Source organism: Rhinopithecus roxellana, chromosome 18, assembly GCF_007565055.1.
Source record: "Rhinopithecus roxellana isolate Shanxi Qingling chromosome 18, ASM756505v1, whole genome shotgun sequence".
NCBI lineage: Eukaryota > Metazoa > Chordata > Mammalia > Primates > Cercopithecidae > Rhinopithecus > Rhinopithecus roxellana.
The window spans coordinates 18,514,846-18,659,024 of record NC_044566.1 but is presented as its reverse complement, the minus strand read 5'-3'; positions in this window follow the sequence as shown (position 1 = coordinate 18,659,024).

The following is a 144,179-nucleotide window of genomic DNA, read 5'->3' as shown; positions in this document are numbered from 1 at the left end:
TAGATTCAGAAGAGAGGCAGCCTTTAAATGAGGTTTTTGAACTTTTATACAGTCTTACAGCTTGGACAGTTTTATCAAAGATCAGGTAAATGTAAAAAATACCTATGTTCACGTGTTTATTCTATCATGTCATAAAGATGTTTCCCAGAAAGGTTCCCAGTTCATGGTGCAAAGAGGACTGCATAAAGTGAAATCTCCTTGGCTTCTACTGCCTGAGGAAGATACGGAAGGGAAAAAGAAGCATGCTGGGAAAATACCTGAGGCAGGGCTTGCGGTGTCTGACATAATGTCCTCTGGAATGTATCTAGACTTGCTGGCTCCTTGCTTCTAGCCCTCCTAGGCTCCTAGGTCAATTATATTCCCATTATCTCAAGTATCAGAACATGTTCCATATAAACGCTAAACCGTCACAGCTGTAGATCATGTCCCTGCCCTTTTGACCCCCCACATTCTCACCACCTGTTTCCATGTTGGATTACCAATAAATAACGTGGGCTTCCAGAGCTCGGGGCCTTCGCAGCTTCCATGCACTAACGATGGCCCCCTGGTCCCACTTTACTTCTCAAACTGTCTTTTTCTCAATCCTTTGACTCTGCCGGACTTTGTCGCCCCCACGACCTGGTGTTGGGTCTGATCTCCCCAACAGAAGCAGGAGGATAGGATGATTTTGTTAGCCTTAAACTCGCCACAGAGAAATGATGCTGTGGTGTTGCAAGTGCCTTCCCTGGCTTTCCCCGCTCTGGCACCTGTGCAGGTTCCCATGCTGACCCTGCCGGCATTGTACCCTGAGCTGCTCCTTCCTCTACCCACTCCCCCAGAAGACCATTTAAATAATCCGTATTTACAAGATGCAGTGGCCCCTACATTATGCAAGCAGGTCAGAGACAGTCTCCTCTTTTATAAACCTGACTAGTTCTTCAATGCACAAGGTCAATGGGTCCCCCCTTTTAAGATCCAACAGGGATTAAATGCACATGGCCAACCCATGGGATTTTGGGGATTACATTCACCTTTCTCCACTTCAGACTTAGTAAAATAAAAATAAGCCCTTCCTACAGAGATGACCCACAGCACATGGCGGAATTATGTACCAGTATATTCTCCATATATTTCCTCACTTGGGTGGACATTCAAACACCATTAAATTTCATGATAAGGGCTGGTAAAAGGAGACTATTCATAGACAAAGCCAGTGATGAGACCAGGCAACTACTTCAGAAAGACCCTGCTGGGACCCCTGATCCCCCAGAGGGACGACTCCCTTAATGGAGCTCAATTGAGACTACAACAATGAGGAATGCCAAGACTAGAACACTACTAAAAATATGTTTTGATGAGACTGAGTAAAGGAGTACCCAAGAAGTGTAGCATCAATAAAATCCATGATATCCAACAGGAGGCTAATGAAAATTCAGCCACTGGCTGGAACCAGTATATCAGTCTTATAAAAAAATACTCAGGTATGGATCTAGAGGCCCCAGAAAATATTTGGACAGTCAATCTGATTTTCATCAGCCAAAGCACTTCAGGTATCAAAAGGAAGTTGAAAAAAATCAAAGAATAAACCCTTCTCTATTGGTAGAAATTGCTTACAGACTTTTCAATGCCAGAAAAACAAGAAGAGCCAGAAAGGTGCCCACTCTTGTAGAAAGCATTCAGAAAGGTAAAAGAGGGCCTGAGAAAAGTCAGGGACAAAACAGAATAGGACTCCCAGGCAAAGATCCATGTGCCTACTGTTGGGAATCTGGACATTAAAATAATGATTGCTACAGGCTAAAAGGGAAAGATGACAGTAAAAAAATAAAAAAAGGGTAAGAGAGAAAAAGAAAAAAAATAGAAAGCCAAAGAAACAGACAAGTAGAACAAGACTGTGGCTCTGATAAGACTGAGGAGGCTCAGGTGTTCCCCTTGATATAATGGCGTCAATAATCATTTTCCCGCAGAAACCCTGGGTACAAATGATATTGGAGTATAAAATGGTTGACTTCTTATTTAATACTGAAGCAACTTCAGTTTTAAATACTAAATTAACTACAAGTACACAAGATATAGTTCCAGTGGCAGTAGTCAATAGAAAACGAGCAAAGACCTTTCCCTCAGCCTTTAGAACCCAAATTGGGAGATACAAAGTTAAGACCTAGTTTTTTTTTATATATGCCTAATCGCCCTATTCTGTTGTTGGGATGACAATTACTCTGCCAAACTAAATGCTTAAGTAACTTTTCTCCTAAAAAACAATAAGGATCCAGATCCCACCCAAACAGGCCTTGTGTTTACAGACATTGACGACTCAGCCTACAAACAAGACCCAGGAATTGTTTCCACCTGAAATCTACTATAGACTAAGCAATACTGTTTGGGCCTACGGGGAATCCAGATGAGCTACTAGAGTTCAGATGGTCTGCATTACATTAGAAGAAGGAGTTACAATCCCACATAAAAACAAACAACAACAACAACAACAACAACAAAAAAAACAGCATCCTCTGAAAAGGGAAGCATTAGAAGGCCCTCTGCCAGTATTTCAAAGGTATTACTTTTGAAGTCTGAGCTTATTCAACCATGTCACTCTCTATACAATACTCCTAATTTCCCAGTAAAATAACGACATTCAAATGAATATCAATTTGTGCAACACTCAAGAACAACTAATGAAATAATTCAAGATATTCATCCAACAGTACGTAACCCATATGCCTAACTCACTATTATCCCAGGAGATTATGGCTGGTTCTCAGTATGAGACTTCAAAGATACTGTCTTTTGCATACCAGTTAAAGAAAACCCCAGTTCTTGTTTGCCTTTAAATGGCATGATCCAAAAGCTAAGGCAATTTTCCAATACTACTATGCTATGTTACTCCAAGGATTTAAAAATGTCCTCACCATTTTCGGGGAAATTTTGGCTAAAAATTCGAGGGACCTACAGTTAAACAGAAGGGGACTATTATAATATGTATATGGCTTACTAAGGCCAGCCCCAGTTATAAAGACTTCCTATAAAACACAGTACTGGATTTAAATAACCTAGCTGAATGGGGTTATAAAGTAACTCCACATAAGGTCCAAACATGCAGAAAAGACGTAGTCAACTTGGGGTTCCACCTACAACAAGGTAAGCAGTCTTATGACTGATAAGAAACAGGCAATAGCTGCCATTAAAGCCCTCCCCAAAACAGAAACAGTTTAAGAGAATTCTTGGAGATGGCTCGCTTTTTTTGACATTTAGCTTTCTAACTTTGGACTCACAGTAAAACCCTTGTATGAGGCTTTAAAATGACTGAGTTGGAATCCTTGCATTAGACAATGAAATACCAAAATGCATTTGGTAATATAAATAAAAAATTAACATTAGCTTTTGCCTTGAGGCTCCCTGGCCCCCAAAAGCCCTTTCCCCTGTAAGTATATTTTAAAAAGAGAATTGAACTAGGAGTTTTGACCCAGAAACTTGGGGAACAACTGTAACCTAGTGTATATTTTTTTGAAACAGAAAAAACAGCCAAAGGATGACCTCCCTGCCAGAGGGCAGTAGCTGCCACATGTGAATTACTACAAGAAACCAACAAATATACTTTATGACAACCTATAACTGTGTATGTTCCCCATCAAGTGTTAACCCTATTAAAACAAAAAGGAGATAATTGCGGGGCGTATGGGCAAATATCAGGCCGTTTTTCTGGACAATCTTAATACCACCCTCCAAACCACTGCAACCCTAATCCAAACAACACTGCTCCGTGACAGTTCAGTGCAAGACGCAGAGCCTAAGCATAACTGTTTATAAATAAATCAAACAGTTTATTCCAGCCATCTAGACTTGTGTGATCAGCTGATAACAACTCCAGACTAGAAATTGTTCATCGATGAGAGCAATTTCATGAAAAATAAACACCATTGAGCAGGGTATACACTGACCACTCCGGAACAGATAATTGAAGCCCCTGCACTTCCCCCTGGCCCATCAGCCCAAAAAGTAGAATGAATAACCCTTACCAGAGCCTTAACCTTATCCCAAGGGAAAGAGGTTAAGAGTTGCACAGACTTGAGATATGCCTTCATGGTAATACAAGCACATGGGGCAATACAGAACAAAAGAGATTTGCTAACCTCTAATAACAAAAACATTAAACATCCTAATAAAATAATGAATGCTAAAGGTGGTGCCGCTACCATCTAAAATGGCTATTATATTTTGCTTAAGTTAAACTATCTTAATCTTTGCCAGTAATACATAAAAAACTGATGGTTAGATTTGCCATTCCAACCGCTACTCAGTATATGACCATGTGGGATCATTTAGTATGTACTGTATACCATAAAAAACCAAGAGTTACATATATTGTCAGGATCACTCATTTCACCTCTGAAAAGACACACAATCCCCCATGCCTTTCCAGATGGGTAAAAACTAATGCCAACTAAACAAGCTACACTGTGACTCTGACACCAGGGAAGGCTTTAAAATGACTGAGTGGGAACCCTTGCATTAGACAATGAAATGCCAAAATGCATTTGATAATATAAATACAAAATTAACATTAGCTTTTGCCTTGGGGGTCCCTGCCCCCCAAATGCCCTTTCCCCTATAAGTATATTTCAAAAAGAGAATCGGACTAGGAGTTCTGATCCAGAAACTTGGGAACAACTAAAACCTATTGCGTATTTTTGGAAACGGAATAAACAGCCAAAGGATGGCCTCCCTGCCAGAGGGCAGTAGCTGCCACATGTGACTTGTTACAAGAAACCAACAAATGTACTTTACTACAACCCATAACCCTCCCCCTCTACAACCAAGAACCTGCAATCAATCCATAACAGATGATTTAATAGATTTCCCTGGAAATACTTCAGGAAAACAATAAAGCCATTTAGATTAGTAAAACAAATGAGTATATGTTTTGCCCCTGAAAGATATATATTAATATACATTCATAATTGAGTACGATGAGCTTATCATTGCTTGTAAAATGACACACATTCAGGATAATGCCCACTAGACATGTTAATAACTCCTTTCACCCTTCACCCTCCTAAAAAATTTAAAAAATACAATAAGACATTGGACAAGCTCTCTGAAGACTTGAAAGACTTTCTTACCAATATACCCATATACCATCAGAACCCATGTACTTCTTTGGGTACTCTTTTCTGTCTTCATGGAGGAATGGTTTTATATTATCATGAACTGATAAATCTACCCAGGACTTTAATCATAATTGCTACTGAAGCCACTAAGTCTCTTGCAAACTTACAAAAATTAGTAGATCCATTAATACAAGTAATGCTAAATAGCAGAATAGCCCTACACTATATTTTAACACAATGAGATGATGTTTGTGTTGTTACTAATTCCTCCTGTTGAATATATATCAGTACTTCCTCTCAAGTAGAAAGAAACATTTAAAAGTTAGAGAGCAAGTGATCTGGTTACAACAAACTCTAAACCATTATATCCCCGTGTTTGGAGGAGGCTGGGATTTGTTTTTTAGCCTATTCTCTGAACTAAATATTAGTATGATACTATCTGCTGAACTAAAATCAGCATGAGAGAAAATTTTTAAATTAAAATGAATGATTCTGCTGATAATTATTGACATATTCTTAAGATTTAAATTGGTAATGTTATGCTTTACCAAAATTTACAAAAAGGTCAGCAATGTCATTAATGAAAAGTTAACTCTGATTTCTCTCCTACCACAGAAAAGAACTAAAAACTCTGTATGACACTATGTCAAAACCTTCCAACTAAAATACCCACTACATCCAAGTTCAGAAGTAGTTACAGAAGATGAGACCTTCACCCATTTTCCGTAGATATGGAAAGATACATTGGCAGTGGGGAATTTGTAACAACACTGACTCCATTTTGAATATCCACCATGTTAAAGAAAAAATTTTGCTTATTTGAGTTTTAATTACTGCTTTGCCTAAGTCTGCAGATTATTCACTAAGAACAGAGCAATCTCAGAAAAACAGGACTTTTGACAGAGATAAGAGAAGTATGCTGACCAGCAATTTCAGAATAGACTGGCCAGCAATCTAGGCTGCTACTAGGTAAGAACAGCTTAACAACACCAGCAAAAGGTCACAAGACTCTGACCAAGACAGCGAAGATTCACTGCCTGCCCGAGATTGCACATGTAGCTCCTGCCACAAGAACACTTTGATCACCATTTGCTTTTCCCCTGATTTCCCTGAAAAACTTTGGTATGGAGCCACCATTTGAAGAGGTAGCCTTTGCAGGTGAGTTCACTGTCTTCCCAGGTTGTTGGCTTCCCTAATAAAGCTAACTTTTCTTCTTGCCAACACTTGTTTCTTGAACATTGATTTTCCAAGCAGCAAGAGGCCAGAAATTAAGTTCAGTTACCTTATCAATATTGCAGGAAAATGTCATAATTTTCCACATGATTTTAGTTTTTTTTTTTAAATACTTCAGTTGATTCTAGTTCTAAACTTTAATCTCATATACAATTTAAATGTGATCTCTTCTCCACAGCATTGAGAATTGAGATGTGTGAGGAGTGTGGTCTTTTATTTCTTCTCTTCTTTCTGCAGCCTTAAGAGGAGGGTACGTTGTCTGTGCCTGGAACATCCCTTTCCCCTGCATTCTCTAGGTCAATGGAGTTCAGATACAGGAGGGAGGAAAAGAAAAGGAGTTGCCTTTTGATTACCTAAACTTTTTCTGTCCTTTCTCTGTTAATTGTAAACATTTATGGCTCTATTTCCTTTGTGCAGAAGACAAGAAATGCTAATTATCTTGAGAGAAGGGTGTGAATGATTTTGGAGTCTCCTAGTAGTAAGGCCTTCAAAGTCATGTTTTCTTGATTTGCAGATTCTTATGTATTTTATCTCTCCACTTACCTCAGCTTCCACCCTCACATCTTATATCCCCCCTAGACACTTACTATTCTCTTTGATAGCATACCAGTAAGATATCAAATGAGTACATTAGGAAAACTGAAGATTAAACAATGTAATTGAGAAAGAAACCCAGAACACACGCAAAACACTGTCCCTATAAATTAGTTTAAAAACTGTCCCTATAAATTAGTTTATTTCAAAATTTTTTAAAACAGGTTTTTCAGTAATTATTGAAGCTAAACATAAATTATTTTAGTGTCTCAAAACTAAAGCAACTTTATTGAGTGTGAAAAAAAATCTCCACAAGAAGAATTATGTACTCTTTTAGCCTTTTTAATCAAATTTTAATTGAAAAGAAATTTTTTCAAAACTTACATTCACTCATTAAACATGATCATGATTATCATAACAAATTATCTCTCATATTTGTTAAAAGATTTCATGGAAACTAAATGAACTGGATTTCTTGTGTAAACATAGTCTCTATGTGGCCCGTAGTCTCCACCTATTATAAGGATAAGGAAAGCAGGAGATGTCCCTGACCACTCAGAATGTATTTCTGTTTCTCTACATTGTGACACTTAAATGTATTACTAATGCAAAATTTTAGTGACTAGATATTATATTTCTTCACCTTTCCTCATATGTGATAGTGTGGAGGAAACTGTAGTTCTCTATTAATTATTTGTTAACTTGAAGTTAATCTAGAAATAGAAATCATCTTATGATTTTACACTGTTTTTGATCATAGAGAAGAACTATATATATTATCTATCTACATATAGATAGATCAAATTGATATTTAAAATAATAGAAATGAGGTAGTTTGGTTTTAAAGAGCAAGGTTATGTCCATCAGAATATCTAGCTAAATTATCTTCAGTTAGTCACTACACATTTATTTTCTAAGTTAACTATCCTTTAGAAAATCTCCTGGCTTTTGACATATCTATATTATATCAATTTGTATCTATGTATCTTGATAGTTAGCTATCTACCTATCTCTATCCCTCTACCTATCTGTGTAACTTTCATTCATATAGCAAAAGCAGATACTCCTCTGGTGGTATGATTGTTTAATTCTAGGGGGAAAAATTCCCCAATATATTCTTTCTTCTTTGCCACAATCAAGATAACCAGTAGAAAATGCCAAACTATGAATTTAGCATTTGTTTGAGCAAGGAACTAAGCTGAGTTGTTGGTAATAAAGAAGACAGCCTAAACAACACTGAAGGATGAAGTAGCCAATATATTATAACAACCAGCGGATGCCAAGTATCTATTCCTTGGCTTTTTCTTGCCAGGGAACCATAGCTTTTGGATATTTACAAAGCTTCTGAATAAATGCAAACCAATAGTACACATACGAAATGAGAAAATGATTCACTTCTTTCCATATAAACTATTAACTAACTTAACTAACTTAGATATTGAGAACTCGGAGAGCTGGGATTTTGATCTTTTTTTTTTTTTTTTTTTTCATTTGAATGTTGAAGACATTTTTTCTCTTCTTTTAAAAAATGCTTTAAACTGTATTTATAAAAAATATGTCTTATTTTTATTATTAAGAAAAAGGAAGTTTAGGATTTTTTTCCCAACTCTGTGAGTAATTACTTTGTAGTTTGATAGGAGTTTTGTTCAATCTGTATATTGCTTTGGGCAGTATGGTCATTTTAACGATATTGATTCCAATCCATAAGCATGGGGTGCTTTTCTATTCATTTATGACATCTATTTCTTTCTTTCATGTTTTGTAGTTCTTCTCATAGAGGTCCTTCACCTCCTTGATTAGCTGTATTCCTAGGTATTTTATTTGTGTGTGTGTGGCTACTATGAACGAGATTGAGTTCTTGATTTGGTTCTCATCTTGAACATATTATGTTGAATAAGAATAGTGAGTGTGGACATTCTTGTCGTGTTCCAGTTCCTAGGAGGAATATTTTCAACTTTTCTCTGTTCAGTATGATGTTGACTATGAGTTTGTTGTATATGGTGTTATTATTTTGAGGTATGTTCCTTTGATGCCTGATTTGTTGAGGGTTTTTATCACGAAAGGATGTTCGATTTTGTGAAATATATTTTCTGCATCTATTGAGGTAATCGTAGAATTTTTGTTTTTAACTCTGTTTATGTGGTGAGTTACATTTATTCATTTGTGAATGTTGAACCGTATTGTATCCCTGGAATAAAATCCACTTGATTCTATTAAATTATCCTTCTGATGTGTAACTGGATTTGGTTTGCTAGTATTTTGCTGAGGATGGTAGCATCTGTTGCCATCAAGGATATTGACTTGTAGTTTCTTTTGTTGTTGTGTCCTTACCTGAGTTTTATAACAGAGTGATGCTGGTTTCATAGAATGTGGTATGGAAAACAATAAGGAAACTTCTCAAAGAGGTAAATATAGAACTGTCATTTGATCCAGCAATCCAATTGGTAGGTATTTACCCAAAGGAAAAGAAACCATTATATAAAACAGCACCTGCACTCACATTTATCACAGCACTATTCACAATCATGAAATCAACCTAAGTCTCTATCAATGGTTGATTGGATAAAGAAAATGTAGTATATCTACACCATGGAATACTATGCAGCCATAAAAAATTAAATCATATCCTTAGTAGCAACATGGATGGAGCTGGAGGCCATTATATAACGTAAGAGAAATAACTCAGAAACAGAAAATCAAATATTTTATGTTCTCACTTATAAGTAGAAGCTAAACAATGTGTACACATAGGCATAAAGATGGAAACAGTAGACACTGGGGATTCCAAAAGCAGGGATGTTGAGAGAGGGTGAGGGTTGCAAAACTATCTATTGGGTTCAGCGGTCACTATTTGGGTGACAGGTACGCTAGAAGCCCAATCCCCACCATTACACAATATATCCATGTAACACATTTGCACATGTACATGCTGAATCTAAAATAAAATATTTTTAAAGATAATTTCTTTATTTTAATGATTAAAAAATGTTTTTATTATCCAAATATATTTAATACGCAAAAGTATTCAGAGATCCTGCTAGCAGTAAAGATTACCATGAATTAGGTAAATGAGAAAGAAGAAACACACTGATTTGATGCTTGGAAAAATGCAATAGATTTATAGGAGCTGAGTAATTTGATACTCATGCTTATATGTTCTCTGTACCTTGTAATTCTAAACAGATACTCTGTTAGTGTTACCTAGCAAGAATACATAATTATCATTTCTATTGTGATGATTTTTAACATTTCAATAGTGTTAAAATGATAAATATATATTTCTCCTGATTTTATGGTAATAACAAAACAACTACCAACACAAATATGATAGAATATTCTAATTTCCTGAGTTGTGTGATGAATCATAAGCCAAACTGGTTTTATTTTTTCTGATAACTATGTGAGAATGTATAAGGCAAGAATGCCTAAAATCAGTGATAGATTGAAAGTTTATGAGCAGGAAAATGTGGAAACTAGAAAAAGTAAATCATGTTTTCTCAAATTCAGTTTATTCCGCTGTAAAATGATACCTTCAGGTTGAATGAAATGAACTTGCATATTCTTTTTAGAGATAATGTGTAAAAGATAATCATTTCTTAAGTATAGATCATAAGTCCTATACTTCTGACACAGAAAACAACCAAACCCTTACCTTCACTTCTCTTCATTTTTCCATTCTTCTATCTTCTATGCCTATTTTGTCTTTTCTTCCTAATATTATGTATATACAAATGAAAATGTACTTATAATCCCCAAACAGGAGCAATTTGATTTTATGTTTTCTCAGCTTAAAAACACTTGTTGAGCAGAATTTTGTTGATTTTTTTTCTGCATAATAGCTTTAAAGATTCATTGTAAATTTTAATTTCAATGTAAGTACAGATATTAAAGTATAATATATTAAAACAAAATATTTTTATCTTTTCCTGGATCTGGTTGCATATTGAAGTTCATTATTTTCATCTCAGGAATTATTTATATATATTCTATATTCCTACTATTTAAAAAATTTAACAGTGAATGATTTATTGCAAAACTTTTGTGTATTAGTAAGATATCTTGAGGTGTCCAACTCTGAGCAGTGGAAGTGCTAATTGGACAGATCTGGAGGATTATGAGACATGAGTGAGAATTTACAGTTATTAAACATTAAAGACAATAAGCTATCCAGCATAATTAGAATAGGAATTTTAAAATATAGCATATAATTAATTACAGGAATTGTAAAGAAATAAGTTTACTGCTTTATTGCCTTTTATAGGTTCTATGTTTACCAGGAAGCAAAACACACTTAAAACTTTCATTCCTGTTACAATACCACTTTAAATATATGACACGCTGTTTAGACCAGAAATCACATCTCTTAATTGGAAAGAGAAACAAAGTTATGAACAATCTTAGGAAAATAAATGTTTATTTTGTCCAGATTCAAAGAACCTCTATCATTGTGAGCCAACCACTTCCCATTGTCCTTTCTTCTAATACTAAAAACCTAAGTTTCTTCTGGAAAACCATCTCATGCCCTATTCTCAGTCCGCTGTTGGTGAAGATTGAGGTTGAATCTGTTATCCCAGGAGTAAGCATTTGAATCAAATCTGACCAAGCAGCACCTCACAATTCCTTGGCCTCAACGAGTGGCTCAGATAAAAGAGCAATCTACCTATTCTATATATTGATAATGGTGTACTTCACAAAATTTACCATAAAGGTGAAATTGGTCTCTCATTCAACCAATTATGTGGATACTCTTACTTCCTTACCCAACCTGTTTAATTCCAGAGGAATCTGAGGAATGCATTACGGATACTCTGCACTCACATTCAAGGCATACTTACAAGTTTTCTTGGATATCTTTTCTTCTGTCTGGACCACTGGCACTGCATTTTAAAGTAACTGGCACTGCAATATGCACATGAAATGCTTTTCAAACTGGATATGAATATCTCGATGCTTCAGTTTTTCCAAGGAAATGTTTCTCAGATTTATGATATATTGATAATGCACATTACTTTTCGAAGATATCATGAGGTTTTGCTTTTTTAATTTTTCTTATTTCATGAAAATGTTTCTGGAAATCTAGAAAAGGATGGTCAAATCATACTCTTCCAGCCGATCTGGGATTCTTTTTACTTTTGTAGCTTAGTAGAAATCTAGAGTTTTATCAATTTGTTTTAAAAAATTAGCGTAGTAATTTTATAGAATTGTCATTTCATTGTATCTATTCTGTATTTATGGTTGTAGGTCCATCCTCAAACCTTTTGTTTTCTTTAGTTATTATATGACAGAAATATGATTCTACTTATAGGAGTTTTACTGGTTTTAGAGTGATTTTTATTTTTTTTCTATTCTATGTTCTGGTATTTCCTATCTTTTATATTATTATTTTGTCTTACTGTTTTTCTATTTTCCATTATATTCTGCTTTTGAAAGCATAATAAATACAATATATGTATTTATGGTAAAAATAAAGTTACCAATATCATTTTATACATTTACTTATTATTATTATTATTATTACTGAGATGGAGTCTAGCTCTGTCATCCAGGCTGGAGTGCAAGTGGTGCAATCTCGGCTCACTGCAACTTCTGTCTCCTGGATTCAAGTGATTCTCCTGCCTCAGCCTCCTGAGTAGCTGGGATTACAGGCACACGCCACCACACGCGGCTGATTTTTGTATTTTTAGTAGAGATGGATTTTCACCGTGTTGGTCAGGCTGATCTCAAACTCCTGACCTCATGATCCACCTGCCTCGGCATCCCAAAGTACTGGGATTACAGGCATGAGCCACTGCGCCCAGCCTATACATTTATTTATTAAGTGAAAAAGAGTACAGTGTCCTTTACTCCACCCTGTCTCATTGGCTGATGGACACATTCTCTTACAAGATATAACATTGGGAGTCAAGTTTTTTGATGCCTTTTGTTCCTACGTCAGTTCCCAGTGTCTAATATAATAGTATAGATTGGCCCAAAATGGAGTCCATTCATTTTCCGACTACCTGAGTTGTGTAAACCCTAAATGTATTACGTAAATGAAAAGCTTAAACATAAAATCTACCCTGTAACTGTAACTCCTTCTGTCTCTATAACTGATCTATGTAACAACTATGTATCTTGAAACAGAAATTTGTGCTTTTATCACATGGCAATTTGGAATATGTAGAAAATATAATGGATAATTGGGGAAATATTCATGTTATATTAGATCAGATAATTCAAGTAAAGAAGAAGCGTAATAGTTGTTATTTCAGTACTGACTTTAAAGCTGTTAGTTGTTGATGTAATGTGGACTAAAAATTAATATTAGTATTTACTAACTACCCTGCTTATTGTGGCAGAGAAAACAGTATATACCAATCCACATGATTATCATAAGCAATAAAAATTATTCCAGATTTTGGCAATAAGTTGATTATTAGACTTCACTTACAGTAGTGTTATGTGAATTCACCTGATTTTTTTTTTTCCTGAATGCGTAGTTCAGTCACAATTTAGAAGAGACTTGTATCAGGAACAAAATCCAGGTAATATTTTAAACATGAAATCTCACTGATTAAAACCACCATGTCACCCACTTACCTACGTAACAAACTTGCACATTCTGCACATGTATCCCACAACTTAAAAAAAAATAAGCAAAATAAAACTGCTGGTTCAATGTAATTCAGTTCAACTAAGTTCATCTTCACCAACAGCAGACTGAGAATAGGGCGTGAGATGGTTTTCCAGAAGAAACTTAGGTTTTTCTTACTAGAAGAAAGGACAATGGGAAGTGGTTGGCTCACAATGATAAAGGTTAAGCATTCTAATCACTGTATGCAAAAAGGAAATTGAAATGGATGTTGGAAAAGCCACTCCATGTTACCTACTAGATTCTTTATTTTAAATGCATTTGTTGCACTATCTGATTCATATGTGCTTCCATACTAGAAAAAAGGCTCCCAGAATTCAGTAGTTTTTCTCTGTTTTTGTCATTACCTAACGCAACACATTTCACATATGTGATTCTCAAAAAATATGCATTGAAAAGTCAAATAGCTTAATGCTGAAAATGCAATAAAGGTTCTTGTTTTTTCCCGAATTAGTTAAGAATGATAAGAGAAGAGAGAGCCCTTACTGAAATACTAAAAAAAAATATTCCTTCCCCTGGCAAAATATTTCTAAAGTGTATTTAGTAGAATAAACACATCCTAAAGCTAAGAATTTAGGGTAATGGAGACATAGTTTGCCAAATCCAAACTTCGTGTCTCAAATCGGATTCCCCCTGTATTGCTATTATACATTAAAATAAAGTCCAAAACACATCTTTCTCCCTGACAAACTCAACTTGCTCCCTTTTCATACATTTTTAAAATAATAGCCATTTGATCATTTGTAAATATAAGCTAGATGATAGTAAATGCTACAAATATTTGAAAATCTTTCATTAGTCAAGCATTAATAAAATATCCTTAATTTGGTCAATAAGAGTCTCTATCAGGAAGTCTGCACACACTTCCATAAACTCACCCTCTTCCTTTATTCCATACGTTATGCTCTAGGCATTCAATGATGTCTTACATTCTTGAATGCAAAACAATTTTTCCTAACTTGCAAGCTTCCTCATAACCTAGGATGAGAACTTGCAACGACAGATTGCAAGTTTGAATTTCTTGGTCACACCACTCCAATAGTAGTTTCTATTTATTTGTTTTTGTTTAAATTCATGGAGTTTAGCTCTCGATTTGGTTCACCCACTGTAATTAAGAAAGGCTGAAATTATCAGTCTAGTCAATAAGTAATTGTAATATATTATTTGTGATTCTAAATTGGTACTCATTTCCAACTAAGATTGAGATAGGAGCAAGATAAATGATTTTCTTCATTTCATATTTATTTTGACTATGGCTGGATAAAAGTTGATGTTTTATTTAATATTATTTATTTGATTCCAAGGTTTTCTGCTTGCAGACAACCTCTTTCTCAGGTCATAAAATTAAAATTCTGTTTATAATTTATTCACAAGGCTTAAAATATCAAAATAGGATATTTTCCTAAAAGCGCTATGACTTACATAATAAGAAAAAATAAAGTTAAATATAATTTGTAAAAGTTACATATTTACAGTATCTGTACCAGTACAAACAATAGTAAATAGCTCTATAATGATTATATATTTAATCTCTGCTATTCTACCTTATGTACTAATATAACACAAATATTATTTGGTGACTACCAAAGAGAGTACATGGTTTCCTAACCTTTTAATCTAAAATAAAATCCCCCAAATTTTATTGCAACAAACTTCTAATTTACAGAAAAGTTGAAAAAAATTTATAGTGACCAACACAATCTGTTACCTCAACTCGAAATTAGTTAAGATTTTTCCATACATGCTAAAAATATAGATATTAAAAGTTTATTGCTTTTCCATAGAATAGCTTGGGAAAGATCTCCTTAAAACAAGAACAGTCTCCTACATAAACATGGTAGGATATGATCAATCAGAATAACTCATCTATTTTTATCTAGAAAAATCTCCTCCCCATTGTTTAAAAATAACATTGATATGTTAAAAAGATTGGAAAAATTTTGCAATTTTATCTCACATTCTAGTGATTTTCTCACTCTATCATTATTTTATTAGCTGGAATTATTTTATAAAGGGGAACTTTTCTTCCTAACTTGGATGACATATATTTTTATGAAATTATATTATATAGTTACGTTATATATATGACATATATATGAAATATGTATATATGTTTTCTTGTAAAGGCTTGTTGAATGCTTAGTTTTTTCTTTTTAACTATCAATTTTCAGAGCAAGAGGATGGTGGAATAATCAACTTTATTCTCATTCTCTCTTCCTATCTCTCCACTCTTGACTTAAGGTTTTTATTTTAGAGTGTTTTGAAATCATTTACGCTTACTATATTTTCATGTTACAGTTTGACTATAAGGAAAACCTTCACACTAGTTCCTTGATCTTTCTAACACTACCATTACCCCTTCCACCACCTTGTTAGTAGAAAGTTTTGTTGCTTTCAAGGATAGTCAGTGTTCTAAACACTTGTTGGAAGTTCCCTGTGACATACACAAAATCAGCCCTTTCTTTATTAGTTTATTTTGGTGAGAAATTCTATTCAGACAGAAAAATCCAGATCACAGAACTTTTCATTGTTGCTGGCTTTGCATTATTTCTAAGTCCGTTTTTGTGATGAAGGCCAGAAAATATATGTACTTGAAAAAAAGAAATCTAAATGAGTCCACACTGGCATTTTTCATTCTGAAATTATTATAGGAAATTTACTTAATTTCCACAATTCTATAATTTTAGGTTTTTTTATTTGAAAGTCTTTGTTCTTGATACAACAAATAAATATGTAACTGCTGTATTAATCAACATTTTTTCAAAATAGCATTATAAATATCATAATTGATAATATGCCTTTTAAGACTTTTTCAATCCTGCTAAGTTTTTACCAGAAGAGTTCTGTGATAGTCAATTGATTGAAATTACTATTTTTTATTTGTGAACTTAAGTAGGTTCATGTGTTTGTTTATTTTCTACTTAGAGAGATTGTTTTTCTTTCCAAAATTTGATATGATTTAGTTCTTGAATACACAAAATATTTACAAATTTGCAATCTATCTATTAGGTTGGTGCAGAGGTAATGGCAAAAACCGTGATTACTTTTGCACCAACCTAATGCTACTCTGTAACATATGTAAAGAAGTTTTACCTCCAAACTTGTCCCTTTATCCTCATAAAATCCTGCTCTGTATATGTTACCCTTTTGATTTTTTTAATCATGTCCTTCAGTAGTTTTTTTGAATATAATCAATATTCACATAGCTCTAGAAATATATATATGTGTATATATACAGATTTATGTATTTTCCTCCTTTCTTACTCAAATGCTATAACATTTGTTCTGCAATTTTCAGGTTGTTTTTTGTTTGTTTGTTTGTTTTTTGAGACCGAGTCTTACTCTGTCGCCCAGGCTGCAGTGCAGTGGCACAATCTCAGCTCACTGCAGCCTCCATCTCCCAGGTTAAAGCGATTCTCCTGCCTCGTTATTTTGGTATTTCAAATGATGGCATCATAAATAACCTTCTGAATGGAAAGAAGCATTTTTGAAGTAGTTACTTAGAAGTGGTATTGCTAGGCCAAAGGGTAAATGTATTATATAATTATGTTAGATATTTCCAAATTACCCTCCGAAAGAGTTGTACCATTTTGCATTTCCACCAGCAATGTGGGACTGCCTGTTTCTAAATGAGCTGAGAACAAAATATATTCAAAATTTTTTTTTGCCATACAGTTAAGTAAGAAATGGAACATTCACTATAATTTTAGTCACGCAAATTTTCATTTCTTTAACTACAAGGAAGATTTAACTTTTAAAATTAACATTTCTGATTAATGGCTATTTGTTGTTGTTATTACTGTTCTTATTTTTAACTCTCTGGTCATATAGTTTAGTCAGTTTTCTATTTGGTTTGTCATCTTTCTTCCCTAAATTTTTAAACATTTAATGTGTGTTAGGAAGATTATCTCTATATAACATAAAGCATTAAAAATTATATTGATTTTCTGTTTCTATCATTGTTAATGTTCTGTACGTAACATAAATACTTGATATAATACTAATTAGCAGCATTTCAGTCTTACATTATAAACTATGTATGTACTTTTAAAATAATGGATGGAATTGTAGCATAAAAACATTTAAGACTTTTCATTCCATGTTATACCTATTAATGTTTACCTGTTTTTGAAAGTGAAAATCACCATTCAAATATGAACAATACATTCAGATAACATTCCTTGGATTACTGGCATTTGCATAGTGATTCAATGTAGGTACAGCAGTCTGTCTCATTTGTGGGGGATACATTACAAGGTACAGTAAGATTTTTAACAGCAATAACTAATAATGAAATAAAACAATTATAACATTATACTGTAATAAAAATTATATAAAAGTTTCTGCCTCTCTCACAATATATTATTGTACTATACTCATCCTTCTTCCTGTGATGTGAGATAATAAAATACCAACATGATAAGATGAAGATATGTAAATGATATAGGCATGTGACATAGGATTAGACTACTATTGAAAACTAATTTGAAACTTATGAATTGTTTATTTCTGGAATTTTCCATATAATATTAGAATTGTGGTTAATCACAGGTAACTGAAACCACAGAAAGCAAAACCATGGATAAGAGGGGACTACTGTATTCAACTACTTGGCCTTCCAAAGTCTAACAACATACACAGTCATGGGAGCTTAACGGTGAGGATATGTTCTTAGAAATGTTTTCTTGTGTGATTTTGTCATTACGCTGTATGAACATCATAGAATTTACTCACACAAAGTTATATGGTAGAGCCTGCCATAAACCTAGGCTATATGGAATATTCTACTGCTCCTAGGCCACAAACCCATATAGCATTGATATGGTTTGGCTATGTCCCCACCCAAATCTCAACTTGAATTTTATCTCCCAGAATTCCCACGTGTTGTGGGAAGGACCCAGATGAAGGTGATTAAATCAAGGGGCCAGTCTTTCACATGCTATTCTCATGATAGTGAACAAATCTCAGCAGATCTGATGGGTTTATCAGGGGTTTTCTCTTGCTTCTTCCTCGTTTTCTCTCGCCACCCCCATGTAAGAAGTGCCTTTTTCCTCCCACCATGATTCTGAGGCTTCCCCAGCCATGTGGAACTGTAAGTCTTATTAAACCTCTTTTTCTTCCCAGTCTCAGGTATGTCTTTATCAGCAGTGTGAAAACAGACTAATACAGTAAATTGGTACCAATAGCATGGGGTGTTGCTGAAAAGATACCTGCAAATGTGGAAGTGACTTTGGAACTGGGTAACAGGCAGAGATTTGAACAGTTTGAAAGGCTCAGAAGAAGACAGGAAAATATGGGAAAGTTTAGAACTTCCTAGAGATGTGTGAATGGCTTTGCCCAAAATGCTGATAGCCATATGGGCCATAAAATTCAGGCTGAGGTGATCTCAGATGGAGATGAAGAACTTGTTGGGAACTGGAGCAAAGGTGACTCTTGTTATGTTTTAGCAAAGAGACTGGTGTTATTTTGCCCCTGCACTAGAGATTTGTGGAACTTTTAACTTGAGAGAGATGATTTAGTGTATCTGGTAGAAGTTTCTAAGCAGCAAAGCATTCAAGACGTTGTCTCTGGAGTTGATTCCTGCCAGTGGGTTTGTCTCCCTGACTTCAAGAATGGAGCCATGGACCTTCCCGGTGAGTTTTATAGTTCTTAAAGATGGCACAGACACAAAGAGTGAGCAGCAGCAAGATTTATTGTGAAGAGTGAAATAACAAAGCTTCCACAGCATGGAAGGGCACCCAAGCAGGTTGCTGCTGCTGGCTAGGGTGGCCAGCTTTTAATTCCTTATTTGCCCCCTCCTATGTTCCATTTTTGTCCTATCATAGTGCCCTTTTTTCAATCCTCCCTGCAATTGGCTACTTTTAGGATCCTGCTAATTGGTGCGTTTTACAATCCCCTTGCTAGCTACAGAGCACTGATTGGTGCATTTTTACAGAGTGCTAATTGGTGTATTTTACAATCTTCTTGTAAGACAGAAAAGTTCTTCAATTCCCCACTCTAACCAGGAAATCCAGCTGGCTTCACCTGTCAATCCCCGCTCTAAACAGGATACCCCAACTGCTGTTGGAAATTGGGCGATGACTGCTCTAACTACTTCCTGCTGGATAGGGGCAAAGAAGGGGCCCTGAAGTTATAGTGCCCTCCAGAGGGGAACTCTCTAGGCCAAAGGGCCAGTGGGTCAATTCAGAGGTCCTCGGTAGAAGTTGTGGGTTGAGTTCATTTGGGGTTCCATTTGTAAAACCATCTGTAGCTTTATGGCCTCAATCCTGGAGGAAACAAATTTGACAAGGAGGTTAAAAGTACAGGGCCCAAAGGTGAGTAAATAGCAAGATGGCTGGCATGGGACCTAGAAAGGGGAGAAGCCATGTTGCCCAACTCTAGAGGTTGGTAAAAGAGTTTGAAAGAAGTTGTCTGATTTCAGAAGACTTTTCCTGTAAACACTGGGTGGCATTTCATACTATCCCTGACTGGTTTGTGTAAAAGCAACACTCTTCCCCTAAGAAGGTGCAAAGTCCTCCTTTCTCGGCAGTGAGGAGGTCTAGGCCTTAGCAGTTTTGGAGAGCCACTGCTGCCAAAGAGTCTATTTGGGATTGTAGAGTAAGGATAGGTTTTGTTATTTCTTGAAAACTGTTTGAGAAATCCTTTGGGAGTGTGTAGTGGCAGTAGGATAATGAAGTAGATAAACTGGCTATTCCGGTTTCTGTAGCAGTGGTCATTCCTATCCCTATAAGTGGGGGCACTGGTTGTATGGCCCTGCACTGACAGACTTGAGCTTGGAGAGGCACTGATAGGGTCTGATTTCCTGAGGCAATGTCAATGTTGGGACTTAGGAAGATTAAGTTGCAGGCACCTGTTCAGTTTGTGGGGGGGAGATATAGGTTGAAGTTCCACATAAGAAGAAAATACCTTGGCTGGGTAGACAGAACTGGTTGTGTATGTTAAAAAGGTGTGTGAATTTGTTGTTTTCATTTTCCTATACTCGTAGACTACTTGCCAAGGTAGCTCCAGTGAGTGACTGGAAAGGGGTGTTGGGAGTGAACTGAGTGGCTCCCTGTGTTCTATATTCCCATTGGAGAAAAAATCATTTTGTGTCTACTAGGAACCATTCAAGGGAGTGATTGAATGAGGGGATGAGAAGACATTCACTAGTGGTGGGGACGCTGCTGCAGGGGGTCCAGGGGTGAATGGTCATGCAGGGAGTATGTTTGCCATTACAAAACCTGAACTGTTTGTTAAGCAGGGAGGAGGTCATTTGTGAGAAAAGGCTGTCCACACAGCGTTTCATATGGACTGAGCCCCATTTTGTGAGGGAAATTTCAGATTCTCAACAAGGCCACAGGCAAGAGGGTAGGCCATGGGAGATGACTCTCTTGTGTTAGTATCCTTCAGTGTCTCTTAAGTGTTTTATTCGCCTTCTTGACTTTCCCTGAAGATTGTGGCCTCCAGGTGCAGTGAAGGTGATATTGTATCCCTAACACCCTGGAAATTACCCTGAGTTACTGTGGCTTTAAAAGCCAGATCACTGGCGCTTTATAAGCTTTGGGGAATCCCAAATCTAGGAATTATTTCATGAATTAGAACTTTACATCCTGAGTCTTCTCTGTCTTGCAGAGGAAGGCTTCTATCCAATTTGTAAAGGTATCAACACAGATCAGCAAGTATTGAAATCCCCTTGACTTAGCCACATGGGTGAAGTCTAACTGCCAGTCCTCTCCAGGATAGTACCCTATTCTTTGCTCCCCCAGAGGGGCCTTATGATGGACCAAGGGATTGTTCCTTTGGCATGCCTAACAGGTTTTTACTACTTGTCGGTGGTCCAGAGGAGATTTGGACCTGTAAATAGGGATTTGGCCATTTGATGAGTGTTCTCAATACCCATATAAAAAGTTTGGTGGAGGGTCTTAAGTTTTTTCTACTGGCTGACTTTGGGTATGAGTACTTTGCCCTCTTCTGTTGTTAAACACCCTGAGGGGAAAAACTCTATGCCCCCGTGAAAGTTCCCATTCCGTTTTGGTTGGGGAATACTTGGGCTTCATCTCTTGGAGAGAGTTGTTCCATACCAAGGGTCCTTCTATAGGTGTTTCTAATGGGCCTGAGGCCTGGCAGTAATTTTGGCCTCAGCACATGCCTGATGGTTTCCTTCTCCCTTTTCTCCTTCACCTTTATGATGACTTTGGCAGTATAAGACTGCCACCTCCTTGGGTTTTTACACTGCGGGCAATAACTCCATGATTTCCTTATGGTATTTAATGGGAATTCCCCAGAGGTTAGGAACTCCCTTTCTTTCCATATTGCAGCATGGGCATGTAGGATTAGATAAGCATACTTCCTATCTGTATGCACATTTATTCTTTTTCCCTTTGCCAGTTCTAAGGCTCGGGTTAGTGCCACTAGTTCTGCTAACTGGGTGATGGTTCCTGGGGGAAGAGGCTTACTTTCAAGTACCATTACATCACTAACTATAGCATAACCTGCCCTTTGTATCCCATTCTCCACAAATAAGCTTCCATCGGTATATAGATTAAGGTCAGGGTTAGCTAAGGGGACTTCTAAGAGATCCTCTCAGGTGGCATAAGTTTGGTCTACAATTTGCTGGCAGTCATGCTTGATTGGTTCCCCACCCTCTGGGAGAAAAGTGGCAGGGTTGAGGGTGGCACACGTGCATATTTGAAGCACTGACTGGTGCTCCTCAAGGAGCAGCACCTGGTATCTAAGTAGGCAGTTGTCTAATAGCCATAAATTTCCTTTGGCACCTAGTATGCCATTTGCATCATGAGTAGTCCAGACAGTGAGATCATTTCCTTGTATTATTTTGATAGCCTCTGATACTAAGATAGCCACAGCCACAACTACACTGTAAACAGGGAGGCCAGCCTCTTGTTACTACATCAGTTTCCTTACTTAAGTATGCCACTGGTTGTGGGGTTGTCCCACAAGTCTGAGTAAGGATTCCAAGAGCTATTCCCACTTTCTCTGTGATGTATATAGAGAAGTTTTGTCCTATGGGAAGGCTTAAGGCTGGAACTTGTACTAGGGCCTGTTTTAAGGTTTTGAAGGCTGTTTCTGCCTCTGGTTCCCATTCTACTAGATGAGTATTTGCCCTCTAGGTCTTTTGATTAGAGTATAGAGTCACCTGGCCATCTCACTATATCTGGGGACCCATAGTCGGCAAAAGCCCTTGATCCCAAGGAACCCCCACAACAGTTTTAATGTCTTAGGGTGAGGATAAGCCAGTATAGGCTGTATTCCTTCCTTGCTGAGGGCCCTGGTTCCTCTTGCTAAGATTAGGTCTAGATATTTTACTTGTTGTAGGCAGAGCTTGGCCTTCGATTTAGATGCCTCATATCCTTCATTAGCCAGAAAGTTCAAGAGAGCTAGAGAAGCCTGCTGACATGAGGCTTCTGAACTGGTAGCCAAAAGTAAATCATCCACATACTGAAGGACCAGAGAATCTGGACTTGAGAAGTGGCCTAGATCTTGGGCCAGTGCCTGACCAAACAGATGAGGGCTATCCCTAAACCCTTGAGGCAAGACTGTCCATGTAAGTTGGGACATGTGGTCTGTGGGATCCTCAAAGGCAAAGAGAAACTGGGAGTCAGAGTGCAGGGGAATACAGGAGAAGGCATCCTTGAGGTCCAGAATAGTGAACCACTCTGCTTCCTCTGGTATTTGAGAGAGCAGGGTATAGGGATTAGGTACAACTGGATATAGAGGAATTACTGCCTCATTGATGAGTCTAAGATCTTGCACTAGTCTCCACTGACCATTCGGTTTTTGTACTCCTAGAATTGGGTTGTTGCAGGGATTGCTGCATTTTCTTACTAAGCCTTAAACATTTAAATGTTTAACAATATCCAATTCTGTTTGAGCTTCAGGCCTTAAAGGATATTGCCTTTGATAAGGAAAAGTGGTGGCATCTTTTAGCCTGATTTGGATTGGGCAGGCATTTTTTGCCCTTCTGAATTGTCCTTCCAATGCCCAGACTTCAGGGTTGATTTCCTCCTCAAGTAGGAGACAACAAATGGTTAACTTGTTCCCCATATTCATGTAGATAATAGCTCCAGCTTTGGCTAATATATCCCTCCCTAATAAGGGCGTGAGACTTTCAGGCATAACAAGAAAGTCATGTGAAAAGAGCAAAATCTCCCAACTACAACCGAGGAGATGGGAGAAATACCTGGTTACAGGCTGTCCCAGGATTCCTTGGATGGTAATGTACCTTGAGGACAGCCATCGAGGGCAGGAGACTAACACTGGGAAGGCCATGCCAGTGTCCAGGAGGAAGTCAATTTCCTGGCCCTCACTGGTTAAACTTACCCAGGGCTCAGTGAGGGTGATGACATGAGCTGGTGCTTGCCCCGGGCACACTCAGTTCTGTTGTTGGATCATCTGGTTAGGAGCTTCTGGCCCAGAGAAGCTTTGCTCATGGGTGAGGGGGTGGCTTGTTTCTCATTGGACAATTTTTTTTTTTTTTTTTTTTTTTTGAGACGGAGTCTCGCTCTGTCACCCAAGCTGGAGTGCACTGGCCAGATCTCAGCTCACTGCAAGCTCCGCCTCCCGGGTTCACGCCATTCTCCTGCCTCAGCCTCACGAGTAGCTGGGACTACAGGCGCCTGCCACCTCGCCCGGCTAGTTTTTTGTATTTTTTAGTAGAGACGGGGTTTCACCGTGTTAGCCAGGATGGACAATCTTTTTTAAAGTGTCCTTGTAAGTCACACTGATAACAAACCTTATTAGGTGATTGCCTGCTCCATTTTCTGTCCTCTCTGAACCACCAAAGTTTGTTTGTCTGAGGGTCATGACTAAGTCTGCAGCCTTTCTCTTACCTCGCTTTTCCTTTTGGGCCTGTTCCTCTTGGTCCCTATTATAGAACCCTGAGGTTGCCAGGTTTAATAATGCCTCCAGATTTTGTTCAGGGCCCAGGACTCACTTTTGAAGTTTTCTCCTGATATCTGTGACTGATTGGGTAATAAACTTCTCTTTTATGATCAATTGACCCTGGAGGGTGTCGGTGATAAGGGAGTACATTATCTTAAGGCCACCTGTAGCCGCCAGAATAAGGTGGTAGGATTTTCTTCCTTTCCCGGAGTTATGGTGGGCATCATTGAATAATTCATGGGCTTCTTTTCTAATTCTCCTTAGTCCTTCTAGAATACAGGTCAACAGATGTTTGTGACTCCAGTCCTCATGATCTGAGTCTAGGTCCCCTGAGGATGGCTTGCTGACCAGTAAGGAATTTTTTCCTTTCTTCAGCTGTCATTCTATCATTTACTTGACTAAGATACCGGGTATCTCCAAACTCTCGGGCTGTAGCAAAAGCTGCATTCTTTTCATTAAAGGCCAGGGTTTGATCTAACAATACCATGACATCTCTCCAAGTGAGGTCAAAAGTTTGCCCTAGACCCTGTAGGACATCTATATGCCAATCAGGATCATCTGTAAACTTCCTCAGGTCTACCTTGATCTGCTTTAAATCAGAGAGGGAGAAGGGGACATGTATCTGGTTGAGCCAAATTCCCCTTCCCCTACAGCTTGAAGGGGACATAACCAATAGCCTAGAGGGTTTTGTGGTCCCTTGGAGATTTCCTTGCTTGTTTCCTTCTGGGTGGGGGAGATTAGAGGAGGCTTATCATTAATAGGAAGGAAAGCTGTAAGGAAGTTAGGGTATGGAGTTAGATTCAGAGGTCCTCCTGTGGGATGTAAATTACAAGCTTTACATAGTTGTGGATTATCCTTCAATAAAAAGAAAGCTTGGACATAAGGTATTTCACTCCGTTTGCCTTCCATCTTACAGAAAAGGTCAAGCTGCAGGATAGTATTATAATTTATATTTCCCTCAAGTGGTCATTTTTCCCCATCAGAGAGGGAATATTGGGGCCAGGCCATAATGCAGAAAAAAAATTGCCACTTCTTTTTTCAGGATTTGTGGGTCAAATTGTTCCCAATGGCTTAGGATGCATTTCAAGGGTGCACCTGTTGATGTCTGAGTGTTTACCACCTGAAAGAAAAAAAAAACCCACATTTTGTTTGTTTGTTTTTCCTTCCCAAGAACATGCAATGGTCCCTGGAACCTGCTGTTCAGAATAGTTGGCACTCACCAAAGCAGCAGCGGAAACACTAGTTTTCATCCTAGACTACAAAGAGGACTGAGAAAAATCAGATTTAGTGACCCTTACTGGGGCATTCTCAAAAACCAATTACAGTCCTAAACCTTTTCTTCTGTTAGTATTGGGACCTTACCCTTGTCCTATAAAGATAATATGCCTCAAAATGTAGTGGAGGGCCACACCTTGAGGGAGGGAAGCAATCTCCAGGATTGGAAGAGTGACGTCTTTTGTACTCACTTCTCATCTTATGAATAGGAAGGATATCCCTCCAATTTTGGAGTCTGTAATTTCTGAGGCTCCCCATGTCCTAGCTTCAGGAACAGGCTTTGTTAGGCCGGCTAGTCCGAGGAGAGATCCTGAAAGGTTAGATGGTACCCCCTCCGATGGAGCTTTGGGAAAAAACTATTGGTAAAATCTATTTCTGATTGGTAAGCCTGGATGCCTAAAGAAGGGAACAGAGTCCCGAAGTTTATACTAAAAATCATCTTTATAGGAGAAACTAGAAAAGCACCAGAGATGGAGTGTTTTTTTTTGAAGCCAGACTAGCCTTGGAGAAGAGAGGCAGGAGAAAATTTGTCTGACAGGCATTACGACCTAGGAGGTAAGGGTCAGGATAGATAGGATAGATGGGTGAGTCTAACTTTGAGAGTTCCGCTTATGGCTGCAGGGCCAACCAACTTTTTGTTGGGACCATGGAGCTGAATGACTTTTCTGTCTGTTGACCCTTGGCTCAGCCCAAAGTACAGGAAAAGGGGAAGCTGGTTCCCAGCCAACCAATGCTCCCAATTCTGAAGAGCTGGGGTTTGTTAGAGAGCCCATTCCTAGAAAGTCTGACACCTGTGTCTTTAGTGTGGTAGCTGCACTAATTGTTTTTAACTGGCCAACAGGTGCCCGGTGTTTAGCACCCGAATTCTAAGGAAAAATAGGACAGAATAGCAAGCAAAAGGGGTTTGATGGTACTCACTGCATGGTGATATCCCAGAGGAGCCCCCAAGATGTGTCCAGAGTTAGTTCCTGCTGATGGGTTTGTGGTTTCACTGATTTCAAGAATGGAGCCACGGACCTTGGTGGTGAGTGTTACAGCTTTTAAAGATGGCACAGACCCAAAGAGTGATAGCAGCAAGATTTATTGTGAAGAGTGAAAAAACAAAGTTTCCACAGTGTGTAAGGAGACCTGCGTGAGTTGCTGCTGCTGGCTGGGGTGGCCAGCATTTATTCCCTTATTTGTCCCCTCCCATGTTCTGTTTTTGTCCTATCAGAGTGGCCTTTTCTCAATCCTCCCTGCGATTGGCTAGTTTTAGGGTCCTGCTGATTGGTACGTTTAACAGAGCACTGATTGGTGCATTTTACAATCCTCTTGTAAGACAGAAAAGTTCTCCAAGTCCCCACTCAACCCAGGAAGGCCAGCTGGCTTCACCTCTCAATATGACTTGACTGCTGTTAAAGGCACTCAGTTTTATAAAGGAAGCAGAGCATACAAGTTTGGAAAATGTGCAGCCTGATTATGTGATAGAAAAGAAAATCCCACTTTCTGGGGAGAAATTCAAGCTGGCTACAGAAATTTGCATAAGTAGCAAGGAGCCTAATGTTAATCCCCAAGACCATGGGCAAAATGTCTCCAGGCCATGTCAGAGACCTTTATGCCATCCCCGCCCATCACAGGCTTGGAGGTCCAGGAGGAAAAAGTGGTTTTGTGACCTGGGCCCAGGGTCCGTGTGTGCTGTATGCAGCCTAGAGACTTGGTCCTCTGTGTCCCAGCTGCTCCAGCCATGGCTTAAAGGGGCCAACATACATCTTGGGCTTTGGCTTCAGAGGGTGAAAACCCCAAGCCTTGGCAACTTCCACATGGTGTCAAGCCTGCAGTTGTCCAGAAGTCAAGAATCGAGATTTGGGAACCTCTGCCTAGATTTCAGAAGATGTTTGGAAATGCCTGGATGCCCAGTAAAAACTTTGCTACAGGGTTGGGGACCTCATGGAGAATCTCTGCTAGGGAAGGGCAGAAGGAAAATGTGAAGTCAGAGAACCCCCACAGAGTCTCTATGGGGCACTGCTTAGAAGCTGTCAGAAGAGGGCCACTGTGCTCCAGACCCCAGAATGGTAGATCCACCGATAGTTTGCACTGTGCACCTGGAAAAGTCACAGACACTCAACTCCAACCCATGGAAACAGCGAGGAGGGAGGCTGTACCCTGCAAAGCCCCAGGGTCAGAGCTATCAAAGACCATGGGAACCCACCTCTTGCATCAGTGTGACCTGGATGTAAGACCTGGAGTCAAAGGAAATCATTTTGGAGCTTTGAAATTTGACTGCCCCACTGGATTCTGGACTTGCATGGGCCCTGTAACCCCTTTGTTTTCCCAATTTCTCCCATATGGAATGGCTGTATTTACTCGATACCCATACCCACATTGTATCTACAAAATAACTAGCTTGCTTTTGATTTTACAAGATCATAAGTGGAAGGGACTTGCCTTGTTGCAGATGAGACTTTGGACTGTGGACTTTTGGTTTAATGTTGAAATGAGTTAAGACTTTTGGGGACTGTTGGGAAGACATGATTGATTTTGAAATATTAGGACATGATATTTGGAGGGGCCACAGGCTAAATAATATGATTTGGCTGTGTCCCCACCAAATCTCAATTTGAATTGTATCTTCCAGAATTCCCACATATTTTGGGAGAGACCCAGGAGGAGGTAATTTAATCATGGGTGTTGGTGTTTCCCATGCTATTCTCATGATAGTGAATAAATTTCACGAGATGTGATGGATTTATCAGGGTTTTCTGCTTTTGCTTTCCTCTCATTTTCTCTTGCCGCCATCATGTGAGAAATGTCTTTTGCCTCCTGCCATGATTCTGAGGCCTCCCTGGCCATGCGGAACTGTAAGTCCAATTATATCTCTTTTTCTTCCCAGTCTTGGGTATGTTTTTATCAGTAGCATGAAAGCGAACTAATGCAATTATGTTATTATACTGAATGCTGTAGGGAATTGTAACACGATGGTTAGTATTTTTTGTAGCTACACATAGAAAAGGTACAGTAAAAATAGAATATTTTAATCTTACAGAATTACCATTGTATATGTGATCTGTCCTTAACCAAAATATCATTATGTGGCACATGACTGTATGTGTTTGTGTTTGTGTATACACACCACATCCATATGCTGTATATATAAAGCTGTATATATAATCATATATAAAACCATACAAACACACACATACTATCCCTACATACAGAGAATATATGATTCCATGCTTCAAAATGTTAAAACTTGGTAAATGTATTTGATAAGTATATGGAAAATCCTTACACTATGCTTATAATTTTTCTGTAACTTTAAAGTTTTTTAAAATAAAAAAGTTAAAAGCAATCCTCTTACATTTACAATTACCTATTTATCTGAATGAAATTCTCTATCATTATTTTTTAAGGAAACAATTTTCAAGGAAGATTTCTATGAAGTAGGATAGTGTTTTGGGAGCCAAAGAATGCAGGATAATTTGGAGTTTCTGTCAGTTCAGTGGGAGAGAGTAAATGCAAGACAAGATTCTTACCAACAAGGCCTTGGGACACTGCCAGTCTGTCAGCATTGTTTTGCTCCAGCGCAGCTCTCCAGGACTTACGCAAAGGTTGAGTAACAGCAGGTCCCGACCTGTAGGACTGGCTGGCAGAAACTGAAGCATGCAATCTCAGACTGTGTGACCCACATGGAAACTCCTGTGAAACAGCACAAGTCAGCTGAATAGGATGGTGAATGACAATCTGAGAGCAGGTGACTAGGTTTCAGGAAGACAAAGACATCAGGAAACCTCAAGATGAAAAGAGAACAATAGAAATGTTTATACTTTCTACATTGACCTATGGATGAACAAATGACAGAATACAAATTAAACAATGTAGTCTACCTATTTTAATAACCTAAGTGCGTCATCAACAGATATTATTGAACCAGAGACAGAAAATATGAATTTATAGCTGTAAAAATATAATTTAGTAGATATATCATACATTGCATTGAAGCCAGATTCTTTGAGACTAAATAAAATATGTTGAACATCAGAATGAAAAACTATACACAATAATCTAAGCAATGCTAATATAAATGTATGTTCTTATATACAAGGTACACATTTAAGATACATTTGCTCCTGTAGTGATAAAATGAACACCACTATATTTAGTTTAAGTGTTTTTTAACAATGAAAGGAAAATTAGGAAATAAGTTTATTTTGAGACATTTTTGTGCTATATAGAGTACATGATATATCATGAAGATAGGAAAGGTTAAAAGCAGATATGGTCATAATTACGAATTAAGTTCAATTCAATTTGTACGTTTCCTTGAATGTGGTACTCCAAAAGTACTTAGAAAAGTATGAGCAATGGACCAGCTTTGAGAAACAGTGTTTTATAATATTTTTATGTAAAAAGAAATACAGAAGATGTATATATGCCAAAAATATCAAAGGCATATGGAGGATGGTTGTGAGTAAAATATAGTAAAGGCTTAGAAGTAATTACTAAAAACTTATGAACATATTGTTTCCAGGAACAAATTTGCCTTGATTTTTTTTCTCATAAGTAAGATAATTTTTCTGTCTTCATTTACAATATAGCAGATTGGTGGGATTTGTGTGAAATCAATCATCAAGTATGTGTCACTTATCCTAAGAAAAATGCCCAGCTGCATACACTATCACTCATTTCTTCATGCTGATTATATAATAATAATGAGATATTAATTGAAATGACTCTTTTGAGCTTACAAATTTATTACTTATTTCCTAATGAAGGACCAGGATATATATATATGTATATACACATATATATGTATATATATGTAATGTAAATATTCTGATTTTGAAGAGATAATAGGTTGAGAAGATAAACATGATATAATTAATTACTAAGAGCATTTTGTAATATTGGATAAGGATTATAAAGCAGTTGCCATATTTTGTGATGAAAACATAAGCAAGTGTAAGTTTATTTCTGGTTATGGAAGAAAACAATAAAGATATCACAGAAAAGATGTTAGTAATTTGATTATAAAATATTAACGGGCAATCTCATTAGTTGCTAAAATAAGAAAGTGCATTCTAGGAAGAGAATAAGCTGCATTTAGAAAATTACAGTCATGACAGATCAAGGTGAAACTATAGAGTGTCTCCTAGTTCAGTGAGCTTGTGACAAAAAAACAAAAACAAACTAAAAACTGAAAAGACCGAAGGGGAGTGATAGGAATTACTTCCATAAAGATCATGGAAGGCTTCTATACTAAAAAATAAAATGTGAGATCGTGGCAAGTGGTATACTGCAGACAGACAGAAGAAAAATAAGAAGGTTTTGAAGATAATTTGTGGCAGTATGGAGACTATCATAAAATAATATATACCATAAGAATATCTAATGCTAGAAAGAGTTCAGTTCCTTTCAGTGGCTCATCTGATTGGTTTAGGCATAGTCAAGACAATAGCCTTTTGAAATTTGGCTGATTTGGGACCTTAATTGCATCTGCAAAATCCTTTCACAGCAGCATCTATGTTAGTGTTTCACTGAGTAACTGGGAGAACGTGTGTACACATTGAGGATGGGGATCTTGGGGCCATTATGTATTGAATTGTGTTCCCTTAACATTAATATGTTGAAGTCCTAATCTCCAGTATCTCAGAATGTGATCTTATGTGAAAATGGGGTCGTTGCCTGTATAATGAGTAAAGATCAAGTCATACTATAGTAGAATGGATCGCTAATTCAGTATGAGAGATGGTTTTATGAAAGGGAGAAATTTGAAAACAACCACGTCTTTAGGGATCATGCCATTGCAGACAAATTCTCTGAGTTAGCAATTCAATTATTTCCCTTTCTTGTCTGTAATTCTCAGGAAAAAAATATAGGATGTACTTGGGATGCAACATCCTGAGATAAAGAGTAACTGACTGAAACAGCATAAGCTGTGTTCTTGTTCTTCCTAGAAACAAAATGTCCTATAATGCTTTTACCCAGTGAAGCATGAAGCTCTGGGGTATAAAACCCAGGCTGATCTGCCCTCTGGGGTCCCACAAGTATGTTCCAAGTGAAGATACACAGACAAGACTCCCTTTGCTCCAGACAGCTTCCCTGAGCCTCACAGGATCTGCTCATTATGAAACCTGGATTTCTGTTGTCCCTTGGTGGCTATCTGTAAGTAATAAACCTGATTTTTGTAACTTAGTTTGTATGTGACTGTTTTGTTTTACCAGACTCAGACAAGTAGTAAAAGTAAAGCCCAGGATGCAATGGGCTGAAGTGGTAACCAATGCACAGTCACCCTACTCCACAGGCATGTAAATAAGAAAATAGCTACCTTCAAGCCAAGGAGAAAGACCTGGAATACATCCCTCACACCCCACAGAAGGAACCAATGCTGCCAACACCGTGATTTCATACTATTAGCCTCCAGAACTGTGAGAAAATTAACTTCGGCTGTTTAAGTCACTGAGTTCTTGGTACTTTGTTATAGCAACCTTAGCAAACTAATACAGGAACCCTTTTGAATTCTGTCTATTTAAAATGTTTTTCTGGTAGTCAGAATTCAGTATTATCATCGTGTATCCACCACAGTATATTAGTGTGTTTCCTGTGCCTGCACTACTCTTCCCACAACTGTGGTCCACTTGACCTCATGAAATTAATTTATCAGGAAAGCTTTTCTTGATCTGCTTCAGGCTGGATCAAGTCACCTTATTACATATGCTTATAAATTCAAGTACCTTTACTTCATGGTAATAAACAGGGTTGAAATTTTACATGTACTTGTATGAATATTTAATAGCTTTCTACTTCAGTACAATGTATGTTTCATGAAGGTAATGATAGCATCTGTTTTATTAGACTATACACACACACACATACACACACACTCAGATTCTAATAGGGCCTGCTACTAAGAAATACTTAATAAATATTTGATAAATCCTTAATCTATCAGTGATTAACCTAGTAAATAAAGGAAATAATATGGATTGACCAGATAGACCATCAAGGAGGAAGAAATCAGATGTTTACTCTCACTTTTCACATCTTAAAGTACTTATGAGACATGTATCCACAGTTACGAATTAAGGAGTTGAAAAGACACAACCTGTCTAGAAATTAGGATGGAATTCAGATCAATAATTTGAAGATAAAGTGTATTTCTTTCTTTTAAACACAATAATGTGTAAATTTTTCAGAAAGACAAAATGTGAAAGTACTATTATTATTATTTTTAAGTTCCATGGTTTAAGTGTAGGATGTGCAGGTTTGTTACTGAGGTAAAGATGTGCCATGGTAGTTTGTTGCACCTATCAACCCATCACTGAGATATTTAGCCCAGCAGGCATTAGCTTTTATTCCTAACGTTCTCCCTCCCCACCACCACCCCAATTAGGACCCAGTGTGTCTTGTTCCCTTCCCTGTGAGTATGTGTTCTCATCGTTTAGCTCCCACTTATAAGTGAGAACATGCTGTGTTTGGTTTTCTGTTTCTGCATTAGTTTGCTGAGGATGATGGCTTCCAGCTCCCTCCAGGTTCCTGCAAGGGACATGATCTTATTTTTTATGGCTGCATAGTATTCCATGGTCTGTAAGTACATTTTCTTTATCCAGTCTATCATTGATGAGCATTTGGGTTGATTCCATGGCTTTGCTATTATGAATGGTGCTGCAATGAACATACATATGCATGTATCCTTATAATAGAATGATTTTATTTTTCTTTGGGAATATACCCAGTAATAGCATTCTCGGGTCATATGGTATTTCTGGTTCTAGATCTTTGAGGAATCCCCACATTGTTTTGCACAATGGTTGAACGAATTTACATTCCCTCCAACATTGTAAAGGTGTTCCTATTTCTCTGCAACTTTGCCAGCATGTTCTTTCTTGACTTTTTAATAACTGTCATTCTGACTGTTGTGAGATAGTATCTCATTGTGATTTTGATTTGGATTTCTCTAATGATCAGTGATGTTGAGCTTTTTCCCACATGTTTGTTGGTCACATGAATGTCTTTTTTTGAGAAGTATCTGTTTATGTCCTTTGCCTGCTTTTTAGTGGAGTTGTTTGGTTGTTTTCTTGTACATTTGTTTCAGTTCCTTGTAGATTCTGGATATTAGATCTTTGTCACATGGATGAATTGCAGACTTTTCTTCCACTTTGAAGGTTGCATGTTCACTCTGATAATAGTTTCTTTTGCTGTGAATAAGCTCTTTACCTTAATTAGATTCCATTTGTCAATGTTTGCTTTTATTGCTATTGCTTTAGGAGATTTCATCATGAACTCTTTGCCTGTATCTACGTCCTGAATGGAATTGTCTAGATTTTCTTTTAGGGTATATATAGTTTTGGGTTTTGAAAAAAAAAAAAAAAAAAAAAAAAAAGTGCTGAGTATTTCTTTTACATTTGACGATTAGCAGGTTTTTGAGAGTTTAATAAATAATTTACAAGAGTGGTAGGGAGAGAGGAAAAAGTCAATCTGAAATTAAAAAAAAAAGTCCAAATCTGTCCATTAATTTTTCATTGTAAAAGAACAACTATGGTTCAGTGGTCTATGTGAATTTTTTTAAATGGTTACATACTACATCCAGGAGAAAATGAGAAAACAGCTCACCGAATACCCTGCTCTCTAATAAATCAGTTTAGTTTACTCCCCATGCAAACTAGGAAGACTAAGGAAAGGCCTGTTATAATCATTCTGGTGCCATTATCTCCAGATGTTAAACATTCTACTTCCTTAAAGAGGAAGACATTTTTATAGTTGTCTTCCACTGGAAGTAGCACAACCTCTGGGAGGACCAGAAGGGATAAATAAGAGGCAACATTATGCTAACTCAAACACAGAACATTTTAACATAATAACATAATTTATTTAGTTACCAAATTTCTGTTGTTCTCTTCTTTAAAATGATCTGCCTGAAACATTCCATAGTCTGCTCCTCTCTTTCATTTTATCATTCAAACTTTTTTTTAAACCAATGAACCTGCGTATGTACCCCTGAATTTAAAATAAAAGTTAAAAAAGAAAAATGTGTATATCTCAACCTCTCCAATCTCACTATGGTGTTATGTCCTCGTGTTAGAATTAAGAATGTCACTGACTAAAATTGTTTTGCATGGCAAATATTTTATATATTTACTTTAAAAAAATGAATAAAGACTCAACTTGTCATTCTAGCATGCAATTTGAAAATAATTCAAAAATAGAATGGAATTGCTAAAACAATTCCCATCTCTCCTTATGTAAAAATATTTTCTCAAAAGTTAATCTATAAGATTAAAATAATATATGTTGGATTTCTCTTTAAAAGTGTCTCTAAAACTTCAGTGTACACATGTGTCATTGCAGACGCTGATTCAGCTGGTCTGAGGTGGAGCTTGAGATTCTTCAGGTCTTACGTGCGCTCAGGTAGTGCCAGTACCAAAATTCAAGGTTTCAGGATCTAGAAAAATGATTAAGAAATTTGCTAAAAAAAAAAAAAAAAAAAACCCCGATCTCTCTCTCTCTGTATATATATTTAAAAATTATATATACATATATAAATTATATATACATACATGTATATATGTATAAAATATAACACATAAATTATATATACATCTATAAATTATATATATACACACACACACATTTTGGTGTTAATGTTAAACTGTTTCTTCTGAAAGTAGAAAACAGTATTTCTTTCAGAGAAATTATTTGCTCTTTTTGAAACTATTACTGGCCATATCTAATCTATTCTCATTTGGTAACATAGTGTGTAAAATCCTATCTCATAAAACTTATGAAGATATATATATATGGAGATACAGAACCACAAAGCAACTGCATTTCAATTGTAAACATTTTTAGGATCTATGTGCTGTTAGTATTTAAGTACTGTACATGTTAACATTTCAAACCAATTCTCCTGTAGGTAGTTCAATTTGTAATGATAGTCTTTTAATAGAAAACCGAATACCTTCTTCATTATAAAAACATTAATTTCATTACATTTTCCTTGAAATTTAGTTATTTGCATGCCTACAATGTTTAACTTCCATCGTCTTATACAGAGTTCTAACTCTTTTACTGAAGGCTATAAATTTTTATTACATATAATCTTTGTCAGAGTCAAGGTAAGTGTTCAGAGGGGCCTGTTTTATTTTATTGACATGTTTCCCTTGATTCATTGTAAATAAATGTAACTGTTATTCATCAATGGTGCCTATATGAACCACGAAAAAAGAAACAAAAACTTTCACTCATATTTTTCCTCTTAATCTAAGGTCATAGAGATTAACTCTTTATTGACCCAAACTAAAAATTAACCCTTTAAATGTTAAAATGAAAATAGATCTCACGTCTAGTAAAACTCTATGAACTATGTATCAAATTATATGACAATTTACTTAAATCATTTTCTATTAAATAATATATGCTAAAATCATATATCTGTTGATAAAAAGTTACAGTATATTTTTCCTAAAAAAGAATTTAACCTGTCAACAAGTTTACAAGTTTATGCAGTATCTTAAATGTAGTCTCTAAGATTCCTTAGAAAAAAAGACCATTATTTTCTTTTTCATTTATATATGACATTTCATATTTAATAGATGAAATTTTGATTTATTAAACATACTTGGAGTTTGAGAGGAGTGGGTATAAAGTGATATCAGTAAGAACTCAAAGACTCAAAATGAGAATGTTTATGAGGAAAGAGAAAAGGAAGAAAAGGAGTAAAATAAATCACATGATTCATGTTAATGAGATTCTTTCATTATTGCATTTTATTAGATAAGCCTTTTAGTAAATGTTGAAGTACACTAAAAAATCAGCTAGGAAAATATTTACCTCTTACTTTACCTTTATTTATAAATTAAATTTACTGTAGTTTGTGACTTTCTAAACTATCTTTCGAAATCCAGAAAGTGTTTTTAAAATAGATAAATATAATTGAGCAAATAGAGAAGTTTAAAATTTTTCTGTTTGCACAAAAAGTAATTTCCACCTTTTGAGAGTACTGTTTATATTTAGATATTTGAAGATTGTCAGGTATATATTCACCATGTAGTAAAACATTTAGCCCTTTATTAGCTCCACATTTATAATATAATATGACCTGGGAGAATCTCACTCAAATTAGGCAGAATTCTCACCACATCTTACTGTTAAAACATTTTTGTAGCAGTTGTCTTACTGTTGAGTTGAGATATATTCATATTTAGTGACAAAAATGTTTATGCCCCATTTACATCATCATGAAATTTGGCCTGAGTTTCAATTTTGGCCACACACATGGATAAAAATATGACTACTTTTAAATTTTGTATTTAATATTAATAACTGATATTAATTATTAATAAGTAAAATGTTGATGTATATTTTATGAGGTTATATTATTTTATATATTATATATACATATATTAAAATACTAGTGGAATGATAAACTTAATATAATAACATTAATAAAAACTATTTTAAAATAAATATTTGAAAAATTAAGGTTGAGTTGAGTTACAGGCACACTCTGTCTTACTTGTTGGCAGTGGTATTGTTATTTGTATTATATTTTTTAAAACCAGATGGCACAGGCAGATAAGAAACCATCACCAAGTTCTATTAAACTCTGTATAGTTTTTAGAAAACCTTTTTATAATGTATTATTTTTCATTGAATTTACATTAATAGTATCTTGATTTTTAAGTTGGGTATGGTGGTGTTCATAATATTTCAATGGCACATTATTCCAGAGCATATTCAGTGCTTACTCTTGCTGCAGGAACACTCCCAGACCAAGTAGAGTATAGGCCAGTGTTACAGAGAAATTAATATCCCCAGATACAGCCCTTAATTCATGATTGACAGACATTTGGTGTTCACATGAACCAGCTTTTGATGAATTTGCCACAACCTTATGAGCATCCAACAAATACAGGTGCTGCTTCATTTTGGCCGTCTCAATCTCATATGAGAATCTTTACTGTGACTCACCTAAACTGACATACACAGTGAAGGTAATTTTGTAAAATCTCATTTAAACTAAGCAAATTTAAAATTTATCAAGCAAATACATTAACTTTCCTCTACCATCTTGTCAGTGACTAGTCTCAGAGTCATTAAGATTTGAAATGGTAAGGACTGTCGAATTGTAACGCACAGAGGCTTTTATTTGGGATCTTGGAGGTGGACGGAGATGTCAAGTTTCACTAGTTACACTGATCCCATGCAAACTAACACCCCTCATAAGAAGTTGAGATCACACAAAGTTTTTAGAAAACCAGCTATGGCCAAATGCATGCATCCATGAAACACAGATCACTGCTAAGTTTGGAATCTGACACCCCAAACATTCAAGGAATGGGTTGATGTTTCGTCAATCATGAATGCTGATGTGGCAAATCTTGCTTTTTCTTGCCGCATCGTCCAGCTGCAATGACAATATTCATGATAAGCCCCCAATCATACCAGTTGCCCTCTACCCTTATCTATAGTCACAGGGAACTGGAAGATTTGGGGTACTGTGAAATTTTGCCTCTTCCTTTTGCTGTTGTTTTCCAGCCTCTGAATAGAACATCAGAGAGGCTCCTGTTTCCTAATCATGTGGTTCCAAAAGTATACAACCAGGAGTCTGACAGCTCTGCTAGATTGCTATGCCCTGCTCAAAGTGTGACAAAACGAGAAGGGACCACACACATGCTACTGCTTCCGTTAACCATGAAGGCCCTGATCAGTGCTGCTACAATTGGTCTCCTCTTTGGGGTTTGCACAACCCAACAATAAAAAAAAATTGGTAGTTATTTCAATTTTAAATAAAATCTATAAAGATGAGAAGAGACGCTCTAAATATAAAAGCTCTATTTCTAAAAAGGATTATAACAGGTATAAAAGTTCAAATAAATATATGAAAATATGAAAAAATTAAAGTTAATATTTTTGCTGCTAAAAAGATTTTATGACTTCCAGCTTCATCCATGTCCCTGAAAGGACACGAACTATTCTTTTTTATTAATTAATTAATTAATTTTTATTTATTTATTTTTTTGAGACAGAGTCTCGCTCTGTTGCCCAGGCTGGAGTGCAGTGGTGCGATCTCAGCTCACTGCAAGCTCCGCCTCCCAGGTTCACGCCATTTTCCTGCCTCAGCCTCCCGAGAACTATTCTTTTTTATGGCTGCATAGTATTCCATGGTGTATATGTGCCACGTTTTCTTTATCCAGTCTATCATTGATGGGCATTTGAGTTGGTTCCAAGTCTTTGCTATTGTAAATAGTGCTGCAATCAACATACATGTGCGTGTGTCATTATAGTATCAGCAACTAAACTAACACAGGAACAGAAATCCAAACACTGCATGTTCTCACCCATAATTGGGAGTTGAACAATGAGAACACATGGACATAGGGAGTGGAACATCACACACTGGGGCCTATTCAGGGGTGGGGGGTAAGGGGAGGGAGAGCACTAGGTCAAATATCTAATGCATGCGGGGCTTAAAACCTGGATGACAGGTTGAGAGGTGCTTAAAACCTGGATGACAGGTTGATAGGTGCAGCAAACCACTATGGCACGTGCATACTTATGTAACAAACCTGCATGTTCTGGTCATGTATCCCAGAACTTAAAGTAAAATTTTAAAAATGAAAAAAAAAAAAATTTAAAGACAAAATTCAAAAAAGTGTGCAAAGGTCATGAAAAGATAATTCATGAAAAAAGCATTAATCATTAGTTGAAAAGTTCAAGCTCATAAGTGAAGGAGAAAAACTTAACAAATGATTTCCATATTTATTTTCTAAAAAATCCTTCCAACTTAACAGATTATTAATAATATTTTTGTAGCCATTTGGTGTTGTTATATTTTACATTGTACTTACTAATATATATATTAATTAGAGGGAGGAATGAGGTAAGTTAAAGTGTCAAAATTAATAATTTGTTACTTTTACAAAGTTACCCAAACATCATAATTGACTTTGTTATTAATAATAGTTATACATTTGTTGTTATTATAATCTATGAACTAATTTTGGGAAAAATTAATTACAAACAGTTTTAATATTCCAACAAGAATTATATCACACAAATTTATGTATTGTTTATTCCTACAAATCCTGTGCATTTAAAAAATAAGTTCATTATTAAGTGTTCTACATTTTATTAATATTTAAATGATTGAAAGCATGTGATACATTTCAACCAAGTAAATATTAGCTACATATTTGCATGCATTCATGAGTCTGTATTCATATATCCATTCATTGCCATGTACCTGGACGTCTATGAGATTTTTGGTTTTACTCTTGTGTTTTCAAGGACAAAAATAATTTGTTTGATAATAGTACTGATATTAATTTATTTTTAAACTTTTTCTTCTATGCCTATTCTTATACTCTTTCATTACTTGGAATTTTCTGTGTGTGTGTGTGTGTTTGTGTGTGTGTGTTTGTGTGGGTGTGTTTGTGTGTGTGTGTGTGTGTGTGTTATATACATAAAAATTGGAGACCAGGGCAGGTATATCTCATTGCTGACTTTGATAAGACTATATCTATTTTTTCACAGTTAAATACTATGGTAAATGTTGGAGAATCCCTTAATCCTTAGCTCTTCTTCATTAATTGTCAATAATGACAATAAACTTTCATTTATTTAATTCAAAACCCATCTTCACATTATCTTTCTTGTCATTAAATGTTTTTTTCTTCATTATTGTTTTCCCTAGTTTCTCCCTCTGGGAATAATTTAGAAAACTTGGTTTTAGTTTCTTCTAGCAATTTAATCAAAAAAAATATTTTCTTTGCACCCTTGAGATGAGGGAGATGATCAGGAAAAATAACTAATGGGTACCAGGTTTAACATGACGGCAATGAAATAATCTTTACAACAAACCCCCATGACACAAGTTTACTTATGTAACAAACCTGCACTTGTACCCCTGAAGTTAAAAAAAAGTTATGAAAACCTAAAAATCCTTTAATGATCCAATGCTATTAGGACAACCTGCAGAAAGGGAAAAAGTATTTACAAATCATATTTCTGATAAGTTTTGTATCTAGAATATATAAAGAATTCTTGCAGCTCAACAACAGAAAGACAATCAATCCAATGAAAACATGGGCAAGTGACTTGAATAGTTGAATAGAAATTTACAAAAAGAAGATATGCAAATAGTCAACAAGCGTATAAAAATATGCTGAGCATCATTTGCTATTAAAATTCAATTCAAAACCAAAATAATGCACAACTTCACAAGATGGTCAATTTTATATGTGTATTTTACCTCAATAAAAATAAAATAAAGTATTATCTAACAACAGGTTAAATACAAGAAGAAAACAGAACATAACAAGTATAGAGAAGGAGGTAGAAAATTGGAACCCTATTACTATTGGTAGAGTAAAATGTTACAGCCACTGTAGAAAAAAGTTTGGTAGTTTGTTAAACATAGATTTACCATATGTATGCCCCAGCATTTGGCTTCTACTCCAAAGAATTAAAAACAGGAACTCAAGTAAATACTTGTTTATGTATGTTCCAGCCCAAATCTGGGTATAACCCAAATTTCCATCCATCAGTAAATGGAAAAAGGAATTGTGGTATATATGCAGAGTGGAATATTATCCAACCACGAAAACAAATGAAATACTAATACATATTACAACTTGGATGAATCTTGAAAGTATGATAAGTGAAACAACAAAGACAAAAAGTTCATATATTGGATATTTCTTTTATATGGAATAACCATAATAGGTAAATAGATAGCGACATAAAGCTGATTAGTAATTGCCAGTTAATGAGGGAATTGGAAAATAATAAGTAGTTGCTTAACGGATACAGGGTGTTCTTGTAAAGTTATATAGAATTTTTGAAACCAGAGTAAGGTGGTGGTTTCACAGCATTGTGAATATAGTTAGTGCACTAAGTTGTATAGTTAAGATCATAAATTGTATATTATATGGATTTAATTTCAGTAAAAAAAGTCCTCTAAAATAGTGCTGTCAAATAAAACTATACTGCAAGTTGGAAAAAAAAATATTTTCTTTGCTAATTCAGTATCATTCCCTGTTTAAAATTTCTAATATAGTTCTAATAGCAAGTTCTAATATAAATCTGACTAGTTGTTGCTGCAGTTTTGATAACTTACTCATAAGGAATTCCTACAACATTGACTTTCAACTTGTGACTACTCTTCTAAGAGGGAAAGGGCCCATCTCATTATGAAGAATCTCTCCTTTTTCTATTTACCTCTACTCCATCTGCCCTCATGCCAAGTTTGGCAATATTAATGATACTTTGATAAGATCACTTTCACATTTCCACTGTGCTCTTTAATGAGAGTCAGAATTTTAGGATGCTCCATTTGTCTTTTCTAACATAACAAGTTCAGTATAAATACCTAGCATTCTTAGTGGGCTGTTTCTTGTTAGGATGCTATCCTTCCTTCTTTCCAACACTAATTAATCTTTGCCTGTGTATTGTGTTCGTCAATTCTCAAAGAATTTCCAGGTGGGAGTGTAAACTACCCAGCTTACATTGCCTTTATACTCTACTTTATATGTGCCTTTTAATCAAAATAAACTATGCCGAATCAACAGTTTTGTGCCTGGTATTTAAACTAATATATTCCCATGAAAGATATAATTAATGTGTTTGTCTTAGGAAAACAATCACTAAATATCAATGTTTCCATTTAGCATTTTCCACAAAGTCATTTGAGGCATCTTGTGGTTTTGAAAGTTTTGTCAAAGTGACACATCAGCAGAACAAATGACAGTAATGTCTTCCAAGAAATCCTGGACAAAGTATGCAAGACTATTTTAAAACATGTAAGTGATTCCAAAAACAGGAGCTCCCAGTTTATTACTGGTCACTGATTTTGAAGACCATTATCCTATATGAAAAAATTAGATTATTATAAAAACAGAACAGTAATTGTACTTGCCAGAAAATTTTCTTTAAAAGCCTGTGCCGGGCGCGGTGGCTCAAGCCTGTAATTCCAGCACTTTGGGAGGCCGAGACGGGCGGATCACGAGGTCAGGAGATCGAGACCATCCTGGCCAACACGGTGAAACCCCGTCTCTACTAAATATACAAAAAATTAGCCGGGCGAGGTGGCGGGCGTCTGTAGTCCCAGCTACTCGGGAGGCTGAGGCAGGAGAATGGCGTAAACCCGGGAGGCGGAGCTTGCAGTGAGCCGAGATCGCGCCACTGCATTCCAGCCTGGGCGACAGAGCAAAGACTCCGTCTCAATAAAAATAAATAAATAAATAAATTTTAAAAAGCCTGTAAGAAGTCACTGAATAGACTCTTGATTTTCCTGTGAGAGAAAAACAACACTTCTGGTTAGAGTGCTTTTTCTTCTGCTAACACCTGACCAATGGGTGGATTCTAGATATATCCTCTGTAAAATAATATGATGTATCTACAATTCACTGTCACCTCTCATATCTTTCATGAGCACAAAGAAAAAAATTGTTCCCTTTGCATCTTTTAATGAGGAGAAAACTTTCATTTATAAATTCAATCTACACGTATATAACATGATACTACTCTTATTTCATATATATTTAACATCTAAAGATTATGAATCAGTTTAAAGAAAAGGAGTAAAGTTATTTACAACAGTTATAATATGTTTGAATTTGCTATAAACCTATTGCACTTTTTTCCTCAGAGAATGATAGTAAAATTAAGTAAGTTTTTTCAAAATTAACTGCCTTGTGTCAACATCAGCTATGTAAATAGGAGATATGAAGAATGCTTAGTGAATTAAACTATAGAAAACAGTTGGATGTGTGAAAATCAAAACCTATATATTTTCAATGTTTTCTTTTATATTATTCACTAATTTTATTATGTAATGAGGATTTTTGCAAACATTTCATTCATATTTAATGTTACCAATATTTTTAATTTATTGTACTCCTTTTTGTGCTTCTGATGTATACAGAATCTTATTAATTTTCTAAGATTTTTTGTCAATTTCTTATAAATTTGCATTTTCAAAACGTTCTTCCCTTTTCAGTAACACCCCAATTTTCTAAAATTGTGGTGATACTCCTACAATTATTAAGACTTATGCTTAACTTGTCTATGTCTAAAAATAATCACTATCATTACTATTCTTCCAAACAAGAGTGGAGCCATGGAAAACATTTATTCCAATCAATGCTTTATATATGATAATGTTACTTAGAATAGCTGATTATTATTTTAACTTAAAAACCTTAATGCCATTGCATGACTACTCTTTTCTCCTGTCAGCTTGCTTGCATTTGCCCACATGCCAACACAATTTTACAAGGAAGTTTTCCCAGAATCTCAGATATCCCATCTGGCATGGCTTTAGATGCATCATATTGTTTTACAGAGGATATATCTAGAATCCACCCATCAGTCAGGTGTTAGCACAAGAAAAAGCACTCTAACCAGAAGCATTGTTTATCTCTCACAGGAAAATCAAGAATCCATTCAGTGACTTCTTGCAGATTTTTAAATAATGTTTTCTGGCAAGTACAATTATTGTTCTGTTTTTAAAATAAGTTAATCTTTTTTTTAATGTGAGATAATGCTCTTCAAAATCAGTGACCAGTAATAAATTATGAGCTCATGTTTTGGGAATCCACTTACATGTTTTAAAATAGTCTTTCTTACTTGGTATAGATACAGAGATAAATAGGTAGTTAGATAAAGTCACACATCACTTAACAAAGGGGATAGGATACGTTCTGAGAAATGCATCATTAGGCAATTTCCACATTGTGTGAACATCGTGGAGTGTACTTACATGAATTTAGGTGTCACAGCCTACTACACACCTAGGGTATATGGTATAGCCTACTGCTCCTAGGCTACAAACCTTTACAGCATGTGACTATACTGAATACTGTGGGCAATTGTAACACAATAGTAAGTAGGTGTGTATCTACACAGATCTGAACATAGAAACATACAGTAAAAATATAACAGAAATATTTTAAAATGGTATGCCTGTATAAGGCACTTACCATGAATGGAACTTTTAGGGCTGGAAGTTGTTCTGGATGAGTATGTGAATAAATAGTGAGTGAATGAGAAGGCCTAGGACATTATTGTACATTATTATAGACTTGACAAATATTGTACACTTAGTCTAAACTAAATGTATATATACATATATATATTTTTTTCTTCCTTAATAAGTTAACTTGAGCTTACAGTAGCTTTTTTTTGCATTATTGATTATTTCCAAACTTTTTGACTCCTGTGTAGTGAAATTTAGCTTAAAAAACAAATACATTTTACCTCTGAACAAAAACTGTATTTCTTTCTATTTTTATTATTTAAGCTTCTTCACAATTTTAATTTACTTTTTAGTTTTACAATTTTTTTGTGAAAAACTAAGGCATAAATAGACGCTTAGCCTAGTCCTACACAGGGTCAGGCTCATCAATATAACTGTCTTCCACCTCTACATATTGTCCCACTGGAGGGTCTTCAGGGGCAGTATCAAACATGGAGCTGTCATCTCCTATAACAATGCCTTTTTCTGGAATACCTCCTGAAGGATCTGCCTGATGCTGTTTTTCAGTTTACTTTTTAAAAAATAGAAGTACAAGGAATACACTCTAAAATAAAAGATAAAAGTATAGTGTTATAAATACATAAGCCAGTAACAGTCATTTAATATAATTAAGAAGTGTTATGTACTGTACGTAATTATATGTGCTATACTTTCATATGACTGTCAGTGCAGTAGGTTTGTTTCCACCAGTAACACCATAAACATGTGAGTAATTGGTTGTGGTACAAAGTTACAATGTCCACAACATCATTAGCTGATAAAAAATGTTCATCTCTATTTCCTTTCCTATCAGCAAGCAGCTGAGCTGGTAATGGTTTTTTACCTAATGGGGCAACTGAAATCTTCGTTGATAAAGGGCCTGGACCAGTAATACTTCCTCCTGGATTGGGTTATGTAGTTTTTCCATTGACCTTAACCATAGGGCATGCCCAAAGGGAGGCTCTGTATTTCAGATGTATTCTTTCTTACCTCCGTTGTGGAGTAGTTATCTATTTTCCGCTAGATGGTAAGGATCAATAACACTGGCCAGCACAGTAACTCGCATCTTTGTTGATTCTTAGACATGAGGAGCCACAAGTGGCTAGGTGACAGTTTGAACTTCAGTTCCATGGAATAGTTGTGTCTCCTGTTGAAAACATTACTCCTCTTGGAGCTAAGACCTCTAGGCTGGCAGAGAATAAGTTCCTGTGTACAGAAAGCAACAATTTCGCTATTGGGTTGCTCCTTGATTCATGGGTCTGAGATCCTTGGAATGGGGAAAATATCACCATAAGTTGGATGCTCCTTATGAAAAGCCCGGCTTTCTGGAAAATCTCATCTCCATCCTGTAAACTATTACCACCTCACTGCAATGGTAGCTGAGACTTCAAAAGGACATTCCACTCTTTTATCAAGCCAGCTGCTTCAGGATGGTGGGGAATATGGTAAGACCAATGAATTCCATGAGTATGAGTCCGTCATCATATTTTATCTGTTGTAATGTAAGTTATTTATATAAGGAACAATGCTATTTAGACTACCATGATGTGGATAAGGCCACAAAAAGAAACGATGGCTATTGTCATTTGGGGCGCTTTTAATGTAACTTAATCATGCCTTCCTGGCATACTTGGACCCAATCACATATATACCACCTCCATTTGGTAATGGAGTGCTGCTGTGCACGCCAAACTTTATGGCTTATCAGATCAGATAATACCAGTTCATGATGGGTAATTTAGTTTGCTTGGTAAATTGCTGGCACATCATTAATCATTCAGTTTTTACTAAGACCCAGTAGCAAGCTGCATTAAGCCTTTTTTGTGTCGCTATAAAGAAATACTTGAGACCGAGTCATTTATAAAGAAAAGAGGTTTTATTGATTCATGGTTCTACAGGCTGTACAGGAAACAGTGACATCTGCTTCTGGAGAGGCCTCAGGAAGCTTTCAATCATTGTGGAAGGCAAAAGGGAAGCAGGCACATCTCATGATGAAAATGGAAGCAAGAGCAAATGAAGTGGGGGATGCCACACACTTTTCAATGACCAGATCTCATGAGACCTCACTATTCCAAAGACAGCAACAAGTCATGAGGGATCAGCCCCCATGACACAAACCCCTCACACCATACCCCACCTTCAGCATTGGGCATTGCATCTCAACATGAGATTTGGGTGGGGACAAATATTCTAACTGTATCATAAGAGTTGTTTCTTAAAAGACGTATAGTTATTCACAGAGTATTGCAGAACATTGCTCAAAATTTCTAAGGGCCTGCACTACAATTCATTCACAGGAGACTGCCACAGGCTCCAAACAACAACCCTGATATGGTTTGGCTCTGCATCTCCACCAAACTCTCATCTCAAATTGTAATCTCAATAATCCATACATGTCAAGGGCGGGACCTGGTGGTAAGTGATTGGATCATGGAGATGGCTACCCTCATGCTTTTCTCAGGGTAGTGATAGTGAGTTCTCTAAAGATCTGATGGGTTTATAAAGTACTCTTCTCCCTTCACTCATTTATACTCTCTCACCTGCCACCATGTAAGATGTGCCTTTGCTTCTGTCCCATCTTCTGCCATGATTGTAAATTTCCTGAGGCCTCTTCAGCCATGCAGAACGACAAGTCAATTAAACCTCTGTCATTTATAAATTACCCAGTCTTGGATATGTCTTTATAGCAGTGTGAGAACATACTAATACATCCCCTATTTGCCACTGACTCTTTAAGCATCATTGGATCTGTTAGATCATATGACCCAAGTGGCATAGGAGCTTGCACAGCATCCTAGACCTTTTGCGGAGCCTCTTTGTTTTCTGGGCTACACTTAAAACTAGAAGCACTTTGGGTCATTCAGTAAATGTGCCAGAATAACACACTCAAATGAAAAATATGTTGCCTCCAAAATCCAAAGACTTCCACTAGGCATTGTGCCTTTTTTTTTTCTTGGTTGTGGGAGAGGATGGGTGCAATAAATAAATATTTTCAACTTAGAAGGGATATCTTTACACACCTCATACCACTGACCTCCTAGAAATTTCACTGGGGAAGAAATTTTGTCACATACCTTTTCCATCCTCTGACATAAAGTGTCTTATCAATCAGTCTACAGTAATTGCTACTTCTTACTCACTAGGTCTAATTAGCATAATGTCATGAATGTAATGGACCAGTATGATATCTTGTGATAGGAAAAGATGAGGAAGATTCCAGGGTACACAATAATAACAGAGAAATGGAGAGTTGGTATGCCCCTGAGATAGAACAGGGAAGGTTTATTGCTGGCCATACTAGCTGGAATCAAACTGCTTATGATGGTCTTATTGACAGTGAAGGAGAAAAGAGCATTTGCTAGATCAATGGCTGCGTATCAGGTACCAAGGGATGTGCTAATTTGCTAAAGCAGTGAAACCATATCTGGTACAGCAGCTTCAATTGGAATAACCACCTGCTTAAATTTATAATAATCCACTATTGTTCTTCAAGATCCAGCTGGCTTCTGCACAAGCCAAATAAATGAGTTGAATGGAGATGTCATGGGAATTAACACCTTTGCATCTTTGAAGTCCTAAACAGGGGCAATGATCTCTTAGATCCCTCTAGGTGATCATTGCTTTTGGTTTACTATTTTATAGGTAGAGGCAGTTCTAGCAGCTCCTTCTTGGCCTTTTTCTCCATAATAGTCCCCACAACACAGGTCAAGGAATCATGTGGTGATTCTGCCATCTGCTGAGTACATTTATTACTATTATGCATTTCAGAATGGAGAAAATAACAACCAAATGGGATTGAAGACACACTAGGCCCAACTTGAGATGGACCTGAGCTAAAGCTCTGCTGATCACCAGAATTTTGTAAGCCTGTACTCGTACTGATGGACCACAGTGACATAGATGTCTCCCCAAATTTGAGTCAGCTCAAAGAGAATTTCCAGTAGCCCCTGAAAAGTCTGATTATTTCTCTTTTTTTCATGCACACTCACTCAGGCTAAAACCATATATCTCTTTGGAGAAGGCTAGGGGAAAAACACAAGTATGAATTTTTGGCAATATACTGAGGTCCTTGCACAAGAAGAAAGAGTCTTGGTATGTAAACTGCATCAGCTGTGGAAATTGATCAAGGGACAATTACTGTCTGTTTTTATGATTCATTCTAGTATTTTGTTCACTTGACCTAGAACTTTCTGCTTATACAGATCAAGTGCTAATTCAGTGTGCTTCCTTTTACTTTCACTATCACTTCTGGCACATCTTTCACTTCTAGGAGTAGCACGATCAACTAGTCAACACCGTAGTTATATGTGAGTCAGACTAATCTGCTTTCTGCTTTGACTCTGGAGACCACTGCAGTAACCACATCCATCTTGCTTTTAGTGGTTGATTGCCACCACTTGGCCTCTGTTCCCCAGGATTCAATTAACCCCTTTGAGTTTGGTTTTCCCAGCTCAGTCACTGCAGTTTCCACTGTATGATTTTGGCCTACAGGAGAGACCCATCAGAGAGCACTTCAAGAATCCTGAGTTCCCCATCACAACTTTCTCACAGTTTTGGAAAAAGGCATGTCTTTTGGACCCTTCCAGAGTAGTTGAGTGGGTCTTAAATAATAAATTCACTCTAATATTCCAATCTCTCTAAGTCTTTGAATCCCTTCCTATGCATTGAGCCAAAGCAGATCTGGCATTTCCAACTTACTCATTGTATGCCATTTTTTGTCATAGTTTTTTACAATGAGCTAAACAGAGTTCTTTCCAAGTCTCTGAGTTGCAACACTAAATGCAGAGTCTCTGCCTTGTGAGTCCAGGTTAATACATTCAACTTGATCCAGTTTATGTTCCTTCTACCTCTAACCTAAATCATTAATATTCATTCTTACATATGTCCCCTGTATTTCTATCTGTAAACATTAGAAACTCAAATAGTTCTTTGGGATTGTAGTGCACCTTGCCATGAATCACACTTGACATCTCACCTCTAGGAGTCTGCTGAGATTCGAGACTGATTATAGGCCTAGAAGCAAAGAAGGATTTGCTTCTTGAGAGTGAGCGCTGAAGGCAATCAGCATTGTCTTGCACAGCAAATGCCTCATAGAAGTATCTACATAGACAGTGAGTGAGAGAAATATTATAAGAAATTGGCTTACATGATTATGGATGATGGCAAGGTAACAAATCCTAAGATCTGTAGTGGCAATCTGGAGACCCAGATAAGCTGATGTTTCAATTACAGTCCAAAGGGAGGGAAAAAATGATGTTCCAACTGTAAAGCAGTCAGAAGTAATTCTCTACTGCTCTTGGGATGTTTAGCCTTTTTGTTCTATTCAAGTTTTCAACTGTTTGGAGGAGGGCCACACACACTAGGGAAGAAAATCTGCTTTACTGGGTCTACAGATTTAAATGCTAATCTCATCAAAATAACCTCACAGTTACAACAAAAATACTGTTGGACCAAATTTCTGGGCATTCGATGGCCAAGTCAAGTAGGCACATAAAATTAACCATTCTAATGTTTACAGATTTTATTGTGTTTCACACAAACACACACATACATCCAGTAGTCCTTCAAGTTCGCTGGGTAATACATCAGATAGTTTAGTAGATGGATATTGTAATGTCATATATACATTTCAGATAGTATAAACACCCCATAGAATCTAGTGTAGTAAAGTTACATTGAAAATTATTATATTGTTCTCTGAAATCATTGAGTTGAGAGAGAAAACAAGATTTTAGTTTCTTTCTTTCTTTCTTTTTTTTTTTTTTTTTTTTTTTTTGAGATGGAGTCTTGGTCTTTTGCCCAGGCTAAAGTGCAGTGGCCTGACCTTGACTCACTGCAACCTCTGCCTCCCAGGTTCAAGTGATTATCCTGCCTCAGCCTCCCAAGTAGCTGGGATTACAGGCACTCCCACACTGTGCTCAGCTAGGTTTTGCATTTTTAGTAGAGACAGAGTTTCATCATCTTTGCCAGGCTGTTTTCAAACTCCCGACCTCGTGATCCACCCGCCTTGGCCTCCCAAAGTGCTGGAATTAAGGGTGTGAGCCACCATGCCTGGCCAGTTTCTTTTTTTTTAAAAAAAAAATTGTGGCTGGGCACGGTGGCTCACGCCTGTAATCCCAGCACTTTGGGAGGCCGAGGCGGGCGGATCACGAGGTCAGGAGATCGAGACCATCCTGGCGAACATGGTGAAACCCCGTCTCTACTGAAAATACAAAAAAATTAGCTGGGCGTGGTGGGGGGGCCCCTGTAGTCCCAGCTACTCGGAAGGCTGAGGCAGGAGAATGGTGGGAACTGGGAGGTGGAGCTTGCAGTGAGCCGAGATCGCACCACTGCACTCCAGCCTGGGCGACAGAACGAGACTCTGTCTCAAAAAAAAAAAAAAAAAATTGTATTGTCTGTTACACAAACACAAACATACACATGCACACACACACACATCATTTAATTATGAATGTATATAAAATACTATATGCTATATAAATACTATATGCTATATAAATACTATATACATAGTGCATGTTCTATAGTATATATATTATGTATACTAGAAAGAGATAATTAAATTTCAGATACAATAATTTCTAATAGATTTGGGTATACTATTATGTTAATTCAGGTAGCCACATTTATGGTATTCTTTCTATATTTGAAATTTGCTTTGATGTGTGTTGTTTTGTTATTTTGGCCAGAATTGTAACTCACTAGCATACAAATATTTTGAAACTTGTATTTGTTATACATTTTTTTGAGACTAGGGTCTATACAAATCTATTTATATAAAATCACATAAATAAGTTCACCATAACATCACTGTTTTATGTGAGTACATCCCCAGTAAGGTTGGGTGCATGTTCCAGGCTTGGAAATAAATCAGCTCCACGATAACTACAAAAGATGTATCTTAGGACGATAGTGATAATGTTCATGTATGGTGAGCCTGTAACTTGAGGCACTTAAATATTTTGCTTTTAATTCTAGCAACTGTATTTTAAATGCATTAAAAGAAAGCTGGAAAACTTTAATCCTATGTAGCTAGTTCAAGAGTATCCATTATTAACCCACACCCACACTTCTTGCCTAAAGACTATTATACCTAGACTAGGAGACTTCTTTGAGATTGGAATAGACAAGGTAATGGAGATAGTTTTGAAATAAGAAAGCCTGATAATAAATACCTTACTTTTGACTCAACTATGAGGACACTGGATGGCAAACAGGATACATCAAGTCCTCCTTCAAGTTCACTGGCTAATATGTCAGATAGTTTAGTAGATGGAGATTGTAATGCCATGTATAGATTTCAGATAATGTAAACACCACATAGTATCGAGTGTAGTGAAGTTACATTGAAAATTATTATATTGTTCTCTGGAAGCATTAGGTTAATGGAAAAAAACAATATTTTAGTTTTCTTCTTTTTTTAATTTCATTTTAGTTTCAGGGGTACATGTGCAAGTGTGTTATGTAGGTAAATTGTGTCTCATAGGAGTTTGGTATACAGATTACTTTGTCACCCAGGTAATAAGTATAGTAGTTTATATACAGTTTTTGAACCTCTCTCTACTGCCAACTTCTACCATCAAGTAGGCCCCAGCATTCGTTGCTCCCGTCTTTGTGTCCATACGTGCTCAATGTCTAGCTCCCACTTGTAAGTGAGACCATTCTGTTTTTGGATTTCTGCTTCTGTACTAGTTTGCTTACGATAATGACTTCTGGTTCCATCCGTGTTGCTGTAAAATGCATAATATTGTTTTATTATAGCTGCATAGTATTCCATAGTGTATATGAACCACATCTTTATTTATCCAGTCTACCATTGATGGGGATTTAAGATGATTCAATTTCTTTGCTATTGTTAATAATGTGGTGATGAACATACAAATGCCTGTGTTTTTATGGTAACTTGAGGATATATTCTCTCACCATTCCTATTCAACGTAGTACTAGAAGTCCTAGCCAGAAGTGTCAGGCAAGAGAAAAAAATAAAATATGTCAGAATAGGAAGAGAGGAAGTAAAACCCTCCCTGTTTGCAAACAATATATATATATATATATATATATATATATTTTTTTTTTTTTTTTTTTTTTTTTTTTTTGAGATAGAGTCTTGCCCTGTAGCCCAGGCTGAAGTGCAGTGGTGCAGTCTTGGCTCACTGCTATCTCTGCCTCCCGGGTCCCACTTCAAGCAATTCTTCTCCCTCAGCCTCCCAAGTAGCTGCGATCACAGGCACACGCCACCATGCCCAGCTAATTTTTGTATTTTTAGTGGAGATGGAGTTTCACCATGTTGGTCAGGCTGGTCTTGAACTCCTGACCTCATGATCCACCAGCCTCAGCCTCCCAAAGTGCTGGGATTACAGGTGTGAGCCACCATGCCTAGTAAAAATATGATTCTATACTGAGAAAACCTTAGTCTCAGCCCAAAAGGTCCTTGGTCTGATACACAACTTCAGCAAAATCTCAAGATACAAAATCAATGTACATAAATTAGTAATATTTCTATACACCAACGACATCCAAGTTCCAGAGCTAAATCAAGAATGCAATCCCATTCACAATAGACACAAAAGAATAAAATACCCAGGAAAATGGCTAGCTAAAAAGGTGAAAGACCTCTACAGCTAGAATTACAAAACCCTGCTAAAATAAATCAGAGATGACGCTAACAAATGAAAAACATTCCATGCTCATGGATAGGAAGAATAAATATTGTTAAAATAGCCATACTGAGCAAAACAATTTACAGATTCAGTGCCATTTCTATCAAACTACAAAAAAATTATTTTAAAATTCATATGGTACTAAAAAAGAGCCCAAATAGCCAAGGCATTTCTAAGCACAAAGAACAAAGCTGGAGGTATCACACTACCCAACTTCACACTATAAGGCTACTACACAAAGCTGGAGACATCACACTACCAACTTCACACTATAAGGCTACTACACAAAGCTGGAGACATCACACTACCAACTTCACACTAAAAGGCTACTACAGTAACCAAAACAGCATTATACTGGTACAAAGCAGACACATAGACCAATGGAATAGAATAGAGCCCAGAAATAATGCCACACAGCCGTAAGCATCTGATCTTCAACAAAGCCAACAAAAACAACCAATGGGGGAATGACTCCCTATTCAATCAGTGGTTTTGGGATAATTGGCTAGCCATATGCAGAAGATTGAAACTGGGAAACTTTCTTCCACCATCTACAAATATCAAATCAAGTTAGATTAAATACTTAAATGTAAAACCTAAAACTATAAAAACCCTTCAAGGTAACCTAGGAAATACCATTCTGAACACAGGATCTGGCAAAGATTTCATGATGAAGTTGCCAAAAGCAAATTCAACAAAAACAAAAATTGACAAGTGGGGCCTAATTAAACTAAAGAGCTTTTGCATAGCAAAAGAAATTATCAACAAATAAAATAGACAACCTACAGAATGGGAGAAAATATTTGCAAACTATGCATCTGACAAAGGTCTAATATCAAGCACCTGTAAGAAACAAAAAAAATTACAAGCAAAAAATCAATGACCCCATTAAAAAGTGAGAAAACACATACAAATACAGTTTTCAAAAGAAGACACACATGGTGAATAAGCATATAAAAGATGCTCAACATCACTAATCATTAGAGATATGCAAATCAAAACCACAATGAGATACCATCTCACACCAGTCAGAGTGGTGATTATTAAAAAGTCACAAAATAACAGATGCTGGTGAGGTTGTGGAGAAAGAGGAAAACGTGTATACTGCTGGTGGGAATGTAAATTACTTCAGTCATTATGAAAAGCAGTTTGGCAATTTCTCAAAGCACATAACCAACTTCACACTAAAAGGCTACTACAGTAACCAAAACAGCATTATACTGGTACAAAGCAGACACATAGACCAATGGAATAGAATAGAGCCCAGAAATAATTACCATTATTTTAATGGTAATTTTCAGAATTACCATTTGTATTAGTCTGTTATCACACTACTAATAAAGACATATCTGAGACTGGGTAATTTATAAAGGGAGAAGGTTTAATTGATTCACAGTTTCACATGGCTGAAGAGTCTTTACAATCATGAAGGAAGGCATAGGAGGAGCAAAATCATGTCTTACATGGCAGCAGGCAAGAAAGCACGTGCAGGGGAACTCCCCTTTATAAAATCATTAGATCTCATGAGACTTACTATCATGAGAAGAAGACGAGAAACACCCACCCTCATCATTCAGTTACCTCCCTCCGGATACCTCCCATGACACATGGAGATTATGGGAACTACAATTCAGGATGTGCTTTGGGTGGGGAAACAGCCAAACTATATCACCACTTGACTCAGGAATCCCATCATTTCATATATACCCAAAGGAAGAGGAAGGGTTCAGTTTTGAACATCAATTATAAAATCTCTAATGGGTCCAATAGATTCCTAATGGGTATGTGTACTTGTCAGTGTTCTCCAGAGAAACTGTTCCAATAGGAGATACACACACACAAACACACGCACACACACACACAGACACACACACACAGAGAGAGAGAGAGAGAGGGAGAGAGAGAGAGTTTAAGAAATTGGCTCTTGTGGGGCTGGGCACGGTGTCTCACACCTGTAATCCTAGCACTTTGGGAGGCCGAGGCAGGCGGATCACGAGGTCAGCAGATCGAGACCATCCTGGCTAACACGGTGAAACCCCATCTCTATTAAAAATACAAAAAGAATTAGCCAAGCGTGGTGGCAGGCACCTGTAGTCCCAGCTACTCAGGAGGCTGAGGCAGGAGAATGGCATGAACCTGGGAGGCGGAGCTTGCAGTGAGCCTAGATCGCACCACTGCACTCCAGCCTGGGTGACAGAGTGAGACTCCATCTCAAAAAAAAAAAAAAAAAGAAAAAAAAAGAAATTAGCTCTTGTGAATGATTGTGTGGACTGGAAAATCCAAAATCTGTAGAACAGGCTGGAGGGATGGAGATTCAATGAGTTGATGTTACAGTCTTGAGAAATTCAGGCACAGTCTCTATGTTGCAGTCTTCAGACAGAATTGTTTTTTTGGAAAACTTGTTTTTGCCCAAAATGCTTTTACCTGATTAGATGAGACCTGTCCACATGGTGAAGAGTAATATCCTTTTACTCAAATTCTATTTATTCAAAAGTTAATCACAACTACCAACATTGTTACAGCATCTAGACTGGTGTTTGACCAAATGAACTGGATACCATAGCCTAGCCAAGTTGACATGTAGAATTAACCATCACAATATTTTAATCTAGGAGGTTTTATATTAGCTGGAAGATCAGGGCAGGAGATATAAATGTATGCATGTAGATTAAAGCGTAAAATTTGGTGAGATTTTTCTAAGTGAACATGCAGATTAAGAAAAGAAGTGTCCCAGGAGCAAGTTAACACCGTGTTACATTGCAGCAAGCATTCCTGTAAGACAGAGATATATAAATAAGAATGACTGCTCTATTAATAGTAGGAAAATCAGGAACTGCATATAGCGATAGACATAATAGATATATGTTCATTTTTCTGTGGTTTCTTAGATGGCACTGAATTTGTAAGTTCTCAGAGGGAACATCATTGTTTAGCTTCCAAAATAAAATTATTGTTTTAGAATTACTTTGTTGTTATTGTTCATTATTTTTGAATAGCTCTGGTTTCCTGTTCATTCAACTATGATTACTTTGTTTCCAGCAGTTCAAAATGCTTCATTTTTTCATTAATTATTTTAAGTTTTTCTATAAATATTGCCATTTATGTTTTACTGTAATGGGTATTATTGTCATGTTAGGCACAGATATTTTATAAGATGCTTTATTCATTTTCTATTTATTATTATTGTAATTACAACTAAATATCCTTTTCATGTAGATTTCACATAATTTATAATAAAAGAACATTTTGTTTGGAAGTCTAGCCACCTCCTGCTGTTAGATAAAATTATTCTGGAACATTAAAGCCACACTCACAAAAAGCCCTTCAATCATTCAAGCACAATAAATGCATTGAGACAGTTTTTCACTTGTTTATTTGTTCTGGAAGTCATCCAAATTAACTTGTAATTCTAAATAACCACAGATGCCAATGCAAAGTAATTTGAAGTGACAACATATCAGTTTAAAGTGCATCCATAGCACTAGGTGTTACATTTTGTGTACATCAGGTTCAACTAGGGCATTCCATTATGAGAGTAACTGATTTTCAGCGTGAACAGAAACAGTGGTAAACCACATTATTCCACCAACTAATAGACTTAACAGGGATGGCAGATTTTGTTCAGAAATATGGCAAATGACCTTTATTTAATTATTTTAACATCACCTATCTGCTAATTATATCAGCTAGGTTTCCCAGGTGTATTCATCTCTAAGAAATTACTCATGTTGAAGGAAATATTATTTCTTCAAAAGATTTACCTAGAAATGACTGGTTTCTCAATTATCACACAATCTTTAAGAATTTACAATCAAATTTTTGAATATTTATTGTCATGTATCTGACATTTCCAGAGGTACAATTAATATGTTGCTTACAAAATATGTACAAAACAAGTTTTTTAAATTCAATGTTTTTTAAAATCATTCATTATAACATGGGAGAAATTTGATTCAAATGCAATCTAGGGTGTAAGCACTATAATGTTTTGATTCATAATTGAAGAACATTCAATCATGAAATAAATATATTTTTCATTTACTTTTATTCCAATCTGGAGCCATAAGAAACATCAAAATTATTACAAATATCTGTTTGTGTTCTGTTTGTATGTGAATATACAATTTTGGCTACTGTTTTCTTAAGATAGTTTTTTTTTATCTTGAATTTTATAATAGTACTTCTATTTTGACAGGAAAATTAATTATCTGAATTCCTTTTTAAATTAAAAATAACTTTTAACAAACTATTTTATTTATTTTGAGACAGGGGCTTGCTCTGTCACCCATGCCGAAGTGCAGCGGCAAAATCACTGCTCACTGCAGCCTTGACCAACCAGGCTCAGGCGATTGTCCCACCTCAGCCTCCTGGGTATCTGGGACCACAGGTGCATGTCACCAAAACCGGTAATTTTTTTTTTTCTTTTTAAATTTTCTGTGGAGACAGACTCCTCCTATGTTTTCTAGCCTGGTTTCATACTCCTGAGTTCAAGTGATCCTCTTGACTTCAACTCCCAAAGTGTTGTGATTATAGGGTTGAGCCACCATGCCCAGCCAAAAATAACTTTTTTAAGAGCAACTTTAGGTTTAGAGAAAGTTAGGTAGAGAGAACAGAGAGTTTCCACATACCTGCTGTCTCCCACACTCTGTTTTCCTATTAACAGCTAGCATTAGTTTGGTTCATTTGTTACAACTGAAGAACCAACATTTATACATTATTATTAACTAAAGTCCATAGTTGCCATTCAGATTCACTCTGTATTGCACACTTTGGGCTTTGACAAATATAAAATGACATGTATTTCATTCTCTGTATAATATTGCAGTATTATACAGAGAAGTTCCATTGCCGTAAAAACCATTGTGTTCCACCCAGCCATTATATCCCCTGCCAACCCCTGGAAATAACTGTTTTTATACAGCGTGTGTATTTTGCCTTTTCTAGAATGCCCCATAGTTGGAATCATACAATATATAGCCTCTTGAGACTGACTCCTTTCACACAGCAATATACATGGAAGGTTCCTTCATGTCTCTTGGTGGCTTGATAGCTAATTCATTTTTATGTTTGAAAAATATTCTGTTGTGTGGATTTACCACAGGTTATTCATTCATTTCCCAATTGAAGAAAATGTTGAATAATTCAAAATTTTTAAGCAGTTATGTATAAAGCTTTTATAAATGTTTGTGTGTAGGTTTTTGAGTGAACATACATTTTCATTTTGGTAACTACCTAGAAGTGTGATTCCTGTATTGTATAGTAAGATTATGTTAAGCTTTTTAACATACTGACTTTTTTTTTCCAGTGTGATGCTACCATTTTGCACTCTCACAAGAAAGAGATGAGATCTCCTGTTGCTCTGCATCCTGATCGGCATATAGGTATGTAATCATATCTCCCTATTATTTTAATATGAAATTCCCTTTGATCTTGTGCATGTTGTGCTAACTTGCTACCTATGTATCTTCTTTGGGGCAGATCTCCTGCTTAATTTTTACCTGGCAAAAGTTGATTGTCTTCTTATTGTTGTATTTTACATGTTTTTGTATATTTTAGATGCAAGTTCTTTATCACGTATATGTTTAGCATATGTTTTCTTCCAGTCTGTGCCTTGTCTGTTCATTCTCTGAGTGGGGGTTCACTTATAATTTTTATGAAGTCCACTTATTGATATTTTCTTTCATAGATTTTGCTTTTGATGTTGTATCTAAACTTATTGTCAATGTTTAGGTTTCCTGCTATGGTGTTTTACAGTATTTTGTTTTGTATAGAAGTTTTACAGTATTTTGTTTTGTATTAAGTCTATGATCCATTAGAGTTAATTTTTGTGACATATGTAAGGTCAGTGTGTAGGTTCAATTTTTGACTAGAAATGGTCCAGTTTTACCAGCACTACTTGTAGAAAAGGCTATCTTTTCTCCCATGATTTGCTTTTGCTCCCTTGTGAAAGATAAGTTGACTATAACTGTGTGGTTATGCTTCTGGGCTCTGTATATGGTTTCACTGGCTATTTATATTTTCACTAACCAATAGCATTCTGTCTTTATTGTATGAGTTCTACATAAGTCTTGAAGTCGGGAAGTGTCAGTCCTATGACTTTGTTCTATTTCTTTATTGTCATGTTGATTATTTTGAGTCTTTTTTTGATTTCCATATGTGATAGTTATCTTTATTTGTCAACTTGGCTGGGCCATGGGGTGCCCAGACATTTGCTCAAGCATTATTTTTGGTATTTCTGTGAGTGTGTTCCTGGATGAGATTAACATTTATAACACTGGTAAAAGAAAAACAGATCGCCCTTTTACATTAGTAAAAGTAAAACAGATTGCCCTCCTTTATTAAGGGCAAGCTCACTGAATTCAGTGAGAGTAACCCTCACTGAATCAACAGAAGACCTATACAAAACACAGATACTGAGCAAGATAGAATTTCTCTTGCATGATCGTAGAGCTTGGATATTACTTGTTTTTTGTGGTTTTTGTTTGTTTGTTTTATTCACCTTTGGTCTTGGACTTAAACTCTGGTTCCTCTTGGGTTTTTAGTCTGCTAGTCTTCAGACTTATATTGGAAGTGTACATTGGCTGCTCGGGGTCACTAGCTTGCTTCCTGTGGATCCCTAATGGATAGAAATACTCTACCGCTATCTGAGGTAATAAACTTACAATGACTAAAGAAACTGTAATGGCCTCACCTGAGAAAGTGTCTTTGCAATACAATGCTGAATATCCTCAATATGCAACTCTAACATCCCCATTTTCTTCTAAATGTATAACTAGACTCATTTCTTAGCAGATCCCTAAGGGTGATGTACAAAGTGTAACTCATGAGAAGATACACTATACTGCAAAGAACTATTTGAGTTTTCTAATGTATAGAAATCAGAAACTCAAGCAATATGTGTAGGAGTGGATACTAATCCTGTGAAATAGTAATACCATAATCCTTTTGGATAATGATAGAAGAAACATGAAATTGGATCAGGCCAAATTCATTGATATTTGTTCTCAGTTGGGGTTCTGCATTTAACGTTGCAGCTCATGGAGTTAAACAGGATGTAATAATTTCTTTGGTTGACTGGTTGAAATGTAGACCAAAAGATGGCATAGAGTAACCAAGTCAAAGATACTGAGCTCACCTTGATGTAGTGCAGATGAAAAGATTCAAAGGCTTAAGAAAATTGAAATGTTAGGTTGGATTTGACACTTGATACATACACAACCACACAGGAAGTGTAAATGAGACATCCTTTTCAACATGGCTGTGCAAAATGAGTTAGTGAGAGTAGCCCTGACATCTTTGATGGTCTCCATGATTATTTTCCTTTGTAGGCCAGAACTTACTTTGGAAACTGCGGTCACTGAATTGGAAAATCAAATGGATTAATTAGATCTTGGAGTGACATGGGCCAAGTGAAGGCACACAACTTCCAAAGTCAAAGTGGAAAAAATTACTGTAATGGTCATCAGACTACAAAGATCAATCAGAATAGTCTGTGTCACACAGGTTTATGACATAGGCTAGTTGCTCACGGTGTTCCTGAAAGTGAAATAGTTAGAAAGCCTACTAAATTCTTACTCTATTGGTGTAAGCAGAAAAGATCTGGGTGAAAGGAAAAAAAGTCTAACCTGAAATTTCAACAGAGTCATGACCAGTCAATTGATTTCTACACTTGAGACAGTTTACTGAAATAAAATACCTTGAATAAAGGAGAGGTGTTGTCTTCATTAGAAAGGAACCCAGTATAGTCACCAAAATTTATACCATTAATCTTTCTCCCAACCTTCTTCAACAGGACATTTGTCCTTTTATCAGGGTAACCATGCATTGTATAAAAGAAAATGATCAGATCTTTCAGAGACTACTATATGCTGGTTCTGAACGGGAAGTGATCTCAGGAGACCCAAACTGTCACTGTGACATTTTGAATTGAATCCAGTTGAATCCACAGTTCAGAGTAGGGGCTTATGAAGAGCAGGTGGTCAATTCAGTTTTAGCTCCGGTCCATCTCAAATTGGGCCTTCTGTGTTCTGGAAGCCGTCCTATGGTTATTTCCCCAGTCTTCTTAAAATTTTATTTTGGATTCAGGGAGTGCATGTGCAAGTTTATTTTTCCAGTCTTGAAAATATAGTAGGAATAGATATACACAATAACTGGCAGAGTTCTCACATTGGTTCTCTGACCTACGGAGTAAGGGTTGTTTGGGTAGGGAAGGCCAAGTGAAACTACTAGAACTTCTTCTACCGAGGAAAATAGCAGAAACAATCACTCATCCCTGAAGGGATGATAGAGATTTGCGCCACCATCAATAACTTAAAAGATGTTGAGTTGGTAATTCTTACCACATTCCCATTCACTGCCCTTATTTGAACTGTGCAAGAAAGACAGAATGACAGTGGATTAACATACATGTAACCAGGTGTTTATTTCAATTAAACCTGCTGTACAAGATGTAGGTTCATTGTTTCAGTAAATTAATAGATCATCTTGTATCTGGTATGCAACTACTGATATGGCAAATGCCTTTTTTTCCATTCCTGTCAATAAGAACCATCATAAGGATGTTGCTTTTAACTGACATGACCAGCAACATGCCTTCACTGTGAGGTATGTCATCTCTCCAGCCCAATGCCATAAAGTTAGTTCATAAGGATATCGATTGCCTTTTTTCCCCATAAGATATCATACTGGTCTATTACATTGACGACTTCATGCTGGTTAGACCTAGTGAGCAAGAAGTTACAACTGTACTAGAATTATTGGTAAGACATTTGAAATTGAATTGACATTCGAAATTATTGGTAAGACATAAGAAATTGGTATTTCAGAGGGTGGGAAATGATTCCAAAAAAAGTTTAGGGACTTTCTCCCTTAGAGAAATATCTAGGAATTCAGTGGATTGAGGCATGTCCAGTTATTCTTTCTAAGATGTAGAACAATATGTTGCATCTGGCCTATCTTACATTCAAAGAAAGAAGTGCAATGCGTAGTGGGTGTCTTTGGATTTTGGAGGCCACATATTCCTTATTTGGACAGCTTATATTACAACATCTTCAAACTCACTGATTCTTTCCTCTGTTCTGTCCAATCTATTGGAAAGCATATGCAATGCATTCTTCAATTTCTTTATAGTCTTTTTGATGTCTAGCATTTTCTTTTGATTCTTGTATAGAGTTTCCATTCCTGCTTGCCTTACCCATTTGTTCTTTTATGGTTTTCATTTGTCTCACGTCAAATTTCGCTTAAAGCTGCCTCCATACTTTGAATTCTTCTGCACCAAACTGTAAACTCAGTATGTAAACAAGCTTCAATGTGTCTTAAGAGTATATGCTTGTAACAAGTGTCTGAGTCTCAACCAATCATGGCAGTCAAGCTTTATATAATCATAGGCTGCCACCTGCTCAGACTATGCCAAATAAGGCAAATTCGGAGCTATGAACAATTCAAACTTTTTCTGTAAGTTACTTCTGTTATTCTGTTTTCTGACTTCAAATATTACATGCCCACACCATGAAGCTGAGCTCTCTGAACATCTTTTTGCACTGAGTGCTGTTCAATTTATGAATTGTTTTTGACTCAGTTAAAGGCTGCTAAATTTAATTTGCCTACTTTTTTATTTGTTTGTTTGTTCGTTTGTTTCACTTACTAGTGTCCTTAGCTTATTCACCATCGCTCTTTTAAACTATCAGTCTGGTAATTCCAAAATCTCCGCCGTGTCTCTGTCTCATCCTTTTGCTTGCTTTGTCTCTTCAGACTGTTTTCTCTTGTGACTTAGTATGTCTTATATTTTTTTGTTGAATGCCAGCCATTTGTTTAGGGTAATAGGAACCGAAGTAAATACTCCTTTAGTGGTGAGGGGTTATGTTTATCTGGCTAAAATTTCCACTTTTCTCCAGTGTTTTTACTTGTGTCAATGCTGTTGCCTTTGATTTTCCCTGGAATTGTTCTCTTAAATAGTTACAGAGTTAGATTACTCAGTTGTCATGTTCTGTTACCATACAGCATATCTGTTGGTGTGATACAAAGGTGGAGGGCAATAGAAGCATTCTATAGTCCTATGATTAGGTCTCAGGCTTTCCGTGTGCCTGGGCTCTCAGGCTTTGTCAATTACAACTGCCCCTCAGTTGTTTTGTTTATTTATTGTCCCTTAGGTGAGACTAAAAAGCTAGTTGCTACTGAAGTTGGATATTTCCCTTACACTGTGTGTTAGGCTCTGGTAAAATAGTTTTATTTGAGCACAGGTGAAGAACAGAACCCTCTAGATGTGTTTGAAAATGATTGCTTTGTCTTTGAGCTTATTGTAAAGTAGTTACTTTTTCCTTTTTTCCTGTGAAAGCAGAAAGACATTTTTCTCTGATCTTCACTGAAATCCCAGAAGTAAACTTTCTCCGACTGATTTCTGGAGGAAAAATTCTTGAAAGTGTGGGAGCCCTCCTGAAGCTTGGTCCCCAAGAATTTTTACCCTTCAAATTAGTCTACACTCCGCCAAAAGTTGTTTGTCAATTAAAAATTAAGTTTTATTAGTCCAGTGGCTTCTGCTCCTTGTAAGCTGTACTTCTCAGAATGCATTTGTCTCTTCAGTTTTCAGGGCATTACTGTGGTCTGTGATCTCATTTACCTGACAGATCTAAGAGGAGGTATTGACATTCAAGTTGTTCAACACTTGTCTTGTTTAGAGAACGGCAATGACAAGTTTCAGTTTATCTTTACATTTTGCCTCAGAAATCAGGAGTGTCTGAATTTTTTTTTTTTAATTTACACATACATAAGATTATGATGGGCCTTTACAATAATAATTTTTAGGGTTTTTTGCTATTTCTTAGATACTGTACTTAGTATGATTAAATTGGAGAATAATGTATATAATTACATCATTTACATAACTGTATATAATAACATATAGAATGATTTATATAATTATAAAACACAGATATATAATTTCCAGTGAAGAAAAGGCAATTAGTGAACAGATGTAAAAAGTCACAACTAATTTCAACAACAGCAATAACACGAATAGCAAATAAATAGTATAAATTATGCTTTTACCTAATATCCATATTTTGAAGTGATATTATCCAATGCCGATGTGGATATGCTGAAACTATTTGGTGATGGCCTGAGACACACAGTCTCAAAAATTAGGAAGCAGACGCAGTGATGGGAAGAGCAAGATAAAACACAGCTTACCAGTCCATATGCTTTTGTCTGAATTAATTAACATGTACTCAGAGAACACTAGCTGCTGCTTCCATTTTTTCCGCAAATCTCACAAAAGAAATTCTTCAAGGCGATTGTTACCCTGCATCTTAGAGAAAGAAAAATCTATGAAATGTATTTTGCGTGTAATCTAGTTGACAATAAAATGATCCACAGCAGGCAGTGATAGATATAACTTAAAAATAGAAGTAATAAAAATTCTTGATATATTAAAGGGGGGAGAGAGGGGAAACATAGAGTAAAGGATAATTCTAAAACTTTTGAATGAACAGTTCAATAAGTGGCTGCTATCAAATATATTGGCAAATTTTATAGGAGATAGGAACCAGGAACTCAATTGGGACATGCTGTGTTGGAGAAATCTATTAAATATTCAATTGTAGAAGTCACATAAATATTTAGATAAATGAGTCTAGAATTTGAGACAGAATTCTGAGCTTTTGCGTTTTAAATGTGGTATCCATCAGCATTCTGGTAACATACGAATCCAAGAAAAATGATAAGGTGACCAACGTTATGAGTGTAACATGATTATCAGCTCTGGTGTAGGCCAATATTACCAGTTTTGGGATAATGATAAAGTCCAGCAAAGTCATTGAAAGTAATCAAACAATGAATGCACACAAATATCCACAGAATGTGTAGTCCTGGAAATTAAGTGATAAATGGAAGGAGTAAAGTTGACTGATAAAAAACAGATATAAAATAATTTGGGGAAAAGAGAAATTTAGAGGATTTAAATGTAAATTTTATATTGGATGATATTTTGAATTTTTGTGTTATAATAATCTAGTGGGTATGTGGGAGAATGATCTTATTTGTAATAGATTTATATAACTGGAGATACATTTTGGGTGTCATAATTTTTTCCAAATTTTGTTCCAGTGGTCTCCCAAATTAAGCCACATTTTACATGTGGTGAATCTAGGATAAAAAGCATATGAGTGTAAAACTTTAGGGTAGAAAGTAGATTGATGTCAACTACATTATATACTTCAGAGTAGTGAGAAAATGAAAACTGTTTACCATTTGGTTAACAATATCAAGGTAATTTGTGGCCTTTATTGAACCAGTTGCTATGGAATGATTGGACAATATTCTATTTGAAATGGGGTTAGGAGAGAATGGGAGAAAAGCAATTTGAGGCAGTAAGCATAGAATCACTTTTGGGAGGAGTTAAAGGAAAGCAAATTGTTGGGCAGTATGTTGCCCAGATGTGTGATCAAGAAAATATATGAAACTTTAAGACACGAGAAATAACTTGTTTGTGTATTGATGGAAATGATTTATTTGAGAAATAAAAATATCATCATTTCCCCACTGGTCACTTTGGTTGACTTTGTTGAAGATCAGGTGGGTGTGGGTGTATGGCATTATTTCTAGGTTCTCTATTGTGTTCCATTGGTCTAAATGTTGGATTTTGTACTGGTACCATGCTATTTTTATTATGTAGTCTTATAGTTTAAAGTCCAGTAATGTGATACCTTCAGCTTTGCTTTTTTTGTTGTTGTTGTTGTTTTGTTTTTTGTTTGTTTTTTGTTTTTTGGGGCTTTTTTTGCTTAGGATGTTTTGACTACTCAGGCTCTTTTTTGATGCCCTGTGAATGTTAGAATAGTTTATTCCCAGTTCTGTGAAAAATGACATTCATAGTTTGATAAGAACAGCATTGAAACTTCAGACTGCTTTAGATTGTATGAAAATTTTAATGATATTGATTATCCCAACCCATGAGCATGGAAAGTTTTTTCATTTGTTTATGTCATCTGTGATTCCTTTCAGCAGTGTTTTGTAGTTCTCCTTCTAGAGATTCTTCACCTCCTTTGTTAGCTTTATTTCTGGGTATTTTATATTTTTGTGTCTATTGTGAATGTGATTGCCTTGTGTATTTGCCTCCCAGGTTGAACATTATTGATGAAGAGAAATGCCACTGATTTTTGTACATTGATTTTTTTGTCCAAAAACTACACACAGAAATCATTTATCAGTTTGAGTACTCTTTTGATGAAATCTTTAGGGTTTTTATAGGTAGAGAATTACATAGTTCATGAAGCAAATTTGACTTCTTCTTTACCTATTTCTATGTCTTTTCTATATCTTCTTCTTGGCTGATTGCTGTGGCTAGCACTTCGAGTGCTATGTTGAATAGGATTAGTGAGAGTGGGCATCCTTGTTTTTTTCTCCATTTCTCAAGGGAGATGCTTCAGGTTTTTACTCTTTCCGTATGATATTGGCTGTAGGTTTGTAATATATGCCTCTTATTATTTTGAGGTTTTTTTCTTTGATGTTTCATTTCTTGAGAGTTTTTATGATGAATGAATGTTGAATTGTATCAAAAGTTTTTTCCATGTCTGTTGAGATGATTTTTTTTTTTTTTTTTGTATTTAATTCTGTTTATGTGGTGAATCACATTTATTGACTTACATATGTTGAACCAAACTCGCATCCCAGGAATGAAGCCTATTTGATCAAAGTGTATTAACCTTTTGATGTGCTGTTGAAATAGGTTTGCTACTATTGTGTTAAGGAATTTAGTATCTATGTTCCTCAGGAGTATTGGCCTGTAGTTTTCTTTTTGCATTCATTATGTCTTTACCAGGTTTTAATAACAGAATGATGCTGTCTTCATAGAATTTGTTTGGGAGAATTCCCTCCTCCTCAGTGTTTTAGAACACTTTCAGTAGAATTAGCAGTTCAGAAGTATGAGCTCTCCTTTGTACTTACAGTGGAATTCAGTTTTGAATTCATCAGTTTGTTACTTTCTTTGGTTGGTAGGTTTCTTATTATTGATTCAATTCCAAACACAATATTGTTTTGTTGAGTGTTTCAATTGCTTCCTGATTCAATCTTGGGAGATTGTATGTTTTCCATAATTTATCAATTTCCTCTAGATTTTCCTGAATGTGTGCATAGAGGTGCTCCTAACAGTCTGTGAGGATATTTTGTAATTCTGTGGGACTGATTATAACGTTACTTTCCTCATTTCTCTTTCTTCTTATTTGGATATACACTCCTTTTTTTTTTTTTTTTTTTTTTTTTTTTTTGTTCATCTAGCTAGCAATCTATTGATCTTGTTTATACTTTCAAAAATAAACATTTGGTTTTTGTTGATTATTTGTCTAGATTTTGGGATCTCGGTGGTTCATTCTGTTCAGTGTTTATTTCAGTATTAGGTTGGTGCCAGAGTAATTGTGGTTTTGCCATTACATTCATGGAAGGAACCATAATTACTTTTGTGCCACCTAATGAATGATTTTTCTTCTGCTAGCTTTGGGGTTACTTTGTTCTTGTTTTTCCAGTTCTTCTACGTATGATGTTAGATGGTTCATTTGAAATCTTTCTAACTTTTTGAGGTAGGCATTCAGCCTTCTAAACTTTCCTCTTAACACTGCTTTGCCTGAATCACAGATATTTTATTATATTGTGCCTCGGTTTTTATTTATTTCAAAGAATTTTTTGATTTCTGCATTTATTTCCTTGTTTATCCAAAAGTCGCTCAGGAACAAGTTGCTTAATATTCATGTAATTTTGTAGTTTTGAGAGACCTAAAAATGTTCTGCACAGCAAAGAAAAAAAATCTGTGACATATAACATGCTACAGAACATTCATGAACTATTCCTTTGACAAAGGTTTAATATTTAGAATCTATAAAGAACTAACAATTGAGCAACAAATAGCAAATAATCCCATTAGAAATTGGGCAAAATACATGAACAGACACTTTTCAAAAGAAGACATATAAGCGGCCCTCAAACATATGAAAAAAATGTTTAACATCTCTAATGATCTGAGAAATGCGTCAAAAGCACAATGAGATAGCATTTCACACAAGTCATAATGGCTGTTGTAAAATGGTCAAAAAACAGTAGACACTGGCAATGCTGTGGAGAAAAAGGAACACATATACGCCATTGGTGGGAAGGTAAATTAGTCCAGCCATGGCAGAAAGCAGTTTGGTGATTTCTCAAAGAACTTGAAGCAGGCTACCACATGATGCAGCACTCCCAATACTAGTATATATCTACAAGAAAACAATCATTCTACCAAAAAAACACATGTACTCTAATTTTCATCAAGCACTATTTATAATAGCAAAGACATGAACTCAACCTAGATGCCCCTCAATGGTGGACTGGATAAAAAAAATGTGGTATTTATATACCATGGAATACTATGCATCCATAAAAATGAATGAGATTATGACTTTTGCAGCAACATGGATGAAGCTAGAGACCACTACCCTAAGCAAATTAACACAGGAACGAAAAACCAAATACCACATATTCTCATTTAAAAATGAGAGTTAAACCTTGGGTACTCATGGACATAAAGATGGTAACAACAGACACCAGGTACTAGAAGAGGCAGGGAGGGAAACAAGTGTTGGCAAAGTAATTATTGGGCACTATGCTCAGTGCCTGGGTGATGGAATCATTTGTACCTCAAACTTCAGCATCATGCAATATACACATACAATGAAACTGCACATGTGCTGCCTGAATCTAAAATAGAAGTTGAAAAAATATGTATTTTAGTTTTGATAAATAGTGTCAAGGAATATACTTTTAATTACCATTTGTGCACATAAAATGTTTTTACCCAAATATTCACTGCAATATTACTTTGTTAAATAAAATAATAATACTATGAATCATTTACCAATAAATTTGATAACATACGCATAATACAACCAAAAAAGATCCTATAGAAGATAATAGGGAGACCTGCTGAACTGATTGCCTTGAGTTAGTGAGAGGGTTGAATGTGGTTAAAAGCAGTGGCTTGGTATAAAACAAGATAATCAATATTTCACAATATTTCACGTATGTTAAGTGGGAAAGGCAGAGTATATCAGGGCAGACTCTTGCAAGTAGGTAGTCGTCTTCTTTCTTTGAAGTTATTTTTTCCTTGCCTCACTTTCCTCAGTGAAGAAAAAAACAAGGTATTCACTTGGTAGTCAGAATGTTAGTGTGTATGTGTGTGTGTGTGTGTGTGTGTGTGTGTTGTGTGTGCTGAAGGCAAGTGTCCAAAGGATTGAAGACAGTGATGAAAGATCAAATAGTCCTCTATGAGAGAAGAAAGACATGTGATTTAGTTTTCTTGCAGCTTTAAGACTGCATTTTGAACAATTTGAAATTGATGACCTTGTAACTTTTTTTCCAATACAGACATTTCAACTGTACATGAAAAACATAAAGTAGTAAAATAATTGGATTTAAATAGCACTGTGCTTTAGCAGGTAAGCAGGAGATAGGCACCCAAGTTCAGAGAAATTTAAACATAAGTGAGAGGTTATAAAATGGAAAAAAATAAGATAAAAATACAAGATTAAGAACATAGAGGAGAAAAATATATTGTTGCATCTAAATTCTGCTCATAAAGTACACCAAAACTTAATGGTTTGAAACGTAGTGGCTTGAATAACTTACGTTATTCTCATGGTTTTACAGCTCAACAATTTGGGCAGGGCTAAAGGAGATAGTTCTTCTGGTTCACATGGTGTCATCTGGGACAGTCACTGAGTAATATTCAGCTGACTACTGAGCTCAAGTTTACAAGATCGTTTCTGCTACCTGAAAGGTGCCTTGGTGAAGATGACTGACAGTCTGGTCTAAGCTGGGCTCTTATCTCTACCCAGGTAATCTCAAGGTCTTTCTACCTGGTCTTTCAGCTGAGTATTCAATTTCTTAAATAGTAGCTAAGGGCTCAAAGACTGAAAGTTCTGTGAAAGTCTATGCTATTAAGCTGCAAAGCTATTTACACCTTGACCTTGGCAGCTATTACATGTTACTTTTGACATACTCCAGTGGTCAAGCAATCAATGGATGAGAAAATCAATGGACAAGAAAGTAGAAAAATTTATTTTTTCCAGTTTCTCCACTTTTCAATAGGAAAGAGAGACTGTAAAAATAACTTACTAGAACCCTATGGCTAAAATATTTTTATATTTTTTCTCACATGAAAATACATTTACTCCTCTCATTGTCTCCAAATGTCTCATCCAATTCTGCTTTCAGATAAAAGTATAGGATCTGTTCACCCATATCAAATCCAGCTGGGGTTGAGTTTCTTCAGCCAAAGTTTCTATGTCAGAAGTTTCTTGAGTAATGTCAAGTGTTGCTTCCTGGTCTTGGCTCCATGTTCTGATTCTACTTTCCATTTTTCTAAAGGGTGGTCTTTGCAACTGAATAGATATTTCATCCCAGCCAACATCCTACTTGTAGAAGTAGAATTTAACTTAGTAAATTTTTTTTTTTTTTTTTTTTTTTTTTTGAGACAAAGTCTCACTGTTGCCCAGGCCAGGCTGGAGTGCAGTGGCGTGATCTCAGCTTACTGCAACTACTGCCTCACAGGTGTTCAAGCAACTCTCCTGCCACAGCCTCCTGAGGAGCTGGGATTAGAGGCAGGCACCACTACATACAGCTAATTTTTGTATTTTTAGTAGAGACAGGATTTCACCATGTTGGCCAGGCTAGTCTTGAACTCCTGACCTCAAGTGACCCACCTGCTTCAGCCTCCCAAAGTGCTGGGATTACAAGTGTTAGCCATCGTGCCTGGCTCACCGTTTTTTCTTTTCCAATCCAAGCTTATAAAATACCTTCTTATGTTTCAAGTTTACATCCACTGATTTAGACAAAGACCTGCTCTCAGTCTCCTTTCTTTGCAAGACAGAATTTCCTCTACCTCCACTTGAGAGTCATAGTGCTGTGGGCAATTGATTAAGAGTTTTATATGTGCTTTGTCTAGTTGAAAGGATGTATGAGCCTTAATATACTTAATGTTGTTCCTATCTTAAATTATTATGAGATTTAAACTAAAAAGATCTTACAGTCCAGTTTCCTGATACTTTTACTCTTTATCTTCTTGTAGTGCATTGATTATTGAACATTTGCACTAAATCCACTTCTTAAGTGTTAATGTGTTTTTTGGGAGAAACTAGGGATGATAAATCATTTATTGTTGAACAGAGAACATCCTAGCTCCTTTATATTTCCTCTAAATTCTACTTGAACATTGATTTTATTGTTGATGTTGTTGTTGTTGCTTTTTATTTGTTTGTTTTAGCTCCATCGACACCTTAGTACAAGCAAGTAAAATAAATCCATAGTCATATGTAGCATCCAACCTGGGAGTTCCTATAGCTACATCCAGCTGTTAATGAGCCATATTTTCTATTTTCCATGTGACCATGTGCAACACTTTTACTAAAGCTTCTGCCACTTGGCTAGTCTAGGCCAACATAATTTCTTCTTTGTACTTCTGCAATTTTCTTTTAATTATTTTCTTATAATTAGGTCCTAATTCCATCTAATCTATTTTCCAAACTACATATGAAAAGAATCATTTAAAATGCAAATCATATCAAGTTTTAATTTGCATAAAGAAATTCCTCAGGAACTCCCATCTTGCTTTTTCTAAATGAAGTCTCATGTTTCTAACAGGGCGTACCCAGCCCTGAATAATGTGACACTTGCTTCTCTCTGCAACCTTATTTCCTACCTTCTACAAACCATCCCTGCAAGTAATCTATTATATACCAAAATTAAATGTTTTTCATTTCCTGAATGACTCCATTGTTTCCGTTTGTGCTGTTTTGTACAAAATGTTCTTTTTTACTACTACTTCCACTTCCATTCATGATTCATTCACCTTGCCAAATTTTTCTCATTGTGGAGGGATAATTTCCTTTCACTAGCCTTATATGATGCCCTTAGGTGAAGATTATGTACACTTTATTCAAACACTTTATCACAGAGTATTTTTAATGAATTTTCTACTATACTGTAGGTTCTATACAGGAAAGCATGTTTTCTGTTATTTTTACTGTGTTTTCTCCAACTACTAATGCTGAATCATTTACTTGGTAGCCTCTCATATTTGATAAAGAAGTAAGTTAATGCATACATGAATTGTGGACTGTATCTCTGAGTGAGGCATGATATTTGTCCAGGTTATCCTGACTTCCATCCTAGCTCTTTCCATTATTAGCTATACAAATAGAGTATATAATGTTCACATTTTCCATTGTTAACACAGAGATGATACCATCTCACAAGATGGCATTTGTTAGGGCATAACATACTTCTCCCTCCAAAGGTTACCTTTAAGGGAGAGAATATCTCTTCCTCTCCCCAGAAAAGAAATAATAGATACAATATTACAGGGTTTCCTTGTCCCTTCTTTTATTTCTCCTATTTTTCTTATTCTTTTGGACCTCATTCTTGTAGCAACCATTCCTTCTGGTAATATAAAAAAATAAACGTTTCTATGTAGTTTCCATGTAGTTGCCCAGCAATGTTCTTTCTAGGAGCACTTGTTCTTTCTAGGAGCAATGTTCAAGGAGAACATTGTTCTTTCCAGGAACAATGTTCTTTCTAGGGTCATTATGCCTCACAACAAATCTAAATTTTTGATTTCTTATTAGTACTCAAATTGTTTGATTTTTCTTCCAGCTTCTATATATTTTTTCTAATGCAAAATGACAAGGATGGAGTATTTTTTTTTTAATGTTCTGTAAATTCCGTGGAAATACATGTTGCAGGAAAATACTAACGGTAAGAAATCTGGTGTAGCTATATCACTATCAGATGAAATAGATGTCTGGAGAACAAATACTACAAGGAAACAGAAAACCACTTTATAAAACCATCAATTTCCCTGGATATTTTTGGTGAAAAGAGTTGTATAGAGAGGAGACCACCCCTCATATTGTCTTATGCCCAATTTCTGCCTCCAAAGAAAGAAGAAGTAAAAACTAAAAGGCAGAAATGAAATCCACAGGCAGACAGCCCGGCGCCACACCCTGGGCCTGGTAGTTAAAGATCGACCCCTGACCTAATTGGTTCTGTTATCTATAGATTACAGACATTGTATAGAAATGCACTGTGAAAATCCCTATCTTGTTTTGTTCCGATCTAATTACCGGTGCATGCAGCCCCCAGTCACGTATCCTTTGCTTGCTCAATCAGTCACGACCCTCTCACATGCACCCCCTTAGAGTTGTGAGCCCTTTAAAGAGACAGGAATTGCTCTCTCGGAGAGCTCGGCTCTTGAGACTGAAGTCTTGCCCATGCCCCTGGCTGAATAAACCCCTTCCTTCTGTAACTCGGTGTCTGAGGAGTTTTTTCTGCCGCTTGTCCTGCTACATTTCTTGGTTCCCTCAACGGGAAGCGAGGTGAATAGTGGATGGTGGAGGCAGCTCCTTAAGCGGCTTAAGCCTGCCCTGTGGAACATCCCTGCTGGGGACTCCGACCAGCCTGAGAGACGCGGATCCTGAGAGCGCTCCGGGGTAGGCATTTGCTCCAGTGGGACACCTTGCCAGAGCAGTGTGTGGCAGGCCCCTGTGGTGGATCAACGCAGTGGCTGAACACCAGGAAGGAATGGGCCCTTGGAGTTTGGACATCTAAAACTTGGTAAGACTAGTCTTTGAAACTTGCCCACTCCATTTGCATGGAAGCGTGGCCTGATCACCCATGGTGTGCCTTTATTGGCACTTTGGTTTTGGTTTTGACTTGGTTTGAATTGCTTGACAGGACTGGTCTTGGGAACTTGCCCACTCCATTTGAGTGGAAGCATGAGCTGATCACCCACAGCATGCCTTTATCGGCACTTTGGTTTTGGTTTTGATTTGGTTTGAATTGCTTGACAGGATTGGTCTTGGGAACTTGCCTACTCCATTTGAATGGAAGCGTGACCTGATCACCCATGGTGTGTCTGTACCAGCACTTTGGTTTTTGTTTTTTACTTGACTTGGATTGCTTGATACTTTGGTTTTGGTTTTGACCTGGCTTGGATTTCTGGATACTCTGATTTTGGTTTTGATTTTGGTTTGGTGTAAACTACAAAAGTGTGTGTGTGCCCTTGTTACCCGTTCTTTGTTTTGTGGTGTGAGCGTGGTGTTTTGTCTAGAGCAAACATGGGTGAGGCACAAAGTAAGCCCACTCCACTAGGAACTATGTTGAAAATTTTCAAAATAAGAATTAAGGGAGACTATGGAGTACTATGACATCAGGAAAACTTAAAACTTTGTGTAAGATAGACTGGCCAGCATTAGAGGTAGGTTGGCCATTAGAATGAAGCCTGGACAGGTCCCTTGTTTCAAAGGTATGGCACAAGGTAACCTGTAAGCCAGGGAACCCAGACCAGCTTGTTTTAGATCCCCCACCCCCAACACATGGCGGTTGAGAGAACAGCAGCATAAGCAGCTGGTAGAGGCAAGGAAAGACCAGCAGAGAGAGAGAAAGGAAAGAGACAGAGAGGAAAAGAGGCAAAGAGAGAGAGAGGAAGAGACGGAGAGGAAGAGACAGACTAAGAGCAAAGTCAAAGAGAGAGAGACAAAGTCAAAGAGGGAAATAAAGAGAGAGATATACAAGCAGTTAAAAAAAAAGTATACCCTATTCCTTTAAAAGCCATCATACAAATTCTAATTTGGACAAAACGAGGTCTTATTAATAGCAAAGGATAACTGAAATCCCAAACTTAAAAGGTATTCAACAAAAGTAAAGTTTGCTAAAAGTTAACAGTGTAACATGTATTATAGTAAATCTATTCTCGTGGTCTTAGACAATCTAGTTCACAGACATAAAAAAAAAAAGTTTCGCTTTGGAAAAAAAATGGTTATCATCTTCGGAAAAAAAAAAGGGGGGGGAAAGCGGTGGGGGGGCGCGGAATTTATATAAAAAGAGTGTTATATGGTAAATTCTTGTCCTGAAATAAATTAACTGGTTGTTTAAAGAAAGAAATGTTTGTAATAAGTCAGAAAGTTAAGGCATGTCAAAAAATTGCCTGTAAAAGTCATGAAAGAAAAAAAAAGGATATAAAAAAAGTGTGTTAAAAAAAAATTTATGCAAAAAATGATGTGTAATTTAGAAGTAACTAGGCCTCCTGAATGTGAAACTATTGGGAAAAAAAGAAACAGTTTATGAGCAAGGTGTATAAGAAAAGCAAAATATACCTTTGGTAAAAGGATTATAGCAAGGCATAAGAATGCACATTTTTACCTATATTAAAAAGTTAAAAATTGCTGTTTTGAAGGTTTAAGCAAGGTTTAAAACATTAATTGTAAAGAACATTCTGTGTGTAAACATATTAGCTAAAGTTAAAGAAGTATCATCCAGTTTTTCTGTGAACTGGACATTAAAGTAAAAGCATAGTAGGTTTTTCTTAAAGCACCAACCTACTCTTTAGCAAAAATTACAGAAGATTAAAAAGAGTCTATAAAAGCTTACCTTATGGTCAAACATTAAAAATTAAATAAATATGTCCACAAGGTTTTATTAAAATTAGGTTTAACATTAATAACACACTAATATAAAGATAAAATTTAGTTTATCTGGTATAAAAATCATACGAGAAGCACTGTTAAATGTAAAATGGTATTTGGCTTTCTTTGGTTTAAAAACTAATAAAATAGGTGCTAAAGGAAGTTTCTCAGTAAGGCACTGAGGACTATAAAGTCCACTGCCAAGTTCCCCACCTTTAAAACAAAAGGTCAATTTCTTAAAAAGTATATACTTGGTTTATCTTCCACTTTCCTTTCTCTCAAAAGAAAAAAAAAAAAAAAAACTGAAAGTCTTTTAGCACATGTACCACCCCTAGAATTTCCAGTAAACCAACAACACCAGCCTGAAGATCACGTTCTCATCAAAAGGTGGAAAGAAGAAAAACTCGAGCCAGCCTGGGAAGGACCCTACCTATCTTGTGCTGCTAACCACCAAGACTGCTGTTCGTACAGCAAAAAAAAAAAAAAAAAAAAAAAAAAAAAAAAGGATGGACTCATCACACCCGAGTCAAGAAAACGCCACCCCCTCCAGAGTCGTGGGCCATAGTCTCAGGGGAAAACCCTACCAAACTAAAGCTAAGAAAAATTTAACTCTTTTTGTCTATCCTATTACTCTTTCTTCTTTCCTTATTCTATTGCTGACCATTTAGTTATTAATATAACCAAGTCAATTTCACCTCAAACTATTGCATTTAATGCTTACCTTGTTATACCCTGTGAGGACTTGCCAAGTCAAACACAGCTTTCTACTTCAGAAAAGTACTTCTGTCCCTCCTGACTCTCCTCAGACTAGGCATTAGTAAACGAGGACCATTTAATCTGGGGAGATTTCGATAAAGACCCCAGTGCCAACCAGGAGTGTTGCCCTCCGATGTACAGCTTTCATGCCATAGCTGGTCCAACGTTCTGTGGACCACTAAAGAGCAAGGATGGACTGCCCCAACTGGTTTTTGTAATTTCCCTAAAACCATACATTCATTTTACCAGAGGATCATAGAAGTTAAAGACTTAAAACAAACTTTAGCAATTAAGACAGGATACCAAGATGCAAATGCCTGGTTAAAATGGATCAAATATTCCATCTGCACATTAAACAAAAGCAATTGTTATGCTTGTGTACATGGCAGGCCAGAGGCCCAGATGGTTCCCCTTCCACTAAGGTGGTCCTCCAGTTGACCAGGCATAGGATGCATGATAGCTCTTTTCCAGGATTCTTCAGCCTGGAGTAACAAGTCATGCCAGGCTCTCTCTGCTACATCCCAAAGTCCCTGTGGGTCAGTCCCTGAGGGTCAGCCCCCGAGGGCCATCCAGCTTCTGTCTCCCAACACTGTGTTCACTTCATGTCTTTCATGACAGGGAGGAAACTTAGCATTCCTTGGAGACTTAAGGATGCAGTGAGCTTAAGAATTTTCAAGTGCTTATCAATCAGTCAGCCCTTGTTCATCCCTGAGTGGATGTGTGGTGGTATTGTGGTGGACCTTTACTGGGCACTCTGCTGAATAACTGGAGTGGCACTTGTACTTTAGTCCATTTGGCTGTCCCTTTCACCCTGGCATTTCATCAACCAGAAGGAAAAATAATAATATTAATAATAAGACATCATAAAGCGAGAGAAGACCCTTATGGGTCTTTCGACTCTCATGTCTATTTAGACGCAATTGGAGTCCCATGAGGAATACCAGATCAATTTAAAGCTTGAAATCAAATAGCTGCAGGATTTGAGTCAGTATTTTAGTAGGTGACAGTTAATAAAAATGTAGCTTAGATAAACTACATCTATTCCAACCAATAGCAACGAGCTTTTCATGAGTTAAAAGAAAAACTCATGTCAGCCCCAGCCCTGAGGCTACCTGACCTGACAAAACTCTTTACACTCTATGTGTCAGAAAGAGAAAAAATGGCAGTTGAAGTTTTAACCCAGACTGTGGGGCCTGGCCAAAGCCAGTGACCTATCTCTCAAAACAACTAGACAGAGTTAACAAAGGCTGGCCCCCAGGTCTAAGGGCCCTAGCAGCAAAGGCCCTGTTAGCACAAGAAGCAGGTAAACTAACCCTTAAGCAAAACCTGAATATAAAGCCCCCGCATGCTGTGGTAACTTTAATAAATACCAAAGGACATCATTGGTTAAAAAATGCTAGATTAACCAAGTACCAAAGCTTGCTATGTGAAAATCCCGATATAACCGTTGAAGTTTGCAACACCCTAAACCCCCCCACCTTGTTCCCGGTATCAGAGAGCCCAGTTGAACATAACTGTGTAGAGGTGTTGGACTCAGTTTATTCTAGCAGGCCCAACCTCCGAGACCATCCTTAAACATCAGTGGACTGTAAGCGGTACATGGACGGGAGTGCTTCGCCAACCCCTGCAAAGTGACTCTGAAAAAGATGACAAGCCCTGCTCCAGTCACACCTGGAAGCTGACTGGTCCACGCACAGCTGAAGCATGAGGAAACTCATCGCCGGACTCATTTCCCTTAAAATTTGGACTTGTGCAGTAAGGACTTCAACTGACCTTCCTCAGACTGAGGGTTGTTCCCAGTGTATACATCAAGTCACTGAGGTAGGACAAAAGGTTGCTACGGTCCTATTATCTTATAGTTATTATAAGTGTACTAGAACTCTAAAAAGAACTTATTTGTATAATATTATTCTATACAAGGTATGTAGCCCAGGAAATGACCAACCTGATGTGTGTTATGACCCATCTGAGCCTCCCATGACCACAGTTCTTAAAATAAGATTAAGGACTAAGGACTGGTGGGAGCTCATAAATGATATGAGTAAAGTGTTAGCCAAAAAAAAAAAAAAAAAAAGGGTGCCCCAAACAGATTACCTTAAAATTTGATGCCTGTGCTGTCATTAATAGTAATAAGTTAGGAATAAGGTATGGTTCTCTTAATTAGAAAAGAGGCTACATGGCAGAAAATAAGTACATCTGTCATAAATTAGGACTGTGTGAAAATAAATGTAAATACTGGTCTTGTGTCATTTAGACCGCTTGGATAAAAGAAAAAAAAAATGATGAAAAGGATCCAGTCCACCTTCAGAAAGGAAAAAATGGCCCTTCCTATACTAAGGGATAATGTAACCCCTTAGAGCTAGTAATAACCAATCCCCTTGATCCTCGCTGGAAACAAAAGGGGAACGTGTAACCCTAAAAATTGATGGAGCTAGACTGGATCTTCAAGTAAATATCGTGGTTTGAAAAAAAGTTTATAAATGCGGTCCTGAGCCAGTATTTCAAACCTTCTATGATAAACTAAATGTGCCAGTACCAGAAATTCTAGGAAAAACAAGAAATTTGTTTTTGCAATTAGCTGAGCATGTAGCACAGTCTCAATGTCACTTCATGTTATGTATGTGGAGGAACTGTAATAAGAGATCAATGGCCATCAGAAGCCCGAGAATTAGTACCTACAGACCCAGTTCCTGATGAATTCCCAGCTCAAAAGAATCACCCTGATAATTTCTGGGTCCTAAAAGCCTCAATTATTGGACAATATTGCATAGCTAGAAAAGGAAAAGAATTCACTCACCCTGTAGGATGACTTAGTTGTCTGAGACAGAAACTGTATAATGGTACCACAGAAACAGTCACTTGGTGGAGTTCAAATCACACAGAGAGAAATCCATTTAGCAAATTCCCAAAGTTGCAAACTGTGTGAACCCACCCGGAGTCCCACCAGGACTGGACAGTCCCCACTGGATTATACTGGATATGTGGGCATAGAGCTTACGCCAAATTACCTGACCAGTGGGCAGGTAGTTGTGTTACTGACACTATTCAACCACCTTTCTTCCTACTGCCCATAAAAACAGGTGAACTCCTGGGCTTCCCTGTCTATGCTTCCTGCAAAAAGAGAAGCATAGCTATAAGAAATTGAAAAAATGATAAATGGCCCCCTGAGAGAATCATAAAATACTATGGGCTTGCTACTTGGGAATAAGGTGGCTCATGGGGATACCGGACCCCCATTTACGTGATCATCCGAACCATACGGTTACAAGCTGTCTTAGAAATAATCACTAATAAAACCGGCAGAGCCTTGACTATTCTGGCCCGGCAAGAAACTCAGATGAGAAATGCTATCTATCAAAATACATTAGCTCTCGACTACTTGCTAGCAGCTGAAGGAGAGATCTGTAGGAAATTTAACCTTACTAATTGCTGCCTACACATAGATAATCAAGGGCAAGTAGTTGAAAACATGGTTAGAGATATGACAAAACTGGCATATGTGCCTGTGCAAGTGTGGCATGGATTTGATCCTGGGGCCATGTTTAGAAAATGACTCCCAGTGCTAGGAGGATTTAAAACCCTTATAATAAGAATTATAATAGTAATAGGAACCTACTTACTGCTCCCTTGTTTGCTACCTATACTTCTTTGAATGATAAAAAGCTTCATCGCTACCTTAGTTCACCAAAATGCCTCAGCACAAATGTACCATATAAATCACTATCCATCTGTCTTGCAAGAAGACATGGGTACTGAAAATGAAAGTGAGAACTCCCAGTAATAAAATGAGTGAGATTCTCAAAAGGGGGGAATAAGAGAGGAGACCACCCCTCATATTGTCTTATGCCCAATTTCTGCCTCCAAAGAAAGAAAAAGTAAAAACTAAAAGGCAGAAATGAAATCCACAGGCAGACAGCCTGGCACTGCACCCTGGGCCTGGTAGTTAAAGATCAACCCCTGACCTAATTGGTTCTGTTATCTATAGATTACAGACATTGTATAGAAATGCACTGTGAAAATCCCTATCTTGTTTTGTTCCGATCTAATTACCGGTGCATGCAGCCCCCAGTCACGTACCCCCTGCTTGCTCAATCAGTCACGACCCTTTCACATGCAGCCCCTTAGATTTGTGAGCCCTTAAAAGGGACAGGAATTGCTCACTCAGGGAGCTTGGCTCTTGAGACTGAAGTCTTGCCGATGCCCCTGGCCGAATAAACCCCTTCCTTCTGTAACTCGGTGTCCGAGGAGTTTTGTCTGCCACTCGTCCTGCTATAGTATAATCATCAGAAATACTTAAATTAAAGCAATATGTAGAAAATGTATTTCTTATACTCAACTGAAAGGATCTGGACTTTAACTAAAATCATTACGAGGAAATAAGAGATTTGCAAAATGGCAATAAAAAACCCTATTCAATTTTCTTTTTCAAAATGTGAATATAAGTTAAAGAATGACAGATAACAACAAATGGAAAAGGAATTTAAAATCACTCTGGATTTCGTGTCTCCTAAGACTGTACCTCTCTTCTTGGTACTTAGGGCTGGAGAGTGGGACATGGTTGCCCATAGCTTGTTACTGGCTCAAAGCCAGTATCTGGGAATGAAATATATTGTGACTGCAAAAATAAGAATCTTTCAAACATGTCATGGATTTCACAGAGAAATAATATATATATATATATATATGGATTTGGGACCTTGTTTATGTAGGTTGATTGGAAAAATTAAATCTGGTTTCTCTGTCAGAGTTCTGTACAAAACATAAAATAACATAAAATTGGAATCCGTTTCTTACCATATTAATGTTGTTAAAGCAAACTAAATATGACCTGAGAAAGACTCCGTACTTTTGCGTTTGAGTCCTTGGGGATGAACTCTAATCTAGCTTACTAGTCAAACAAAATTGAAAACCTAACTTAGGAGTATGTGCCTGTAACAATAACTGAACGTTGGCCAATTCTAGAGGCAATATTTCAATCCCTTTTATACTGCTAAGTGTTCAAACGGTGTTCAAATAAGGCACACATCAACCTGTAATCAATCCAGCTGATTCTGTACCTTACTGCTGATTTCTGTACGTCATTTCCCTTTTTTTTTGTCTGTAAATCTTCTGCCACTTGGCTGCAGTGGAGTCTTTTTGAATCTGCTATGACTCTGGGGGCTGCCTGATTCGCGAATACTTCATTGCTCAATTAAACTTTAAAATTAATGCAGCTGAAATTTTTTTTTATCAATGTATAGATGACAATTTTTAAATAGAAGATAGAAAAATTTCCAATAAATGCTAAGATAATTATCTAAATGAAATTGAAAAGAAAGTGATCATATCTTATCTGATCTGTCATAAAACATAGGCATTTTTTTCTCTCAAAATAATGTTGTTGTTTTTTATATTGATTGTTGCAACTTACACTCCCACCATTAATGCATGAATTTTAATTTGTGCTTCCCACACTGATTAGACTTTGAAAATTTTACCTGAACATGTTGCATTGTTTAAAATTTTCACTGACTATGAACAGATTTTCATAGCTTGATTTCTATATCAAATTTTTCTTTTGTGACGATCAGCATAGTTTTTTCCCTATCCCTTAGTTTTTGTGGTTGTCATTGTTTTTCTGCTGTCTTGCTTTATTTTCATTATTTCTTTGCACACAGTTTAAATGTCTAGGACACCATTTCTTGGCTGACATATGTATTACAGTATTCTTTTTTCTGCTGGGTTTTCATTTGTGTGTGAACTTTAATACATTTTCTGTCATCGTTTGTGTTTTTTGACTAGGCTTTCATTGTATGTCTCGAATAGATTCTATTTTTGACTTTTTTAGGTAATCTACCTATGCAACTTTAAAATCTTATAAATTATAATTTTAAAATATATTCTTCCTGAGTAACTTATTTGTTCTTGCTAATATTAATGAAATTATTTTGAAACTATGTATTATATTTTCTAAATGATTACTATTGGTGTGATGGATCTTTCTGATTGGTGTGTATTGGTCTCCTAGCCAGAAACAATATAATAATTCCCATTCTCATCCTTTCTTCTTTCCTTTTTGGAAGATTCTCCATATAAATGTAAAGATTACTAAATTTATTTTGATAAAGTGTTAATTACTAATAGCATTCTCAATTACATCAAACTGATACATATTTATTTTTATAAACTTTTTTAAAGTTTAAAATGCCATTATGCTTTTGATAAAATAAAAAATAGTTTAGGCCATCTTCTTTTTATTCTAGTCACAAAAGCAATTTTTATAAGCTATAAATATTTCGGTAAAATTTGTTATATATATGTGTGTGTGTATATATGTGTGTGTATATATGTGTGTATATATATGCGTGTGTGTATATATATGTGTGTGTGTGTGTGTATATATATATGTACACATACATATACTAAAAAGGTGTCTGAGTCAAGTGTCAGTCAATTTGAAAGTTTATTTTGCCCAGGTGAAGGATGGGCTTGTGACACAGCCTTAGGAGGTCCTGAAGTCATGTGCCGAAGGTAGTCAGGGTACAGATTAGTTTTATACATTTTAGGGACACAGGAGACATCAATCATATGTGTAAGGGAGGAATACTGAGGCAGTGGTGGGGGTAATTGAGTTAGATGTTGGGGCTTCCAGGTCATAAGTCCATAAGAGACAAAATGTTGCATTCTTTTGAGTCCTTGATCAGCCTTCTACTGAATACACAATTGAGTCTGGCTCACTGAATCTGCATTTTTACGTAAACAGTAGGGCAGAGGAAGCAATCAGATATGCATTTGTCTCCAGTGAGCCTCTGAGGGAAGACTTTGAGTTCTGTCTCTCCTCTTTGCACAAGGAATTTTCTTGTGGGCAAATTGTGAGGGAGGTATGTAGTTTTTATCTTTGTAGCGATTTTATTTAGGACTAGAATGGGAAGCAGGTTTGCCTGACATAGTTCCCAGCGTGACAATTCTCTTGGCATAGTGATTTTGGGGTCCTGAGAGACTTATTTTTCTTTTCATATATATACATATGAAAATTTATATAAACACAGATATACATATATATATATATACACACATATATATAATTTTCTTTTAAAAGACATTGACTTCATGACAGCAGAGGGAGGAGGTATTAACTATAGTTTAATTTTAAGGATTCTTAATCTTTATTTTTGTCTTCTTGAGTCATTTAAAAATTGTCTAATCCTTTCATATTTTTATAGGCTTTCAAACTTATTTATCAAAGATGTCATTGCATGTAGAAATAGTGACCATGTCTGTATTTATCTCACATTTTATTTTATTTTATTTTGAAACAGGGTCTCACTCTGTTGCCCAGGCTGGAGTGCAGTGGTAATAATCTCAGCTCACCGCAACCTCTGCTTCCTAGATTCAAAGGATTCTCCTGCCTTAGCTTCCTATGTAGCTGGGACTACAGATGTGTGCTACCACACTGGGGTAATTTTTGTACTTAGTAGAGACAGGGTTTCACCATGTTGGCCAGGCTGATCTGAAACTCCTGACCTCAAGTGATCCACCCGCCTCAGCATCTCAAAGCGCTGGGATTATGGGTGTGAGCCACTATGTCCAGCTCACTTTTTAATTTTTAATGTCCTTAGTCTGTTTCTTTTTCCTTTCTTCCTTCCTTCTTCTCTTTATTTTCTTCTTGCTTATCTCTCTAGAGGTGTGTATAAAAATAAAAATCACAAGTTTCTACTCTCAATTTCTGGAAACTGCCTGTGCGGAGAATGCGATCAGTGACTAGGTCAGGGGTATTCTGTAATTGACCACTGTTAAGGAAACTAGATGAAAATTACCTCTTTGCTGTTCTAGAAAGATCAAGAAAAAGTGCAGAAGGGTAGATATTGAACCAGAGAAATAAGTGTTGCTAAATGACATATCTGTGTGTGGCTGACTTATCCATGAGTTAGTTCTGAGCTCATACATTCTGTTCTTGCAAGCTGTCGGCCTAGGGTAGGTATTGAACCAGAGAAATAGCGTTTTTAAATGACATATCTATCTGTGTGTGGCTAACTTATCCATGAGTTAGTTCTGAGCTCATACATTCTGTTCTTGCAAGCTGTCAGCCTGTACAAAGAGATCTGAATTTGTTTTATAAACATCCCATGGGTGATAAAGGCCCACCATTGAGGATAGACTGTGTAGACTCAAAGATTGACATAAATTTTAAAATGACATTGTTAAAAATAAGAATTTATCAAAAAGAGGATCTTAAAAAAACAACTTTAGAAAGGTCATTTATAACACTCTTCTCCAACTTTGTAGTCTGTATTTTTGTTTGTGAAAGCATTTTTCCCCAGCAGATGAGCCAAAAATAGGTATCTGATACCAAGTAAAAGACTGCTTGCTCAGTGCTATTGCTTCCAAAGAAGACTTTTTGGATGAGCGTCAAGACCTTTTAGGGATTGCAAATATTTATTGGAGAAAGTATAACTTGGTGTGTTAGCTGTAGCAGAACTAAAACTCAAATGATCAATACCTACGTACGTGTTTTTTAATGTTCTGAACTCTGAAAAAGTAGAGAAATTTTATATACACAATGTGAAGGATTTTAGTCTATCTAAAATAGAATCATAATAAATTTGTAATCTGGCAATTTTCATGTTTGGAGCCCATTCTGAGGAATTTATCACTGTAGACCCTTGAAGATTTTGCTTCTCCTCTCTTATCTTTTAAAATTATTTATGATATTTTGTCTCAGTACGGTATAAACAAAGAATATCTGTAAGGAAGGCCTAAGACTAATGCTCATACCTTCAGAAGCTAATATTTATGGAAATGAAGAAGAAATAGGTGATGCAAAAGAAAGAACACAAAATTTTGCAGAGGATTTTGGGACATGATAAGCCTTTATTTAGAACATCACAATGTGGGGAAAAAAAAATACATTCTTTTGGGCATGTATGTGGAAGGTATTATACATACACATAAATACAAGATCCTGAAGATGAATAAACATTTTACTTCCTCCGTGGGTGGGGTATGGTCATGGGTTTGCAGATAATTTCACTAGAGAGCATGACACTATTTTGAAAGACTGATATGGTACTAGAAACAGAGACTATAACACAATTTTGTGAACCTTTGGGATGTTAAATATCTTATCCTTCCCTTCTCTTGACTCATAAGCAGTAGAGTTCATGGAATCAGCTGGTGGGTCTGAACTAAGTAATAATGAATCCATCACCTTTTATTATTCTAGCTTGTATCTCTAAGATGAGGTGGCCTATAAAAACACTGCTTTATACTTTAGGGTTGATCTCTGTGTTCACCTAGACATTTCTTTTTGAAGAATGAAATTTACTTGAATATAAATGCTTTCAATAAATATTATATCATATGTTATCTGAAATCCAGCCTATGTTAACTCAAAATTTTATAACTTTATTTCCACTTTTTCCAATTTTAGCTCTCTAAAATCAATTTTACACAATACTTGCAAAAAAATAAGGCTCACTTATTCTTGCAGACTCCTCAGATTGCCTCACAGTTCTCTGCTTTATTTTTATTTTTATTTTTAGAATAAAGAGTTCCAAGTCTCTGTCTTCTGAAATGCTTAACTCTGTTTGTTCAAAAGATCATATTGAGAGAGTAATGCCTCAAGAAAAGACTGGAAATTTCCTGAAAAGTGTCCTAAACCTACCTCGGTTGCTTTTTTGTTTTGTTTTGTTTTTTTCCCTTGTTTAAGGTGGTCGTGCTGAGAATGGAACACTATTTTTTGTTGTTGTTGTTCATGGGTAAGTTGGGATTGGAAGTTATCAAAACAAAATCAGTGATTCTGGAAGCAAGATATAAACAGCATGAACTAGCTTTTCTCCTTTTCTAATTGTTAGAGAAAAAGGCTGAGTGAGCATCAGTCACAAACTTCTGTAAAGAGGAAAGAAAGTATGATAGCGTTAGAGAAGGTCATGTGTCACTTGCTGTCTTGGCTCTCTTAGTAAAAATACAAGTAAAAGGAAAAACACCTCTGTACGTGGATTATGATGTCAAACAATCAGTCTATTTGAGAGAAGAATTAAAGATTTTAATCTAATTTCTGCCTATATTTTTCAATGCATATATATAAGATAGTTATAATGTGATCTTATTGTACTCAGTTAATAAAAACCAAAAAGACCAAGGAGATGAATTCTTAGAGATTTTGATTAAATCAATAACTAAATTACAAAAGTAAATATTTGGGAGGCCATCTTTTGCTCAGTGTGCCTTTGGCTTCAAAGAAGAGTATCTGAGTGAGCATCCAGAGCTTTTGGAGACTGTCCATATTGTATCAGCAGCAGAATGTAACTATTTTTCCTGGAGCCTCTTAAACTCTAATTGTTCTAGTATGGAAATAGAGAACATATTCTCTGAAATATTATAAACTCTATCATTTTAGGAAAGGTTAAAAAGCAAGGACAAATATGCAGTAGGTCCTTGCTGTCACACAGCAAAGCCACTAACCTCACAGCACATTTTAAAATTTATTTTTTAAATCTAGAGATTATCTTTTCAAAAATAGCCAGAAATTTAATAGTAACAATCTAAATGTTTTATTTATAATATTAAGAGTGTTTATAGGCACAACATATGGTATGAAAATATTGGCTAATTTTTTATGGACAATGTTTTGAATGAACAGCCTGTCTTTCTACTATCTACTACTTCCATTTGTATGAAAATTTGCTGAAACTATTATCTATTACAGAATATCACCAGCTTTATTTAATGAGAGGAGTTGCTGCTCGAATGCAACATAAAATGTTTTGCTTCATGAAGCAAGTTCAGATTTAGATTCAAACTCATTAAATATTTCAAGAGTGTATTATGATAACAAACTAGAGGAGAAACTGCCAGGTTTTACTGTTCGGAAAATTAGGGAGCAGGAATGATTGATGTAAGTCCCTATGGCCTTTAAAGATAAAAGTAAGTTTGCATAAAACTAGGGTTATGCTAGCCGGTAGAGAAATACTGAATGCTATTACAAAGGCAGGTGAATAGACAAAGATATACAGCTCAATATCCCAATGCCATAACAGAAATTCTGGAAGCAGTTAGCTCTTGTGGCTAAGAAAACTCATTGTTCAAGAGCTATGTTAGATATGTTTGGGCCTTTCAAATTGATAGAATAAATTAAATTAAAGTAGATCCCTGAGTGTTGTACTTCAGGTTATGCCTTGTCCATCCAAGAAATGTATACAGTACAAATAAAAGGTGATGATTTATTATTTCAGTATATATTCGTGATATGCAGAATCAATCCTAGGTTCTATTGTAGACACAAAGGATACACAAAGTTTAGAAATAGGCTTGAGGAATCACAAATGCAGGGCACAACATTCCATTCTGACAATTAACTGAGAATGTTCCAGAATTTAACTTTTTAAACAGGAAGTTGTTAATTAAAGCTACAGAAAAACTAACATTTTTCTAGTCTCTTATATATTTCTCCAGCGTGAATTAGCCAGAGGCACAGCAGAATTGAAGAGTGAGGATTGCTATCCTTCCACATAAGCAGTTCAAATGCAATGTGTCATTGCCAGGTCTTCAGAGAAAAGGATGTGGTGACATCAGTCAAATCTTCATTGACCCTCTCTCTCTCTCTCTCTCTCTCTTTGTCCTACAAGACAGAAGTGACTATTTAGAGGAATCATAAGGATACCTCTTCAATGGTGGTTCAACTGCTGCAGGACATAATACTTCAGTTGTTTTATTTAAAAGTTAAGCTTGTTAACAACTCAGTTCCTATAATACTGACCTCTAGTGGTCATGGCCTATGGTCAATTATTCCACTGGCACTTTTCCATAATGTTTGCTATAAATAGGAACATATTCATTATAATTTCACTTTCCTCAAGACCCCCTTGTACTCCTAAAAATTGTTGAAGAACACAAAGACTTTTTTAAGTGTAGGTTTTATCTACTGATATTGATCATAGTCTAAGTGGTGTCCCATCACTGTTGTACATTAAGACACATGTCACCCTCATTTGGAAGCAATGGAAAGCAAACTTTTTTCTTTTTCTTTTTCTTTTTTTTAATCAGCTAGCAGCAGCAGCTACTTAAAAATCTTTTTCCCAAGCATTAGTAAATTATGGGATAACAAGGGTTGATATGAGAACAAAGAAGAAATTGGCAAAAAATCAGAAGTTCAGCCAATAGTAAGTGAATATTTAAAAACAATGTAAATGGACTATTCTTATGATAAGTTATAATTATTTGAGAAGAATTTGAGGATGTTGGGAATATTAGTAGAGTAGGTAATATTGGGGCTAGAAAAAATGCTATTTAAAAAAGACTTTTTATAATACATTTTTATGCTTTTTATACTTTCAGGAGTAGTCTTGTTGACATGAATTTATAGATTCCTGTGAGACTTTCAAAACATTTAAAAATCATATTCAAAGATAAACATTACTAATACTGCATCTGCTGCTGTTACTGCTACTATTATTACCACTACTACTACTACTACTACTAACAACTACTACTACTACTAACAACAACAACTACTACTAACAACTAGCATTAATTGTCCTTCCACTACTGTTTTGAGCCTTTGTTTTCTTATTCAAATCATTCTTCACTCCTTTAACTAAAGAAGAAACTAAGAAATGTGACCAAGAACACAAAATAATAAGCGCAAAGATGAAGTGAGCTCCACATGTCCTGATTGTCGTTTTAATCTCTCAGTGGCCTTTGCTCACTGAAGAAGTATATTCATGTTCAAATATTTTATATAGGTCTCAAGTGTCTCATTTCTATGCTTCAAATATTATATTTGGACAAAAGTGACTGCTCCACCCGAAAAAAAAGGGTTTCTGATCGGTTTAAATAGTACAATTTATGGAAATCCTTTATGAAATTTAAAAATATACATGGAGTCTTTGTAAATCAATATGAGGTTAAGCATATATAGAAGAAAAACGAAAATAAGTACATTTATTTTTGGCAATTTACTTCAGGGTTCTTAACAAATTCTTAAATTTCTCATCTACTCAAAGGCAGCCAGGTGTAGTGGTTCATGTCTGTAATTCCAGTCACTTGGGAGGCAGAGGCAGGAGGGGTTGCTTAATTACAGGACCTCAAGGCTGTATTGTGCTGTGATTGTGCCGATGAGAAGCCAGTGCTTTCAGGCCTGGGCAACAAGGCAAGACTCCATCTCTTAAAACAAATTGTTTTTCACGCCTGTAATCCCAGCACTTTGGGAGGCCGAGGCAGGCAGATGATGAGGTCAGGAGATCGAGAGCATCCTGGCTAATACGGTGAAACCCCGTCTCTACTAAAAAATAAAAAACTTAGCCAGTCGTGGTGGCGGACGCCTGTAGTCCCAGCTACTCGGGAGGCTGAGGCAGGAGAATGGGGTGAACCCTGGAGGCGGAGCTTGCAGTGAGCCCAGATGGCACCACTGCACTTCAGCCTGGGCGACAGAGCGAGACTCCGCCTTAAAAAAAAAAAAAAACAAAAAAAAAAACAAAAAAACATTGCTTTTAAAGGCAGTATCAAATTTTTGTTGTTGTAGCTGTTTTTGTTTTCGGGGTGTGTGTGTGTGTGTGAGAGAGAGAGACGGAGTTTCCCTCTTGTTGCCTGGAGTGCACTGGTGCAATCTCGGCTCACGGCAACCACCGCCTTCTGGGTTCAAGCAATTCTCCTTCCTCAGCGTCCGAAGTAGCTGGGATTACACGCATGAGCCACCACGCCTGGCTAATTTTGTATTTTTAGTAGCTACGGGGTTTCTCCATGTTGATCAGGCTGGTCTCAAACTCCCGACTCAAGTGATCCGCCCTCCTCGTCCTCCCAAAGTGCTGGGATTACAGGCGTGATCCACCCTCCCAGCCTGAAATTTAATAATGGCATTATATTATAAGAATTAAATGAATCAGTAAAGGTCTTAATAGAGAGATTATCTTTAATAAATGGTATTCCTGTTTATAGTAGTGGATAAAGTAGTAGTAATAATGGAAGTATACCAGTGGTAGAAGAGTAGTGGTATAGCATAGAGATAAAAATATTATTATTTTACTATTTTTTTGAAAAAAACGTCAAATCCATGAACGAATTTATACCCATATTTTTCGACTTAGTATTTTGTATATTTTCTCTTTTCCTCGCACCTGTATGTGCTCAAGTCTCAGTGTGAATTCTTTACATTTTAAATTTTCTGAAACAATATGCATCTGAAAGAAACATCTCCCCAATATAGCTAGAATTTGTGTTTGTCTGTTTCTTCTTACAGTATGTTGACTTAAAAAGAAAAGCTTTAGGTGTTATACGTATCATTTTACAGTCTTGTTTCCAATCGTCTCTTCATTTTTCATTCCATTTACATTGTCCTAAAATATACATTTAAGAGTAATATTTTGAAAGGTTTTACCATATATTATTTAAAAATACTTTCTAATGTCGCATACTCAGGTTATTTTTAATTTTCACTAATATGAACATAACAACTTTATCATTTCACATAAATCTTAGTGAATAGCTCTTTCAATTCATGTTGAGATGATTTTTATTAGTGGAATTTTATTGTCAAATGATATAAATGTCTTATTGGGAAGAATGATTTTCTTTAGTTTGCTTTTAATTTAATTTAACTTTGAATTTTGAAAGATATATATAATGTATATATATAAACTTTTAAAGAATATAAACAAGATACAAATAAGCAAAAGATGATTATCTTACCAATTATAAGTAGTTAAGGATATCTGCATATTTTTTCTAACAATACTATTTTTAGTCACATAGAACACAATATTCTTAATTTTTAACTTAATAGTACATTATAAATAGGAATTGTACCTTTGAAAATACTTACACTGTATTCTTTTGTTGTTTTGAAATTATTTAATTTTCTTTTTAAACATTTTGTTTCCTGTACAATCTTATGGGGTACATGTGAACTTTTGTTCCATGTATACAATGTATAGTCATTTAGTCAGGATATTCAGGATTTCTGTCATCTGAATATAATACATTTCTGTTAACTATAGATACTCTAATATGCTGTGAAACATGTAAGAACTATATTCTACTTGTACCTTAATATATTTAAACTCTAGTTTTGTTATTGGATATTTCAGTGTTTCCAATTTCTCATTTCTAATAGTCCATGATATATATAAATTTAGGTAAGTCATATTATAGTAATATCAAAATAAATTCCTCAAAATAGAATTTCTTGGAAAATGTGCATGAATATTGTAAGGCTCTCTTTCTATATATACACACATACACACACACATAAACATATACATATATACACACATTTACATATACATATATACACACATATACATATATACACACATATACATATACATATATGTATGTGCATGTGTGTGTGTATCACAATCTGCAGAAAGATATTTACAATTCTGCTTTAACCAGCTTCTTTATATATTATCAATTTCCAAAAATAAAGTTCTGAGCTATATGAATCAGAACCAGAAATTGGGGGAAAATGCCTAAAGCTTATTTTTTACTGTTTTGCTTTTTGTTTTGTGGTTTTTGTGTCTTTAAACTGAAAGACTTAAACCTGCTTCTGAGAAAGTGGGATGTGACCAGGAGGTAAGTAACAGTGAATGTGGCAGAAACTGTTCCCTAGTCCCAGGCTATCAGAATTCAGCTTGGTTTTGCATTTGATTATGATTATGGAGTTTCAGCCTTTCCCTGTATTTGATTCTTCACAGGAACACCAGCAAAATCCTACTGTGTAGCCCAAAACCTCCATTTAATCATTATATCTTCAAAATTGGTTTTACATTAGTGTGAAGAATCTAAAACAAGATTTTATTTTTTATTAGCATGGAGATAATTATGTAAAGCTAATTTCATTCCAGGACAAGAAACACAATACTATTTCCAGTGCTGGAGGTTTTAATAGACGAAACCATCCTGTATGACTTTTGTGAACATGGAGAGGATTGTCATAGAACATTCACCATTTATAATATTATCTCATATCATCTCAGTATTTGTGTTCACCAAAAATTAATATGTTGAAATACTAACTTCTAATATGATAATATCAGGAGGTAGGGATATAGCGAGGTGATTAGGTCATGAGAGCAGTACCCTCATCTATTGGATTAATGTTCTTATGAAAGAGGCCCTAGAGAGACTCTGTCCCTTCTAGTATGTGAGGACACAGCAAGGAGGCATTGTCCATGAGGAAGCGTGCTATCACCATACACCAGATCTGCCAGCACCTTGATCTTGGACTTCCAGCACCCAAAACTGTGAGAAATAAATTTCTGTTGTATATAAGCCACCCAGTTTAAGCTATTTTTGTTGTTGTTGTTGTTGTTGTTACAGCAGTCTGAATGAACTAAGACATTATTTCTAATGAAATTTTGTAAAATATTAAAGCAGCCATTCTTAAGTTGCTCTTATAATTTTTATGGGTAGATGGATGTGTTCTCATAAATTTTAATGCTTAATAGCTTACCTTGATGATATATGGTTTGTTTCCCAAGTTTATAAGAAGCTTGCTTGTGATTACTTCCCTGGGATATGGCTCCCCTGAATATCACATAAGAAAGAGGATCTTCTTTTTATTATTTTTTGTAACTTGTTTTTTATAATGCAACACAGAATGAAATCGTGTTAGTTTCTAAAACAGTAATGACACACTCTATAGGTGGAATTGATCCTAATTAAAGTAATTGATTAATGTGAATATTTAGTTCATTTATAGTATTTCTGAAACTTTCACATGCATTTGATAAGTTCATTTTACTCATAAACAGCAAATATAAAAACTTAAAAAGGTACAGCCATGGTACCACCCACATGGCTTGAATACAATTTCACTTAAGAAAATAGTGCTTCCATGCATAGCTTTTTCCAACAAAATAGTTGTTCTTAAAATGCTATGGATAATTTATTGAAATGAGGATATTAATGAATGGCAGATTATATTTTTTTAATAAGATCCTTCGTATTGATTTTTTAAAAGACACCAGGAAATACTGGCTGGCACCAGGACTGAATGAAATTAAATATAATACGCAATTAGTATATGTCTTATTCACTCACTCTGTATGTTTCTATTAAATCCCTTCTGTGTACAGATCAGTGTGTTGAATGCAAGTGAATAAAACATTCTTCCCGTTCTTAAGTATTTTACAGTCCAGCTGGGAAGACACAAATTTTATCTGACAGATGATATAATATATACTCCATGCAGACCATAAAAGTAAAGAAATATTTTTTAAAATTCCAAGGGTAAATCACTATTTGGGAATTAGAAATGGCATATTAGGGACAGAATTTGAACTATCGTTTGAAAATTGGTGAAGAGATAATATAAGTCCTTTAGGCCTGAAATGTAGTTAAGTAGCTCTGACCTATATTTACTCACATGGACTCAGTCACTAAATAATAATTTACTTTACTAAATTATTCATATGGGAGACAAATTAATGACCCTCTAGTAACCTCTTGAACCAGGGGCACACCCATACATTAGCATATCATATAAAAAGAAACATTAATCTTTATAGCATTGATGCGCTCTACAATTCTCTAAGCTTATTTTAAAAACTAATATTGAATATTTATTAGCTAATGTTAACTTTGTAAGCCCCTTGAGGTAGGCAAGGCAATTTTAGATAACCCTGTGGAACAGGTGAGGCAAATTTTAAAGATGTGAAAACTGATGTCATGAGAAGCCTAAATGCAAATACCTCCTAAGCACAGGCTTGGGAATTCAATCCAGGTATTTTGACCCCAGTTTAATTTCTTCTTTTACTATACCACACTGCCTCTTTCAAATAGGTTTAGCATTTGGATACTATGTTCTGTTATTAAAGCAGCTCACCACCCATCTTGTATATGGGGTAGAAAATAGGTTTAAGCCTCTCCAGGGGAGCTCTTAACCTGGAAAGGAAGGAAATGCATCACAGGTGAAAGACAGCAGAACAATGTGACCTGCTGCTAATTTGCAGTGATATTCATTTGGGTGGGATTTGACATTTCTGTGTAGATGTATATTTGTGATTGATATTTCATTCTTTAAAGCGCAGCCTTTAAAACAGCTGTGAAATGCCAAGTTATTAATTTACACATTGCAAAATGTAGTGTTAGGAAACCGATTTACATCTTTCCAAATTCAACCCCAGGGATACTAGGCTTTTGAGATCAGCACATCATGAAGAAGATTATCCCAATCAGCATAACTCTAAAAATTGCTGCCCAACGTTCAGCTCTGCATATAGCTAAAGGGATGAAAAAGGTGGTCAGGTGTAGTCACAGTGGATACAGTCAAAAGAGAAAGGCATATATACTTTGCAAGGTGGGACAGGGAATATTTTTTTCTTTCATGTATGTGTTTTTTTGTTTCAGACTTAGTTTATTTGGGGGGTGTATGGGATTGACTATTTAATGTATTTTTTCTTGAAGTAGTAAAACAATCTCTTGAGAAGAGGGCTTCATTTTAAATAACATGTAAAGCCTGTTTTACAGATCTTCTCCCTGAAATGTATTCATTATTCTTTTTTTGTTCTTCACAGAGTAGATGGGAATACATAACCATGAAAATAAGTAGCACTAGCAAATCATGCCTTAGGCATTCTTAAAATGAAACACTACATGAAACACTTTCATAATGAGGCTTTTGAAAGCCAACCCATGAATTGATGTCTAAATTGTATTGGAAACAATACATACTTGAAAATTGCACTGGAGTTTAAACAATTTTTAACTACCTCCCAACATTTTTTTTTTTTATTTTTAGAGGTTTATATGAACTGGGACATTGATTATATGGTAAACAAAATATTTACATGGACTTTTTATTCGTTTATCAGTATTGAAAAAGGATAAGAATACCAAAGCAAATAAAGATACATCTCTTTAACATAACGGTATCACTTACTATGTTCCTGACTTGCTGACATTTTAAAGGGTAAAGAAACAAAATATTTGTTCGGAAATATGTTACAAAACTCAAATATACTAGTTGCTTACTGAGCAATTTGAATCTTCATAGCAAAACAAAATGTTTTAGCTGGGATAAAAATATAGAAAAAAATAAAATTTTAGTTTGTGTTATTTGAAAATCTTAAATACCACAAAAATATGCATATTGCAAATGATGACATGATATCAGTTGGATGAGTAAAGTAATGATTAGTGAATATATCATAAGGAAAATATTGATACCTATTTCTCCGGATGCCTTAATCATGGTGGCATAAGTCAGACCACTAAAGGACACGTGTATGCCATAGCAACTCGGATTATTCCCACATTTGCTGTTTCAAAAATACATTGTGTTTTCACATTTTCTTGAAATGCACATTAACATATTCATAATACAATTATGGTTAAGCACATGACAACTGTTTGAAAACAATTAAGTATAAATTTTAAATTGTCAAGTGAAAATATTCTTCAAAATTAAAACTCAACTTTTTCTCACTGCCCCCAGACATGTCCCCACTATCAAATCCAAGAAGAAGAAAATCGAATGTATTCCTTGTCATGGCTTTGCTTTTGGTGTTCTAAAGACAATATGGGAAATCACTATCTGATATTTAAAGATTATCAAAATGGCCAAAAATAGTAAAGAACTGTCAAGTAGCTAATTAATATGTTTTTATAGTTTAGGATACTTATCCATTGGTGAAGTCCTATAAACATTAGGTAAAACCTTCATCCAGTGCTAGATTTAAAAAATGAAAACTATTTCTCTTATTAACTGAACCACAACAATATTGGTTGAAATTACATTTACTGAATATTAACCAAGTACCATTCCCAAGTACCACATTCTTGGCTTGTCTGCAAACTTTTAAGTCATTCTATGTGGTAACTGCTATTTTATTTATATTGCAAAACTGAAAAATGTTTATGCAGGCACAGTAGCTGTGTTAACATTGCAGAGATAGAAAGTGTAAGGCCAGCACGGAATCCAATCTGATTATACTTGAAAGGGGAAGCTCAGGAACACCATGTTCCATCTTCCTCATCTTTGTAAAAGAGGATTTGCTCCGTCACTGAGGGGTAAAATGCTCATGTTTGCATCACTTACAGATATTACTGTTTGTTTAGTTGTATTAATTTCCCTCACTTCTATGTTAAGAAAAGAAGCACTAAAATAATGCAATTTAGTTTGCTCTCTCTTGTTTTACTTGTCTATCTAGGTTGCATCCAATAAATAACCAATTACAAAACACTGAAATTGGCTGGCATTAAGTAGCTTATGGAACAGCAGAGCTAACAGGCGGATACATCACACACTTTACATGTTTTTGCCCTAAGGATATATAGATAGGAGAAAAATATGTCAAAAGAGACTAGAAAATGGCTAGTTCCCAAGTGGGTGGTCCTAGCTTACATCAATTAAAATAATACCGTTATTCTAATATTTCCCGTTTTATTATATAATTTTTCAAATAGTTATCTTTGTCAGAAATTACGTGATACAGAAGTTTCTAGAAAAAAGAAATTGATAGGAAAAAGTAATATGGAGACAAGTATAGAAACAAAATAAAACAGCCATATTCTCAGTGATGACTATTTACTTTTTTTTAGTTTTCTCTAATGTTATTTTTCCATAAATGTCACTCGCTTCATCATCTTGCATATACAAGCAAATATCACATACAATACATTAACAAAAATTAGCGTTCTTGGAAAGTTCTAAGAGCTTTACATATCTTAAAAAATTTAATACTCAAAACATCTAATTGGTTAGATATAATTAATTTCCTGATTTTATCAACACAGGAAACAAAGAACACACATTCTGGCCGGGCGCGGTGGCTCAAGCCTCTAATCCCAGCACTTTGGGAGGCCGAGACGGGCGGATGACGAGGTCAGGAGATCGAGACCATCCTGGCTAACATGGTGAAACCCCGTCACTACTAAAAAATACAAAAAACTAGCCGGGCGTGGTGGCGGGCGCCCGTAGTCCAGCTACTCGGGAGGCTGAGGCAGGAGAATGGCATAAACCCGGGAGGCGGAGCTTGCAGCGAGCTGAGATTGCGCCACTGCACTCCAGCCTGGGTGACAGAGCGAGACTCCGTCTCAAAAAAAAAAAAAAAAAAAAAAACAAAAAAACAGAAAAAACATTCTTTTTCCACACAAATTTTATTTCTTTTTTATTTAAATAACTCTTATTTTAGCGTTAACTTCTTGCCAAGTAAGGTAACTTGATAACAAGTATTTGATTCCACCTCTAACCTCTCTCAAAAATCAACACAAACGATCCATATGATATAAAACAAGAAATTTCTGACAATTTGTAATGTATACATTCAACTAATAGCAGTTCAAATTGAATTGTTAAGTGAATTTAGCAAGCCTGCAGGGTTCAAGATCAATATAGCACTAACAAAAGACTATTTTTCTATGTGCTACCCCACAAACAATGCAAAATAAAATAAACAAAACAACACACAAATAATTGAATTGTCAAATCACACTCACACAAATCTGAGATCTTAAAAAAACTAGGCTTCACTAGTAATGACAAAGATACAGGCGATCATTTCTGAAAAAAACCCGTATAAGTCTCACATACAGTGGGCTCTCCCGGTTATTCCACAGCAAACCTGTATTACCGGCCTTCCTATAACTGCTAAATCCCCAGGTTTTGTGATTTTACATCCACAACAGAAGAACATTTAGTCTGAGAGATCTCCTTTGTCCATCATTGTTTCTGTGAAGTTTTCTTTAACTCATAAATTCTGTACTTAACTATCTATAAGCAATGCTTAGGGTCAGCCTTTCTCAGGCATTCCACAGATAAGTTTCATTTTCCTAGGAAACAGTGTTAGCTAATGTACCCATAAGTTTAGTTATGTAAAATAAAGGAGTTTATGCCAAATTGATTCCCTCCTTTTCTTTCTGTTAGGAGATGCTTAGTGGTATTCGGGAGGTAAATCAATTGCAGGTCAGTAGTTTTAACTTCTCCCTTTCTAATTGTGCCAGATGAAAGAATATCAGTAAACTTTTCAGGGAGTGAGGGTGCAGGCAGTGGTACAAGGAAGAGACACTTAAGCTCTTAAGGTTCTGACAATATACGTACACATATGTGTGTGTATATGTATACGTATATGTATATGTATTTTTATTTATTTATTTTAGGCCAGAGGCTGGAGTGCAGTGGCGTGATGGCGATCTCGCCTCACTGAAGCCTCCGTCTTCCGTGGTCAAGTGATTAATTCCCCTGTTTCAGCCTTCTGAGTAGCTGGGACTATAGGCACTGGCGCCACCACGCCCAGCTAATTTGTGTATTTTTTATAGAGACGGGGTTTCGCGGTGTTGGCCAAGCTGGTCTCCAACTCCTGACCTCACGTGATTCATCCACCTCGACCTCCCAAAATGCTGGATTAAAGGTCTGAGCCACCGCACCCCACCAGTACTCTTGATCTGAGTGAAGCTTACATTGGTGTGCTCACCAAGTAAAAGTTCATAGGACTGTGCGTAAGATTTGTGCACTTTTCACTCTATATGTTATCCTTTAATGAAATTATTTCCTTCAAAAGTTACTAGAAGGTTACTTGAAAATGACTGAGAAAATGAGAAAGATAAATGAGCACTGCTAAGAGTCATAATATATATGTATAAGAAATATTTGCCAAATTTAATGTGAAAAATGTTATGGAAAAGTTTTCAAAAGAGTTCTATTTTCTTTTTTTTTTTTTTTTTTTTTTTTTTTTTTTTTTTTTGAGACGGAGTCTCACTCTGTCGCCCAGGCTGGAGTGCAGTGGCCGGATCTCAGCTCACTGCAAGCTCCACCTCCCGGGTTTACGCCATTCTCCTGCCTCAGCCTCCCGAGTAGCTGGGACTACAGGCGCCCGCCACCACGCCCGGCTAGTTTTTTGTATTTTTTAGTAGAGACGGGGTTTCACTGTGTTAGCCAGGATGGTCTCGATCTCCAGACCTCGTGATCCGCCCGTCTCGGCCTCCCAAAGTGCTGGGATTACAGGCTTGAGCCACCGCGCCCGGCCAAGAGTTCTATTTTCATTTGTGATTTCATTTTTTCCATTTGTGACTCCTTATGATTTTGACTGCAGCATTCCCTTGATATTCTTTTTTCCACAGGTAATAATCTGGTCAACTAATTGTATTCCGACTGTTTCTTGTAAGCCTTAAAAAGATTAGATTTGATCACTTTTCATATTATTTGGGAAGGAAGTAAAAGTGAATGTGAACCAATTTTGAGGTCTGAGTTGATACCTAGGAAGGAGGATTGACCTAGTTTGTGCTGAAATTATAATCCCACCGATTTCATAACTGTAAATATAAACAATGTATATTTTCAAAAGTATTTTAAATAGGAATTACTGTGAGGCACATTGTTGTTTTTATTTTTCTTTTCTTTTTGTCAAATAGCACATAAATGGATGTAGATTAACATATAGAAGTCGGCCAGACACGGTGACTTACGCGGGAGGCCGAGGAGGGCGGAGGCTGAGGCAGGCGGATCACTCGATGTCAAGAGTGACAAGACCACCTTGGCCAACATGGTGAAACCCCCATCTCTGCAAAAAAATACAAAAATTAGCTGGGCGTGGTGGTGGGCCCCTGTAATCCCAGCTATCACTCAGGAGGCTGAGGCAGGAGAATCGCTTGAACCCAGAAGGTGGATGTTACCGTGAGTTGAGACCACCCACTGCACTCCAGCCTGGGTGACAGTGCGAGACTCTGTCTCATCAAAAACAAATAAATAGCCGGGCCCTGTGGCTCATGCCTGTAATCCCAGCACTTTGGGAGGTCGAGGCGGGCAGATCACCTGAGGTCAGGCATTCGAGACCAGCCTGGCCAACATGGTGAAACCCTGTCTCTACTGAAAATACAAAAATTAGCCGGGTGTGGTGGCCTGGGCCTGTAATCCCAGCTACCCAGGAGGCTGAGGCAGGAGAATCCCTGGAACCCGGGAAGCAGAGGCTGCAGTGAACCGAGATCGTGCCACTGCACTGGAGTCTGGGGCACAGAGCAAGGCTCCATCTCAAAAATGAAAATAAAACATAAAAATAAATAAATAAATAAATAATATATATCAATAAAATTGAGTAATTGAAATTATAAGAAGATAGATAATTTAAAAAATTTTTTGAAAATCCTGAAGGAGACTATAAACTAGAATATAGGAAGCAGCTGTTATCAGACAAAAATAAGAATTATAGGGCCCTAGAGAATTTTAATAGCATAACAGATATTTTTGGTGTGTGAACAAAATGTGAGATAAAATATTCTATAGACAATGTGAAAATATTTACAATTAGGCAAGTAATTTAAGCATTTAGTGGCCATTTAATTAAGTGAATATATACAAATTAATAGTGTGTTAGTGATATTGTGTGTGTGTGTGTGTGTGTGTGTGTGTGTATATATATATATAAAATGTTAACATAGAGTGTCTTTTTTATGTAATCTTCCGTACAACTGAAAGTACTATTAAAACATGTAGTTTAAAATCCAATATTAGGCCGGGGGCGGTGGCTCATAATCCTAGTACTTTGGGAGGCCGAAGCGGATGGATCTCGATCTCAGGAGATCGAGACTATCCTGGCTAACACGGTGAAATGCCGTCTCTACTAAAACTACAAAAAATTAGCTGGGTATGGTGGCGGGCACCTGTAGTCCCAGCTACTCAGGAGGCGGAGGCAGGAGAACGGCATGAACCCGGGAGGCGGAGCTTGCAGTGAGCCGAGATAGCACCACTGCACTTCAGCCTGGGCGACAGAACGAGACTCCGTCTCAAAGTAAAAAAAGCATTGGAGTTTGTATCTCTTGTAGGCGTGAGGATATATGCTTTTACTGAAGAAATAGTAAGAGAGTTGACACCTAGGGACTAAGGTTAGGGTGTGTTAGAAACAACAAAATTATCTGAAACTTGTCCCAAACTCTAATTAAAATAAAAAATGAATCCAAAATATCCATACAGTAAAAGGAATCATACATATAAGATCACACTAAAAAGATCATGAGTAATAAGGGCTATCTGTTTCATTTTTGGTTAAACCTTTTCAGGCCCACTTATACATATTATACAAGAGGAAAAAACAGAAAAGGTTGCAAATTATTGGTGCATATATGATGTCATAATTATATATCTATAACAATATTCATAGGCTAATTTATATATTTAATTAATATAGACTTAATTTTATACATGTTTTTAAATTTTTATGTTTCATGGCATAGACTGCTCCCTTAAACTGTTTTTTATCTCTTACTTCCTTGTTTTTTTCCATTATTACATTGGCTTTTCAAAAGCTGCGATTACTTTACAGACATCTTTGTATTCTCAACTCTTCCTTATGAATGCATAATGAACCATTTGCTAAATTTTGAACAAGAGATTTAATATATCTATTAGCTAATATAGTCTATTTAAAAAATAATTGCCTTAATAAAAATGCCAAACATTTGAAAGAAAGTAAAAAAGGCAGTTACAACGAGACTCTCTCTCTCTCTCTATATATATGTATATATAAACACACACATATATATATATAATACACCAAGCACATAGGTAAAAGTTAGCTTCTGTAATGAAACAATGCACTCAAATCTTTATCTAATTTTTAATCTAATTTTTTTAGCAAATAACTTATCAGAGCAAATGTGCTTAAGTAGTGCTAAAGATGCTTAACTTTTCTCAAAATAAAGTAAAAGTATTATTTTTGTTTATTCCAAATTGTGTATGGTGTCATTTGGTTAATTAAGAAAACTGTATCATCTTATATTACATATTATATGCACATATAGAAGTATGTGATTATATAATTGTTTATTATTGAGAAAATAAGAGCATTGATATATATTAAGAAAAATGGTTATAGAATTATTAAAGTATACTTATTACTCTGTTAGATTAATGCAACTATTGGTTCAGTATATATATTTTAATTTCCTCTCTGTCTACCAAACATGTAATTTATTATAAATAGTACACATTAAATTAGAAAGATGATTAATTTATATATTTTTTCTCTCAACATATGGAGTATAAAGTAAGTAACACAAATATTTAAGATTAAAGCTATCTTCTCCTATTAATATTTTCTAAGTGGCTAAAGAATCTATTTTCTTAAAAGTATATGGTTACCTTGTTTTAAACAGCAATAAAACACATTTATATTAATAAATAGAACAAGAAGGCACATCCATATAATGGAATAACATTTAGAAATAAGAGTTTGAGCTATTAAATCACACAAAAGCAAGGATAAATCTTAAATGCACATAGTTAAGTAAAATAAGCTAGGCTCAAAAAGCTATATAATGTGTGTTTCTGACTGTATGAAATTCTGGAAAGGGTAAAACTATGAAGATGGTAAACAGAGTAGTGGTTGAAAGGGGTTGTTTTTTTAAACTGGTGTTATGTTATATATTGTTTTCGTTGAGGTGGTTGTATTTAATATGTAGAGCACAAGGAAACTTTAAGGCCCTGAAAATATTTTGTCTTGTTATGGTAAGTAGTCAATACTATGCAAGTGCCAAAACCTATAAAAATTTACAGCACAAAGAATGAGTGCTGAATGCATGTAAGCAAAAACAAAGACATTTTTGAGTCTGAGGGATCTGAAGATGGAGTGCAGAATGTGATAAAAGAACCTAACTATTACAAATAAATGAAACAACCACAATAAAGGAGAAAGACAGGAAAGGTGTTGACTTTGATAACTTTGGGTATGAATGAATACTATAAGAGCAAAGTAAAAAAAAAAATAATAAAATAAAAAAAGAAAAAATACTGGACTCCCATTATAAAGTTATTTTCTGCAGAGGGAAGGGTTAATGATTTTGAAACCATATGTGCATGATGGGACTGAACAGTTGTTTCAGTAGCCATGAACACACCCAGCAACCTGAATTGGTTTCAAATACTATTCTCTAATAAAATAAACTGGGAATTTTTAGAGAAATAGAAAAATCTAGGGCTGGGCAGAGAATTTATAACATGACTCCAGAGCATCTTATAATGTCAGATAGTAAGGAGGTGCTCAAAAATCCACAATAATGGAGATATGTCAAAGGGACACAGGTACCAACCGAAAGAGCTTTCAATGTCCAAAGGAGAAAATTTGAGCCACAATATAAATAGTAAAGTACTGAATCATTAACCACAATATAAAACAAATATCCATGAATCTATATTGATGAAAATAAAGGATTGCATCAAAACATTAACAAGAGGAAATAAATGGATCTCCCATACTAAATAATTCCAAATGTAATTACTCCTTGGAATGTAACTGTCTATTATTTAAGAAATATGAGCTGCACAGTGACTTCTTTCCAAAAAGCACGGTTTGAAAAGGGGGGGAAATTTGTCAAAGTATAACATTATGTTAGAGAAACCTGACAAATATTGCCTCAGCCAGGTGACCACTTTTTTTTTTTTTTTTTTTGAGACGGAGTCTCGCTCTGCCGCCCAGGCTGGAGTGCAGTGGCCAGATCTCAGCTCACTGCAAGCTCCGCCTCCCGGGTTCACGCCATTCTCCTGCCTCAGCCTCCCAAGTAGCTGGGACTACAGGCGCCTGCCACATCGCCCAGCTAGTTTTTTTTTTTTTTTTTTTTTTTGTATTTTTTAGTAGAGACGGGGTTTCACCGTGTTAGCCAGGATGGTCTCGATCTCCTGACCTCGTGATCCGCCCGTCTCGGCCTCCCAAAGTGCTGGGATTACAGGCTTGAGCCACCGCGCCCGGCCCAGGTGACCACTTTTAACATCAACATTAAGCCGTGTTGATTGTGACCACGTTTTATATCAATAAATCATGTTGATTCCTTGGTAGGGAGTGACTAGCATGGCACTCTGCATCTCTTATCTTCTTCCTGAAAACATACAACCCCTGCTTAATTAATGGAAAACATCTGGCTACCCTAACTGAAGAATGTTCTGTAAAATACCTGACCAGTACTCCTCAAAATGCTCAAATTCGTGAAAAACAAAGAAAATGTCATAGCCAAGAGAAGCCTAAGGGTGATGAGCAAATGAAATGTGGCACTATGGCTGGAACAGTAAGAAAAAAAATAAAGAGGTTCAGTTAAAAAATGAAAACTAATTACTAATAATTGCCAATATCTTCTCATTAGTTGGGACAAAAGTACTAGCATAAGACATTTAGTATTAGCGTAAGACATATACAGTTATGATAAAAGTACTAGTACAAGACATATACGGTATTAATATAAGACATTTAGAATAATAAAAACTGTGGTTAGTATATATGGGGACTCTGTGCCATCTTTTTTTCATTTTTCATAAATGTAGAACTATTCTAAGGTAAAAAAGTTCATTTAAAACTAATACTGATGCTGAATCTGAGATGAATATTTATAAACAAAAATAGTTTAGTTTGATTCTAATAAATAGCTCCCTAAATTAATAATTCAAATTTAATATTACAAGTTTTTAAATGAATAATTGTCAATGAGAATGAATGGCTTTGAAAGTAGCATCCATTAGTTAATGTGGCATGGATGGTATTAGGTTTCTGCGTCAGTGAGCTCAGTGATGGAAAGAACTCGAAGTTTAGTTCATAATTTTACACTATGTGGAAAAGGTGGGGCTTTACATTGGTTCCTTACTGGGACTGTTTTTCCCAGTGGGATAAAAATGAGCAGATATCCGGGTGTGCCAAAGCATTGTGGGGACATTCATCTAATTCAGATCATACAAACTTAGAAACAGGTAAGAGCCACACTCACCAAGATGACTGATTAATAGTAAACTTGACGACATTGTTATTTATACATCTGTCACTCAATTGGGTGCAAACTGGAAAGGGTTAGAAATGAAACATTGTCTCTCCTAAAACTATTTAATATTAATGATAATTCACTTACATAAAATCAGATATTTTACAAATGACAAAAACACTTGTGTAAAGAGTTTTAGACAGGTTCCCCTCCCCTCTTTCTTCATTAATTGGTCATATGGCTAGTCGATTATTTCCAGAGGGAATCTTGCTAGTAATAAAGAAGAATTTGTGTAATATTTTTCTTAGGATAGTGATGGTGTTGAAAACCAGTTTCATTATCCCAAGCATTACTAACATATGCTTAATATAGGATTAAATTTTTAAAGAAATAATTGCTAATGTAAGACTGAGCTAATTGTTAAAAAAAAATTCCCAAAGTAGCCACATGTCTTGCACAGAACAACTAAACACTTCATAAGTATCAAGCTGTTCTTTCCCAAAGAAACATGAATCATAATATTGCTACTGAAAATGTTCATTAAACTAAATGAGAGTGCAATTAGCTTCCAAAAATCTTAAGTATTCCAATTTGCTGTCAAGAGAAATTATACATTCAAAATGTGTTTATTAGCTGCAGTGCATTAAAACTTCTGATTTCAGGAATATTTCGACCTACTTTTAAGAACAATTTGTCTTAAAATAACTTCAAATGCAATTTCAAACATAATGTCACATAGTATAAGTGTATGGAAATATTCAGTTTTGTTTAAACTTTTATTCTTTGTTTCATGCTTCAAAGTAAAGACTCCATTTGTACTAGTGTAAAAAAAAAACAATTCAATCCAGTAAATCGAATTTGTGTAGCAATTATACCATAGTTTGAAATGTACCTGAAACAATGCCAGAATTCGTAGTTTCTACATTGATTTTAAAACAAATCATTTAGCAGGATAATTGATCTTTGTTTTCTTGCCTTAGTTATAAAAAACTTGTGTCTAAGGCCAGGCACGGTGGCTCATGCCTGTAATCCCAGCACTTTGGGAGGTGGAGGCAGGCGGATCATGAGGTTAAGAGATCAAGACCATCCTGGCCAATATGGTGACACCCTGTCTCTACTAAAAATACAAAAATTAGCTCAGCGGGTTGGCGTGCACCTGTAGTCCCGGCTACTGGAGAGGCTGAAGCAGCAGAATCGCTTGAACTTGGGAGGCGGAGGTTGCAGTGAGTCGAGATCCCGCCGCTGCATTCCAGTCTGGGGATAGAGCAAGACTCCGTTTCAATACAAAACAAAACAAAACAAAACAAAACAAAACAAAACAAAACAAAACAAACAAAAAAAGTGTCTAAATTGATGATTTAATTTAAGAAAATATTTTATTGAATTCTATTTTAATCCGTATTGTGAACTCCTCACCTCATAAAACACATATATATAATATTTAATTTTACAAATATTTTTAAACAAGTAGATGATCTGAAGGTAATTCAGAGAAAAGATCTGAGGTCAAAAGCCAGCCTGGGCCAGGCACGGTGGTTCTCGCCTGTAATCCCAGCATTTTGGGAGGCCGAGAAGGGTGATTAACGAGGTCAGTAATTTGAGACCATCCTGGCTAACACGGTGAAACCCCGTCTCCACTAAAATACAAAAAAATTAGCCGGGCGTGGTGGCGGGCACCTGTAGTCCCAGCTACTCGGGAGGCTGAGGCAGGAGAATGGCGTGAACCTGGGAGGCGGAGCTTGCAGTGAGCGGAGATCACGCCATTGCACTCCAGCCTGGGCGACAGAGCGAGACTCCGTCTCAAAAACAAAACAAAACAAAAAAATCAGCCTGGAACACAAAGTTATAAAGGTAATAAAGTTTTGAATCTGCTATATAGCACAGACATAGCTATGAATCAAAGTAGATTAGAATTTTAGACCACAAAAAAAGGATTAAGGCAAAGTTTGAAGGATTAAAGACCATACCTCTTAGACGATAACACAGAAAATTGGGTACAGTGGGAAAAATACATTTCACCAAACAACTATCAAATGGTTACATTCTTATCTCAGCTTTATCTTTCTTTAAAGAAAAAAATGAGTAAATTCCCTGAAAAGTTATTCCATCGGTTGACCCTCAAAATAGCCTGGGACCTGCTTTTCTACTATTCTCGTTGTCCAAAACACACACACACACACACACACACACACACCTATAAAAGCACACATATGCATATGACGGAAGCTTCAGGCACGCATAATTGCCACTGAGTTCCCACAAATATAAGCTCTCAGTAAAGAATTTTTAAAATGAATTACAATATACTAAAGGAAAGAAATAGCGCTAAGTAAGTTAGCAGTAACTACAACAAACATGAGCATAAATACACACAATCCAGGTATCAGAACTTTCAAGCCTAGTATGTAAAATGAATACAATGTATACATATATAATTTAATGCAAGAATTAATAAAAGCATGAGTTAGGAGTAGCAGCCTATTACAATGGCCAGGAATATTGAAAGGTAATATTATTTATCTTAGTTTCTTTCAGGACATCTACTCATTAAAAAAAAAAAAAGGAACAAATTCATTTTGGGGCATATTAATTGTAACTGTTCCTGCACAATTTATTGAATGCTCTGTATTTGTCAAAAATCTGTTGTTCAAATGTGTTTGTTGTGTTTCAAGTTCTCGATTCTTTTGAAATGATCTTGTTTTCTATCACTAGATAAAACCACAATGTCTTAATAACTGCAGCATTACGATAATGCTTAATGCCAGGTAATGTTAGTTCTTCAGCTTGGTTCTTCTTCAAAGATGTTTTGACAATTCTGAGGTCTTTGAATATTCATGTAAATTTTTGAATCACCTTGTTAATTTCTACTAAGAAGTCTTTTTGTGATTTTAGCATCTATTCTGTGAAAACTATAAACAAACTTGAGGAGACTAGACACAATAATGTCTGACTCATGAAGAGGTATATCTCTTGTTTTATTTAGGGATTTTAATATTTCTGTCATTAGTTTTTTTTTTTTTTTAGTTTTCAGCTTAAGGATATTTCAGGTCACTTTTGATCATATTTATTCCTAATTATTTCATACTTTGATGCTATTGTTAAGTGGTTTTTTTTAACATGAAGACAATAAATTTTTAATGTGTTGCTACATTGTCAATACTAAACATTACATAGTTAGAAAAACATCTAATGGGCCAGGTGCGGTGGCTCACACCTGTAATCCCAGCACTTTGGGAGGCCGAGATGGGAGGATCACCTGAGGTCAGGAGTTCAAGACCAGCCTGGTCAACATGGTGAAACACTGTCTCTACTAAAAATACAAAAATTAGCCAGGTGCCTGTAATCCCAGCTACTCAGGAAGCGGAGACAGGAGAATGGCTTGAACCCAGGAGGTGTAGGTTGCAGTGAGCTGAGATCATGCCACTGCACTCCAGCCTGGGCAACAGGTTGAGACTCTCTCTCAAAAAAAAGAAAAAAAAAAAAAAAGAAAAACATCTAATGAATACAAAAATAAGTTTTTGATTTATATTTTCCATTTTTTTCTACCCATAAATACATTTTGTAGTTATGCAAAATACATCCCTGTAAGAATAACTAGGTCTTTTTCTTTTAACTTTCTCATTAGTGCATAAGCTTTTTATGAGTATAATAACTGTCAGTATTTGCACAGCACTTTATAATTTATAGAACATCTTCACACCCATCATTCCTTTCCATCTTCTCAACTACCCTGCCTATTAGACAGGGAAGATGTTCTCCCAGTTTTACAGATGAAGATGCCGTGACTGACATGTACAAAGTTTGTAGCATCAGAACCAAATCTCAGGCTAGAACAATCAAGTTCTGGTTGTTGCTGGTATACAAAAATGTAATTGAATTTTGCATATTAATGTTATGTCCTGTAATTTTGCTACACTCACATACTGGCATTAATTGATTTTTTTTTTTTTTTTTTTTGTAGATTCCATGGACTTTTACATGAATTATCATGTAATTTGGAAATGAGATGGTTTCATTATTTCTTTCAGATATGAATCCCTTGTATTTCTTTTTCTTTCCTAAATGCTCTTTCCAAAACTTTCAACACAATGTTGAGTAGAAATGACGAGTGCGTATAGCTTTGCTTCGTTACTGAACTTGGAAAATGTTCAGTGTTTTGTTTTATGCCCTTTATCAAGTTGAGGAAGTTTCTATTCCTTCTTTTGCCAGTTTTTATTTAAAATAGGTGTTGGATTTTGTCAAATTCTTTTATTTTACTTTTATCCTTCCCTCCCTCCCGTCCCTCCCCTCTCCTCCCTACCCCCCACCTCCCTCCCTCTCTTCCTTCCTTCCTTCCTTCCTTCCTTCCTTCCTTCCTTCCTTCCTTCCTTCCTTCCTTCCTTCCTTCCTTCCTTCCTTCCTTCCTTCCCTCCCTCCCTCCCTTCCTTCCTTCCCTCCTTCCTTTTCCTTCTTCTTTTCTCTTTTCTTCTTTTCGTTTCTTTTCATTTCTTTTCGTTTCTTTTCTTCTCTTTTTATTTTGAGACAGAGACTCTCTATGCTGCCCGGACTGGAGTGCAGGAGTGCAGTGGCATGATAACGGTTCACTGCAACTTCTGCCTTCAGGGTCCAAGCAATTCTCCTGCCTTAGCCACCCGAGTAGTGGGTGGAATTACAGGCAAATGCTACCACACCTGGTTAGCCTTTGTAGTTGTAGTAGAAACAGGGTTTCACCATGTTGACCAGTCTGGTCTTTCGAACTCCTGAGCTCAAAGGTTCTGCCTGCCTTTGCTTCCCAAAGTGCTGGGCTTACTGGCCATGGCAACGGGCCTATTTTTCCTTATTTAGACGTTTCAAATAGTGATTTTTCTATGTTGATTCTTGAATGTTCACCCAACTTGTATTCCTGATGTATTCCTGATATAACACTTATTCATTATGTTTCATCATTTTTATATACTGAGGTACTGAATTTTTGAAAATTGTATTTAGATGATTTTTAGCTTTGTTCATGCAGGATATTTGATGTAGTCTTCTGTTCTTGAAATGAATTTGCTAATGGTATTAGGGTAACAGTGTACTCACGAACACAGCAGAGATTCCGCCTGATTAATTTTCTGGTAGAGTTTATGTAGAATTGGTATATCTTCTTTCTTCAGTTTTTGGTAGAATTAATCACAAAAGCCATCTAGGTTAGGACATTTCTTTGTGGGAAAATAGTAAAATTTTTGTAATAGATATAAGAATACTCAGGTTGTCTAGTTTTCCTTTGTTTGTTTGTTTGTTTTTTTGAGACGGAGTCTCGCTCTGTCACCCAGACTGGAGTGCAGTGGTGCAATCTCGGCTCACTGCAAGCTCCGCCTCCCGGGTTCACGCCTTTCTCCTGTCTCAGCCTCCCCAGCAGCCGGGACTACAGGCGTGCGCCACCATGCCCGGCCAATTTTTTTGTATTTTTAGCAGAGACGGGGTTTCACCATGTTAGCCAGGATGGTCTCAAGCTCCTGACCTCGTGATCCACCCGCCTCGGCCTCCCAAAGTGCTGGGATTACAGGCTTGAGCCACTGCGCCCGGCCTATCTTTTTTTTCTTAATCAAGCTTTGAATTTATGTATATTTTAGAAACTTTGCCAATTTTATCTAAAATTTTAAATTGATTGCTATGAAGTTAATGATATCTTCTTATTCTATTAATCTATGGTCATATCACATATTTCATTCTTCATAGCAGTAGTTTTTTCTCTCCTTTTTATTCTGATCAGTCTCATTATAAGGTTATCTATTTTATTATTTTTGCAAATATTCATCTTTTCGTTTCAAAGATGTTCTATTGATTTTCTGTATTCTAGTTTATTTTTTCCTGATAATAATCATTTTTCCTCCTTATTTCGAGTATAGCTTTTGATTTTTTCTACTTTACTGAAGTTTGAAGTTATTGATTTAAGAAGTTTCTTTTGTTTAATATGTTGTGCTTATTAATATTCCCCAAAGTATTGCTTTGCCAATTTCTGGCAATTTGATTATGCCATGGGTTACATTTTCCTTCATTTCAAAATACATTTTAATTTGTCCTTTACTTTTTTCTTTAACCTTGGATTATATAAAAGTTTATTATTTTGTTTTCAAATACTTAGGGATTATCTAGGTATCTTTCTTTTATTAGATTGTAAATTATTTTTACTGTGGTTAAGGAAAATACATAAGATAACTTGAATTCTTTTAAATGCATTGAGGCTTTTATGGTCCAGAATATGGCCTTTGTATTGTTCTATAAATTATTGAGAAATTATTTTAAAATATCATGGATATTTCAGGCTGTTTTCTGATATTTAAGAATATTGTCATCAATTCTATAGCTTGAGGCATTTGTGCTTGTACCATGTCTCACAATTCACACACAATTCTGAAATATATTGAAGTCCATTCTCCTACAATACAGAATAAAATCTTACAATAGACGGATTGTTAACATTTTCAACTTTCTACCTATGGGAAATATTTTATAATTTATTTTGCATTTGATAGGAAGCAGGTTGAATATCACCTTATAAATATTCTCTTGCTATAAAATATTCATTGAGTAGGTGATTGTTTTTTATTGGAAAGATCTATGACTACATTGAGAGAAAAGCTAATTTTTTTTTCTCTAACTTTCTTTGCTTACTTCCTTGTAAGCTGTAAAACCATATAGTGAGGTGAATGCTTATTATCTACTCATGCAAATAGAGCCTCAGAGCTGCAAAAGCTCTGTCTACTGCATGTCCCTATATTTACTACTGCTTTGCAGAAGAATACTTATCTAATGAGTGATTATGTCAGGAGAAATTGTCATTGAATTCAGGAATAGCCCTTTCTTCTCATCTGCTCTTCATTTTCCTCTGATCCTCTGCTTCATTCCATGTATCTTGCCAAGCTCTATATTCTGTTAAGCCTGGTGTTAAATGTCACCTTTACAAAATTATATGTAGACCTCATAAGCCAACTCTTTCTTATTATCCTGCAGGTTGTTAAAAAATTTAAACAGAAGAGAAAAGACATGATCATTCTTTTCTTCTATGTTTTCATTTCTTCAAGAATTGGTTGTCTCAGTGCTGTATCTCAGTACTTTCTGAACACACATTTTACAAATAAATCATGATATTGTCATGAATTAGCGTAGTGAACTTTCTTCAACTGATAATACATTTGCAAATATTTTAGGGGAATATAGGATCCTTCTCCTGGTATAAGCAAAAGTCCATTCTCTAAGATTTTATCTTTGCTATCCTACACAGCATTTATTAAGTGCTATATTCATTATAAATTTATTTTCTCCTAGCTTTATTGAGGTATAGTTGACAATTAAAAAAAGTTATGTAATTAAGCTGTATGCCTTGATGATTTGATACGTGTATACATTGTGAAATAGTCAAAATCAAGCTAATTAACTTATTTATTACCTGACATAGTTTTCATTTTATTTTGTGTGTGTGTGTGTGGTGAGTATGCCTAAGATCTACCCTTTTAGTGAATTTCAAATATACTACAGTATTGTTAGCTACAGTTACATTGTTGATAAGCAGATCTCCAAAACTTATTCATCTTGCATCTTTGAAGCTTTGTACTCCTTGACCAACACCTCCCAGTTTCCCCCGCCTCCCTGCCCCCCGCCATTTCAGCTCCTGGTAAATACCATCCCACTTTCTGTTTCTATGAGTTTAACTATTTTAGATTTTAATATATACATGAGATCATGCAGTATTTTTCTTTTTGCTTTTGGGTTATTTTAGTTTGCTTAGTGTTCAATGTTGCAGCGAATGGCAGAATTTCCTTCTTTTATAAGGCTAAATAATATTCCATTGTTTACACTTAATATATAATAACATAATTTAATTTTATTAAGGAAATAACTTAATGTAATTTTAAGAATATAGGAAATATATGTATTTTATATATATTTGATTCAAAGGTTATTTGCAGCAACATCTTGTGCAGTCAAAAATCCTCGTTAACTTTCCACTCCCTAAAAACTTAACTGCTAATGGCCTACTGTTGACTGAAAGCAGTATCAATGATGATAGTCAATGAACACATATGTTACATATTTTTTATATTATAAACTCACTTCTTACAATAAGTAACCTAGAGAAAAGCAAATGTTATTAAGAACATCATAAGGAAATGAAAATACATTTACTATGCAGCATTAAGTCAGTAAGTGAAAGTGGTCATCTTACAGATCTTCCTCCTCAACAACTTCACATTGAGTAGACTGAGAAGGAGGAAGAAGAAGAGGAGTTGATCTTGTTGTCTTAGGGGTGGCAGAGGCAAAAGAAAATGCCTGTATAATTGCGCCTGCATAGTTCAAACCTATGTTGTTCAAGGGTCAGCTGTGTATGTATATTTATTAATTAATCTATCAAAGGACAATTAGATTGGTTTCATATCTTAGCTATCATGAGTGATGCTAAAATATTTATTTGAGGGCAGGTAACTTGGTGAGTTGCTGGTGTGATTTCCTTTAGATAGATATATAAGATGTGGAATTGTTGATTCGTAGAGTAGTTCCATTTTTAATCTTTTTGATGAGCCCAAATAATATTTTCCATAATGAGTGTACAAATTTACATTCTCCATAACAACGTACAAGGATTCATTTTTTCTATATCCTTGACATTTGTTATGGTTCATCTTTCTAACAGTAGGTACTCTAATAGGTGTCAGATGTTATCTCATTGTAGTTTTGATTTGCATTTCCTTGGTTATTTGTAATATGGAGCATATTTTTATTTACTAGATGGCCACTTTTATGTCTTCTTTTGAAAAAACATCTATTCAGCTTGTTTTCCTAGGTGACTTTTTTTTTTCTTTTATTTTTTGCTATTGAGTTGTATGACTTGCCTGTGTATTTTAGGTGTTAATGTCATATCAGATGGATTGTTTGCCAATATTTTGTTCCATTCAGTGGGTTGTATTTTCACTATGGATTGGTTCCAAGAGTGAAAAAATGTGCTTCTTTTGCTGTGCAGGAGCATTTTTATTTGATGCCATCTTGTTTGCTCACTTTTGCTTTTGTTTCCTGTGCTTTCAGGGTAATAGCCAAATATATATATATATATATATATAGATATCCCAGATCAATGCCAAGAAGCTTTTTGCCTGCATTTTCATCCAGGAGTATTACTGTGTCAAGTATTATAAGTAAACTTTTAATGCATTTTGAGCTGATTTTTACATATTGTGTAAGATGAAGGTCTAGTTACATTCCTCTGCAAGTGCATATTCAGTTTTCCCAGCATGAGTTTTTGAAGAAACTATTCTTGCTCTATTATGTGTTGTTGGCATTCTTACAGAAGATCAGTTGACCCTAGATGTACAATTTTATTTCTAGTCTCTCCAGTCCATTTTACTAATCCATATGTCTGTTTTCATGTCAGTACCACACTGTTTTGATAGCAATAGCCTTACAATATATTTTGGAATCCGAAAGTGTGATATGGCTGGGCATGGTGGCTCATGCCTGTAATCCCAGCACTTTGGGAGGCTGGGGTGGGCAGATCACAAGGTCGAGAGATAGAAACCATCCTGGCCAACATTGTGAAACCCTGTGTCTACTAAAAATACAAAATATTTGTAGTCTATTGTAGTTTTATAAGAATTATAGTATTATTTTTTCTATTTTTGTAACAAATGCATTGGTATTTCGATAGTGTGTTTCTGAATGTAATTGCAGATATAAGTGATAGATAGTTAGCATTCTGTTTCCAGTACTTATGAGAACACTATCAAAAACATGGTAACATGTTCAATCATTAATAAATGTTATGGAAGAAATTCTGTAGAAATAAAAGCAGTTTCTATGTATTTACAAAGACTTTTGATCAAGTTTTTGGCAAAGTTATTACTTTTACTTGAAATATTAGAATGAGCATACGTTATCTTTACAATAGTTATGACTTTATTTGAACAGATCTCAAAATATGAAAATTCCTTGAATTAAAGAGAAAATGTTTGTCATTATGTATAGTCTGTTAATACACTTTGATTTTTTAAAGTTATAAAAAATTATTTTAGCTCTCTTATAAGTTCAGATGATAATTTTCCTATTTTCCTTTTTCATGACACACTTGTCAGTGTTTGACTTTAGGGTAAAAATAATCTTCTATGATTGTATTCCATTTTCTATGTTTTTTTTTTTTTTTGAGACGGAGTCTCCCTCTGTTGCCCAGGCTGGAGTGCAGTGGCGCAATCTCCGCCCACTGCAAGCTCTGCCTCCTGGGTTCACGCCATTCTCCTGCCTCAGCCTCCCAAGTAGCTGGGACTACAGGTGCCCACCACCATGCCTGGCTATTTTTGTTGTATTTTTAGTGGAGGCGGGGTGTCACCGGGTTAGCAAGGATGGTCTCCATCTCCGGACCTCGTGATCCGCCAGCCGCGGCCCCCCGAAGTGCTGGGATTACAGCCACGAGCCACCCACGTCCAGCCCTATGTTCACAGCTTTTATAACCTTTTTTTCCGGATGGACTAAGTACTCATTTAAAAGACTGATCTTGAAAAATATTTAAGGCTTGATTTTGAATGCTATACTATTTCATCAAAGGTATCTGGTGTGACTTCTATTATCAAACCGAACTTAGCCATTCGTATTCTCTAATTACTCATTTTATATAGATTCACCAGTTTATTAATACTAATTTCCATATTCTCATAAGGTTTTCAAATTGCAGTATCACAACAATATATACAGATATATTTTGCTTTCTAACACTCATATGCATGCATTTCTGTAAATATAGCTACATATCCTTGTAGGGATTTTTTTGATCATATTTTAGAAAGACATCTATTTTATTCATGTGTTCATTGAAGTAATTTTTATTTCCATTGACCAGAAAAAATTAGTATGCCTAACTTTTCAATATGAAATATTCCTATTTACTTAATCTGATGTGTTTTTGTCAATGAATTCTAATTTTATCTCATTAATGATACTCTATTTTATTAGTGTTTTCATGATATACCGTTTCTATTTGATTATTTTCTACAGGTCTAAGTTCTTTTTTTAAAAAATGGGTTTGTTATAAAACCATGATAGCTCAATTATTTTTAACTCAAACAGAATGTCTATGCATTTTAATGGGAAAATTTATTCCATTTCCATTATAATAATCATGTTCCTCATGTTTTCACTTTTCTTTTCTTCTTTTTATTGGAATGAATTTTTTTCTTACTTTCTATTTTCTTCTAATATTTTGAAAATGAAACAGCATGCATTATTGTTTTCTAGAAATTAAACACCATATAACACGTGTAGACACAAATGTTAAACATATATGCAGCATTTATTCTTACAGTGTACTCTTAAATCTTACCATTCACATTTAACAGTTTTTCTTATATGTAGACACATTTTTTATCTGTATGCAAAAAAGGCAAAAATATTTTACTTTACCCCGGTTTCTCCATCCTTGTCATTCAACTGTGAGATCAGGGAGGATTCTTTTATTTGAAGATTTTATATACACACATACATAAAATGCATGTTTGTGTAAGTTTAAACATATCTTTGATTGCTTTCTCTGTTCATGATTACATTTTAACTATTGTATTTTGCTGAGAAAATGTCCATTTACTGATTTATATACTCCAATAATCATTTGTGATTACATAATATTATTACATATTATATAACTATATGATGACACATTGCATAGTTGATTATATAACATCTCAGTATATCATGTATATACACACAAATGAGAGATATTATTTCATTTTTATTTCTTGGGTAGTATGCTCTATGAATCTTTAAATGTCTCAGCATAAAAATGTTTTATCTTGCTCTCACATTTATATAATAATTGGATTGCTGAATTTTCAACCAAAATTTTTTCCCTCCAAACTTCCATTGTGTCTCTACGGCTAGTCTAGCTATGAAGGTCTCTAGTATCAGTCCTTCTGTTTCTCTCTACGGGCTTTTGTGGTTCTTTTTCTTATTTTTAGAGTTTGGGGATTGCACTGAGCTATTTTCTTTCATCCTGCAGAGCCTCTTGGAGCTTTTCCATTATGAGGCGGCTTATTTTTTACTTCCGTTTTAGACACACACATACACACACATACGTGTGTTTCCTTTTTATCTCATTTATTTTCTCCTTTAACCCTAATTACATAAGTGATGAAAATCCTATGTATTAGTTATATTTTCTTAACATATTTCTGTTTATGTATTACCTATCAGGATTTTCTTATTGTTGCATTGTGAGAAAATTTTAGCTCCGTCATTTCTTTCCCAAATATATTCTATAATTGCACCCTTTCAAAGTCAGTACATTTGAGTTTCTGTTTTATTACAATATTGAGTATATAATTTCTAACATTTCAAGTTCATTCTGTTTTATTAATAGACTCTCTTGGTACACCCTGCCAGCAGTGACTCTGAAGGCAAGATATCCTTCTGTTTTGTGAGGCACACCAGACAGTGATCTGGAAGTTTCTGTCATGGAGATTTTCTCCTTCTTCTGAGTTTTGACAGCTACCAAATGTCCTGCTCTGCTGCTCCCATCTTGCAGCCATGATAGTTATTGTTTTTGACTTTAAAAAGACAACAGTTCTATCTGCTGCTGGGCAAGCAAAGCGGAGTGAAAAGGTAGATCCTTCGCAGTTTTCCAGACAGAAACACTGAATAATGGCTGCCTGGGGTCCTCCTGATTCTCTTCCTGCCTCTTTCTCTCAGTTTGGAGAAGCTCTTCAATACTTGCCCCTTTTTCTACAGTGTGTCTCTACATATCCCAGACTGTTGTTTTCTCCTCTGACAAACCCTGTCTTCTGTATTTTAAGGATCTTTATATTTTTTGTTTTCCTTCTGAAGATCCTGCCTTTGATTTTTCCTCCACACCCCACTGTCAATGCTAGGGATTTGGGTAAGAAACAGAATAGTCATTTGTCATCTACACCTTATTTTCTTTGTTTCCTCAGCCCTTATACTCACAACACGTGGGTATTCATTTTGGTTTGTATTCAATTTGTTTATTTTTTCTTTTAAATACCAAACATCTGCAGTTAGCATAGCAGATTGTGGAACTTATTTTTGGAACTATGATGGTCAAATATGATAGATAGCTTCTTATCAGTGTATTTAAAATAATTACCCTGGGAAAATTAAATAATTTATTTATGTATATATACACATATATTGCATATTTTATTAGAAACTATAGATATAACTTATTACAGAAAAAAAAAAGAAATGCCAGGATGTATTTACCGGCCTTCTGAAACAGACTACCGTTTAGTTTCCTGATGTTGGGTTCATTTTGAGACTCAGCAATTCCAACAGCAAATGAATTTTTGTGATAGATAGCCTAAAGCTGTTCTGGGGTTTAGAGGTTGGTACTTCATTAATTGAATTTTTTTGGGCATGATGTTATTCAACCTACTCTCTCCAAGACACCAAATCTTTAATTAGTTACTTACCACAAACACATATTTAACGCCCTTAAGTAGGATGATTTTCTGCTAAGGCCAGATACAGCTTTAATTGTAAACTCTCAAGAGTAGAAGCTTTTCCACATTATTTATTTCCTCTGAGTCAGAATAAAATAGCTGGAAAACATGTTCAAGGTCTATTACTCTGAAATATGTGTAGGTCTAGCATAAACTCATTATTTTTTCATAAACATGACTAGAATTTACCTTGATTATCAGGGTTGCTCTAATTTATATTAGCTTGTTTTACCCCAACATCACACTCCTTCTGAGATCCAGCATTGCAAAGATAAAAAATAATTTAAAAATAAAATAAAAGCTCTATTTAGTATGAAAATGAGAGGTGAGGCCTTGGTTGATTAGGGAATTTTTTTTTTCTTTTTTTGAGATGAAGTTTCACTCTTGTTGCCCAGGCTGGAGTGCAATGGTGAGATCTCAGCTCACTGCAATTTGTGCCTCCTGGGTTCAAGCAATTCTCCTGCCTCAGCTTCCTGAGTAGCTGGGATTACAGGCAGGTGCCACCACGCCCGGCTAATTTTGTATTTTTAGCAGAGACGGGGTTTCTCCATGTTGGTCAGGCTGGTCTTGAACTCCTAACCTCAGGTGATCTGCCAGCCTCCCAAAGAGCTGGGATTACAGTGAGCCCCACTGCCTGACCGATTAGGGAAGTTTTGAATATGATACTTTTTTTCTTTAAGACCTAATAATCTTCTAACTTTAAGTATGCCTCACACATTTCATCTTTGGTGGCCCCTGTATCCCATTCTTGAGGGTATGTGCTCTCATTGATATATCTGGATGTCAAAAGCCCATCATCTCTAAATTGACATTAACCCCAAAATACATCTCTTTCCTTTTTCCCTTCCTTCTACCCTCAACAAATTTTCATTGCTTTAAGACTCTTGGATATAAACAAAAATTAAGTTTTATGAAACCTAAATTAAAAGTAAAAAAAATTGAGTGATCTGATTTAATTCTGGAAAAGCCATAGACAAATATCATCAACATAAATATATAAACATTTCAAGCAACATAGCAATTTTATTTTTTAGATGGGTAGGAAGTTGTCTTTAAATCAAATTTTACATTGAAACAACCTTGGAATCCAAGGAATAAAGTCCAACTTGATCTTGGTGAATTAACTTTTTGATGTGCAGCTGGATTTCATTTGCTAATGTTTTCTTGAGGATTTTTGCCTCTATGTTCATTAGGGATATTGGCCTGTTGTTTCCTTTTTTTGTTGTGTCTTTGCCAGATTTTGCTATCAGTGGAAGTTAAGCCTTGGGTACATGTAAAGAGGGGAACAGTAGGTGCCCGAGTCTCCAGTAGGAGGAAGAGAGTGAGGCTAGGTTTGAAAAACTTCCTATTGGGTAGTTTCACTATGTTAGCTATCTGAGTGCTGGGATCAATAGAAGCCCAAACCTCAGCATCACACAATATACCCTTGTAACAAATGTGCACATGTACAACCTGAATTTAAAATTAAAATTTGTGTGTATACAGGTGCACACACACACACACACACACATATATATACACACACATATATACACACACACACACACACACATATATATTTTTTTTGGCCAGGCATGGTGGCTTACACCTGTAATCCCAACATTTTGGGAGGCACAGGTAGGTGAATCACTTGAGTTTAGAAGTTCAAGACCAGACTTGCAATATGGCAAAACCCCCAACTCTACAAAAAATACAAAATTAGCCGGATCTAGTGATGGGCGCTTGTAGTTCCAGCTAATCGAGAGGCTGAAGTGGGAGGATGACTGGTTCCCAGGAGCTGGAGGTTACAGTGAGCCAAGACTGTGCCACTGCACTCCAGCACTAGGTGACAGAGCCAGACCTTGTCTCTAATAATAATAATAATAATAATATACCTTAGTTATCCTCTAACTTGGAATTTTTTTCCATTTTTTTGCAATACATGGCTAAAATCCTATTGTGAAATATTTAAAAAGTATTCCAAACATTAACTTATTTGTTAATTTAAAAATTCAGCAATTAATATTTGTAATTTTTAGGCAAAATTATTATAAAGTTATTAATTTTGGTTCATCATATGCTATTTATTCTTTAATAAGATTATTTAATTCTTATAACCACACAAGAAGGTAAGCCCCTAAGCTATTTGTTTTTACCTGTTGAATTTAAGTCAGATCTCTTTATCTAAATACCAGGAGAATCACCAAATAGTCAGTTTTAGTTCATGTTTCTCTACAAAGATTTTGAGTACTCAAATAAGAACATATAAGCTAAATTCAACAGTTAGAAGTTCTTATTTCCAGTTAACTTACTGATAACTTTTTTTTTTTTTTTTTTTTTTTTTTATTTTTTATTATACTTTAAGTTCTAGGGTACATGTGCATAACGTGCAGGTTTGTTACATATGTATACTTATGCCATGTTGGTGTGCTGCACCCATCAACTCATCAGCACCCATCAATTCATCATTTATATCATGTATAACTCCCCAATGCAACCCCTCCCTCCTCCCCCCTCCCCCCTCCCCATGATAGGCCCCAGTGAGATCAACGAGACAGAAAGTTAACAAGGATATCCAGGAATTGAACTCATCTCTGCACCAAGCGGACCTAATAGACATCTATAGAACTCTCCACCCCAAATCAACAGAATATACATTCTTCTCAGCACCACATCGCACTTATTCCAAAATTGACCACATAATTGGAAGTAAAGCACTCCTCAGCAAATGTAAAAGAACAGAAATTATAACAAACTGTCTCTCAGACCACAGTGCAATCAAACTAGAACTCAGGACTAAGAAACTCAATCAAAACCGCTCAACTACATGGAAACTGAACAACCTGCTCCTGAATGACTACTGGGTACATAACGAAATGAAAGCGGAAATAAAGATGTTCTTTGAAACCAATGAGAACAAAGATACAACATACCAGAATCTCTGGGACACATTTAAAGCAGTGTGTAGAGGGAAATTTATAGCACTAAATGCCCACAAGAGAAAGCAGGAAAGATCTAAAATTGACACTCTAACATCACAATTAAAAGAACTAGAGAGGCAAGAGCAAACACATTCAAAAGCTAGCAGAAGGCAAGAAATAACTAAGATCAGAGCCGAACTGAAGGAGATAGAGACACAAAAAACCCTCCAAAAAATCAATGAATCCAGGAGTTGGTTTTTTGAAAAGATCAACAAAATTGACAGACCACTAGCAAGGCTAATAAAGAAGAAAAGAGAGAGGAATCAAATAGATGCAATAAAAAATGATAAAGGGGATATCACCACTGACCCCACAGAAATACAAACTACCATCAGAGAATACTATAAACGCCTCTACGCAAATCAACTAGAAAATCTAGAAGAAATGGATAATTTCCTGGACACTTACACTTTCCCAAGGCTAAACCAGGAAGAAGTTGAATCCCTGAATAGACTGATAACTTTTGAGGAGGCTGAGTGAGCTAATAGAAAGTTAAATAGGCCGGAAGAAGAAAACATGGGAGTTAAATGATCAGGTTTCTTTTTGGTTCCTTTACTCTTGGCTGCCCTTAGAAACAAAATGGTTTGCAGAGTCGACACTAGAGGTTAGGTCTATGTTTCTAGATTTTCAATATGGAAAATGATAATTTTGATAAAACTAAATTTTTCCTTTGAAACAGACATAAGTAAAATATACATATTAGAATATTAAAATATGTATTAAAATAATAAACCATTATATATAGTTTAACATAAATATATGTACAATATATGATAATTTATAAGACATATGTATGTTTTTCTGTTTTGCAAAATTAAATAAATACCATGAAAATATGGTATATTTGGTTCCAGACCCCTGCAATCAAGTGCATGTTGTAGGAGAGTCACATGAAATTTTTGGATTCCCAGTGCATGCAAAATTTATGCTTACCCCATACTGTAGTGTATTAACTGTACAATAGTATTATATTTAAACAACTATATATGCACACACATATATACATATATACACTATATATACACACATATGTGTATATATACATATATACACACAGATATGTGTATATATACATATATACACTATATATACACACATATGTGTATATATACATATATACACACAGATATGTGTATATATACATATATACACTATATATACACACAGATATGTGTATATATACACATATATACACTATATATATATACACACACACATTCCTTTTAGAAAAGTACTTAATTGCTAAAAAAAAAAAAAAGGTACGGATCATCTGAGACTTCAGCAAGTCATATTCTTTGGGCCGGTGGAGGGTCTTGCATCGATGTTGATGACTGCTGACTGATCAAGTGTGGTGGTGATGGCTAAAGGTTTGGGTGGCTGTGGCAATTTCTTAAAATAAGACAACAACGAAGTTTGCTGCAATAATTGATTCCTCCTTTCACAAAAGATGTCTCTGTAGCTTGCAATGCTGTTTGATAGCATTCTACCCACAGGACAACTTCTTTCAAAATTGGAGTCAATCCTCTCAAACCCTGCTGCTGCTTTATCAACTAAGCTTATGTAATATTCTAAATCTTTTGTTGGCATTTCAACAATATTCACAGCATCATCACCAGGAATAGATTTCATTTCAAAAAACTACTTACTTTCTTCATCCATAAAAAGCAACTCCTCATTTGTTAAAGTTTTGTCATGAGATTTCAGCAATCAGTTACATCTTCAGGCTCCACTTCTAATTCTAGTTCTCTTGCTATTTCTACCTCATCTGCAGTTACTTCCTCCACTGAAGTCTTGAATCCCTCAAAGTCATTCATGAGGACTTTCTCTTTCAAACTCCTGTTTCTGTTGGTATTGTGACCTCCTCCCACAAATCATGAATGTTCTCAAAGGCATCGAAATTGGTGAATCTTTTACAGAAGTCTTTCAATTTGTTTCACTCAGATCCATCAAAAGAATCACTACATATGGCAATGATAGCCTTATGAGAATTATTTCTTAAAATATAAGAGTTGAAATTCAAAATTACTCCTTGGTCCATGGGTTGTAGAATAGATACTGTGTTAGCAGACACAAAAATAGCATTAATCTCCTATACATCTCCATCAGGAGTATTGTAAAAGAGCAGCAATACTTTAAAAGGAATCTTTTATTTTAATCAGTAGATCTCAACAGTGAGCTTAAAATATGCCATAAACCATGCTGTAAATTGATTTGCTGATATTCAACATTTGTTTTTCTTTTATAAAGAGCACAAACAGAGTAGATTTGGCATGATTCTTAAGGGTCCTAGAATTTTTTAAATAGTAAATGAGCATTAACTTCAACTTAAAATTAGCAGCTTCATTAGCACCTACCAAGAGAATCAGCCTGTCTTTTGAAGATTTGAAACTAGTCATTAACTTCTGCTCTGTAGCTATAAAAATCCTAGACGACATCTTCTTTCAATATAAGGCTCTTTTGTCTACCTTAAAAAAACTGTTGTTTACTGTCTGCATCTTCATTAATTATTTAAGCTAGATCTGTTAATATATAACTTTTTTCACCTTGCTCTTTTATGTTTTGAAGATGACTTCTTTCCTTAAACCTCATGAACCAAACTGCTAGCTTCAAACTTTTCTTCTGCAGCCTCCTCACCTCTTTCAGCCTTTATGGAAAAGAGAGTTGGGGCCTTGCTCTGAATTAGGCTTTGACTTAAGGTAATGCTGTGGCTGGCTTGATCTTCTATTCACATCACTAAAACTTTTTGTCATATAAGTAATAAGAATGTTTTACTATCTTATCATTGGTATGTTCACTAGAGTAGAACTTTTAATTTACTTCAAGAACTTTTGCTTTGCCTTTACAACTTTACTAACTGGTGGAAGTAGCCTAACTTTTAGCCTATTTTGGATTTAGATATGCCTTCCTCACTAAGCTTAGTCCTGTCTAGCTTTTGATTTAAACGGATAGACATGTGCTATGGTTTGACTGTGTCCCCACCCAAATCTCAGCTTAAATTGTAGCTCCCCTAATCCCCACGTGTCACAGGAGGCACCTAGTGGGAGGTAACTGAATCACAGGATAGGGTTTTTCCTGCACTGTTCCCATGATAGTGAATAAGTCTCATGAGATCTGGTGGTTTTATAAAAGGCAGTGCTCCTGCACACGCTGTCTTGCCTGCTGACGTGTAAGAAGTGACTTTACTCCTCCTTTGCCTTCCGCCATGATTATGAAGCCTCCCTACCCATGTGGAACTGTGAGCCCATTAAACCTCTTTCCTTTGTAAACTACCCAGTCTCTGGTATTTTTTATAGAAATATTTAAATGGACTAATACAACATGCAATTCTTTCTTTCACTTCAACACTTAGAAGCCATTGTAGAATCATTTATTGGCTTCATTTCAGTATTATTGTGTCTTAGTGTAAAGGGAAATCTGAGAGGAGGGAAGAGACATAGGGGAACGGCTTGTCAGTAGAGCAGCCAGAACAAACTGCATTTATTGATTAAGTTAATTGTCTTATATGGGCAGAATTTATGGCACCTAAAAATTACAGTGGTAACATCAGTGATTACTTATCACAGATCATTGTAACAGAAAAAGCAATAATAAAATTTTTGAAATATTCTGATAATTACCAAAATGTGACACAGAAACACAAAGTGATCACATTTTGTGAGAAAAACGGCACCTATGTATTTGCTGCTCCGAATTGCCAAAACCTTAAATTTGTAATAAACAAAATACCTACAAAGTACAATAAAGCAAAGTGCAATAATACAAGGTTTTCCTGTATCTACACTGTAATACTATCATAGTATACAAAATTAATCCAAATGAACTATGCAGGAGTTAGAGTTACACTCAAATTTACAATTTTCTATTTAAGGAGAGCAAATTAGAGAACAATTTAGTGTAGGGTTTAAAGTTGAATTTAGAACAAGCTAATATCACAAACACTTATTTTGAAAGAATTTGATTTAAGACAGCAATAATTTATGATGTATAAGTAGCTAATGTCATATGTTTCAGTTACTATGAAACAAAGTGTATGTCTTTTTAAGTCATTAGTGACAATCTTGTTCTGTAAGTAACTTCCACCGTTTCCTCCACCAAACCTATTTTCACATAAGTCAATTTAGGCATTCGTTTCTTGAATTTCACTTAATTTATCAAGAGTGTATGGAAATATTTATTACTTTACACTTAAGGTCTCTAGGGCAAGGAGGCCAGGCTTGTCAAGCAAGTTCACACTGCAAGAGAGAGCAAGGACAGAAGACAGGCTCAGAGTTCTTTTTATGACTAAGGACAGGGCAGAGGCGATATTTTCCCCACATACACATGAGCTTGTGTGGTTTAAATCTCCCACTGGCAGCAGGGCAGGGAGCACCCAACATTCTTATCAGCCCGCCCAGATGCAGGGCTGCGGGGAAGAGGCAGGAGTGAGGCTTAATGGCTGTCTGCAGTATTTTACAGAAAAAAAAAAAGAAAGAAAAAAAATGGAATCTGACTTCTTATTACAGACAGTCATTTAAGGGAAGTTTAGAGCAACACTGCACCTGGAGACAACTGGTGATTAAATTAGGTTTCCCACATGGAAATAGTTCGTTTGCTAATCACCATTCATTCTGCTTCCACCTAAGAGCTGAAGGCCTGTGACTGTAAGGCTTATGTCTAGGCCAGGGCATTTTCTGGAATATAAAGACAGGATAATGCTCCAAGAGGCCAGAGAAAGGTACAAAATACCCTTGTGAAGACTGAAGCCTGTGGGGACAGTTCACTCAAATTCCAGCCTCATTGGAATAAAGCTGGATTCTCAAGTCCTGACAATATCCTCTTCTACCCCAAAGCAAAGAATCAGACATGTTTTAAAATGCAGCTCAGCTGCAAAGATGAGTTCACAGAAAAGAATTTACGAGTTGGTGAAGTAAAAATACCATGGCACAGAAAAACTTTTATGTGAAGATGCACAGAATAGGCAGAAAAGAAAACAAAACTATTATATTCCTAATTGGAAACATATAGTCTGACCTCCATACCTATGGGTTCCACATTTGTGGATTCAACCAAATACAAATAGAAAATATTAAGAAGAAAACAATAAAAAAAATAAAATATACAAATTTAAAGACTATAATAATTACTTACATAGCATTTACATTTTATTTGGTGTTATAAGTAATCTAGAGATTTACTGTTTATGGGAGGATGTGTGTATATTATATGCAAATGCTAAGTCATTTTATGTAAAGGACTTGAACATCTATCAACATTTTGGTATCCAGGGGGTCCTGAAAATAACTGCCTGCAGATACCAAGAGACAACTGGATATGTCAAATTGCTCTCCAAAACCATTGTATTTATATTCACACCAGGAATTTACCTGAAATCTCAAATCCTTCTCCATTCTTGTTATTATCTACCTAAAAAAATTGCCAGTCTGATGTAAAACTAATATTTTAATTTATTTCTCTACATATTTAGCAAGATTCAATATTCCTTCCTAAATTAACTGGTCATTTGAATTTCTCTTTCTGTGTAATGCCAGTCATTTTCTTTGCCCAGTTGTCTCTTAGTTTATATGGAATTTAAAAATATTTTTTAATTATTGTCATATTATGGATTTAAATATGAAGTTTGTTATAGTATTACAAATATTGTTTTTGTCCTGATATTGTTCTTTATTTATTTTAATTTTAAATGAGGCATCTTTAGTTCAAATATTTTATTTTTTTATCAAAATGCCCCTCTTCCCTTATTTATACTTTTTGTACCTTTTAAAAATAAATGTTTCTTGTAATTATTTATTAAAAATGTTAAATTTCCCCTATTTAATTTGAAAAATTTAAAATTTTAAAATTATGCTTCACACGCATTTTCGTGTATTAGTCTGTTTGTGTTGCTATAAAGAAATACCTGAAGCTGAGTAATTTATGGAGAAAAGTGATTTATTTGCCTCACAATTCTGTAAGTTATTCACGAAGCATGGTGCTGACATCTAACTTGGCTTGTGGTGTGGGCTTCAGGCTTCTTCCCCTCATGGCAGAAGATGGAGGGAAACCAGCAAAGGCAAGAGAGCAGGGAAGTGTCAGGCTCTTTTTAACCATTAGCTCTTGCTGGAACTAATACAGGGAGATGTCGCTAATTACTATGAGGACAGCACCAAGCCATTCATGAAAGATCTGCCCACATGACACAAACACCTCCTATTAAGACCTGCCTCCAACATTGATAATCAAATTTCAACATGAGATTTGGAGGGTCAAATATCTAAACTATAGCAGCTCTGAATCCATATAGAACATTCCTATAAGCTGTATTTTTATTATTGTTGCTGTAATCATAAACCTTGTATTTCTTTTATATTCACTAAGGTATGAAATATTGCTCAAAAACCTAGTTGTTTCTAAAAGCTTTGTGATAACGTGAAACATGTGAAATAATCTAGTATGCAAACTGAAAATTTATAAAATTTACAGTAAAAGGACCAATGTAAAGAATATTGCTTTACAGAGCATAATCAGGAGTACAAAAAGAGGAAAAATTACAATACAATTTAATGTCATATTATAATCGGTTAATAAGATTATTAAAATTCATATAAAACCCTATGTTTAGTTTGTTATTATGCTTAGCAGTTCATGTTTGCTGGGCACCATTTATATCCTATATGCCCTCAGTGAAAGATATTTAAATGTGTGGCAGATTAAATAATGGCTTCTTCAAATGTCTACATACTAGTTTTTGGAATCTGTGAAAAATGTAAATTTACATGACAAAATATATTTTACAGATGTTAAGATGCTACCCTAAACTATCTAGGCCAGTCCAATCTAATCATTGAGCTCCTGGAAAAATGGGAACTTTACTTGTTGAGTTCAGGGTCAAGAAGATATGCAACTAGAGAAGAATATTCAAAGAGATCAAATGCTGCTGACTCTGAAGATGGACGAAAGGAGCCACCACCAAGAAATATGTGCAGTTCTAGAAATTCAGAGAGCTTAGGAAACAGATTTTCCAAAGAGTCTCCTGGAAAGTAATGATGACCTGCTAACACCTTGATTTTAGCCTGATGAGACCTGTTCTGAACTACTTTATAGAACTGTAGAAAAATAAAATAAAATTGTTATAAACCAGTAAGTTTCTGGTAATTATTACTTAAAATATAAAAATTAAAACAAACTGCAAGGAGAGAAAGAAAAACAGAGGGGAGGGAGGGAAGAAGTAACACAATGCTACTCCCCCTAGTGAAAATGGATTTCTATAATTCCAAGTTAAATTCCAGTCATTTATTCCATAATTCTCTTAAAACCTTAGCTCCTTCTCTAATTTCAAAAATGTGCATATAAATGGGAAATCCTAAAGCATCTCCTTAAGCCTCTGACATAAACGACAATCAATATTATAGAAATGTATAGTGAATGCTTACACATTATGCCAGACAAATGAGGTTAAGAAAAATAGCATTATCAATATGAATCTGGGCAGTGATATTCTGATAAATAAAGCAAGGTGACGCAAAACACAGGCATTATTTCCACTGGCAGGCAAAGGTATCACCTTGAACACTCTAAATACATCCTATCAATCATCCCATCAATAAATTAAAGTATATTATCTAGTCCTCTTGTAGCAGGTGCTATGAAAATAGAATGTATAACAAAATTCAGGGAAGTGCTGTTGTTTGCTCAGAAAGGTTAAATCTTTGTTAAATAAATAGAGGTTTGTCAATTATAAAATCAGACTCATTAATTATAAAATGTTATAGGCATAACTGCATTTTGTTTATATCTGAAGTAATATTTCAGTTTATTTTCTACATTTATAACAACAAAGTGACTGGATATAAAAGGAAATATTCTTACTTGTCCAGAATGTAATCGGTAAAAATTAACGTCAATAAATACTACAATATGTTTATTAACATGTATATGTATGAAACCAAATTAATCAGAAAAGACTACAATATAATGTTTAGTATTTTTTGAGTATGAATGCATATATTTATTTGACCTTGTTGTGATTGATATGATTTATTTAAGGCAGCTAATATCAGTAAACAATCCTGCTGAATAGAAATTCTTGCAAGTTTAGAAGTGGATAGTGTTTCTCAGTGAAGTCTATTTTTGTCAGAACATTATCTCCTAGAAAATAATGACTGACTTCAGTAAAAGACATGATGTAAACATACATAAATAAAATATAGTTATTGATTATAGGCATTGCAATAATTTTTCATCATCCTGTAAAACATAAATGTTATAGTTTAAGTCAATTAAATATTTAAGTTGGAGATTATACTACCCAAAATAACAAATTTGATGGCAGAAGCATTATTAACATGAGAAAAAATATTTCTTAAATTTAAGCAAGTAAGAGGAACTTATTTCAAGTACATACATCTTAATTATTTTTCATTTGTTTACCACAGAATTCTGTTTTAGTGTAGTATGTCGCTAATAAAATTTAATAAACCAAAATAATCATATTTGATGTATTTGGATTAATAGAAGAAGTATTTGTGGTTAGCCCACATCAAAAATAATCAAAGAACACAATAACTTTTAACCCATTTTTTACTTCATATACTAATAAATTAAGAACTATCTAGAATGCAGCATAGATATGGAGTAACTCATTGTACATACTCTTATACCAACATAATTCCAAAATTAACATTACACAATTACAAAAGATGTCTGAGAGTTCGTTTTATTTTGAATGCATTTATTTGAATGTAGTTTTTCAGTAATCAATGAAGTTCATGACTGATTGCACTTATTAAATTATAAAATGCCTTATTTGCTTCATGTCCTTTTATTGATTTATTATTTCTTTTCCTTTAAACAGAATTTTATGGCACAGTGCGGTAAAGATAGACATTTAAGAAATTTTATTTCTGGGGATTTCCTTATTCAGAGTTTTTTTGATGTTCGACATGAAGTTAAACACAACACACAACATGAATTCTTGGCTTATTCTATATCCTCACATGGCATTCTGCAGGCTTTATTGTGAACTGAAATCAATGTATTGAGTATAGAATATCAACTTTAGCTGAAAAAATGAGATGTTGAAAAGAAAATTTATGAGCACTGTTCTTCTCTGTGTTATTTGATCATTGCAAATTACCATAGTTAGTATGAATAATAAACACTTTACCAAGTCAATAGATCTAAATGTAATATGACATCATTTATGTAGTTTACTTTATTGGATTAAAAAGTAAAGTTGATATTGAGAACGCATATAAATATAATTAAAATGCCTGAGCCCCTTCCAAGATGAGAGACTAAATGGATTTGATTTAAATATATTTTCAAGTTAAAAATTATAATGAGACTATATTTTATAGCATGAAGAATTTTCATTGAAACCTATGTTGTATATTTTATGTGACATTAATATTATATTAATGATTGATTACAAAAAGCAAGGTGCTTAAGAAAATTGATCAGAGAGCTCTATTAAAGTTATATCTAATAATGAAAAAGTTGAAATAAAGCAATCTGTGCCTTTTTACAGACTCAAAATATTTTGTTGAAACAAAAATAGAATTCTACACTTACAGGGGAGCTTCTTTTCAAAACGTACTCAAATTTTTTTTTTTTTAAACTACACTTATATCAAACACTCACTTACATCTAAACATCTACACTTAAACCAAACTTCTACACTTACAGAAGAGCTTCTTTTCATAGCATACTCAAATGTTTTCAAAACATCTCAATTTTTAGTTAATATTCTGTTTCATATTTTTTCTATTATTTGCATCACCTAAAAAGTAGATACTCAATGTCAAATAAAAACCGCTGTTCAGGAAAATAATAAAACAGCCTTATTAAATCAAATAACATTAGCTTCTGTCAAAATGTCTTTTGATATAAATCTCTCTCTTTCCTTCCATTTCCTTCTCCCTCCCTCCCTTTCTCTTTCTTTCTCTCCCCTTTCTCCTTTTCTCTTTGTTTCTTTGTGTGAATCTTCTTTTACAGCATGGGAATCTATTGTTCATGCCGTTTTTAACAATATGATTATCATCCAATGTTGTTAATAATATACAAACTGTGCAACGAACAACCAAAATGCAGTGGCTTTAACCACAATCATTTTCTTATATTTCACTCTTTTGTGGGAGAGGAATTTGCACGGGGTTCAAATGGATGAGTCTTTCATTCTGTGTGGCATAAAAATAGTTAAGTTGGACATATCCTCTTCAACTGGGGGATTGAAAGGTCTGAAGCATTTCGGGGATGCTGCAGGGCTCGGCTTATCTGCAGAATGCTTAAATATGGCTTCTTAGGTAAGATGGGCTCAGGGTTGTTTTTGCATGTGGCTTGATGTCCCAGTAGCAATTGTGTAGTGAATCTGCAATAACTCTTATGATCAACCTGAAGAACATTGTGTGTGCCCTAGTGATTCAAAACAGTCACGCACCCTGTCCGCTCCAATCAAATTTTTAGAAAGAAGACAGAGACCTCACCTCTTTAAGAAAGAAGTGTCAAATTGTTTGCAGACATTCTTTTAAAATATCACGACTATTTTTTAAACAAGTGCATTGTCTTGTTGTGTATAAATTAACTAAAAGTTTCTCTCTTTAGATAAACATTTATTAGTTTCAGAGTTTTGTTTAACTACTTTTTTTTTTTTTTTTCTGAGATAGGGTTTCATTCTCATTGCCCAGGCTGGAGTGCAATGGCATGATCTCTGCTCACTGCAACCTCCATCTCCTGGGTTTAAGCGATACTCCAGCCTCAGTCTCCCGAGTAGCTGGGATTACAGGTGCGCATCACCGTGCCCTGCTAATTTCTATATTTTTAGTGGAGACGGAGTTTCACCATGTTGGCCAGGCTGCTGTCGACCTCCTGACCTCACTTGATCTGCCCGCCTCAGCCTCCCAAAGTGCTGAGAACCACTGCGCCCAGCCAATTGAATTATTTTAATGTATACATTTGTGTAGCAATTTTTTTCACTGCTCTACATTTTTCTTAGCTCATTCGAACCGTGTTTTGTTAAGTAGAACTTAGTGGAATAACAATTATATGCATTTAAATTATTGATATACTACACAAAGTTCCCTTAAGAAATATATGAGAGAAATGGAAACTGCCATTTTTAATGTTACCAACCTGACAAAAATTTTAACTTATTCTATTATTTAATAATCTAATCAATTTTTTTATTTTTAAAATTAATCTGGAAGCACCTGATATTATATTTTTCCATTTTAACAAATGTTATATTCTTTTTGATTTGTCTGATGTTGGCATTTAAAAATTTTTAAGATTTATTACTATTAACATAATTTTAATTAATATTTTACTCCTATAATTAATTTTTTTCAATTATGAATGAAAGAAATTGACCTTAAATTTCCACAGAAGTTACTTTTTTTCCCTCCAAAGTTTCCAGCAAACATTTCAAAGCAATGATATTGATAACTAAGTTCAAAGGGGAAAGTTTCTTCAGATTCAGAATTCCTCCATTTACACATTGGAACAAATTAAACACAACTATATTTCTTGCTTTAACAAAACATTCAATATGTGACAGTGATATAGGTGCTAATTTTTCCATGGAGTTTAGGCAATAAATGGGTCCATGGTAATGACAAAACTAGGTTATTGGTACTTCTTTAACCATTTTTAAAAGAAAAGACACTTCAGGCAGTGAAAGTGAATAGTTAGTTGAACAAAAGTAGAGATCCCTGACTAGAACTTTTAATTACATTCCATTCAATTAAGGTCATAAAATGTTAAATAAAGCATGTGCTGTCTTACCAGTTATTATCTGGTACTTTGTCAGGGATGGATTCATAGAAAAAGTAAATTTGCTCAAACTTTTCATAGGTAAAATTTTATTCTACCATATATTTGATTGAATATACATCGATGTTGAAAATATTTTTTCTCATACAAATGAAGGTATTTGTAGAGGACTACGTGCTCGCAAACAAGAGATTCCTGATAAGTCCTGCTCTTGCAAACGAAGCAGAGTGTTCCTTCCCTGCAAACAGGGAGGACAAAGGAGCCAGCTGCTAACAGCAGACCCTGGGGGCTGGTTTATGTGTAAACATCTTGAAAATCCAGAAAGTCAGGGAAAGGTCAGAAAAACAACAATGTGTCTTGTGACTTGGCAACATTCCACAAACGACTGTATAAAATAAAGTAGAGCGCACCATTCGAGGTGGCCGCCATGTTTGTCTGGTCTTGTGTTGTCTTGTGTGTTCATTCCTTTGTTTAGGAAACACGCGGACCCCAACAGGTATTGCTACATTCCACTACCATTTTTATTATTTGGCAAAACATTTAAACTAAAACAATAATCAATATTTATTTCCTATAGTGAAACCATTGTAAAGTATACTAATACAGTTTAGCATGAGATTTTTTATTGTATATTATCTGGTATTTGTTCTATAACATATTTTCTAATGTTTTACATGTTATTCCAATTTTGCTAATGGTAATTTTTATTTATCTGCTATATAATTGTTACAACTTTGTAAAGGATTTCACCTCTGAAATTTGTTAGATCTTGAGTGATTCTTCTTGTTCTAAAAATTCACTGTGTGATTTTTCACTGTGAGCATCCACCTACACACTTAAATTTGTGACTATGTGAGTACATATATAGGTGCATGTGCATGGGTATGACAATTCAGTTTGCTAGACATTTGATGAACCATTTTAATAAGTGTGAAGTATATTCTATATGAAGATAAAAAGATAGCATATATACTTAAAATAGACAGTTTAAAGAGTAATATTAAGAAGAGTACTCATATACTGCCCAACTAGCTTAGGAAAACAGAAAGAAAAACAGAAATGTGGAGCAGAGCAAATGGCAGAATAGAGGACTTCACTGACTGCAAATACACCAATTTAACAACTATTTATACACAAAAAAGCTTTTGCACAAGAACCAAATATCAGGTGAGCACTCATAGTACTTGGTTTTCACTTCATATCACTGAAAGAGGTACCAAAGAGGCAGAAAAAAACAGGCTTGAATCACCGATGTCACAACTCCCCATTCCTCAACAGTGGTGGCATAATGTAGAGAGCAATTCTGTGCACCAGGGAGAGGAAGAGCACAGCAATTGTGAGTCACTGAACTCAGTATCACCCTGTTATAGCAGAAAGTAAAAGTGAACCCATCTCTGCTGATGCCTACCCACAGAAGGAGCATTTGAATGAACCCTCACCCCAGGAAAATTGCCAAACCTAGTGGTTGAAATTTGAGTTCCCACAAGCCTCACCACCGCAATCTAAAGAGCTGTGGGGTTCAAAATAAGTTTGAAAAGCAGTCTAGGCCACAAGAACCACAACTCCTAAATGAGTCCTAGTGTTGAACTGGGCTGAGAGCCAGTGGACTGGAAGGATGGAGGGTTGTGGAGGAGGAGGCACGTGACCCACTGAGCTAGCAGCCAGAGCAGCTAATAGAGTGCTGGTCTCACTCCTGCCCTCACCCTAAGCAGCACAGCTCATGGCTCCAAAAGTGGTCCCTTGCTTTCACTTGAGGAGAGGATTGAGGAGAGAAGTGAGAAGTCGAGGAAAACTTTGTCTTGCATCTTAGACATCAGCTCAGTCACAGCAGCAGAGTGGTGAGGCCAAATTTCCAGGTCAGAGTTTCTGGGTGACATTTCTAGACACACCCTGGGCCAGAAGGGAACCTGTTGCATTGAAGAGAAGGTCCCAAACCTGACAAGATTAATCACCTGTTAACTGAAGAACCCTTGGACTCTGAATAGCCTGCAGTAATACCCAGATTATACCTTGTGGGCCTTGGATAATACTTTGAGTCATGCTGGCTTTACGTGAGACTCAACACATTCCCAGCTTTGGTGGCTACAGGTTGAGATTCTTCTGCTTGAGAAAAATGGAGGGAAAGGTAAAGGGGACTTTGTCTTGTATCCTAGGTATCAGCTCAGCCACAGCAAGTTAGAGCACCAAGTTAGCTCTTGGGGTCCCTGATTCCAGGATGCAGCACTTAGACAGCATTTCTGGGCCTGCTCCGGGCCATAGCGATGCTCACTGTCCTGAATGATGAGCCTGGGGTTAGGTAGCATTCACCACAAGCTGACTGAAGAGTCCTTGGTCCTTAAGGGAACATCAGCAGTCGTCTGGCAGTACTCCCCATGGACCTGTGATGTCAGTGGCCAAGGAGTGAAGCTCCTCTGCCTTTGGAAAGGGGGGGGAATAGTAGGAAAAACTGTATCTTATGGTTTAGGTGCCAGTTCAGCCACATTACAATAGAACACCAGGTAGACTTTGAGGGTTTTTGACTCTAGTTCCTGGCTCCCAGAAGGCACTCCTGGATCTTCTCAGAGGCTAGGGGAACTTGTTGGCCTGAAAAGAAGGACACAGGCCTAGCTGTTTTACCACCTGCTGATTGTAGAGCCCCAGAGCCTTGAGTGAACATAGATGGTAGCCAGGGAGTGGTTACAGCAGGACTTGCACAAACTCAAGTGCCAAGTGGGCTTCAGGTCTGATGCAGCACTGTCCTCATGGTGGTGATCACAGGATCACAGGGGTGCTTGTGTCACTCTACCCCAGCTTCAAGTGGCTCAGAGCATAGATATTAAGATTTTTTTGTTTGTTGGTTTTTTTGTTTGTTTTTTTTTGTTTTTTTTGGGTGGGGGGGAAGAGAGTAAGAGTCTTTTCTTGGTAATCCAGATAATTCTTCTGAATCTTATCCAAGATCTTCAAGGCAGAACCTCTACAAGTCTTCATGAATCACAAGAAAATAGGCCTTCGGGTGCCCCACAAAGCAGCGATAGCTTAGACCATACCACCTAAGTCCTTTCAAATATATGGAAAGCCTTCCCAAAAAGGACGGGTAAAAACAAGCCCAGGTGGAGAAGACTACAATAAATACCTAACTCTTCAATGCCAAAAACAGACAAAAATCTGTCAATGTGAAGACCACCCAGGAAGACATGACCTCACCAAATGAACTAAATAAGGCACCAAGGATCAATGTTGGAAAAACAGAGATAAGTGATCTTTTAAAGAGTGAATGCAAAATAGCTGTTTTTGAGAAACTCAGAGAAATTCAAGATAACACAGAGAATAAATTCAGGATTCTATCAGATATATTTAACAAAGAGATTAAAATAGTGAAAAAGAATCAAGCAGAAATTCTTAGCTGAAAAATGCAATTGACATGCTGAAGTATGCATAGGAGTCTTCTAATAGCAGAATCGATCAAGCAGAAGAAAATTAGTGAGCTAGAAGACAGCTTAGTTGAAAATACACAGAGAAGAAAGAAGCAAAATAATAATAATAATGTAGCATGCCTACAGGATCTACCAGATCAAAAGGGCAAATATAAGAGTTATTGGCCTTAAAAGCAAGATAAAAAGGTAGGGTAGAAAGTTTATTTGGAGGGATAATAACAGAGAACTTCCCAAACCTAGAGAAAAATATCAATATCTAAGTACAAGAAGGTTATGGAACACCAAGAAGATTTAAACCAAAGAAGACTGTCTCAAATCATTTGATTATGAAACTCTCAAAGGTCAAGAATGAAGAAAGAATCCTAAAAGCAGCAAGAGAAAATAAAAAAAACAAAACAAAAACAAACAAAAAAACCATAATGGAGCTCCCATATGTCTTTCAGCAGACTTTTCAGTGGAAACCTTACAGGCCAGGAGAGAGTGACATGACATATTTAAAGTGATAAAAAAGTAAATAAATGAAAAAACCTTTTACTGTAGAATAGTACATCTGGCACAAATATCCTTCAAATATAAAGGAGAAATAAAGACTTTCCCAGACAAACAAAAGTTGAAGGATTTTATTAAGACCATACCTGTCCTACAAGAAATGCTAAACAGAGTACTTCAATCAGAAATAAAGGAGGTTAATGAACAATAAGTAATCATCTGAAGGTACAAAACTCACTAATAATAATACACACAAAAACACAAAATATTGTAACATTGCAACAATGCTGTGTAAATTACTCTTCAGTAGAAAGACTAAACAATTAATCAAAAATAGTTACTCTAATAACTTTTCAAGACATAGACAGTACAATAAAATATAAATAGAAACAACAAAAAGTTAGAAAGCAGGGGGCAAAGTTAAGGTGTGGAATCTTTATTAGTTTTCTTTTTGCTTGTTTTTGCAGAGTGTTAAGTTGTCATCAGCTCAAAATAATGAATTATAATATGGTATTTTCAAGACTCATGTTAACTCAAACCTACAAATATCCAATGAGTATACAAAAAAAAAAACAAAAAACAAAAAAAAAAACAAAAAACAAAAAACAAAAAAACTGGGTTATATCACCAGAGAAAACCACCTTGACTAAAAGGAAAACAGGAAGGAGAGGAATAGGAAGAAAAGGCCACAAAACAAACAGAAATCAAATAAAATAGCAGTAGTAAGTTCTTACTTACCAATAAAATCATTGAATATAAATGAACTGCACTATCCAATCAAAAGACATAGAGTGAATGGAAAAAAAAGAAAAAAAAGAAAAAAAAAAAAGACCCAATGCCTATTACATACAAGAAATACACTTCACCTATAAAGATACACATAGACTGAAAATAATGAGATGGCAAAAGATATTTCATATCAATGGAAACTCAAAAGAGCAGGAGTAGCTATACTCATATCATACAAAATAGATTTCAAGATAAAAACTATAAGACACAAGAAGGTCACTATATAATGATAAAGGTGTCAATTCAGAAATAGAATATAAGTATTGTAAATACATATGCACCTATCACTGGAGCATCCTAACATATAAAGTAAATATTATTAGAGCTAAAGCTAGAGATAGGTTTCAATACAATAATAACTGGAGACTTCAACACGCCACTTTTAACACTGGATAGATCTTCCAAACAGAAAATCAACAAAGAAACATGGAACTTAATCTGCACTATAGAACACATGAATCTAATAGATATTTACAGAACATTTCATCCAGATGGGTGCAGAATGCACATTCTTTTCCTCAGCACATGGATTATTCTCAAATATAGATAATATGTTTGGTCACAAAAATCATCTTAAAACATTCAAGAGAATTGAAATTATAACAAACGTCCTCTCAGACAGCAATGGAATAAAACTAGAGGCGAATACCAAGAGGAATGTCGGGAAATATACAAATTTATGAAAATTGAACAGCATGCTGTTTAATGACCAGTGGGTCAATGAAGATATTACAAAGGAAATTAAAGAATTTCTTGAAACAAATGATAATTGAAACACAACATACCAAAACCTGTTGGACACAGCAAAAGCAGCACTCAGAGGGAAGCTTATAGCTGTAAGTGCCTATATCAAAAAGAAGAAAAACTTCAAATACGTAATTTAACAATGCATCTTTTATTTATTTATTTATTTAATTTATTTATTTTTTGAGACGGAGTCTCACTCTGTCGCCCAGGCTGGAGTGCAGTGGAGCCATCTAGGCTCACTGCAAGCTCTGCCTCCCGGGTTCACACCATTCTCCTGCCTCAGCCTCCCCAGCAGTTGGGACTACAGGCTCCTGCCATCACGCCCGGCTAATTTTTTTGTGTTTTTAGTAGAGACGGGGTTTCACCATGTTAGCCAGGATGGTCTCAATCTCCTGACCTCGTGATCTGCCCACCTCGGCCTCCCAAAGTGCTAGGATTACAAGCGAGAGCCACTACGCCCAGCCAACAATGCATCTTAAAGAACTAGAAAAGGAATAGCAAACTAAACCCAAAATTAGCAGAAGAAAAGAAATGATAAAGAGCAGAGCAGAAATAAATGAAACTGAAAGGAAGAAAACAATTCAAAAAGATCAATGAAACAAGTTGTGTTTTTGAAAAGTTAAACACTATTGACAAACATTTAGCCAGACTACAGACTAAGAAGAAAAGAGAGAAGCAAAAATAAGTAAGATTAGGTTGAAAAAGGACACATTGTAACTGGCACTGAAGAAATTCAAAGGTTCATTATTGATTCCTATGAGCAGCTGTGTGCTAATACATTGGAAAATCTAGAAGAAGTGAACAAATTTCTAGACATATACAACCTACCAAGATAGAACCAGGAAGAAATCCAAAACTTGAACAGGCCAATAACAAGCAACGAGATAGAAGGTGTGATAGAAAGCCTTTCAGTAACAAAAAGCCAGGGACTCGATGTCTTCACTGATGAATTCTACAAAACATTTAAAAAAGAACTAATACCAATCCTATTCAAACTATCCTGAAAAATAGATGATAAATATTTTTAAACCTATTCTACAAGGCCAGTATTATCCTGATACCAAAACCACACCAAGATACATACATACATAAAGAAAGAAAGAAAGAAAGAAAAAAAGAAAGAAAGAAAGAAAGAAAGAAAGAGAAAGAAAGGAAGGAAGGAAGAAAGAAAAGAAAGAGATGGACAGAAAGGAAAGAAGGAAGAACGGAAGGAAGGAAGATTGAAGGAAGGAAGAGAGAGAAGAAAGAAAGAAAAAGAAGAAAGAAAGAAAGAAAAAAGAAAGGAAAGAAAGAAAGAAAGAAAAAGGGAGAGAGAAAGGAAGGAAAGAAAAGACGGGCAAGCAGGAAGGCAGGAACAGGAAGAAAGAAAGAAAACTACAGGCCAATATCATTGATGAATGTTGGTGCAAAAATTCTCAACAGAATAATAGCAAACAAAATTCAATAATATATTAAAAAGATAATTCATCTTCACCAGGTATAATTTATCTCTGATATGCAAAAAAAGTTCAACATACACAAATCAACCCACATGTTAAATCATATCAACAGAATAAAAGACGAAAACCATATGATATTCAATTGATGCTGAAAAAGCATTTAATAAAATTCCACATCCGTTTTATGCCCCCCAAAACTGGGTATAACAGATATATAACTTAATTGTCATATATGACAGATCAACAAGTAGTATCATACAGAAATGGGAGGAAACGAAAGCCTTTCCCCTAATATCTGGAACACAACAAGAACGACGGCTTTCACTACTGTTATTCAACATGATACTGAAAGTCCTAGCTAGAGCAATCAGATGAGAAAAAAATAAAAAGGAATCAAAATTGGAAAGAAATAAGTGAAGTTATACTTGTTTGCTGATGATATTATTTTATATTTGGAAAAGCCTAAATACTCCACAAAAAAAAACTGTTAGAACTGATAAACATATTCAGTTAGTTGCAGCAAATAAAATCAACATACAAAAATCAGTAGCATTTCTATACGTATACGTTGAATGATCTGAAAAAGAAGTAAAAATGTTAGTCCTATTTAAAATAGCCACAAAAAACTAAATACCTAAGAATTAACTGAAGAAATGAAAGATCTTTATAATGAAAACTATAAAACACTGATGACACATATTGTAGAGAACACAGAAAAATGAAAAAATATTCCATGTTCATGGATTGAAAGAAACTATGTTGTTAAAATGTCCATATTATCCAAAAAGATATACAGATTCAATACAATCCCTATCAAAATACCAATTACATTCTCCACAGAAATAGAAAAAAAGTCCTTAACTTTATATGGAACCCCAGAAACCCAGAATAACCAAAGCTATCTTAAATGAATTGCACAATACTTGAGGAGTCACATTATCTGACTTCAAATTATTCTACAGAGCCAAAACAGTATCTACTGGCATAAAAACAGACACATAGGCCAATGGATCAGAACAGATCAAACAAACCCACGCACCTACAGTGAATTCATTTTCAACAAAGGTGCCAACAGCATACACTGGGGAAAAGATGGTCTCTTCAGTAAATGGTGCTTGGAAATTTATATGCAAAAGAATGAAAATAGACCTCCTATCTCTCATCATAAACAAAAATCAACCAAAAATGTATTACAGGCATAAATCTAGTACTTCAAACCATGAAACTACTGTAAGAAAACATTGCAAAAACTCTCCAGGATTTTGGCCTGGGGAAAAAATTCTTGGGTAATAATCCAAAAGAACAGCCAACTGAAGAAAAACTTGAGAAATGGGGTCACATCAAGTTAATAAGCTTATGCCCAGCAAAGGAAATAATCAAAAAGTAAAAAGAAAACCCATAAAATGGGAGAGAATGTTTTTAAACTACCCATTTGACAAGGGATTAATAAACAGAATACAAAAGAAACTTAGACAACTTTATAGGAGAAAAAATCTAATAATTAAATCAAAAATGGGCAATCTATTTGAATTAGATATTTCTCAAAAGAAGACAAACAAATGGAAAACAGGCATATGAAAAGGTGCATTGATCATTAGAAAAATGCAGATCAAAACTACAGTGAGATGTCATCTCATCCAAGTTAAAATGACTTATATCCAAAAGATAGGCAATAACAAATGCTGGTGAGGATGTGAAGAAAAGGGAACCATTTTATGCTGTTGGTGGAAATATAAATTATTGCAACAACTATGGAGAAAAGCTTGGAGATTTCCTTCTCAAAAAACTAAAAACAGAGCAACCATATGATCTAGCAATCCTACTGCTGGGTATAAACTCATTAGAAAATAAATCAGTGTATTGAAGAGCTATCCCCACTCCCATGTTTGTTGCAGCACTGTTCACAATAGCCAAGATTTGGAAGCAAGCTAAGTGACCAGCAACAAATAAATGGATAAAGAAAATGTTATACCTATATACACTGGAGTACTATTTAGTAATAAAAGAGAATGAGATCCTGACATTTGCACCAACATGGATGAAACTGGAGGTGCATTATATAAAGTGAAATAAGCAAGACACAGAAAGACAAGCATCACATATTCTCACTTATTTGTGAAATCTAAAAATCAAAACAATTAAATTCTTGGAGACAGCAGAAGGATAGTTACTGGAGACTGGGAAGGGTAATTGTAGGTTGGAGTGGAGTGGCAGGGATAGTTAAGGGGCACAAATAATTAGTTAGTGAGAATAAGACCTATTATTTGATAGCACAACAGGATGATATAGTCAATATTAATGTAATTATATATTTAAAAATAACTAAAAGAGAATAATTAGAGTGGTTGTAACAGAAAGGATTAATACTTGAAGGGATAAACACCCCATTTTCCATGATGAGATTATTATGCATTGGTTACCAATATAAATCATCTCATGTACCTCATAAATATATGCACTTACTATGTACCCACAAAAATTAAAAACAAAAACCTCCATATTATAACCAACTCTGTTTTTTTTGGGGGGAATGTATTTTGTTTATATCAAACATTTTTAATAAATATCTATGTATAATTTATACATTCTGGATACAAACTTACAACGAAGAAGTAGTAAGTTATGTATGTAGGGAATTGTCTTTCTCTTATGATGCACTTTGATGGAGATAACTTACATAGTACAGTTCAATCTACCTAAAATATGTGGTTGGCTCTTTTTCTTCTGTGAAGAAGTCATTCTATACTCAAACAATATTCTTCAATATAAATTATTGACCTCAAAAAAAGTGCCTACATTGTGGAAGGCACTGTCCTAAGAAATGTGTAGAAATAACTAGTTCAGTGCAGACAGTCTAGATCCAGATTTTATGTTGCTATTTACATTGAAACCTTTAAATAATAGATAATTAATATTTTGTTATATAGTCTCAACTATGTATCTGTGCAATTTATATTTCTTTACAGATAACAAATTTATTCATGGCCATTTATTGAAGAATCAAATCTTTTTCTAATCAGCCTCCAATGACACCTTTATTCTATCAATTATTATTATATTATTTAATCAATTTCTTGACTTTCAATTTTTTCATTAGTCTATTCATTTCTCTGAAACTATCAGCATGTCTTAATTACTGTTGCTTATATTAAGTCTTGATAATTGGTAGATAAATTCTCTTATCTTTTCTTGGCTGTCAGTTCATCTTGGCAATGTTAAATGTGTTATGCAATGTTTTGTTATTCAATGTGAAAATATCAAATAAAATTTATTTGAAATTTTACTAAATTAACACATTCGCATGATTGAGTTTTGTAGGCCATGAACATAATGCATACTTCCATCTATCACTTCCATTATTTCTCTTAATAATATTTTATAGTTTATTTTTAGAATTCTGTGGATTTTTGTGTTATGTTGTTTTTAATACTTATTACTACATATTTTAATTTCCAATACTATTAAAAATTCCAAAATGATGAATAAAATAGTGAAAATAGAAACACTTTTCCCATAATTTTATGGAGAATGCATTTGCAGTTTCACAAACATGGTATATCTTATAATTATTTATGAAGTTGTGCATTTCTCTCAGTATTCTATATATGTCTGTATCATTGTCTTGTGAATCTTTTTGTTTGTTTGTTTGTTTGTTTGTTTTTGAGACAGAGTCTCACTCTGTCACACAGACTGGAGTGCAATGGCGCTATCTCGGCTCACTGCAACATCCGCCTCCCTGGTTCTAGTGATTATCCTGCCTCAGTCTCCCAAGTAGATGGGATTACAGGCATCCACCACTACCAGCTAATTTTTATGTGTTTAGCAGAGACGAGATTTCACTATGTTGGCCAGGCTGGTCACAAACTCTTGACCTCAGGTGATCCACCCCGCTTGGCCTCCCAAAGTTCTGGGATTATAGGCGTGAGCCACTGCTCCAGGCCCCAGGAATCTTTTAATATTTAGTCATATATACTTT